The sequence below is a fragment of the Salvia splendens genome, chromosome 3, assembly GCF_004379255.2.
Source record: "Salvia splendens isolate huo1 chromosome 3, SspV2, whole genome shotgun sequence".
NCBI classification, from domain to species: Eukaryota; Viridiplantae; Streptophyta; class Magnoliopsida; order Lamiales; family Lamiaceae; genus Salvia; species Salvia splendens.
This window is the reverse complement of record NC_056034.1, coordinates 40,510,857-40,654,582: the sequence shown is the minus strand read 5'-3', so window position 1 is coordinate 40,654,582 and position 143,726 is coordinate 40,510,857. Positions and strand designations below refer to the sequence as shown.

Here is a 143,726-nt window from a genome sequence, read left to right as displayed (position 1 = left end):
GACGCCGCGTACGGCGTCCTGGCCGCGACGGCGCGGGGGCGGACCCGGTGGAGCCGCGCGATCCTGACGAGCCGGCTGAAGCTCAAGTTCATGAAGAAGATCAACATCGCGAAGCGCCAGCGCAAGGTGATGACGGTGGTCGCCGCCGCCGGGTATCAGCCGCGGAGGAAGTCGAAGGTCGGCGTCTTCAGGCTTAAATCTAAGTGTTTTCCGGCGTTTCAGCGGAAGGCGCGGGTGCTGAGCCGGTTGATTCCCGGCTGCCGGAAACAACCGTTGCCGGTGGTTTTGGAGGAGACGACGGATTATATTGCCGCTCTCCAAATGCAGGTATACATGCATCTATGTATATATTCAAATATAGTGTACAAATTAAAAAAAATACTGGTATAATTTGTGTATTTAGAGGTAATTAATAATTATCCTAGCAACTAAACAAAATTTTATACTTGCTATATTTTGATGCGTGATCAAAGTAAACAATGAAATGTGATGTTATTTGTTAATTTATGGCGCTATACTATTGCAAAATTTAGCGAATAAATTGTGATTCGTAAGGAAAGAGAAGCTTTATTTTTTTAAGACGTCAATTTGTGAAATTAATTAATTAATTAATATATTGTGGCTCTGGTATTTTTGTAGGTGAGAGCCATGAGTGCATTAGCCGAGCTCCTAACCGGTTCAGGCTCATCTTCAAGCAGCTCAGCGCAGCTCAGCTAAAATGTTTTTTTTACTTTTTAATTTTTTAATTTTTATTTTCAGATTTTCTGACTAGTCGGATATTCTTCCATCTTATAAATATCCTGAATTCCTAATGTGAATTATATTTCTCTGAATTTTGTTTTGGTTTGGATAAACATTGGAATACGTGGATGAGCATTGTGTCTATAATAATACAGTAAGATAATGATAATGTTAATAATAATATTATTTTAAATGAGGATAAGTAGGATGGATTAGGTGAAAGGAATCAAGTTAATCTTCTTTATTCACGTGGTCTCTACTTTTATGTTTCGAGTCTTTACCACTTTATTTGTGTCGAAAACTATTTAACATGACGTCTAATAAATATGAATAATAGTAGTAATTAAAAGGAAAATTTCTCAATTATCAAATTCTTCTATATTTTGGCAAATTATGTATATACTAATATGGTAGCTAATTTAAAGTATATGGACAAAATATTAGTTCGAACTCATTACATATTAGTATCATTTTTGCCCAACATAGTTTTGTCCACGTGTTTTAACTGTCATATCAACGTTTAATTTGCCAGAAAATGGAAGGATGTGGTCATTAAAAAATTTCAATATTTCGTAATTTGTTTTCCAGATTTTGAAAAGTGTGAGATGATTCCAAATTTGACATCTTTTATAATAATTTGTTTAATAATTTACCCTTTTTTATAATATTACACTGCTTTTATATAATCTTCCAAATTTATTTTATTTCAGCTTTCTCCTTCTAATATCCAATTACTTTATGTTATTTCAGATTCCTCCCTCTAATATCCAATACTTTAAAAATCTAATAAACTCTCTAAAATTGAATTTAATTAGTCACACACACTCTTAATCCCAAGTTAAAATGAATCATATGAACCCAAAAAAACACAAAATTAAAATTCAAAATTTACATGGATAATATTATTGTATAATGATGGAAACGGGGCACAAAAATGTGGGTGTGCATGTGTATTTGAGATAGTGTAATAATGGGTAGGGGCCTTTTGGTAATGAAGAGGGGTAGAGTCAGTTAAGAAATCTGTTTTGTGCCATGCCCTTATTATTGACATATGAAGTTCTGAAAATGACGCATGAATTTTCCTTTGCAATTATTTTTGTGATAGCTTTCATAAAACAAGGTGTTTGACAATGGTGGTTTAATTTAAACCTAGTGATTTTCATTGACATTTACATGTTTCTCATTAATTTGTGAAAGGCATATTTATGTTGTATGACATGATGAATCGTTGTGGGTAATGTATACGTCTTTGTACGAAAAAGACTTCAAAGGAGATTCATTTAATGTGGATTTCATCGATCACTAGATTAGATTTAGGTATTTGTACACTTTATTTTTTGTTACTTTGGAAAGTGATGATTGATAAGAGGACCATAAAATGGAAATATATTTGATATTGTGACAAATGAGCGGTGGAGAGAGAGAAAGGGATTCAAAAGCACATGTTGCCTCCATCCACCCATGTGCAACACTAAATCTTCTACCTTTTCATTTTTGTTTTTTTATATATGAAAAAGAGAAATTGTAATATAAAATGCCCAAAAGGAAGAGAGTAATTATAAGTTCATAAAATCTTATTACAATGACAAAATAATGTGACAAAGAGAAAAGAATAGAAAAACTAAAATAATATTAAACCCAAATCCGATAAGAGTCTTGATCTCAGTACAGATATTTTGTCTCACTTTTGGTGTTCTCCAATTAATTTTTTTTATATTATTTGGGTTGTAAACCACATCCAATATCAAAGAATAAGTAAAAAGTTACAAGTAGTAGTAGTAATATACTCCTATAAAGGTTACTCTAACTCTACTAATATGAGGCATTTTGGAAGATATTTCAAGAATAAAACCGTGAAAATTTAGTTAAAGCGTGCAAATATCAAGTCCGGATGTGCATCGACGAACCATCATAATGGTATCAGAGCTCGGAACGAGCATGTATGGCTTGAGCTTCGGTCGATTGTTTTGCGCGTTCTTCAGTGTTCCTGTGTGACATGATCAAGGAATGTGATAACTTGTGATCAATGTGCTCTGGGTTTGATGGAATGTTTGTTGAAGGTATAAATAAAAAGTTGATGACAGTATATAAGGGTTACCCCAACTCTATTAATATAAAATCTTTTGGGGAAGCGTTCCAAAAAATAAAACTATGTATATCTAGGTCAAAACCAACAATATTATATTTCATCTGTCCCATTAAAAATAAAACGCGTCATCTCTACTTTTTTATCTCTCTTATTTTATTATCTCATTATTAACTCACAAAATATACTATATAAAATTATGTGTCGAAAAGTAAAATGAAGTACTAATTTGAATTAAGACTTGCATCAACAAATCCTCACACATATTTTAATTTACTTTAACTTGGAGTTCATTCTACTTGATGAGTCGATGGGGACAATTGGGTGTTGTTTTTACAGTTGAAGTTGTATTTAAAAATTCATTATGAGGGAATTTATTTCAAAATTATTTAAATTTCAATTGTTGATTAATTATTATTTAAAGTATTTTACGTTATAATTATTTTTTGAATAACACTATTAGTAATATAAGTTCTTGATCTATAGTAGCTCGCGAATAGGTAGTAGGGTAAGAGATAAGAGAGTCGTTAATCATATTAAAAATAATTTTAATAACAATATTATTTGTTGTAGTTAGCAATAATATTGTTTATTTGTGCTCAATGGAAGTGGTTAGGGCTTTACTGTGACACATGTTGCACCTGTCTAAACCTCTAATTGCTTGCACATGCTGCAATAAAAAAATTGTTGTAAGAGTTGAAAATAAAGCCATCTCAGATTTATAATTAGGTGCATAAAAATACATGTATCACGAGAATCATAAGATATATTTTCATATAATTCCTTGTTTTATGCATAATTAACTCACATCATCTTCAACAAAAAAAATCACATTATTTTTCCTCCCAAAAAGTTCGGAAATTTTCCATAAAACATGACAGGACATAATAGTGAAATATCCTCAAAATAATGTGTTCACATATCCATAAATATATCTGCACTAAAAATAGAATTTGTTGTCTTTACATAACTATTTAGCTAGAGATGCATAATCATAGTATAACAGAATGATTATTCAATATTCATATGCAACTAAATCTGAATATTAAAATAATCCTTCATTATTATATAGTCATATCATATTAAATGCAGCATGCCCTATAGCTTGACAATAGAACAAATAAAACTTCTTAATCACAAAAGTTAAGATAGACATAATCACTAACCCTGTCCTTACCCCCCACTTGACATGATGTTAGCTGCATAATTATGACTTAGAGCATCCACAGCGGAGAGCACACCGCTGTCTGTCCGTCCGTGCCAGCGGCACGGCACCGCTGTCCACCGCTGTGCTCTTGCCGCTGGCACGGCGCTGCTCTTAGCTAAGAGCACGGTTGTGCCAGCGAGCAGAGCGACATGGCGCGTTTCTATTGGTCGTTGGTAATTTTTTTTCTTTTTTTAAAAAAATAAAAAATAATACCAAAAATTTAAAAATATATATTTTTGGATTCCCAAAAATATACAGATTTTATTACCATTTTTTTGAATTTTTTTTTAAAGAATTAATCTCAAAATCATCTATAAATACACACATTCATCATCCATTTGGGCGAAATTCGGCTACGAATAGTGGGTTTTTTTAATGTTATGAATTTAATTATGTAATTTTTAATTTTTAGGATTTAAATTATGTAATTTTTAATTTTTTTGTAATTGGTAATATTATTCCGGCTATTTTTAATGCATTTTAATATTGTGGAAATGTTTTTATTTAAATTGAATAATAGAATAGTGGTACACTTGAGCATGTCCTTGCGGAAGAGCACGAATGTGGGTGTTGTGCTCTTGTCTAAGAGCATAGAGTAAAAATGGGTTCGGACCCACATCTATACCCATTAACAAGAGCACGGATGTGGATGCTCTTATGAATCAAATTACATATAATAGTGTCTAAATGGAAACCCTAAATAGAGGTTTTAGATCGACCAAAGGTACCAAGGCACATGGGTCAGCCCAAAATTGGGTCCCAAAATCAATAAAAAATTGGAGGAAATATTAAGTTTGACAGTTTCAACTTTCAAGAAAGTGATTAAAATCCAGTGAGAAGAAACTATAAAAATAGAAAAAATTAATCATAAAGGCAGGACTATGGGCTCCACTCACTATCAAGATTTAGTGGCAACCATGTGTTTAAATGTTACAAAAGCATAAAAAATCCACAATAATCAATTGCATTTCCATTTAAAAACTGAATGTGATGCAATTATATATATCTACATTAACATAACACAACTATCTAATACAGTAGTACACTCGATGCTATTGAAATATAGTACTTATAATTTTGTGATGCAATAATACATACATATCCATATTTCATAAGCTATATATTCTAATGACGTGATTATATTGTTATATCATATTTGATTTTGGTATATTAATTTTAATTTTGACCATTATAAAATGGTTAAAAAAATACTACTGCAAAATTATAATTTTATAATTATGTTCTTGTTAATCAAAGTTTATGGTTTAAATGACAATTACTATAAAATTGAGAATGACTTTCTAACTTCATGGACATGATAATATTTAGAACTAATAAATACTTACTACAATTTTAAGATAGTTTCATATATGATTATGGTAATGATAAAAGTGGTACTTAATTTGTTTTCGTGCAAAGCATGATTTTATTGTGCTTTATTTAATTATTAACTACATGAGACTTTGATGTAGCACCAAATTGCATCTGATAACTTACACAGTGAGCAAAAGTATCCTACATTTATCATATTGTCCCAAATAAATGCAAACATGGGTTAGCTTTTCATCATTGTCATTCCTCAACCCCCAAATATATATTTCAAAATTTATTGGAAATTTTGAATCGCCTTGCTAGTTGCTACACAATTATACCATGCTATAAAATTTAGACAAGCTAAGAAACATATGTCCATGACATTACTTAACATTTAAACTATATAATAATAAATCCTGAATTTTATTAAGGACCTTAGACAGCCGTCCCATGACAAATCCATCCCTGAGGTAGTGTTTTTTTAAGAAATCTTGTCTGAAATTAATGAATGTTTTGGATGAAGAAGTAAGAACATAAGTAACACAAAATAATACTTATCTCTCTAAGTTCACCTAATTGAATCATAATTAATACTTCGATTTCACTCGACGAATATAGATATATTCATATGCGAATATTGCGTGGCATGTGCAATTTCTCTCATTCGGAGAGCTCCAATTTTATAATTACACCATAACTAATTAATATCAAATCTAAAGGATGTCAAAAAAAAAAAAATGGGTCGATCCGAAAAACACAAGAAAAAATGTGGATTAGGGCCAAAAGTTTCAAGCACAAAATAAATAAGCTCGATTGGTTCAAGCCAAAAGTAGCCTGAAATCGAGTGGCTTGGCTCGTTTAAGAGATTTTTTTACTCCCTTCGTCTCACTCTGAGTAACACATTTTCTGTTTTAAGATGACACATTCTAAATGACACATTTCTTAAAATCAAAACATCACTCTCTCTACTTTTTAAATTTCTCTCTATCACTTTGATCTTTCTTCACTTAACTCACAAAAGAACACTACATTAAACTTTGTGACGAATAAGAAATATTCTACTTAGAGCGGGACGGAGGGAGTATTTGAGAATAAGATTTTCATACTTGAAAATTAAGTTATAATTTTCTCGGTAGCCTGAAGAAAGATTATTATTTATGTTGAATGACACCAACGAAATACTTCATATTACTTAATTTATTAATTATTTGGAATATTAATGTTGAAATCATATTTATTTTTATCTAATAAAAATTAAATGTTTGAATTTGAGAAACAATATCTAACCTTGTTACAAAAAAAATTATGAAAAAAGTATGTACCTTTAATTTGTTTTCGTAAACATTATCGTTCAACGGGCTAGCTCGAATTGAGTGAGTTAGGATTAAGGCCAAACTCAAACAACTTGAACATAAAATAGCCGGAAACCAAATGAACTGACCAACCAAAATGAATGGGTTAGTCTGATTGACATGCCGCCTGCTTTTATTTTGATACAGTCTTTTTTATAGTAACGATGAGAACTTTGTAGTTAACTTGTAAGTATGTAATATATTGAACCTCAATTTTTCTGACTCGTTTCTATATATGCCAAATCGTATCGCATTAGCATGTTCAAAGATCATTAATAATTTGATACTCCTATATAGATCCCTTTTTCCATGTCTCTCTTTAATTTATCGCCTAGTGAATTGGGTCAAAAATATGTTTGAATGTGTTAGCATAACTATCTAATCGAAATGGTCGCCATTATAATTTGGAAGTGATTTATAGCCTAGACTTAATCATTTTGGCTTGTTTTTATGTAGACGAATTGAAAGTTACTCTTAACGTAGTCTTAGCACCATCCTAACTAACAAACTATATCATTCATTCAAATTTTTGGACTATGTGAACAAGTAAGAAAAATATATGCATAACTCAAAACGATAACTATACATACATCATGAAGTAGGTATTCTTGAAATCAAATACTCCATCTGTTCTATTAAAAATGAAACGTTTTCCTTTTTTGATTGTCCCATTAAAAATAAAAAAATTCCTAAAATGGAAATATCTATATCTCTACTTTTTCATCTCTCTTATTTTACTCTATCTTTATTAACTCACAAAACAACACTACATGAAAACCCGTGCCGATTCCCAAATGTTGCATATTTAATGGGACGGAGGGAGAATATCGAATTTAAGTTTGACCAACGAGTCTTAGGTCGAATCACTGAGCGGCTCGGGTAATAGCTTCTCTATTTTTTTGAATTTATTTTAAACAGAATTTATTGGCTTGAACTCCAAACTAATTGGTCCGATTACCATCCTTATCTTAATAAACATAAAAGTAATTTATATTCCTGCCCAAAGCTACATGACAGCCCAGTATTGTTTCTGTAAAGCCTTTTTTATTTTTTATAGGTAAAGTTCATGATTACTATTAGAAGCCCAACAGAAAGCCCAAATTAGCATTTTCTTCTTCTTCTTCTTGGGCCTTTAAATCAATGGGTTGGTTGAATTTTCTTTAAAACGCATTTATAAATTTATAGTACTCCTATCTAATTTGTTTGGACATTCTTATTTGTAAATAAATCCTCTAGAAGTTAAATTTATATAAGTATCTTATTTGTGAACTTTATATTTTGGCCATTGATTATTTTATGGTAGATGGAATAAAACTAATTGGCATATTTATGCTAAAGATGTACTTTCAAGATTATAAGTTTTAATTCGCACGGTCAAGGAAGTCAAATTTAGAATATTAATCAGATTATATGCAATCATCTAACCACAAATTTGGTGAATTTTAAATCGCCTGCAAATAAGAAGGGAAAATCATCTTTTAAATTGGTGCTAAGAAAGTGAAGGGAAAATCATTTTTTAGTTTTTACACAAAGAATAAGCATATATAAGTGAGAAGCACACAAAACAAGGCTGATTTTGTCTGGACTTCATTTGTCGTCAATTGTCTTTGACGTGTAAACCCTTACAAGATCAAATATTTTTTAATTATATATTAGTATTATTATTATTTTGAATTATGTTGTTATATTTAATTAGGACAGAAACAGCTGCTGACTTTGACCTTTGTATCATGTTCTGACAGATTTAATAATTTTCTTTTCTTAACCTGTAAAATAGAAAAAAAGTTTTAAATATTTTGAGGGATAATATATGGCCGCAATCATCGGTGAGTGTTCAAACTTCTAGACGAGTAAATGTCAACCTCTTTGATATTTTTTTAATATATTTTTAGTTTATAGTATTATTCTCTTGAATTGATCCCTGATATTCTTTAATTATATTCGGACGACAACTTTTTGTTTAAATAGATTCACTGATTCACTCTGCATATATAAAGTGGAAATGAAGTCTTTTTTATCAGACACTCCCCCCATTTTAAAAATTATGTATATGATTTTTTTGCAATGTCTTACAATAATATTACATTTAATATCAAGAAAACATATAAAATTCTTGATATTTCTTTTTGGTGATGAGAACACGGGTTATCTCAAGTCACTGATAGTGTTAGAAGTTATTGTCATCATCTAATCATACGAAGTGAAAATTAGAGATAAGAATATATAAATCTAGATTCATAATTGATTTTGACCTAAATACATATTTATTGCTCTTAGTGTATTGATCGAATTGTGCTAATGAATTCGCTACTATTGTGTATTGATATTCACGTATACGACAATCCGATGTAGGAATAATTTGCAATACAACTATTTAATTAGAGAAAACTAAGAATATTAACTGAAGTGTGCATATTTTGTTTGACAAAAAATTTAGTCAATTGAATTTTCCAATGGGTTTTATCCATAAATTCTTTTTTCAATTTGCATGATATAGTAGTATTTGACAAAATTTTAGTCAGTTGAATTATATATTGATTTGTATCCATGAATTCTTGTTTCAATTTGCATAATATAATACAAAATCATATAAATATAGACCAAGTTAGATTATAACAATAGATCATTAGCGCCGTTCTATTATCTGAAAATTTAAAACACGACCTTGTCAAGTAGGATTTAAAAATTAAAATAATGACCTGCAAAATGTTTAGAAATTGATGCTGTATAGATTTATGAAAACAAATTGTATGGTGCACCAAAAGTCAAATAAATTGTGTCAGGCTCAGCGTATATAATGTAAATTCGAGAAAAAATATTTATACCCCTGCAATATTCTTTACCAGACAGGAAATTTTAATTTTTTCCAGCAAAAAGAATTGAGATTTTGTAATACTCCATTTTTAGTAACAATTTATACCTACAGCCGTAATTGTTGACTTTGTCTATCACTCATTCCTTAATCTCCGTGCCCAAAAGGAAAGGTGCGAGTAGTGCGGGACGGAGGGAGTATATTATTACAGAATTCCGAGTCATGAGAGTTAGTCATGTTTTAGAGTAGTCAAAATACTTTCTTGGCTATTATTGTTGCGTGACTTTGTGTATTGAATTAAATGATATACACATTATTAGTAAGCGTGATCACGATTTATTTTTAATCAAATTTATTTACTAGATTAAAATTAATATTATTATCATCGCAATAATTTTATCAGGTGAAATTTTAGAAGCTAATAAAAACATGATAAATTTTATTCAACATAAATGGTTGGCTATGACGTTTGTGACAGAAATGTTATTTCGTTAGCATGCAAACGAAATAACGTAATTAATCTTGAGAGTAATCAAAATCATATAAGTAATGGACGAAAATAAATTAGGGATATTTCCCCAATTTGGGATGAAAATTAAAAATAAAAGTTTGTAGATGGAGATGATTTGACCCATGTGAGAGTTATTAATTAACACCATGTGTGTGGTCTTTTTTTTTACACAAATATTAGCCATACAAAGAAGATCAAATGGACCACTCTACTCATTGCTTTAAACCTAAATATCCTTCCTATACATTAATTTAATCATCAGTATTATTTATTGTGTATATATGAATATATAAATTTGTACCATTCATTTCTAATAGGAGAGAGTACGGTTAGAAAATACAAACACCATTCCAACATAAAATAATGGAAAATTGCAATTTCCAAAAATAATGATCTCAAATGGTAATATCCTAGTTATCTAAAACAACATATGAGTACAATCTTAACTAAGTGGAAACAAATTCACATAATTTCATCAAATCTACTTAAGGAGTTTAGTAAGTACGTAATTACGCTTTTAAAAATAAGTTTTGGGTGTGTTCGGTTAATCGTGGTCTTTTGTAATCAAAACCCTTAACCAAACCAATAACCTTGCTTTTCTGTAATCTGCGAGAAAAATATAATCGACAGGTTCCGTTAAATACCACGAGTAAGAGCATCCACACCCGTGCTCTTAAGAGCACGGATGTTATGAATAAAGTTCCGGAACGATATGAAATCGCGTCGAACGTCGCGGGAGCTTTGCCCGTCGATCAATCCGGCGTCGAATTCGAGGGGTCGTGCTTTGTGCACGAGGAGAATAACGATAAATTGCGTAAAAAAGGTATTTTATTTCTTGAAGAAAAGAATGAAATAGACGCCCTATTTATAACTAATTCCCTAAGCTAATTACGGTAATTAAAAGATTCTAACTAATCCGAAAAAGATTCTAACTAATCAAAAAAAATTCTAACTAATTTAAGGATCCTAACTAATGAAGGACTCCTACTTAACGAGGGACAAATTCGCCATACCGCGCGGGTCTCCTCGTTATCCTCCGTTCCGATCGGTCTCGACGCGGCGGTGCCGCTTGGCGATGCTCCGTCCCCACGTTTGTGTCGACGTCAAGTTCTGCCTCGTGTGACGCCTCGCGCTCCTTTAGTCTCGCCGATGGGGGACCCGTAACAACGGATGTGGCCCGGATCCACTTTTATTAATTTTTTACTCCCTGCTCTTCCCCAAGAGCACAACACCCACGTTCATGTTCTTCCGCAAGGACATGCTCAATGGTCTCAACATTCTGTTATTCAATTTAAATAAAAACATTTTCACAATATTAAAATTCATTAAAAATATCATATACCATTGCAAATTACTAAAAAATTAAAAATTACATAATTAAAATCATAAAAATAAAAAATTACATAATTAAAATTCTAAAATTAAAAATTACATAATTAAAATCATAAAATAAAAAAACCCACTACTCGTGGCCGAATTTCGCCCAAATGTGTTTGATTAGAGAGGGTTCATATGCAGCACGATATTGTTCATAGTATTCTTGTTCTTCGCGCTCCGCTACAGCCATGATATCGGTGAAATCCATTTTTAGAGAGGTTTGAGTGAGAGAGGAAGATGTAGATGAGTTGTATGAAAAAAGGATGAATGAGAGATAATTTGATGTGAAAAATGGATGATGAATGTGTGTATTTATAGATGATTTTGGGGTTTTAAAAAATTATAAAAAATCAAAAAAAAATCCAAAAAAAACGGCTATATTTTTGTGAATATAATTTTTTTTTTGGTATTATTTTTGATTTTTTTTTTAAAAAAAATCCAACGGATAATCCGTTGGCGAATAGAAACGCGCCACGTGTCTGCTCAGCGGCACGGACGCCGTCCGTCCCAGCGAGCACCGCTGCGGATGCTCTGACATTTAAAAATTCTTATGGCTGATGTATGTTTAGTTAAATGCAAAAATAATTGTGTGTACACTTACACAACAAGAAGATTGGAATTTGCTCATTCTATTAAACTATTTAATATATTTCGACGTCGGTGCATATGGAATTTCACATGCCTAAGCATAGAGGCCAAATCTGGAGTAGATAAAATGAGAATTCAAAAATAAAAAAATAAAAGTTACCCACAATTTTATTTCAATAAAATATATTTTCCAATCCAAAAAATAGACTAATTTTGTAGATGACGTGAATTTTAATAAGCAATTGATAATTAGTTGAGAGGGTAAAAAACGGATAAAATAAGAGAAAAGGAAAAAATAGTAAAAAGATTCATTAATAGATATATAAGACATATTTTAGTGGATGGAGCGGAATTAAAAAATAAGACTATTTTTCATAAATAATTAAACTGTTGCTCTTTTTATATGATGGCTTCCCAATAAACTGTTTTGCACGTTATTTGATAGTTAGATAATGAATGTATCGTGGTTACGTTGCGAATGCTTTTAAATACTTAATAAAAACTGAATGTATTAAATAAATAGTAATCTTAATTATAGTTCAAAATATAGACAATAATAGTAGATGAATACTGCCCCCTATGTTACTGTATGTTTATTACTCTCTCCGTCCCACTTTAGGAGTCCCAGTTGAGTACGATATGTTTTAAGAAATGTAAATTAAAGTTGGTGAAAAAAGATAGTGGAACATGAGTCATATTTTTTTTATACTAATAAAATGTGAGTAGAAAAAAGTTAGTGGAATGTGGAGCCTAATGCTATTTATGGAATATTCCAACCGGGACTCCTACCAAAAATGGTAAATCGGGACTTCTAAAGTGAGACGGAGGGAGTACTAGCTATGGGAATAGGGAAATTTTTTAAATAAAATTGTTTAACTACCGTCTTAAAACAAGAGGATTTTAATTAATTTAAATGCATTTAATATGTACTATATGTTTGTACGTACAATATGACCATGCATAATTAGTCAAAGTGACTGACATTGAGAATTGAGATTATCTGAATTAAGTTGTTTGAATTTATAAAGTTCAATTTAATTAATCCAAAATGCCTTAAAATATCATAAAAGTGGGTTTGGTCAGCTCAAACTTGAGTTGGTTAGGTAGATAAATAAGTTTCAACGACAACGATTCAATTTCTTATTTATGTAGTAGTATTAATTATGCTACCTTGATATTTGTAAAAGTTAATAATAAGACCTATGAAAAACCGATATATAACGGCGTAGAATAGTATGATCATATCTAAATCGAATAGACTCAATATATGAAATAATCCATTTCATATTTTAAAGATGAAAATAGTCACAAAATATGATAAAATATAGTACTCCGTACTACTTAATTAAAGGAAAATTATCACACATATTTACATAACTTAAATCCACTATATATTCATCGAAAATAAAGATTTGATTAGTTCAGTTGTGTTTATCATCCAATTGCCAGTGCCACAATCCTTGTTATTGCTATCAAATTTTATTTATGTCGCAATCCTTAATTTTACATATATTATTATTATTATTATTATTATTATTATTATTATTATTATTATTATTATTATTATTATTATTATTATTATTTTATTTGTGGATATTTCCTGAAACTTCCAACACCGTCAATCGACAATCGTCATCTGGATTCCAGACAAAGACCTGTGTCTAAAATCTACGTCTATAATTGAAAATAGAAAATTAAATACCAAATAAAAGAGTATACTATATATATATATATATAGTATATATATATATGGATGTATTCATATCTTTTTTCCAATTATGGTTCAACTTTCTCCTTAAATCTTAGCCCCACGATTTTGAGATCTGATGGCCGAGATACATACTCCTTTTATTCATAAAATTATTATTTTAATTAAAAAATGGCAGATTTGGTATGAGAAATTAAGTCAAGTTTCCTTTCATGATTTAAGTTATATATTGTTCCTAAATTCAAGGCTCCCATGATTTGATTTCCCTAATTAATTATCTTAATTTAAACTACATCTTTCTACAATTAAATTTTTATAGCATATTATAATTAAATAGCACGTAAATCGTTGAAATTGAAAGAGTAACAAATATTAATTTTTGAGATATACTACATACTTTCTTTTATTTAGCAATCCATCATCAAAATTCGTTTAGATATCATCTCAGCTAGGGAGTAGTTTTAATTGATAAACATAATGTACATATATTACTCTGTAATGGTTTTTTTTGACTCAGTAATGGACGATTTATGATCTGTAATGTATATGTTTGTTGAGCCGTTTTTTTTGAGATTGGCCGTGTTTGATTGTTCGGAGCACGTTTCATGTATTCCCCAAGGGTTTAGCAATCCTTGGAGCTTGGGTGTATTATGTAGTAAGTAACAAAACCGTCGTCAATGTGCACGAGTTTCAGTCATTCATCTAGGGTTTAGATATCATCTCTGCTAGGGAGTAGTTTTAATTGATAAACATAATGTACATATATTGCTCTGTAATGATTTTTTTTACTCAGTAATGGACGATTTATGATTTGTAATGCATATGTTTGATGAGCCATTTTTTGTGTGTTTGGCCGTGTTTGATTGTTCGGCGCACGTTTCATGTATTTCCCAAGAGTTTAGCAATCCTTGGGGCTAGGGTGTAGTATGTAGTAAGTAACAAAACCGTCGCCAATGTCCACGAGTTTCAGTCATTCATCTAGGGTTTAGATATCATCTCGGCCAGGGAGTAGTCTTAATTGATAAACATAATGTACATATATCACTCTGTAATGGTTTTTTGACTCAGTAATAGACGATTTATGATATATAATGTATATGTTTGCTGAGCCGTTTTTTTTTGTGTTTGGCCGTGTTTGATTGTTCGGTGCACGTTTCATGTATTTCCCAAGGGTTTAGCAATCATTGGGGCTAGGGTGTAGTATGTAGTAAGTAACAAAACCGTCGCCAATGTCCACGAGTTTCAGTCATTCATCTAGGGTTTAGATATCATCTCGGCTAGGGAGTAGTTTTAATTGATAAACATAATGTACATATATTACTCTGTAATGGTTTTTTGACTCAGTAATGGACGATGTATGATATGTAAGGTATATGTTTGCTGAGCCATTTTTTTGTGTTTGGCCGTGTTTGATTGTTCGGTGCACGTTTCATGTATTTCCCAAGGGTTTAGCAATCCTTGGGGCTAGGGTGTAGTATGTAGTAAGTAACAAAACCGTCGCCAATATCCACTAGTTTCAGTCATTCATCTAGGGTTTAGATATCATCTCGGCTAGGGAGTAGTTTTAATTGATAAACATAATGTACATATATTACTCTGTAATGATTTTTTTAACTCGGTAATGGACGATTTAATTATTATTCACAAGCACTTAACTTACTGTACATTATTATTCCAGTTCCATTCATTAATCAGCACATTCTGTACATTATTCGGTTAATTACATCCATTATGTTTTTTAGAGTCTATGATCGCATAACTCCATATACAATATCTATTCAGTTTGTTGTACATTATTATTAAAATCCAGTTATCTTGTTCTACATTATTTTCTACCTATTTTACATTATTAAGTAGTGACGTGTCATTATTCAGTAATTTACATCAATTATAGGTTTTGCGTTGATGAAATCATACACTAATACAAAAATATGATTTTGTTTGCAAGAAGCACACTACATATTGTTCAAAATATAACAAGCCACAAGTCTACTAGATTAAATGTGTTTAGAACCCAGTAGGCTAGGTATCCCGAAATTTCCTTTATATTGAAATGCAAGATAGCTCCGAAACCCAGCTCTCGAACGGCTTCCTTCTGCCGTGGAGTTAGGCTTTTTCAACAATTAAGGAACTCAGATGGGGTCCGTCGAGAATAGAGATGGTCGACTTTCTTCCCCCTCGGTTTCCTTTGCTCTGCCCCTTCATGAGAGGTACTCGTCTCGGCCCTTTGCTCAACCAATCTCTCCTGGAATTTGTGCGCAATCACAACTGGAATAACATCATCGACCGCTTCGTCAATGTCCAATCTAGGCTGCTTCGCTGCTGTCCAACATACGACATCAGAACATGATTACAATCGAAGGTATCAATATTGCATCGCATTTATATTAGATAATGCATAATACTTGATAAATAATGTACACAAGCAATCAAATAATGCACAACGGAATATTACATTCACCCATTTACAACCTCTCTATTAAACCAATAAGCCACTGCTTACAATAATTCAAAAATGCACGTCACTACTCCAGGAATTCTAAATGCAAATGCAATAGATTGCTCACCTGCAGCCTGGGTTGGTTGGCTTTTTAAAGGTCGGCCTCTCTTCGTCATACTGGATTTGTGAGACTAACCAAAAATCAAAACCCGATAACATTTCCTCTACATAATCGCCCAATACACAATTGTAAACTGGAAGAGTGAAAAATTCGCAGATCAAGTTATATGGAAAAATAACCGACCTGATGGATAAGTTTGCAAATGTCGTTGAGACTTGATCAAGACGCTTCTCTCTCACACAAAAATATTTATAACTCCCTAACATGCAACCTACTTTTAACGGTAAAGCAGCAAGTACGGGGTCGATCCCACAGATAAACTGGTGAGTTGAGTGTGTGTTTAGTGAACAGGGTTTGGCTGCGGCCACGCTTTAAGTTGGGAGTTTTAAACTACTGGATTAAACTAGGCAGAATGTAACTATCTACTTGATCAAGGAACATATCATGCCGAAAACCGTAAACTGATCAGGTAAGCGACAGACTGAAAATAAATGACTTAGCTACTTTAACATGCTACGAATCTACAAAACATTTTTCCATTCAACATTATGCAAGCTCAAACTTTGGATCTGGGTATTTAAGACTAAATTAAGCTCAAACAGTCAACAAGATTTCCGAAAACAAACAACTTTGATTTAAAATAGAACTCAGAACAGATCTTGGAAAATGCGGAATACAAAAACAAGAACGATTATTTTCAACTACTTAACAAACACGAAATTTAACTACGTAACTATAACTGAAATGAAAGAAAGTGATAGATCCGAGAGATCCTCGGTCGGAAACTGAAACGACGGCGAACAGATCTGGATTTCTCTGTCGCGCTCCTTCTCACTCTCTAGTTAACCATTCTAACTCTCTAATGGAAACGGAACTAAAACTACTTATCAAGAAAGGAAAAAGATCGATAAAAAAAAGATCCTCCAGCTATGGCGATGCGTCGTCTATTTATAGGCTCTTCATGACAACCTCCAGCTGTGATAACAACTTTGGCAGCGAATCTTCGTCCTTGCATAGATCAAAATCATATATATATAGGTGCATTATTGATAACCCCAATTTCCGTAATAACCCTATAACTAAATCTGGACCACACATTTTTAAAATCACGTGGTCTAGATTCAAATTTAGATTTACTTCATAAAAAAAACGTGGGGGTAAATATGTCATTTCGCTCATGATAAAATTTACGTATCCAAATTTCGCTCATTTAATTTCTGAATTTCGTTCATTTTATCATTTTATCAGTCAGTCAAAAGTATCATTTTATCAACTCAGAGTATCATTCCATCCGGCAAAACTATCATTCTATGCAATAAACCTAACATATATCATTTTATCAGTCAGTCAAAAGTATCATTTTATCAACTCAGAGTATCATTCTATCCGGCAAAACTATCATTCTATGCAATAAACCTATAATTTTATCATTTTATCATTTTATCATTTTATCAGTCAGTCAAAAGTATCATTTTATCAACTCAGAGTATCATTCTATCCGGCAAAACTATCATTCTATGCAATAAACCTATCATTTTATCATTTTATCGGTCAGTCGAAAGTATCATTTTATCAACTCAGAGTATCATTCTATCCGGCAAAACTATCATTCTATGCAATAAACCTATCATTTTATCAGTCAGTCAAAAGTATCATTTTATCAACTTAGAGTATAATTCTATCCGGCAAAACTATCATTCTATGCAATAAACCTATCATTTTATCATTTTATCATTTTACGTGATATTTGGCGAAATTCAGAAATTAAATGAGGGAAATGACAGTTTTACTCCCGCACTTTTTTTTATGAAGTAAATCTAAGTTTGAATCTCAAAACTATCATTCTATGCAATAAACCTATCATTTTATCATTTTACGTGATATTTGGCGAAATTCAGAAATTAAATGAGGGAAATGACAGTTTTACCCCCGCGTTTTTTTTATGAAGTAAATCTAAGTTTGAATCTCAACCGCATGATTAGAAATATGTGTGGTCCAGATTTGGTTATAGGGTTATTACGATATTTAGGGGTTATCATATGATCACGACTCTCTATATATATATATATATATATATATATATATATATATATATATATATATATAATCAATACCAAACCACTCCTAAACCTTAAACGCCGAACAACATCATTATATGATAACATGGAGTTCATTATAATGAACTAATAACAAACTTATAATGAACTTCAGATTTCTAAACTATGCATGATGATGTCATTGTTTTTAAATCTCAGAATTCCCTATAATGAACTACAAATAAAGTTGTAATGAACTACGCGTTATTATATAATGATGTGTTTGGCGTTTAGTGTTTTAAAGTAGTTTGGTATATAATACGACCCTATATATATATAGGGTTGTGATCAATTGAGATTTTTTAGCCTAATTGAGAATTGAGATCCATTATTAGCCACTCATTTTTATTAAATGAGTGGTCCAGAATTTACCACATGGAAAATATTTTTACATTAATTAATTGTGAAAGGGCAGAATGGTAATTTCATCATACATTTGATTTAATAAATATTTTTTATTTTTTAAAAAAAATTAATTTTTTTTTCGATTTTTTTTATTTTTTTTTATTTTTTTTGTCAACTACATATACAATTCATGTCAACTACACACATATAATGTCAACTACATATACAATTCATGTCAACTGCACATATATAATGTCAACTACATATACGATTCATATCACCTATACACATATAATGTCAACTATAAGCTGTTGACATTTGATGTGCAGGCTATTGACATTTGATGTGCAAGGCTATTGACATTTGATGTGCAGGCTACACATCGTAGTTGACATCACGTGAAAATTAAAAAAATTAAAAAAAAATTAAAAAAATTTTTAAAAAAATTTTAAAAAAAATAAAAAAATAAAAAAATAATTTTTTTTTAGTTGTTGACATTTTAATACGAGTTGTTGACATTTGATATTCTGGCTATTGAAATGAAATGACGATAATACCCTTAGTTGATATAATCTACTTGTAGTTGACATTTCAAAATGAGTGGCTGAAAATGCATCTCAATTCTCAATTAAGCTAAAAAATCTCAACCTAACAAGACCCTATATATATATATATCTTTATTTGTAGTTCATTATAGGGAATTCTGAGATTTAAAAACAATGACATCATCACGCATAGTTTAGAAATCTGAAGTTCATTATAAGTTTGTTATTAGTTCATTATAATGAACTCCAGGTTATCATATAATGATGTTGTTCGGCGTTTAAGGTTTAGGAGTGGTTTGGTATTGATCTCAGTCATATATATATATATATATATATATATATATATATATATATAGGGAAATATTCATTTCCTTTTTGCATATTTTCTCCTTTTTCCTTCTTGATCTTAGCCCCACGATTTTGTCATCCGACGGTTAGATTAGTGTCATGTGTCATTTAATAATGCAGATTTTCTGTTGAATAATGCACACCGACTAATAATGCACCATTATTGTGTAATAATGCAGATTTTCAGTTAAATAATGCACACCGACAAATAATGCACCATTATAGTGTAATATTGCAAATCATCTGGACCGTTGATAAATGAGATCTAACGGCCCATATTAAGAAGAATAAAGGATCTAAGGGATGAATATGAGAATAACGCTCATATATATATATGTATGAGAGATACCTTTGGTAAAAGATTAATTATGATAATGAATTACGACTACTACTTTTCATGTTGACATTCTAGATGGAATTGATGTGTGTGAACCCCATAAACAATGAAACTATTTATGTGACACGTTACTAACCAAGCCTTTTTCCACATCATTATGCTCTCATATTTATCACTTTAATTTTTCGAAAATTGAATAATTATTCAATGAAATAATTGAATAATATATTCATACGATTTTTATGAGTATGAATATGAAGAAGTTATTTAAAAAACGATACCAACATGAATAATAAACTCATTCTGAATTATAGATCTAAAACTCAAACTTTACATATTAATTAATTTTAGCTTTAGATCTATAATTTTCCGAAATTATAAAATTCCTTAAATTGCAAATATAAGAAATGACACTAGTGTGAAGTCATCTCAATAAATATTGGGCGTGGGGCTATGTTTCAAAGTCATCGCATTATTTATTTCATGTAGGTAAAAAAATGAGGTAAAAAACACTATTCCAATAAAGCAAAAACACCGATACAATAAAACATTAATAAAATATAAAATAAAACAAAAGCGTGTAACCAAAGGAAGCGGAAAAATTTATGATTATTAAAACTGAAAACGCGTTGAAATCGCATGTGACCGTGTCGCCCAAATTTTGCCAATAAAAATATAAAATTGAAAATCATTTATAAATCCCACGATCTGACATACGCAGCATGCATTGAAGGGTTGTACACTGGTGCTTGCACTGCTGTACCTTCCCCCGACATATATTGCAGGTGGTGGCCCGTGCATCGCGGCTTTATATAAGCTTATTTCATTTTTTTTAATAATAAAATTGATGCTTTATTCATTTTTAACTATTTTAAAAAATTAATAGCATGCATAAATCATGGCATTATTTATGTATAACGAATCGATGATTTTAAATGTATTTTTGGAACAATAGTATGATTGGAAATCGAGGAAATTGCCCCATGTGAAATATTAAGTGATGGAATTAAAGACAAAAAGGAAAATATGAATGGAGAAAGTATTTACATGTGTTACCACATCATATCAATCGTGTCACCTAGTTTTTTCGATGCCTAATTTTGGAATTCGTGGCGATTGGAAAAAATGTTGTATATATGCAAAAATTAAGAAATGTGATGTTACAAAAAATGTCGACAATTATTTTGTGTTGCGCAATGATTTCAAAATCTTTTTGAGCTCAGGAAATATCAACTGTTCAATAATTTTATCTTGGATGTATATGTTTCTTTTATGTGTTGTAGGTCCATCATTATAAGTAGGGCACGCACGAATTAACATAGTACCAATAAAAAAGAAAAAAAAATACTTGAATGGGGCTTAGCCCCTTGTTTGGCGTGTGTCCGACCATGCTCACAATATGCTATCTCAACGATGGATCCAGGAAACGGAATTCGTATGATCACCTTTTTACATCCAGAAATGGTGCCAAATATATGCGTGTATAGTTTGTGCTTCTTAAACTTTTAGTATCATAGGGCTAGTAAATTCGTTGTATATCACGGAAAAACGTGCTACTTATATTTTGTGAGCATGACGTTGCTCACAAAAAGTTTTAAACGGAAAAATTAGCTAAACTTATTGGGAGGGGAAACGGAGCACCAATTAATTTGTGCTCGCGAAATTTTCAATTCGCAAATTTAATCATCCATCATCAAATCTCAATCGTCCAATCCATATCTCATCTTCAAGTCAAAATGGCACGCAATATTCTTTCGTCTATACCCTATCAAAATGGCACCAAAGGTGGAGAAAAAAGGGATAAATCCTAATTGTATATTTTTACATAAAATCGTTTCGAAAAATGAAATATATACATGTGTTAGTGTAACTAGAGTTATGCTAAAGTAAATTAAATGGTATAATGAAGTCAATTTATGCTGAATGTATTTTGTCGAATATTTTGATTGCTACCTTTACTTATCATCATGAGGTTAAGATTATATTGTGTCGAAGTAAATTTAGTGCATGCTTTTTAGTTTTTACATTCAATATTATACTGAAGTAATTAAAATCAATCTTATTTAATGTATAATTTCAAATTTTTTGGTAAACCTATCCTTAAAATTGATAGTTCATATTAATTTACACAGGTTCTGGCATATGCTTTCCATTAATTTATTAATCAAAATGTACATAATTTTTATAAAAAAATGTGTTTTATAATAATGTCATCAAAGATGTGGTCTCATGAGTTATCAAGACAGTAACCCCTCGAAAGTTAATTCATGTATTGGGAACAAGGGCCCCTACCCATTTGTTTGTGAGACTATAAATTAGATTTGTACTTTTTATTATGTAAAAATAATTACATATATATTGGTACATAAATAATGAATTAAAATCGGTGAGCCCGGCTTATATAAATTAAATCATCATATATTAAACATGTTCAGCTTTGGCTTGTATTTAAATAATATGTAGATGCACATAAAATCGGTCAAGCGTATGAAATCCAATTCTTGATTCTAATCTCTTTAGGCTTCTCCTAATACTGACGTTTTATTGATTTATGAGATTGTACATTACACCAACTAGCAAGAATAAATACGAAAAATCGAATATGAATACTGCCTCTTTTAACTTCGAAGGTCACAAAGTTAGAATTTTGATATTGGAAGGGTCGAGATGAATTTAAAAATAAAACTAAATGTAAATGTTATTATATAAATAAAATCATTATATAAATACAATACTGTATTTCTCTTCTACTTTCATCCTTTAAATTCGATGTATAATAGTTTTATTTTTAATACTCCATTAACAAATACATCTTCTTAATATGAGGATTTAAGCGATCATTTAGTAATTAGCCTCGCATACAATTGCGTAGAAAATTCTTTATGAACTGTCATTGTTGACAAAAAACCCATTTCTACTGAGGCAACGACTGGTAAGTGATAAAATTAGTAACAACTTAACTAACTAATAAATAATGGAAAATTTTCATGATTTCTTGTACAAACCAATTTCCAACTTCCAATATGATATACTTTGTAAAAACATTTCACCTCCAAGTACATAAAAATAAAATATTTTGGTTGAATTTCAAGCTCATAAGAAGCAACTTCAGAAACATGTGATAGATATAACACATGGAGAGGTGAAGCAGCTTCTCCGAATCAAGTGCATAAAATGAGTTAATTTAGATTTATTTTAAACAAAGATGTATTATCTTAACTCAAACTCTCGAGTTACCCTCATTTAATACTTTAATCTTTAGAGCATTCACAACGGCGGTGGCCCAACCCGCGTCCGTCCGCGCCGCTGGCACGGACGTGTCTCGCCGCCGCTGCGCTCGCGCCGCAGGCACGGCGTTGCTCGATGCATCAAGCAGCACCGTGCCAGCGAGCAGGACACGTGGCGCGCGGCGATTGGGCAACGGCTATGAATTTTATTTTGTTTTATTAAAAATCGGTTTTTAATTAAAAAACCCGATTACAAATAAAAAAAATTCCACTTCCCAAAAAAAATATATCCGTTTATTACCGTTTTTTACCACTTTTTAAATTTTTTTTCCCCCAAAAATACACACTTTCATCTATAAATACCCCACTTTCACACACAAAAATTCACATCAAACTACACAATTCTCATCTTCATTCTCCCATATCCATTCTCATCTTCATTCTCTCATATCCATTTTCATCTTCATTCTCTCATACCCTACAACATAACAATGTCCGGCCAAGGCGATGACCACCCGCCCTCTTACGGTAGGAACCCCGAATGGTTCGGTTCACAACCGTTTCCTAGTCCGGAAACAGAATATTCGGCCCCTCCTCAATCCCAAGATTCAGGCGTTCCGGGTGGCTACCGGCCATACCCAATCGACGACCAAGGTGCCTCCGAAGGGCGATACGGGTGGACACAGCTGTGGGTGTTGTGTAATTTTTAGTTTTTAGGAATTTAATTATGTAATTTTTAATTTTTAGTATTTTAATTATATAATTTTTAATTTTTAGGATTTTAATTATGTCTTTTTTATTTTATTTGTAATTTGTAATATTTATTGTGGTTTTTTAATGAATTTTAATATTATGGAAATGTTTTTGTTTAATTGAATTTTAAATTGAATTGTGCTCGTTCTTGCGGAAGAGCACAACTGTGGGTGTTGTGCTCTTGCCAGAGAGCAGGCATGAATAGTGGCGCCAGGCCCACAACCGTGATCGCTGGCAAGAGCACGATTGTGGATGCTCTTATAACGAATAATCAAGATGAAATCATTTGACGCTTGCAACAACCACATTTTGGAACCCTAATTTATAGTTTTCTAGAATCTAACCTACATCAAAAATAGCTTAATTGTGCATAATTTTGTCACAGTTATTTATCTTAATTAATTTATGTTGTAGACCATGCAACTAATTACTTAAAACACACACACAAATCTTTAAAAGGTAGTGAGGGGCCAATATCCTGTGCTCAAGTATTTAGCCATGTCGAGAAAAAGTTCCTATACCTTTTTAGAAACATAATGACAAAGATAAGAATATTGACAAATATGTATAATTGTAATTTCTACCTTTTAATAATATATCTAAATGATTAAATAGCTAATAAATAACTCTTACTCCATTTACCAAGTGTTTATAATTAGTTCTTGAATCACAATCTCGATTAACTTCTTGCTAAAAAAAAGAAGAACAAATGAGTTACATCAACTCTATTAATGAAGTATCATTTATAAGCATTAAATGAGTGTTCCACCTAATTGAATACAAATTAAAAATGAAAAAGTCGACGTAGTCTTCGAAAGGATTGGAAAAACCATATAAAAATAGGAATAATCTTGTTACCGAAAAAGGTCAAATGAAATCAAACTTTCATACTTTGATATTTAAGGAAAAGCTTGAGATATATGCAAAACACAAGTGTACGTGTTACATTTTTCGCCAAATTTTTCATTATCATAAGTTTATAATAACTAACAAATACCATTTCAAATACTTCTATGTTTTAACAATTATTGCCTAGTTATTAAGAGCATCCGCAGCGGTGAGTGGGCACCCATCCGTCCGTGCCAGCGGCGCGGCACCGCCTGCTTGCCGCTGCGCTCTTGCCTCTGACGCGGCGCTGCTCGATGCATCGAGTACGTCCGTGCCAGCGACCAGCTGACGTGGCGCGTTCTAATTGGCCAACGGCATTTCCGTTGGATTTTTTAAAATCGAAATTAATACCAAAAATTAAAAAATATATATTTTCAGATTCCCAAAATATGGCCGTTTTTTACCGTTTTTATGGATTTTTTTATTTTTTATTTTTTATTCCCAAAATCATCTATAAATACACACATTTATCATCCAATTTTCACATCAAATCATCTCTCATTCATCTCTCATTCATATTTTTTCATACAACTTATCTACATCTTCCTCTCTCACTCAAACCCTCTCGAATGGATTTCACAAATCTCATTGCAGAAGCGGAGCTCAAAGAACAAGAATACTATGAACAATATTGTGTCGCCTATGTCACCGCGAATACCCCCACCCCTCCTCCTCGACCAACTAGATCAACTCACCGCTACATCCATCGTGACCGGGAGGGAGCCAACGAAAGGCTCGTTGCCGACTATTTTTTCGACCAGCCGCGGTTTCCGGAAGATTACTTTCGGCGTCGTTTTCGCATGTCAAAACGCTTGTTTATGCGTATTGTCAACACATTATCCGCACGTGTTGAATACTTTCAAACAAGTACAGACGCAACTGGTCGGCAAAGTCTCGGCGTTGCAGAAGTGTACGTGTGCCATCCGACAACTTGCTACTGGGCAAACGGCTGACCTCTTTTAAAACAAGTATTTGCATGTCGGTGAGTCAACTGGAATCATTTGCCTTAAAAGCTTTTGTGGCGGTGTTCGTTCAGCTTTCGGTTAGGAATTCCTTCGGGCACCCACCACCGATGGTTGCCAATGGTTGCTTCGTCTTCACGAAACAGTCCATGATTTTCCTGGTATGCTTGGCAGCATTGACTGCATGCATTGGAGGTGGAAGAATTGCCCGACTGCTTGGAGGGGGCAACACTTAAGCGGCCACAAAGGCGGCGACCCAACACTTACCCTTGGATTTGGCATGCATATTTTGGTATTGCCGAATCCAACAACGACTTGAACGTGCTATATTCTTCACCACTCTTCAATGATGTTTTGAATGGTGTAGCACCGGCGATCAACTTCACCGTCAACGGAAATGCATACCACATGGGTTACTATCTCGCCGATGGTATCTACCCAAGGTGGTCGACTTTCGTGAAGACGCTCAGCAACCCGCAAGACCCGAGACGGGTTCTTTTTGCGCAGCATCAATAGTCCGCTCGGAAAGACGTCGAAAGAGCTTTTGGGGTCCTTCAAGCCCCGATTCAACATTGTGAAGGCCCCGTCTAGGCTATGGTACGTGAAAAATATCACCGACATCATGTACACGTGTATTATCTTGCACAACATGATTATAGCTGACGAATGACCGATTGCGACTAGCTTTTACGACGAGCATTGATAGGAGGGAAAAGATGAGACTATGACTCTGTGTGTGTGTGTCAGCTGGCCAGGAGGGTACCTAGATCTAGCTGTGTCGTTGGGTCTGTGTCTATCTTCCCTATCAACAAAAAATACCTCAACCCACTTCTACTGGCTAGTATAGTGGAGTAAGGGTCGAATCCCACAGAGATGGATGTAGGCGAGATACACTTGCGATGACATTCTGGGAGCGGTTGGTTAGCTACCACGCTTTTTGGGGTTGAGTTTTACCTAGTCGGAAAATGAAATGGAACCTATACCCCTCCTGACCAGTAGGTCAGGGTGGGCTCTAAATGTTGCGTGCTAAGAGAAATTAAAGTGCGTGTACGAGTGTGTATGTGAGAAGCTACTAGACAAAACTTACTAAAAATGACTAGACAAAAGGTAAACAGAATCAAAGGACATGCTGGCAGACTGCCTCCTGGGTGTGCAGAAAAGCTGAAAAAGTGCAAGTACAAAAGCAAAAAGCAACAAAAGCAACACAAGTGGTCCCACTCTTTGATTGTGACATTATCTTCTTCACCAAGCTAAACAACAAGATCTAAAAAACTCCATTGATGAATGATCAAGCTTGAAAATTCGAAAATGCAATATTTAACCTGAAATCGAGAACGAAAGCTAAGAAAACTGAGATCTACGCAAACTGGTCAGCGGGACAAGGTGACAGAAGCAAGCAGAAACGATTCTCATGCATTTTTAAGGACCTTAACCCGATTAAAACCTGTAAACACTCTAAGAAAACCTTGATCTAACTAAGCAAAGCAGATTCAAGCACTTAAACAACAAAAATCAACGTAAAACTACCAGATCTAGTTACTAGGCAGAAAGAAATAATAAGCAAGCTGAAACATAAAATAAAACCACAATAAACTTCATTGCATTCAAGATTATCACCCAAAAGATGTTTCAACTAAGTAGCTACTGGAATCCAAGTCAAAGGCAGGCAAAAACAAGTTCTTAAACTAAGAAATCTTAAAAACAAAGCAAGTAAAAGATTGTTTGGCTCATCGGAAACTGAAACTGGAGGAATTTCTGGAACTACGGCGGCTGGAATGAATCAGGCATGATGCTCCTCGCCGGCAGGTGGCCAGAATCTTCAAGTCAGGATGCTGGATTTAGATGGAACTAAGAGCTAGTGGAGCTATTCTCCTCAAAAGTGATGATAAGTCCTAAGTAAAGTGGTGTGTAGATTCCTTTTCTTTATGTTCAGCTCCTATTTATAGGGTGGCTTGCCCTAATTTCTAGGGCTTTCTCTTCATGTGGAATGACAATTTTGCCCTTCTTTAGATAGGTGATTATTCCAAGCAAGTCCTTCCTTCTCGTGTCCAGTTCTGTAGCATCCATCCTGACCAGTTTGCGTATTTTCTGCTCATACTGACCAGTTTGCACACTCTTCGCAGCTTTTTCACTCGAATTCCTTCTGAACCTTCCCTCCTGATTTAGTACTTCAACCTGCACACTTTAACAACTATTTTGCAGATATTATCCAATAAAGCACCTTATACTGACCAGTAACCAAGGCCTAGAATGCGACTTATCAAACTGCTCACACTTACCACATGCTTGTCCTCAAGCGTGAAGAACAAACATAAAGAAATAAGTCGAATTCTAGCCTGGTTACACCCCTGACCGACCTAAGACTCTAAAACTTGGACGCAAAGAAAAACACATAAACGACGGACAACACACATAAACAGACTCACAAGCACTTAAACACATTGAACGGGCTATATTTTCAACCATCCCTCCCCTTGGGATTAGGTGCAATCCGGCCTTAGACAGCCTTGAACTTCTGCCGCCCCCCTTTTCCTTCACAGTCAGTATATCTGCTCGTCAAGATCACCCAAACTCTCGGCCAAACACCAGATTCGCTCAGTCGCTCATTCCTCACTAGGGATATTAGGACTGTTTTCTCTCAAAATGCTGAACCACAGAAGCTTCGGACTCAGATCTCACGTGCGGCTCCTGAAGGGCTTTAAGGTTTGTAACGGGGCTATTGGTTTGTAGTGTATGGGGTAGATGTTCCTAAGGCTCTAAGGTTCAAAAACTACTACTTTATTTCGATGTGGGGGAACTGTGTGCATTTGAGCTCTTGGCTGTTGCTTCTCTTTGGCTGGACGTTTTCTGATATTGGACTCCAACTGGTCAGTAGCTTCTTTGTGGCTTCGCCACCCTTATTCCTTCTTCTTTCTTTTTGTGGTCAAGTGTTTTTGACCATTTTCTTCAACATTTCTTTATGTGGCTTCGCCACCCTTATTCCTTCTTATATTTTTTTGGACCTGGAATTTCTCCTGATCGATTTTCTCCTTCCTTCTCGATTTCTTTTTCTAGTTGTTTTTTTCTTGTATGTCCTCCTGGCCAGTCGCCTTCTTGCCTTATGCCTCGCACACACAGTCCCAGTGGCTTGTGGGTTATATATCTGGGTATAGATTTGGCTAGAAAGAGGGGTTCTAAAGGATGGTTTTTTTTTTTTTTAAGATGGGGGGTTTCCTACTGCCTTCAGGACTTGCTACACGCAGTCACCTTACCCTAGGCATCATGTGGCAGGCACTCTTTTCTTTTCTAAATTGGTGGAAAGTGGTTCCACTTAGGCTTATAACTCACAATTTAAGAGGGCTTTTGTATCTGGCTCTAAGGATGAGTTTTTCTCTCATACTTGCGTCATCTATACTGACTAGGAGATACTAAGGGGGGTGGTTTCCATTGTCCAGCATGCCTTATCTCCCTCAATTCCCCTCACCGTCAGTTTGAGGCAGTTGAGTTTTAAGCCCGTGTTTTAACACATGTCCTAAAAAACAAAACTTAACCTAAACTGACTTACTAGGGACTGACACAACACATGACAACACATATATACAATTATACTGGCCATTATCTTCTCCTCCCACTTCATCCTTGCTTGCCTTCACGCAAGTTTAGTGAAGTGGAAAACAGGATGACCAGTATCCAACACATAGAAACACAAAAGACCAGAAAGCACATAATACATGGAAAACATATTATATATGAAACTTCTCACACTTAGACTATGTAATAGGCTAAGTGGGAGAAGAATAACGAACATAGAGAACACATAGACAATGTGGAACAAGAACTAATATGCAAAACATACTATGTCAACAAAAACTTCTCACACTTAGACTATGCAATAGGCTAAGTGGGAGAAGGTATAGGACTCACATAAAAAAAAACACAAAACAAAGACAACTTCTAAACATCCTAAACACATATAAAGTTGTAAACCCTCTTCTTCTCACACTTAGACTATGGAATAGACTAAGTGTTATGAATGAGGGTATACGCATGCTAAAACATGTACCAAAAAAAATTAACACAACTAGAAAAAAAACTCAAGTTTACTGAAAATAAAAAGAAAGCTAACTGGTCAGTTGGTAGGGTCGGTCATCTTCTCCTTTGGATCCTCTCTGGTTAGGAGCCTTGTGCAGTTTCCTTCTCGGGTTCCTTTGTTGGTACACATCAGGGTGTCACTCTTTTTCTTATGATTCTTGAAAGTCCCCTTGATTTTCCTCTTTTCCATGGGCCGCAGATGATGGTTGCTGGGGACCTTGCTCCCGATCAGTTTGGGCACTTGTCCCAGCTTCTTGATCATAATGGCCGATAGGACCACCCTGGGCTTCTTGGTCTCCTTCTTTTGCTTTGCTGCCCCATTGTCTTTCCTCTTTCTTTCTTGGTTGCATTTTCCTTCTTTGTCTTGATTTTCCTGTAAGTCAGTTTCTGGTACTGGTGTCTCTTTCTGGGTAGCAGGGATGGCAAGTGGATTGTCGATGTTGGCCTCCTGTACTGGCTGGGCGAAAGTAGCAGTCGGGTTCTCCCCAGGTTTTGTAGGAGAACCCCCTTCCTGGATAGTAAGGGTCGATGACGGATGTCCAGCAACAGCAGGGGTCTCTGACTTGGTTGTATTATGTTTTGGATCATCCCCAGGTTTTGTAGGAGGTCCACTATCTTCCTGGTCAGTATCAGTGTCCTTTCTCTTCTTTTTGTTGCAAGGAGTCTTGTCCTTCTCACTTGAGATCTCTACAAGATCATGAACCTTGCTGGGCCCCTTCTTTTTCCCAATCCTACGCCCGATGATTCGCCTCGATGCGCGCTTCATCCCTTGTTTTCTCTCTGCATTCTTCTCGGCCAGTAGGTGAGCCCAAGTGGCTCTAGCGAATCTTGACTTCCGACAAATAGTCTCTTCAATATCCTCTTCATCAGGTTCTTTGGTGGCTTCCCTTGAACTCTCTTCCAGACCCTGGTTGATTTGAGGTTCAGCAACTGGTTCAGTTTTATCAGGACCACTCCTCTTGATCAGTATGTCCTCCATATCCTTCGTCTTGCTTGATTCCCCAAATGACTCATTCCCTTCAAGCTCCTTGTATGATGTTCTTGACCACAATGTCACCTTGCTAACATTAGGCTTGTCATGTATGTGCACCATAACTGGGAGCCTTTCCGTATTCCCACAAATCTCGTTCATCGAACTGGCCAGGTAGGACAATTGCTTATTCAACATGTCCATATTTTCTTTATGCTCTTTCTGGGCGTTTTGCATGCCTTGCACCACTTCATTATTTGACTGAAATTCACTCCTCATGGTTTGTTGGTAAGCAAGCATCTCTCCCATCATCTCTTCCATAGATCTTTCTGACTTGTTTTGGTGTGGGAAATGGTTAGGGTTTTGCTGATGGTGGGGATTATACTGGGTGTTAGGGTATGGGTGGTAGGAATAGTTTGGCTGATTTTGATGAGAGGGGTACTGGCCGAATTGGTTAGAGTTGTGGGATTGACTGTGATTGGGATTCAAGTGGTGTTGGTAGGGATATTGCTGGTGATGGGAGTTATACTGGCCGTTGGGATACGACTGGTAGTATGGATGGTTTTGGTTGTAGGGGTAGTTTGGCTGATTTCGGTATGAAGGGTACTGACTGAACTGGTTGGGGTAGTGATGCTGGTTAGGGTTAGAGTTTTGGTTTTGTGGGTTTTGGTTTTGGGGTTGTTGGTTCCTTCCTGACCAGTTAAACTGGTGGTCAGGGTTTGCTAGGCCACGGTTTGGGTTTTGGTTCGGATGGGAGTTATATTGGTTCTGACCTTGACCTTGGTTTTGATTCTGGTTCCCATCTCCCCAACGAAAGTTCGGGTGATCCCTCCATGGTGCATCCCGTTGCCTACCCTGGATCCAATTCCCACTTGAATTAAAGTAGCCGGCAGCATTGACCTGGTCCATACTGGCCAAGTCGTTTGGCTGATCATAGGTCAACCCTTGATTCCCTTGCTTTGCACCCTTGTAGCTCCCAGTTGAGGAAGGTGGTGGAGTGTTTTTCTCAATTGCACTCAGAAGTGTCTTCTTCAACTCCTCCATCTTCAAATCCATCTTCTGTTCAAGCTTCTGCTCCTGATCAGTAAACGAGGCACTTGCAACCCTTTCTCGGCTGTATCCATCCCTTGAATTGTCGTACTCCTTCTTTGCACTCAGTAGCTTCCCTAGGACCCTCTTCGCTTCGCTGACCCGTAGTTGCGTGAAGCTTCCTCCGGACGATGAGTTTACAAGATCCTTGGTTGCCTTGTTCATCCCCTCATAGAAGGTATGGTGTATCTCAATATCCGTCATGCGATGGTTCGGACATGCATCCAACAGACCCATGTATCTTGACCAGTACTGAGTAAGGGTCTCATCATAACTTTGTGTAACTCCTAGAATTTTTTCTCTTAGTGCGCTTGTCCTGGCCGCTGGGAAGAACTGATCCAAGAACATCATCTTGAAGTCAGACCAGGTTCTGATACAATTTGGTGGCAGCCTCTTGAACCAAGTATTCGCCTCCCCTTTAAGGGCAAGGGGAAGGGCCTTCAGTCTGTAATCATTTTCGCTCGACCCCGCTGGCCGCTTTTGAGCCTTGCAGATTTTGCAAAATTCATGCAAGAACTCGTATGGGTTGTCACAACTCCTCCCTAAGAACATAGGCAGGACGGCCATAATACGAGGCTTCACGTAGACTGCTTCTTGTCCTAGGGTCATGACGATTGCTTGCGGTGGTTCACCATCCAAGTGGGCGTACAATGAGCTTATCTCGGGATCATCTTCCTGGTCGTCAGCCATGTTGGCTTTCTCATCTTCAGCTGCGGATATTGATTCCGGTTCACTCTTGATGGCTGTGCCGCGATCCTCCTCATCGCTCGCATCCAAGTCAACAGGCAAGGCAGTGGTTAATTCTGAATGAGTGGTGACTGGATTCACCCCTTCTTTCTTTGGCCAGTTGGACTCAGTTTCATTTAACTGCGGAACACAAAAAATAAAGAAAAGTTTATCTACAATATTTACACCAAAATTCTTAACAAAACTCCTCATAAACTAATAAACAAAAGAAAAGAAAAAATAATTAACTATATGTACACCAAAGTGTCATGCAACAAATGTATGCAAAAACGCCATCCATCCCCGGCAACGGCGCCATTTGATAGGAGGGAAAAGATGAGACTATGACTCTGTGTGTGTGTGTCAGCTGGCCAGGAGGGTACCTAGATCTAGCTGTGTCGTTGGGTCTGTGTCTATCTTCCCTATCAACAAAAAATACCTCAACCCACTTCTACTGGCTAGTATAGTGGAGTAAGGGTCGAATCCCACAGAGATGGATGTAGGCGAGATACACTTGCGATGACATTCTGGGAGCGGTTGGTTAGCTACCACGCTTTTTGGGGTTGAGTTTTACCTAGTCGGAAAATGAAATGGAACCTATACCCCTCCTGACCAGTAGGTCAGGGTGGGCTCTAAATGTTGCGTGCTAAGAGAAATTAAAGTGCGTGTACGAGTGTGTATGTGAGAAGCTACTAGACAAAACTTACTAAAAATGACTAGACAAAAGGTAAACAGAATCAAAGGACATGCTGGCAGACTGCCTCCTGGGTGTGCAGAAAAGCTGAAAAAGTGCAAGTACAAAAGCAAAAAGCAACAAAAGCAACACAAGTGGTCCCACTCTTTGATTGTGACATTATCTTCTTCACCAAGCTAAACAACAAGATCTAAAAAACTCCATTGATGAATGATCAAGCTTGAAAATTCGAAAATGCAATATTTAACCTGAAATCGAGAACGAAAGCTAAGAAAACTGAGATCTACGCAAACTGGTCAGCGGGACAAGGTGACAGAAGCAAGCAGAAACGATTCTCATGCATTTTTAAGGACCTTAACCCGATTAAAACCTGTAAACACTCTAAGAAAACCTTGATCTAACTAAGCAAAGCAGATTCAAGCACTTAAACAACAAAAATCAACGTAAAACTACCAGATCTAGTTACTAGGCAGAAAGAAATAATAAGCAAGCTGAAACATAAAATAAAACCACAATAAACTTCATTGCATTCAAGATTATCACCCAAAAGATGTTTCAACTAAGTAGCTACTGGAATCCAAGTCAAAGGCAGGCAAAAACAAGTTCTTAAACTAAGAAATCTTAAAAACAAAGCAAGTAAAAGATTGTTTGGCTCATCGGAAACTTAAACTGGAGGAATTTCTGGAACTACGGCGGCTGGAATGAATCAGGCATGATGCTCCTCGCCGGCAGGTGGCCAGAATCTTCAAGTCAGGATGCTGGATTTAGATGGAACTAAGAGCTAGTGGAGCTATTCTCCTCAAAAGTGATGATAAGTCCTAAGTAAAGTGGTGTGTAGATTCCTTTTCTTTATGTTCAGCTCCTATTTATAGGGTGGCTTGCCCTAATTTCTAGGGCTTTCTCTTCATGTGGAATGACAATTTTGCCCTTCTTTAGATAGGTGATTATTCCAAGCAAGTCCTTCCTTCTCGTGTCCAGTTCTGTAGCATCCATCCTGACCAGTTTGCGTATTTTCTGCTCATACTGACCAGTTTGCACACTCTTCGCAGCTTTTTCACTCGAATTCCTTCTGAACCTTCCCTCCTGATTTAGTACTTCAACCTGCACACTTTAACAACTATTTTGCAGATATTATCCAATAAAGCACCTTATACTGACCAGTAACCAAGGCCTAGAATGCGACTTATCAAGCATGAAGCCGGAAGCTCAACCGCGAGGTCTCCCCCACGCCGAGGTGTGCATACGACGGTGGGCGAGAGGATCGAAACAAGGAACACAATGCGCGATACCCGAGCCCACATTGATCTATGAGAAGACCTAATCAAACACATTTGGACGAAATTCGGCCACGAGTAGTGGGTTTTTTTAATTTTATGAATTTAATTATGTAATTTTTAATTTTTAGGATTTTAATTATGTACTTTTTAATTTTTAGGATTTTAATTATGTAATTTTTATTTTTTTGTAATTTTTAATAGTATTCCGAATATTCTTAATGCATTTTAATTTTGTGAAAATGTTTTTATTTAAATTGAATAATAGAATGGTGGGACCCTTGAGCTTGTCCTTGCGAAAGAGCACGGATGTGAGTGTTGTGCTCTTACCTAAGAGCTGGGAGTAAAAGTGGGTCCGGGCCCACATCCGTGCTCATTGGCAAGAGCACGAATGGAGATGCTCTAACTCGGAGCTTTAAAGCTGAAAATTATATATTAAAAGCTTGAATGATTGAAACAATTAATTACTATTCTAACACTACTAAATACACCACATATAGTACATCATTATTCTTTTTCATCATTTAATTAGCTTTGATATTAATCTAAGATATAACATATAGGTGGTGTTCAATTATTGGGGATCAAAATAGTTCGATAATATTTGAAATCAATATTAATTTTGTGACACATATATACCAAGATTCATGAGACAAAACTAATCCTACGTGCCAATGTCCCTAAACTAAGGTGTCATTCGTTTGCCATGGGCGGACCCATGTAGAAATAGGGTAGGACTAAAGCCCTTAATAAAAATATTTTTTAAACTATTTTCTTTTATAAATTTTTAAAATTTATTCAAATTTAATGTAAATTATTATATAAAAGCCCTTATAAATGATCTAAAACACCAAAAATATAACTTTAGAACAAAATTTAGAAATCACAGCCCCCAAACATATTTTTTTTCTGCGCCCGCCCCTGTCGGTTGCAATGACTCATTGTTATATGATTATCTATCTAGACATGATTAAGATGCGAATTATTATAGTTGGAGAGATGGTTATTATTAATTTTCACATGATTAATTATCTAGGGTTAAATAGTGAGATTCAATTTCATGAATTCAACATAGTACTTAATACATATTTAATCATAAAATATATTTAGTGTTGCAAACCGAACCACCTCTAAACCTAAACTACTCAATCCATCAATATATCGAAAGATTATACCATTTCGAATCTATTAATATGAAATGGGCACCTTCTTACCGGACTATTTCCCACCTTACCGGACTATTTCTCAGCTAAACTAAACGAGTTGCCGGTCAATCATGGTGATATGGAAAGGTCGACAAATAGTTTGAAGTTTGGGCCTATTGCATTTATTGCAACCCCCATCTATTGCTTTCCGTACCAACTGTCTACCGGCAATTACCGGTCAACTTTACCTCCTCGCTTCATTTTATTGACTTCGTTTTTCTACAAATTATAGATCACAAATTAAACAAGTGCAATATTAGAATTAATCATGTCCAATTTTCTCGTTCTATATATACTTTTTTACTTTTGGATTAATGATTCTTTTGATCTCATGTTGTTTAGCGTGTATTGGGAAATTGAAACATAAAATTATTAGTCAAAGTGTAATCGGCTTTCATTTCTTTGCTACTGTTCATGACTTCAAATCACAAACAATTAAATAAGTAAAATTTGCCAATCCCCTTTTTTCACCGACGGTGCGTGTTTATCCCACTATAAAAACACTACCTTTATATGTATACTTCCTTTGTTTTTATATAAGTATCATATTTAGTTTCTTTTTTATTAAATATTACTATATTTCAAATCAAAGAATATGATTATGACATTCTTTCTAATCTTATCTTCAATTAATACTTTTCAAATCTCTTAATTAATTGTCATCCAGCATTTATTACGGTACATATCTAGCTTTCAATATATAAAAGTAAACCTTTTAATTTGTTTTCATTTTAGTTCAATATTGTCATCAATTTGGAAATTAAACCAAATACATATTGACATGTAATAATGTGGAAGTTACAAATGAAGAAATGTTTTTTATGTTGTTAATTGAAAAAATGGGATAAGATAAAAAAAACAATAAAAAGAAATTTAGAAAAGCTGTAATCCAAAAACCGTATCCCTACAAAAAGAGAGATTGTGAAAAAGAAAAGCAACTTCTCAAACTCTCTCTTCTTTCACACTTCATATCTCTCTCTCTCTCTCTCTCTCTATGATGCTCTTGAAGAAGACATATGGAGGAGGGAAAGAGCAAAGAGCCGACACCAAGAGAGAATTCAAAACCATCAATATCCAATTACAATAATCATAATCAAACCATGATGATGATTAATCAACAAATCTGCAACACCAACACCTTATTCGATGATCATCTTAGCTTCATGGACGGTCACGATTTCACCTGCCCTTCTTCTGCATTCGACGATTTTTTTCTGCAGCCGCTGCAACCGCCTCCGCCGGAGAGCTCCGAGCTGGCCGCCTCCTCCATCTCCTCCTCCTCCGCCGAGGCCGCCGCCAACGATGACCGGAAAAAGATCAATCAGGTTGTTGATGAGGATGAATTAGAAGAAGAAGCAAATAATGAAGACAAGAGTAAGGAAGTGTAAGAACTAAAAACCCTTTTTTATATGTCTCTTGACTTGGAATTCACACATTCACACACACAAAAATTAATCGAGAAAATGTCTTACCAATTAAGTTGTGCTTCAGTGTCATCTTTATCACGATCATGGATTTATTTTTTGAATTAAAACCCACAATTTTCTAATATTCTGAACTGAACAACTCGAATTCTCGACCTAATGATTAGAAGAGAAGCATCTTACTAATTGAGTTGCGCTCATTAACGGGGTTTGTGTGGTGTGTGTGCGTGATCTGATTATTGGGGAAAAATCTCATGATTTAATGTGTGATGATGTTTTTATTTCTTGTCTTTGTTTTTTATGTTTTTATATTTATTTAATCAGATTGAAACCAAAAAAGAAAAATCAGAAAAGGCAAAGAGAACCAAGATTTGCTTTCATGACAAAGAGTGAGATCGATCAATTGGACGATGGGTATCGATGGAGAAAGTACGGCCAAAAAGCTGTGAAAAACAGCCCTTTTCCCAGGTATTTTTTCCACACACTAACACACTCTTCTTTGATCTTCCCCCTAATTATAGTATCATTAATTAATGACTAATCAATAAAGTCAATTTCCCTTGCTCGTGAATATAAAGGGATGGTGGTTAAGAAAAGTAGGTCGTCTTTACATTAACTAATTAAATCATTCCATAATCGGATCAAAATTTTTAAAAAAATAAAAAAAAATCACCTATTGTCTTAGTGTATGTTTATATATGTAGGAGCTACCATCGTTGCACTAGTCCGGCATGTGGTGTGAAGAAGAGAGTGGAGAGATCTTCGGAAGATCCATCAATTGTTGTCACAACCTACGAAGGCACGCACACTCACTCCTGTCCCATCACGCCACGTGGCGCTGTCGGCTTCGGCATTTCCCCGGTCGAAGCCCCCGCCCCCGCCCCCGCCTTCCACAGGGGTGGCGCTTCGTCGTCCCTTTTCGCCATGCCTCAAATTCATCACTATCCGCGCCAACAACAACAACAGCAGCAACCACGACGACCGTATTTTACAAACTTGACACAAGCATCACCTTTGAGTTTCGGGAATAGTACTAATTCTAGGGTTCCACCTCCATTTTTGCCATCATCAACAAGTAGTGGATCGAGAGATCATGGTCTTCTTCAAGACATGTTGCCATCTGAGATGTTGAAGGAGCCAAAAGGGGAGTAGAGAGTAAGTTTTTTTTTTTTTCTTTTAGTTGCTAGAATAATTCATATTTTCATTTTGTCATAGTATTTATTAGCTAACTAGATTTGGAATTTTGGGGGTTGCTTTATGTGTGAATCCCATTTTATAGACTAGCTCTATTGATCATGTAAAATTATTTCACTGGTTTTGTCTAGGAGGGATTAGTTCTTTTGTTTGTTGTATTTATACACTTTAATTTCATCTACATATGGATAGTTTTTTTTTAATTTAAGTTATCTGAAACACTTTGTGAATGGGGAATCTTGTCCTTTTGTATATGAATTACATTTACACATAAGAACTTAGGGTTTAGGATTTGTAAATTTATGGCATTAATTACTTGTGGAGATTTACTAATTTGCTAATGAGAATAAGCATGGGAGTTGGAATTGATAACATTCTTGGAAATGAAGACTCTCAAATAAATGATGTGGGAATTTTGGAATGTGAAAAATCGTGTGAATTCATTGCGTGTAGTTTAAATTTTAGTGCAGGTGCAAAAAATTGCAAGAAAAGATTCATTAACTGATGGAGTAGTACTATTTTATTGAAGTTCATTAATGTGGAAAATTGTTTTATCTTTTATTTGACTTGGCGACCATATATAGATTGATTTACTATATGGAGAGAGTGTTTTTTTTAGTATATTAAATATGATGGATTTTGTCTTAATGAATATGTTGATAAAAGTTTTATCAGTTAGCTAGTTGACCATAATCAGAGCGCACTAATTTAATTAGTAAATAGGAAAAAGATAATAATGATTTACTACTATTGCATATTATTAATATTGTGTCGGCACGTATTAGAATATGTAAATATATTTCTAAATTAATATTAGCGATATGTTGCTTTTCTTTTCTTTTTTTTCCTTTTCGTTATTTTTCATCTTTTCTAGCTCTTTATTTCTTGGAAGTTTTTCAGCTCTTAATTTACTACGTAGTACTATCAAATAAATAAACTAACTTGTCGATATCGAGCTACTCAAATAATAAAAGTGTACTATAAATAAGACCCCGCAACTTAGCAATTAGCTAAAAAAAAGTAATGATCCCCTCAAAAAAATTATGTGTAGCATGTGTTGAATATAGATGTGCCATTACCTAAATTTTTAATCGGGACCAAGCTAATTACGAATTAAATTTAGCTTCTATATATTTTACCTTATAATGTTGCCTTAGTCTACTCCACATGGTTAGCTGATTTTTCTATTTGCGCTTGTATTTAATTTTTTAAAAAAGATAGGTAATTGCCCTATATGAGTAATTTATAATTAAGTACTCCGTATGACTTAATAAAAAAATGTTACTAATATATACGGAGTATATACTTTTTTTAAAGTAAGGGTAGTATTTCGACAGTTCATTGAATTGAGTGTTATCAATCATATGGATAATCGAACTGGGATTCCATTTGGGGAATAATTTAATCCGAGTATTATATGTAAAATAAATATATTAATATCATTTAAAAAAATTATGTGTACAAATGCCATGAGCAATAAATATAGCATGAATTTAAATGGGTAAATTTATATACGTGGAAAGAGATATATATAATACTACTTAGGGACAATATATATAATACTACTACATAATCGTCATTGTGTCTCACGCAATATATAGGTAAATATGAGTAAATATCAGTTATTGTATTAACATTAGCCAATTGCCATCATATGTCACAACCTATAAGTATAGTGGCATAAAAGGTAATTAGTGCTTCTCAAAATTCACCTGTATCCCAAGAAAATATTTCAGAAAATTTATGTTGGAACACAAACGTTAATTTTCGCAAATATCTGGTATACTTTTTACAATTAATAAGTTTATGTTAATTTGTTGTCGAGAATGTGTGACTGTGAAACATGATATTTACCCTTTTCATTTTATAACCAATGATGTTCGGTATATATATTTTCTTAAATTTCTAATGAATCGAAAAAATTATTGATTGAAAAAAAATAAGCCTATGCTTTGTTTTAGTCAAAAGTAGAATCCCTTTAATGTGGTTTACAGAGATAACACACTACTTTAGTTTTAATTAATTGTAAATACCAATTTCCTCAGTTATTTATTTATTTTGTGCACTAATTAAATCATCCAATTATTACAGCACAGACATTGCAGATATGCATTTAGTTAGTGTAAAGTAAGCCTATTTGCGTCTACATAGTAGATACCTTAAATATGACTTTAAGTGCCTAAATAAACGCTATTTTTAATAAGTAATCTTCAATATTTTTTCTTCAACAATTTAACATAAACATCGAACCTTCGACGTCATAATTCAAGCAACAAATTGAAATTTCAAATCATTTTCTCACCTTTCGTGAATCATCATGACATTGTTTTGCGTTTTTCTAAGGTCAAACAAGTTTGCAACTTTTATGAAATATCAAAGCTTTTTACTATTACAGCTCTTAATTGTCGAACCATTTGTACAAATAGATCCAATTGTCAAGCCAAAAAAGTACAATTACCAACCTAATAATTCAAAACAAAACTTTCCTTGATTAGATGATGTACTTATTCATGAGATAAAGTGTCCACAAGCGTTTTGAGTTTGAGTGGATCATCATGATTTAGACCAAAATATACAATAGAGAACAAAGCCTAAATTTTTTTTGTATATGAGGCTGATAACTTAAAACTAGTTTTCCACACCAGCTAAGGCTGCAGATTGATTTATACACTACACTAGCAGGTTAATTGCTCTCTACCCATAATAACAACACTTCGACAATCGAGCCCAAGCCTGAGCCCGAGCTCGGCATAGAAATCTGTTACAGCGAAGCAGAAATACATTATTGCAACATCATCGAATTCATGATATAACAGTTGGGTTACTTTAGACAGCGATACGAGAGGGATGAGTTTGTGACTAGTAAGAGTGCTGCTGCAGCTCCTCCACGAGGATATTGGTAATGTCGCTCGCTCAACTCTCTTATAGTTAGGAACTCGGTTCCCCTCATATTTCGCTTGAACGGGTAGCCATCATTTTTGTTCATACAGATCACATTCCTGCAAAAACACACATTAAAACTTTCGATAATTATTATTAAAAAAAGATTTATTAAAAGGCTCAAAATATGAACATTGTAGAAGAGTAGAAACCTGAATACTTATTCTTCCACATCCACTCCTGAGACGCGGACGCCTGGACAAGAAGCAAAATATTTAAATCCTCAACTTTTTTTTAAAAAAAAGGGTGTCTGTATTGTCGAATCTAACCTGTTGATAGCGTGCAGGATCGTTGGCTGGAGCTTGTGCATACCCAATTTCCTAAAATAGTGAAGATAGTGGTTTCAGGAAAGTGGATTAGGTTTTTCAAATAGCCAAAAGAAAAGAACTCCACTTATCTGATCCTTCATTCCTTACCTTAGTGCCTTGTTTGGCAGAAAATCCAGGGACATGGTACTGAATATTGAATGAAAGAAAGAAAAAAGAGTAAGAATTTAAATTGTGAAATCCATGCGTCGTATATTTATATATACATGTAAACTGACCGATGATTGAGCAGCCTGCTGGAACGGCTTGGCTTGGTTGTGAATCTGAGCTTGCATTTGAGGAGCTTGTTGCAATGATGGTCCAGATGGGTGAGAATGCAGCTGAGGGTGCGGGTTGGACGGCTTCTGTTGCTGGGGCTCATTCAGCGCAAGCTCCGCAGGTTTCTCCCACTACAGAAGTATATTCGATATGAGAAATGTTTATATGAACACGGCATAAACATATAATACACGATGAGACATTCCACCTTGCTTTCACCAGTCAAGCTGTTGTAGTAGTACTTGTATCCATCAGGCGACGTGTGCTCGGACCAATTGCTTGTAGCAGCAGCAGGAGTACCACCAGTAATGGCAGGTGAGGGGGTAGTTGCAGCCGTAGCTGAATCTCGGGCTGGTTGCGTATTAGCGGTGTTTGCAACGGGCTGAACTACTGCTCCAGGCCAAGGAGACTGGAAGGAAGAAAAAAGATTCTTTACAATATGTTTACTGAGTAGATTTGTGAAGGTAACAAAATGATTTAGAGATGTATATAAGCAATACCTGCTGTTTAGCAGCTACTTGACCCTGATGAGTTGCTAGGTTTTGAATCGCCGGTTGTCTCTGTTGCAGCTGCTGTTGCAGCTGATTTAGGGCTTGTTGAGAAGACTGGAAAGTAGCCTGTAGAGTTTGTTTCTGTTGTGACAGCATTTGAGCCAGCTCTGAAGGCGGCTGATTAAAAGGTTGAAGTTGCCCAGGGTACTGTGGCTGATTCCCAACTCCAGGAGCTTGTCTGTGAGCAGACGATGCGCTATGCTGCACTTGTATCTGGGGGGGAATAGATGGTTGACTGTTCTCTACTGGCAGAGATTGTGATGGTGGGGCCTGACTATATGGGGTCTGTATCAGACCTGGTTGCATCTGTGATCCCGGCAAACTATGATTGGAGAATGATGTCGTGTTTGATGGAGGTAACTGCACAGGCTGTGGTGACTGAAGAGGTCGCTGCCAGGGCGATAACTTTGAGCCATTAGAAGGAATTTGTGGTACGGACTGGTTATTATTCTGAAAAGAATAAATAACAGATGTTAGCCCCTCAAAAAGAAGATGCTTTCGACAATAGAGCTTAATTTTCCCACTTACAAACTGAGATATATGCGCAGACGAGGCAGGAGGTGCAGGAAATGAACTGTCCATACTGCCAGGAATAGCTCCAACAGGATACTGGATTGGCCATAGAAAACATAAGTAATATTACAGGCGAAGAAGAATAGAATGAAAGCCAGTGACCACTCCTAAAATAATACTAGTCAATAAATAGGAAAAAACATTGTGAGCTCTTACTGGAGTAGAAGAAGCGGCCATATTCCCAGGCCTAGGCTGATACTGATTAGTATAACCTTGGTTACCAGCATGAGAAGGTGGTCCTAGATTCTGCGTGCTTGGCCATGAATTAGGATTGGGGCCACCTAATGGCTCGTGATGATCTGACGGAGTTCTACAGATGATCACATGGAGTTCCATTAATTCACAAAAAATTAGAAGCCTTGAAATTTAGAAGTTTTATATTAGCAGTAAGTCACAAGAAAGAACCTGATCCCAGGGGTAGAAAATCGATGGCCGGGTTCACCAAAAGAAGGAACACCTCTACAGAAGGACAAACAAATGTGCGATGAGTTTAGGTGCATTTATATGACTCCCTACACAAGGAGATGAAAATGAGCAGTGCGTAAAGCTACCTCGAATCTCCAGGTCTAGGTCTTTTAGGATCAGCAAATCTGACAGTTAATGGTTGTTCACAGCCCTGTGATCCATAAACCGAACAGTACGTTTATCACTGACCACAAGTACCAATGTGGATATCCGGAATTAAACAACCATTGAGGAAAATTTGAAGGGAACATACTCTCATAATATATATTCCATTTAGAGCATCAATGGCCGCTTGTGCCATCTCTCTCTGAGAGTATTTGACAAATCCACAACCTGCACAATATCAGAGACGAGAAAATATCAAATCAAAGAAACGTAATTGCCTCTAACTCCTGTAGCCTGTCCAATATCCATACAACAACACCTTTAAGTGACGTAAAAGGCAAAAGAAATATTCTTTAGCTTATGTATAATAAATTGAAGTCCCAGCCATAAATTAGAAGAATTTTCAAGGATATTCACATCACATATTTAACAAAAGATGAAAAGGAAGCCTTGGCCTCATGAAAGGGAACAACATACCACGGCTCTGCTTCATCTCATCACGCATAAGATAGACATCCTCGACTCTACCATAAGGTAAAAAGATCTGAAAAGTAATGCCAGTCACTATGATAATTCAAACAAGTAACAATGACAGTAACAAACAAATGGTATTACGATAAATTATGTGATCTAACAAGCCACAAAAGGTGCAAAAATATCAAGAATAATTTATGCAATGAAATGCAACAATCAATGCAGAAAAAAGCTAGCTTTGAGCAGAAAAGCATACCTCTTCAACTTCCTTCTCAACAGCCTGTTTGTTCAATGACCCAACAAATAGCTTGTATTCGGTTGCACCTGAGATCAAATTTACAGACCAACATTTCACCAAGTAACTAAAGTATTAAATCACCCATGAAGATCAATAAAAGAGTCGAAGGCAATAAATATATTCACAAACAGACTATTTTGAGCATTAAATGTTGCAGAGAGACAAGATAATCAAAACACACCAATACGTTCTCGCTCTCCATCAGCATATCTAACTTGGATAGGACTCATTCCCTGTGTAACCCAGGAATAAATATACATATGTGCACAAGTGTAAGCTATAGGCAACTGAGGAACTGACAGAAAGATATACCCCAGGTAACGTGTACTGGTTATGCAATGCAGCAATTGCCCTGTCAGCCTCGTCAGGAGAAGCATATTTAATGAAACAGCACCCTGCACAAGCCAAAGGTTGGCACCAACATTTTACAATGATATTCATCCTTTATCCGAGAAAAAAACAGGGCACAGTAATTTTAAAGCTTAAATTAAATTATTCTAGGTAAATACTGAAGATAAAAAAAAATTTAAGATATTTATATCCAATTAAGAAGCATTAAATAGATCTGGATGCAAACCCATAACTCATAGACAACACCAAACAAGGTACAATAACAGCTATTCTTTCATAACTAAAGAAAAAAGGTAAGGTAAAAAGAGCTTAAATAAAAAGCAAGGTAAAAAGGGCCAAAATGGATAACATAAGTTATACTACATCACAACTTAATCAGATAATTACCAAAACCATCGACAAAATCAAATTATACATCATCAATTTGTTCAAGAGATGAAGACAAAGAATTTGTGACAACAAATTTAAATTAGTCACAATCAGATACAGAATTTGAAAATAAGCACTTTGCAAGGATAATTAATGCACAAACTTTGTACTAAAATAAGATGGCATCACCCAACTGTGATAACTGTAACAAACACAGATTATCTTTATTAAGTAATCAGATAAACTACCAATTACAATCTAAATTAAGTTAGCAGAGGTGCTAGACATAGACAGAACAAATAGTGTTCCAACAAAATAAAATAAAGATTTAAATGATTGTGATAACACAACCACAACTAACACAATAATCGTAGGCAAAACTAAGGAACTACAAGAAATTGCTATTGGAAATAGTTAATACACACTATCAGAAAACCAACTGAATCGTGACAGGTCGTAAGGTAACACTCCTAAATGAATCATTCCCCACCAGACTGAAAAAGAACTACTAAGGGGGTAAAAAGAACCAAATAACAAATCGTTAATGGATGAAGAAGAATGAATCAGTGTTCAGGGAAAGTGAGCTCCAAATAAAAGGGACCTTGGAAAAATTGTCCTGCCACTAGAACAACTGTCTGCATCAACATATAACAATAGAAATAGCTATGGTTCATCACATTCATGTGAAATTCTACAACAGCTGCAACATAAACTAATGGGCACACAATGGGATCAGTAACATAAATAGTGTATCTCATTCATATTCTGCTATGAATATCTATACTAATGAAAATTGAAATAAGCTATACCCATCAACAAATATGCACCTACAGAACAAGCCATGGGATCTTCATTCAACAAAGTGCATCAACGGAACTAACCATAGTGAACCCAGCAAGGTCCACTATTCCACTCACATTGGAATGTTAGAGACACAAAACAGATACACTCTTGCAAAATCCTATACCACAATACTATTTATCTAATACGCTGAAATAAAATGTAAATCAACACAACACATCCACCATATTACTGATAAGAAGCGTTACTATCAAGGGGATAAAACAGTGTTGTCGGTCTAAAATATCCTGTACGCGGTACTACTTCAGTTGATCTCGGATCCTACGATGAAAAGATTCACAACCGAATATCATGGTCAACAAAAATTAAATGAGACTGTCCGGATCCAATCATTAATACAAATATGATATAGTGGAGTAGAAAATAAAACCAAGCTGCTTAAGGAGCTCACTTTCCCGTAATTTGTTATGGCATGAAACCAAATTGGCCATACTTGCATACACATACATATATACCTTTCGCATCACAATGAGAGGAGAATTCTGAAGATAGTAGATGACAGGATATTTACATATAAAGTGCCCATTCATACAATCATCATCGTTATGGCTAAAACCACATCCAATCAAGAAATGTATAAAGTTAAAAAAGCCAACATGTTTAGTTGAGCGAATGGATTTGGCCATACACGCAGTTCAAATAAGTAAATTTCTAAACACAACATAAATGGTTGGTTTGCTGGAAGTTTTACTGATTATCAAAGTCAAAACTAATAGCATGAATCCCCATCAGCTAAATAATACATCACGCACAAAATCCAGGAGATACCTATGTGGCACCATATGAACATGAAGCTAATCAATCTCACAAACAAAACACAGCCGCAACAAAAATATTATACTGAAGATAACAGGATAATCATATGGTCTCAACAATGAAACAGCTACAACTTAATCAAATCCATCAGCACGGAAGCAGTTATGTGTTCAGACCAGCGACCGTGAATAGTGAAATATTGACTACGGCCCCAATCTTAAGCATCAGCAGACATAAATATCTTGATTTAACAGCACATGTAATTTGCAGTACTAGATAAATAAAATAAACGAGACAGACCGAGAGAGAGAGAGAGAGAGAGAGAGATTTCACCACAGCCACTGAATAGTAACTTGCATACACCAAACATCCATAAAACTGATTAATGCACAAGACTGGAGAGAATATGTAAAGAGCTGTGATTACAGAATAAACCTCATCACTTCCAATTCATCTCAATCTTTCCGAATTCGACATACACCAAACATGTAATTTTGCAGAACTAAACGAATAAAAATAAAAGAGACAGGAAGAGAGAGTGGGAGAGAGAAATTTCACCACAGCCACTGAATAATAAGCATACACCAAACATCCATAAAATGATTAATGCACATTACTGGAGAGGGAAAATGTAAAGAGCTGTGACTACAGAATAAATCTCATCACGTCCATAATTCCATTTCATCTCAATCTATCCATTCACCATACACTAAGCAAAATGAGAACTAACTTAAACCATGCACAGAATCTTATAAAGTGAAACCATTTAACAGCATTCTAGCAAAATAAAACTACCACGATATGTAAAAAAAATAATTTTAACCCATTCATGAGATAAACAACAGATTATTGTCTCCCACGTTACAACATAATTTTTGTCAGATAATTAGTGTAAAGCAAAGTTAACATGTTCTAGACTGTGCCACATCTAAAGAGGTCTACAAAGGCCAAAATGGTTCACCCTCATTAGTATACAATGGTTAACTTATGTAATAATTAGTCTAGTCTTCTTCTTGGATGATGGAGCATGTACATAAAAGAAGAAGGCGAAATGAACAACTGAAGAGAAACATAAGGCTACAATGGCCTCCTTCAGCCCTCCAAAGGACCTGAAAAGACACTTGCAAATAATTTTAATGTAGTAAAACACAGCATAAAAACATACCTTGCGGCTGGCCAGTCCTCTTATCCTTGATCATAGCAACTTCCATCACACGCCCATGATTTTCAAATAGAGGTCGGATCTAGAAGAACATAACAAATAATAAATATGCCTCACTAACAACAATAGAATTCGTTTACAATTGAAATTGCTCAAGAGAGAAGTTCAAGAGTATGTCCTTAAATGATCATCAACAATGCATATATTCAAGAATTGAAATCATCGATACAAATAACTTACATCATCTTCTGTGGCTGTCCTCGGAACAGACCCAACAAATAGTTTGGCGAATTTTACTCCTTCTCTGCCTAAAAAAACAAAAGAAATTTTATTAATTCAACTAGCACTATATGTGGCAGTGGACCAAGACGAACAACATAAAAAAAGAATTTTTATCCACAGTTCACAGCATCATCTCATATTCAAAGTATGAGCATTAAGGTAGTAAACAACAACCATCATAAGGAAATCACATATTGAAAAGGAAACTTGAAAACTATGATATAGTAGAATAATTAAAATTCCAGCTATCATTATCTCCAAGCACCAATCTAGTACAGAAATTCTATTCAAGAAACTGAGCAAGAATAATTAAAAATTATGACTAGCATCCGTTCAATATTTACCACTCTTTAGACTCTCATTAACAAATATTTTCACATATTCCGTATTGACCTTTGTCCATTCTTTCATCTAAACAGGGCCACACAACAAGTGCAAACATCACAATGCAATCTAAATTTTGACCAACAGTCCAATAAAGTAACACCACTCGAACTCACAAAATACCTGGAGATCTTTCTCTACCAGAGTAACCACGTTTTTGGCCCGAGAGAGCTGTAGGAGGCCCCCCATAGTTATCAAACCCAAAGCCTGCACCATCACCACCACCTCCATCCATTGGTCGAAATCCTCCAGCTTCACCATCACTGCCAACTGACCTTCTAAAGCCTCCACCATCACCACCACCTCTACTCATCGGTGGAAACCCTCCACCATCTCCACCGCCACCACCCATCTGCGGAAACCTCCCACCATCACCTCCAAATCCACCGCCCATTGGTCGAAATTTAGCAGCATCAACCCCACCTATCGGTCGAAACCCTCTTCCCCCAATTCCACCCATCGGCCCAAACCCATCTCCGCTGCCAATCGGAGGTCGAAACCCCCCAATTCCATTCCCAATTGGTCTCATTCCCCCAATTCCATCCCCAATTGGTCTCAATCCCCCTCCTCCAACGCCTCCCACGCCGCTGCCGCTGCCACCGCAAGGCGGAGACCGGTAGGGCGGCGGGCTGTCAAACGCCCTAATATTCTCCCTCCCGCCGCTCGAGAACCCGCCGGTATAACCATGTGTATTGTCGCGCCCCCCTCCTCCACCGCCGTCTCGATAATTATCCTGTTGACGGTGGTGTATCGGAGCTCCGCCGCCGCGGGAGTGCCTATCGCCTGAATTGTATTGGTGAGGTGGAGCGCTGCTATTGCTATACCTATCAGTACCTCTACTCCTATCGAATTTCTCCATCAAACTTGCAAAATTGGATAAAACCCTAACCCTCTATTTTCAAAGCTGAAGATTTGTGCAGAGAAATTGAGTGACTGAATGACCAATCATGAACTGAATAGCAAAACGACACCGTTTTTAAACCATTGTTTTCATAGGAGTACATAAATTCTTTTCATTGGGCTTTTTAAATTCAAATCAAGCTCCAAAGCCCAATTTCAGTTAATCTATTTCTAACTTTCTGAATAATCTGGTTTTACAAGATTATGGATTTTTTAACTGTAAAAACCTTTTGTCTTAGGTATTTTTATGACACTATTCTTTAGTGTAGGTGTGAGCATTCGGATTTCGGATCGAATTTTTGTCCAATTCGATCCGATCCAACTAAAAATCCAAAATTTTTAGAAAAATAAATCCAATTTTATCTAAATTGTCCAAATATCCGAATGTGTAAATTTGAAATCCGATGAAATCTGACCTGGTCCGATATATCCGAAATTGCATAAAAATATGTAAATCCAATACCAAAAATCCAAAAATTTAAAAATCTAATACTAACAAAATTTGAAAATGTATCGTACCAAAAATATAATTGGAATTGTTCAACACGGAGTTTTATATGTGTTATATATGTTATATATGTTTTGGATTACGTCAATTTTAAAATACCCGATCTGATTTGAAGATCCAAATATTTTAAAATATCCGAAGCGAACTGAACCAAAAATCTGAACTAAATTTTAAATTTCGTTTTTGTTCAAACTAGATTCTTGAATTTAGGATTTATCCCCTACTTCAGGGAATTAAATGCATATTCATGTGTTTGGCCAATGGAGCGACCGTGGATTCCATTTTTATTAATATCTCATGCCAGAAGAAAAATTATGCATTTCAACATTTTACAAAAATATATTGTTTTGATGTTTACACAAATATAAAGTTCTACTATTTCTTATACTGATGTTTATTTACATTCGATTAGTGTGTATATATGTATGCTCATTTTCAACCTGAAAGTGATCCGACCTCTTTTGGCTATTTGAGAATTTTAAAATATAAGTCTCGATTCGCTGATTTTTTAGAATTTAAGATTAAATACATTATGTTTTTTGTACTATATTCCACATCTATAGTATTGTTAGAAAATAAAATTTAATTCCCTGACGATACCTTTCTGAAAGAATATAGATATGCAATATAGTACAAAAGGTATTATCCCACGAGGGAGGATTACTAAAACTATGTGTATCTAACTAAAAAGCAAGTAAATTTGTTTATTTTGGAAATAAAGAAAGAAAACTACTCCTAGTTTGTTTTGAGCCACTTGTTCATCTAAATCATAATTTCTAATTACTTTTCATTATTTATCGGATCGTATTGATTTTACGTCCTCACGCATTGATAAGTGATCGTAGAATTTTACATCTCCAAATAATTTTAGATACATCCCCATCGAAACTGACATTGGATTATCATCCGAAAAAACTGTCGATATATGACTAGGGTTGGAACGGTACGGTATACCCGCCGAAATGGCCATACCGCATACCGTATCGTACTGTGTGGTATGACAAAAACCATACATTTACCGTACCGCTTTTGTCGGTATACCGCAATTGCGGTATACCGAAAAGTCGCTATACCAAAATTTAGATATCGTTACCGTACCGCTTTTGTCGATATACCGTACCGTGATTTCGGTATACCGTGATTTCCGGTATATACCGCAATTACCGTATATGCGGTATACCGTGTTATTTGCGGTATATACCGCAATTGCGGTATGATGCGGTATAATGCAGTATATACAAAATGCATACATTTACCGTACCTAAAGCTATCGGTACGATATGATACCGTACCGAAAATTCGGTATTTTCGATATTTTTCGGTATGGTAAGTGCGGTATTTCGATATTTCGGTATATTTTCCCAACCCTATATATGACACTTTAAAAAAATAAAATAAAATCCCTTAATCTAGTAGTAGTAGTAGTGGTGGTGGTGGTGGTGGTGGTGGTGGTGGTGGTAGTAGTAGGTAGTAGTAGTAGTAGTAGATAAATACTCCATCAAACATCCTGCTTGGCTACTCATAACATACACACACTCCGTCCCAAAGTAAGCGAGTCATATTCTTTTTTTAGATATCCCACTATAAGTGAGTCATTTTTCAATTTTTAGCAAAAAATATTCTCTTTTACTTTATTCTCTTTTACTTTATTCTCTTTTACTTCACTACTTTTCTCTTTCTCATATTTTATTTTCTCTACTTTAACTATTTAAATATCAATTCCTTAAATTTCGTGCTCAAAAGAAGTGTTTCGTTTATCTTGGGATGGAGGGAGTACGGTGTTACCCAAATGTCACAAAAACTAAAATTAAAATAACGTGCTACACATATTTCACAAACCAGATGTGTACATGGACAATACTAAAAAAATGGGTAATACTAAGAATGATGAGATTCAGACCGCCAAGATTAGTGGACTTTGCTAATAACAATGTGTCGGTGCCAAATCACGTCGTTTCGTTTCTAAAAAACTGAATTTCTAACGAAAGACACGATGTCGCTTTCAGACCATTATGAATCATTCGTGTATATATTTGTTTATCATTTTTTTATGTATACACACAATGTGCTCTCAACTCATCTGAACACTCACCAACAACAATTATTCATGCTTGTTTTTGCGAGTGAGTGTTAAAATCTAGCTTTAGCCGTCTTGAATTTTCTACTTTTGCGGTCAAAGTCGCTGGGAAATTCAAGCAGCTCAAAAGGGGTGAGAAACTGAGAGAGACGAGGCGAAAAATCGAGTCTTGAAATATTTGCTGGCATTTCCAGAGAAAGGGAGTGAGAAAATTTGGATCTTGAAAGCCCCCAAGATTTGAGATTTCAATTATTTAGAGTTACATGTGACAATCTTGTATATTATTTGGATCAGGGACTTCTTGAATTTGCTTTATGCAAAAAGGTACTCTTTGTTCTTGAAAGCTCAAGTGGTCTCTCTCTCTCTCTCTTAGTGATCTTCTTGTGTTGCTGTAATTTACCTGCATTTCGAATCTTGATTACTGAATCCAATTTCTTTCCATCTTTGTTTAATTCAAATGTTGTGTTTTTTCTTGATTCTTGAATCTGATTGTCTTAATAGTTAATCCCATTTCGATTAGTTCGATGAATTTGCCGATTAATGGACATGGTTGACTGCTAATTTTTCTCTTCTTCACATCAATAATTAAAAATCTAGTTCCATTTTGTTCTTTTCTGAGCAATTATTTGTGGAATTTTTATGAAATGTCGTATTCTTTGCCCTTAATACATTGTTGTAATCTACTGTTTATTTCATCGTAGAAATAATAATGCTTTTGTCTCATTAATCATTTTTGTTCCCTTTTATTTTGCTTAGTTTTTGTGGCTGTCTCTAGCTAGAATTTGTTTCTGGCTTTATAAAAGTAGACTGCATTGCTTAGTTAGTTCAAAATCTTGATGAATTTCTACCTAATTTCACAGTTCATGGAAGCCTAACTTCGGAGAAAGGGAAAAAGAAGTAAATATGGATTTTATCTCAGCAAAAGAGAGAGAAATTGTGATTGATATAGATCGATTCATCGATACACGTAGAGAAGGAGATGAGAATCTAGGGAATGTGGTTTCGATTTCTGTGAGTGTGGACGAGAATCCGAAAGCGGTTGATGAGATTTCACCGCAGACAGGGAATAATAGTAAAACGGAGAAGGGCAGGGCACCGGGCAAGAAGAAGTCCTCAAAGCCTCCGCGCCCTCCAAGAGGGCTGTCGTTGGATGCAGCCGACCAGAAGCTCATCAGAGAGTTATCCGAGCTAGCCATGATTAAACGTGCCAAGATCGAGAGGACGAAGGTCTTGAAGAAGATGAGAGCAGCAAAGGCGTCGTCGTCTTCATCAGCATCTTCCAGTGGAAACTTGATGGCTCTGCTTTTCACCTTCATCTTTTTTGCTGTCGTCGTTCTTCAAGGTAGTTTGTCTCGTTTAAAAGAGCGTGATTGCTCGATATTTCTTAGGCCTTCGTCTATGCACTTGTTGTGAATGTTCTCAAATGCGAACCATGTTGTGTTTATTTATAGGTTGCCACTCTTCTGGTGTGGCTCATTCGAGTAATTCAGCCATTGCTACTCATGGCTCGTTGCAGTCAAGTGCAGGTGTAGGTGTACCTTTAACCAGCACTGGATCTCCCGAGTATGTCATTTTCCTCAATTTATCTAAGCATGACTCATTCTTTTCCATACTTTTGAGGTAACTAAGCATACCTACGCAATTTTCTTGCAGTGTTATTATGCAACCGGTTCTTGGTCCGGACATAGCAAGAGGTGAAGCGGAGAAATCTGTATGTTGAGGTCGAAACGAATGTGCATAGCTAAGTTCCTTAAACCGGCGTGTTTAGTATCTACGTACACGTGTTGAAGGCATTGCATTTGGTGCTTGGGAAGTGTAGAGTCCCTTTCGCCTTGAAGCGTGTTTTACGCTATTAGCTCTCTAATTGAGTGATGAGAAGCGCGTTTGTGTGAGTTTGTCGGGTGCCTTGGTTCCGTCTTGATCGTGTTGTGATCGTAGATATAGACGAGTTGCATCTCCGTTCGCGTCGTAGAGGAAGGCGAGTTGCCTCCCTTTTGATGTCGCCTTGATGATGCTAGAGTCGTCTTGTGTTCTAAAATCGTGTTCATCTTGTTTCACTGCAAGAGTATTTTTATGGACACGAATATTAAACAAAATATTAGTATAAAATAAAATATATTGGCTCACATGTGTTTTGTGAGAGACAAATAAAATTGATAGGCAATGACACACTAGTTACACAATTAAAAAACTTTATTATTTCCTAAAATTAAATAGGACATGCAAAATGAAACTAACTCATAAAAGAAGGTGACATATTTTGACATAGACGAAACAACATAAAAAAAATTATATTCTTATATTTTTCGATCTACCATTTTAAAATTCATGTGCAGCAATTTACTCCTACAAGTTTATTGGTATGGAAATAGTATTATTTCTCTACTCATCTCAATGAAGCCAACTATATAGTAGTATAATAACAAAGTAATTTTGTGATTAAGAATAGTTCATAGTCTAAATCTTCGAGTCATTGGTAAAAATAGCATGAACTTAAAAATATATAACAAAATTGGCATGCATTTTAATAAAAGATAAATGGCTCTAACTTTAGAAAATAAAAAAATGGCATGAACTTTAAAGTTGTAGTAAAACTGGCCAGAACTTCACAAAATACAATTCATTTCCGAAAATCATCACATCTTCCAAACATGTCTAATACTATGTGAGAAGAAAATGTATGTATTGTACTAGTAAAAAATATTGTATCATAATTTATTTTTTTATTAAAAAGTTGAAATTATTGTCGATTCCCTATACTAAACATAAAATAAAGTTATAAACAAACCCTTGACTTGATGAGTATATGCCAAAAGAGCTAAGGAAAAAGGTAGATTCTTGATGCATAATATAATAGGACACGAATCAGAATATAATACTACTATAATAAATTAATCTCTAATGGGCTTTATAAATTAATACTACCATTGCAACAACAATAAACAACACCCAAACAAAGATCTAACAAATTAAAACCTAACAAAAAAAGAGGAAAAAGTCAAGCCAACAAGCTCTAGAATGAAAGAACTCAGCCAAGCATCCCTTTTCACTGATTCATCAAAACAAATTATAGAAAAATTATTCTTTCAACATTTCAAACACAAAATATAGACTATATCACTGATTCACCAAAACCCTTATCATCAAAACAAATTATAGAAACTTTATTCTTTCGCATTTCAAACATGAAATAGTCTCACCGGAAATAAATTTTGCTCACCCAATCTTTCTGTTTGAGCTTTTTTGTTGGAAAATTAAATTAAAGTATATACCGAAAATATAAAGCCACAATTATTTTGCATATAGAAAATAAATTCTTAAAGTATTTATAAAGTACAACCACAAAATAAGAAGAAATAACAAAGCATAGTAGCCAAACCTAACGACTCAAACACATAAACCACAGCCCATAAAACGTCGTCGACCGACACATCAAGCCACCGGGAGCTTGCAACTGCGTTGAAGAAGTCGAGCTCCGGCCACTGAAAAACCCACCCGCGTAATCCTACGCACATCACCACCAGACTTAAGAGAGATTTTTCTAAAAAGAAGTTTTTTAAATAAAAATTTGTTGTAGTGATTGCTTTGTGTTCAAACTTTCTTGAGACAATTTGGCTTGGTTGTTGTAATAGTAATATTCCAAGAATGGTATAGATTGGATATTTGGGGTGTTGTAGTGATGACAGTGATGTATTGAAATCGAAATATTTATTGTGATAAGGCTTGGATTACATTTTCTATCAATTTATGATAAATATCGTTTTTCATCTTTTATTTATTTTTATGGTTCATTTCTAAAGAAAATTATTTTAATATTTTTTAGAGCTAATATTAATCCTTATGCTTGACTGCTTGTTGTGGACTTGTGGCATATCCTAATATAGGGAGTACTAGAAATAATAAATTACAGAATATCTCCATTTTTGAAGTAGGGTGATTTATATGTGACTATTATAGTAGAGATTATTAATATAAATATCAGAAATTCACGATTTTTCAAATAAAATTGAAATTATTGTGCGATTTTATAGCTACTTGATAGCAGAGCTAGTATAATTATATACTCCATCCGTTCCAAAAAAATATGTGCATTTGTAATGACACAGGAATTAAGAAAACAATGATAAAGTAAGAGAGATGAGGAGAACAGTAATTAAAGTAGTGTTAGTGGATAGTGGAACCTACATTATTAAATTGATTGTCACGACCGCATTAATAGAGAAAGCGGGTAAACCGCGACTAATAAGAAGGATTTGAAGAAGCGGGGAAAGAAAATGGTAGAACTTGAGAAATTTCACAAAGACCAAGTCGATTGATATTATAAAATAGAAGCCAAGTATTCAATTACATGGTCTTGGAAATATGATAAACATCTCCTCAATAAATCAGAGTTTGATGGTGAGATTCTACAATTCTCCCTTCACAAAAACACAACGGAATAAGTCCTTACTAAACGACTTCGTGTATGAAGACACGAATCGTTGGAAGATCAACTTGATTATTTAATAACATCGACTCCGATCATCACTCCATCCTCTTGACGTTCAACCTGCACATTTATAAATACATGCAGGGCTGAGTACAGGAGTACTCAATGGACACGTGCCGAAAAGCAAAACATACATTATATAGTTGTCAAGTCATCGCAGTAACACACATGGTTTTTCTTAAAAGGTCCGAGCTTACTAAATTCTTTTGTGAGCTAAAAGTTTGACCGCAGACTAAGTTCTTTTATCATTCCTAATTCATCATTTCATCATCCATCATTCATCATTCCATATCTAAACATTCAAGTGTCGGGGGAGGTGGTCATCTCCCACGGTCACCCATCATTTCATTCCATTCCATTCCATTCATCAAAACAAACATTTATGGCATGACAACAACTTGTAAAGAATCATAGTTTCGTTTTGAGAAAAGATGATTTTTCATAATTTCGCAAGTATTTGATTTATATCCACACTAATGTAATGGATATTAAAAGAAAGTCCATCTGATACACTTATTCCTCAATTTCACTCCTTCTAGTTCTGATCTTTCGTCTCTTTTTCTTTGTGCAGTTTGCAGATGATGTTGGAAGAGAATTGTACTTATTCTGTATTGATATATGCAATGCATTTGTAATAGATAGAGTCCTAAATAAATACCGTAATAAAAAGAATCAATAAATCAATAAACTAAATAACAATATAAATGAAGCAATGTATAACTGAAATATAGAAAAAATGTACAGAATATATAGAAACACCTGCTTTACTTTCTTTTATTCACTTAACCTGTAATAACTGCAAAATGTAAAGATGTGGTACGAATATATATAGTGAAAATAAATGCAGTAAGATCAAAGAGAAACAATTACCTCTTTTTGTTTTGACTCTCCTTTTAATATGCAATTTCTGTATAATATGAAGAAATGCTATAAGAAAATAGAGAGGAAAATCAAATCCAGTGAGATTGTAGAGAGAGAACACTATTGATGATGAAGAAGATTATGTTTTTTGGACAGCTATTTATAGAATAATTTTTTGTTAAGTTCATTTATTTTCCTTTCCATCCTTTGTGATCCCGATTTTGCATTTTACCCCTTAAAAGATTTGGCTCCTAAGGGCATCCACAATGGCTTTCGCTCAGTCATAGCACAGCCACAAACTCCTTCTGCCACATCATCAGTACTAAAAATCATCATGCCACATCATCAGGACAAGCAAATAGCCCAGTAATAGCCTAGCCACATCACTCCTAATTATATAAAATAAATAATAATTGACAATCACACAAAATACGGAATTAAATTTACGACAAAGATACGGAAAAACTCAATAATAATATTAAAATTTTAAAAAGTATATTAATTAAAAAAACACAACTAAAAATGAGTTTGTCCCACATCGAAAGTGGAACATAAAACATTCAAGGATGTCTCTATAAAAGAGAAACAATCAAGAATGAGTTTGTCCCACATTGAAAGTGGAACATAAAACATTCAACGATGTCTCTATAAAAGAGAAACAACCAAGAATGAGTTTGTCCCACATCAAAAGTGGAACATAAAACATTCAAGGATGTCTCTTTTATAGAGAAACAATCAAGAATGAGTTTGTCCCATATCGAAAGTGGAACATAAAACCTTCTAAGATGTCTCTATAAAAGAGAAACAACCAAGAATGAGTTTGTCCCACATCGAAAGTGGAACTTAAAACCTTCAAGGATGTCTCTATAAAAGAGAAACAACCAAGAATGAGTTTGTCCCACATCGAAAGTGGAACTTAAAACCTTCAACAATGATGTCTCTATAAAAGAGAAACAACCAAGAATGAGTTTGTCCCACATCGAAAGTGGAACTTAAAACCTTCAACAAGGATGTCTCTATAAAAGTGAAACAACCAAGAATGAGTTTGTCTCACATCGAAAGTGGAACTTAAAACCTTCATGGATGTCTCTATAAAAGAGAAACAACCAAGAATGAGTTTGTCCCACATCGAAAGTGGAACATAAAACCTTCAAGGATGTCTCTATAAAAGAGAAACAACCAAGAATGAGTTTGTCCCACAAAAAAAATATTAAATAAAAAAAAATTTAAAATCGGTTGGCCGATTGCTCGCCGATCGGGAGCCTACAATGGCGGCCAGCCGATCGGCGAGAGCATCGGCCAGCGCCCGAGAATCGGCGAGGGCACGCCGATTGTTTCGACGATTTAGCGCTCGCCGCTTGCGCGATGGTTCGGCGAGCAGACCGGCGAGCGCCGGAAATCGGCTAACCGGCCCGCTCGTCGCCATTGGAGATGCTCTAAAAAATCCTTGTTTTGGCTCTCAAAGAACCTTTCATCAGGTTCTCAATCTGAGAATGCTTTCCAAATCTCAATTTTAGAGATCATCTTTGTGTAAGATGATCTGATTGATTGTTAGTATTTGGTCTAATCAACATTGCTTTTAAGAGTTAGATTCTAAAATTTGTTGGATTTAGTATGAAAAAAACATTCATTGTATTAACCTTTGGTGCATGTAGTTTTAACAACTGTAAAATATTTTTTTTAAATAAAAGCTCATTTTCAGACGTTTTGGCGGAAACTTGTTTTCCACCAAAGAAATCTGCTCAAAATCTTGTTACGTTGGTGGGACCCTAACCAAAAAATCATTTACAAACCTTGTTATGTTAGTGGAAACTTTTCCCTCCCAATATATATAATTTGAAAATGGGGGTAAGTCTTCTCAAAATTCCCCCCCAAAAAAACCTTGCTTTTAAAAAAATCTGCTCAAAACATTGTTATGTTGGTGTGACCCTATTTGTTTCCCACCCAAAAAATCATCTACAAACCTTGTTATGTTAGTGGAAACTTTTCCCTTCGAATATATAATTTGAAAATGGGGGAAGTCTCCTCAAAATTCCCCCAAAAAAGCCTTGTTTTTAAGGATGTATAGATATAGATTTACTCGTATATACCCCAACTCAAATTAATAACAAAAAACTACGATTGCATTCACAAAAAAAAGTAGACCAAAATGAATTATATGGAAAAAAATGAGGCAGGCGTATAAACTAGAAATCTTCATTGCAATGTACTGTATACTCTTTTTCTCTCTTGTTCATTTAAAATCTGTCTCCTCTCTATTTTTCCTTTATTTTTGTTCTTTTTCATTTATTTAATTTATCTCTCCTAAAGTTATTTATTATACTTTATAAATAATTAGCACTCCTTAAAACAATGAAGAAAAATAATAGGAGTATATTATAACTGATGAGAAATTAATTTAAATATTATATAATAATTTGGTTTAATTAAAATGATATTTTGATTAATTGATAATATTATACAATTGTTGTCAATTAAGTAAGTGAAATTGCATAATGTTATACATATCGTATTATATAAATATCATTAATAGTTAATTCTAAATATTTTTTTAATTATATTTGAAATCCCTTTTTCGGGTATTCAAATGTCGTGTTTCATGTTTTAATTAATAGTACTTCGGTTTTATTTTTGAAGTTGGTAAGAAATTAAGTTTGTATTCTGAAAAAAATATTTCTCGTTTCTTGCGACTGTAGTATTTAATATTCTCACTTGATGATAAAGAATGTCGGAAATATTAAACCACAACCAAATTAAGTTATACTATATCACAAACAAAAGTAATTTAATTTATTGATTGAATTTATATTTGAAATGAAAGACGAGTTACAATTAACTTAAGTGATCAACAATCAAATTCGTAGTAACATAAATTATGCGAAGCAATCCTATTGCAATAACCCTGAGTATTGGCTGAGCCATGTTCTATCTTGCACTTAGAGTCGTAGCAACTGTCACCGCAAATTCCTTCCTCACAACATATACATTCACCACATTAACTACCAATTCCAAGAGTGCATCTTTTTGTCATTCCAAATTCAACCGCTGCATAATTTTATTACAAATATAATTAATACATTTAAGTTTTAAGTTCATACAAAAATTGGAATTCAGTCCAAATTTTATGATATTAGTAACTAATTGCCCTAGACTAATGTAATATAATAGTAAAGCAGTTTACCTGAGGCTAAAACGAGCAAGAGGATAAGGCAAAATGATTTGTTGATCGTTGCCACTGCCTGTCCTATTTATACACTCATACATGTTGTGATTGTTGGAGATTACAGAATATCATGCAATCAATAAGGGAATCACACCAAATCAGGAGAAGATTGAACGAGATATTTAGACTACAAATTAGGGAGATTTGATTGTGGAAAATCTTACCATGTATAATAATCCCTAGGTCTATATATGATGTACTAATTCATTGTGAATAATATAACACAAATTACCCAATTCTACATGGCATCCGAGCAGGTTAGGCTCAGAAAATTATCATCATAGCCCAGGAACATACCTTTCTCGACCAAATTGGCGAGAACACCAAATCTGCCCAAACCTGAAACCTGGAAAATGGCAGAAGACAAGCCAGAAAAACCCCAAACCGAAATAGCCGAGAAGATTAGATCAAGCAAGAGTGTTACCATAGCCTTCAAGTTGAACGGCTCAAATTATTCACTATGGGCACGATTGATGAAGGTGTCCATTGGCGGCCGAGGAGTCTACCGCCATATTTCCGGAGTACCAGCCCCACCAAAACCAGGCGAAATCGGGTTCACCGATTGGGAGGAAATAGACTTAATAGTCTTTTCCTGGATTATCGATAACATGGAGACTAATCTCATAGCGGACTTCGCGCATCATCAGACAGCAAAATCGCTATGGGATACACTCGCGGTAACATTCGCGAGCTCATCGGATTCGTATCTGATATACGATCTGAGGGACAAAGCAAGCAGGATAGTGCAAGGGGACTCAACGCTGGAGGCATACTGGAGCCGACTACACGGCTTATGGATCGACATCGATCGATGCTCGCATAAAACAGTAAATTGTTGCGATAAGGGAGTAGAGCAATACAGAGAAATCAAATCAGAACTGAGGCTGTTTAAATTCCTCACCGGGCTCAATGAGAAATACGATTGGATCCGACGCGAAATCCTCAAGGAAGAACCCTACCCCTCAGCCGACGTCGCGTACGGATGGGTGAAACGGGAGGCAGCTCGACTTAAAGTCATGTCACCGGCGTCCGATTCAATCTCCGTCGCGGTCGGAAACGAGACATCATCGGGGGGAGTCGGATTCGGATTCGGAGCTCGAGAGTACCGCCCACCACAGCCACAGAATCGGGGTCAGCCACCTCCGTCGCGCTCCGCCGCCAACAGCCGCCGGGGAAACGGCAAACCGGACAAATCCAAGCTCTGGTGTTCGCACTGTGGAATGCATAAACACACAAAGGAGACGTGCTTCCAATTGGTGGGATACCCAGAGTGGTGGGAAGAGGAAAAATCCGGAAAAGCGAAAATCGCGATTGGAACTGAAGGCGGAGGGAGAAATCAGAACGAAGGAGGCCGAGAAACGACTGGGTTCCAGGAGAAAGGACCGGCTAATAGCGGTCTCCCAACCGACGGCGGCAGGCGCGGCGACGGTGTTGGTGGGGCGAAGACGGCAGAAGCCATGGTGGCTTCGCTCAGGTTGGACGGAGGCGGAGAAGCAGGTAAAGGGTTAGGGGTCGGCTGCCCTAACCCTAATAATCCTCATTTTTCAATTAAGCCCAAATATTTTGGATATTCAGAAAAAAGACCCCATTTCCATAAGTGTTATCAAACCAGCCCCCAAGTTACGAATAATTACAGATCCAGCCACCAAATTATTGATAAGTGCAGAACCGACCCTATTATTTGCAGAAATTCATTTGCACCCCTAGAAAATTTATCCTATGCTTTTGAGGCCCAGGATTGTGATACTATTAATGATACGGGGTGGATTTTCGACTGTGGGGCTACCGACACGATGTCATACGATAGAAATGATTTTTTAGAAATCCATAAAACCCCTAAGTCGCACATAAAAACAGCGAGTGGGGGAGTAACACCAGTAGAAGGGGCGGGAACCATAGAAATTTTTCCTAATGTTCTTATCCCTAACTGCCTCTATGTGCCTAAATTATCTCAGAAGTTGATGTCAATTAGTCATGTGACGAGGAATTTGAATTGCTCTCTGCTGATGCACCCAAACTTTTGTATGTTACAGGATATCCGGACGGGGAAGATTATTGGACGTGGCACTGAGCGTCGCGGACTATACTTTGTGGATGAGATTGCTCGACGAGATGGTGCGGCGATGCTTGCTCACGGATCCACTAATCAAGATACTTGGCTCTGGCACCGTCGGATGGGCCATACCTCTCCGGGTTATTTAAAATCCTTATTTCCTAAACTTTTTGTTCCCAAAGATTTTTCTTGTGAAGCATGTGTTTTGGCCAAGAGCCATCGAAACTCTTTTAAACCAAATGATACACGTGTTGACACTGTTTTTTCCCTGATTCACTCCGATGTGTGGGGCCCAGCGCCTATAGGAACGTTTTTTGGTTTTAAATACTTTGTGATATTTGTTGATGATTGCAGTAGAACTACTTGGGTGTATTTCATGAAACATAAATCCGAAGTATATGATAAATTCGTCCTATTTTATAAAATGATTCAAACCCAATTTCAGGCTTCTGTAAAAATCTTAAGATCCGATAATGGGGGGGAATTCCTAAACAGTTCTATGACAAATTTTTTCGCTGAAAATGGGTTAGTTCACCAAACTTCCTGTTCCCACACACCAGAACAAAATGGGGTAGCCGAACGGAAAAATAGGATAATTCTTGAAATGACCCGAGCCCTCCTATTCGACTCAAAAGTTCCTCCTTCTTTTTGGCCTGAGGCAGTTGCTACCTCCGTCTACCTTCTAAATCGACTACCCACTAAAACACTATATCGAAAAACACCCCTAGATCACCTTTCTACCTTAACAAAAATTCCCTCAGCCTTATCCTTACCACCTAAAACCTTTGGCTGTTCTGTCTATGTCCATGTTCCCAAACACGAACGCAACAAATTTTCCCCGTGTGCAATTAAGTGCGTTTTTTTGGGGTATGGGATCAACCAGAAGGGCTATAGATGTTATGACCCCAAAACCAAACGAGTGATTACCACCATGAATTGTAACTTTCTTGAAACCGAATTTTTTTACCACCTTGGGACTCAGGGGGAGAGTGAAAGACAGGGGGAGACCCACGAAAATGACTCCCTTCGGTGGTATGTGCCAAGTAACTTTGATTCGGACCCAACAGAACAAGCTGGCACTGTTCCTGAGCCGATCCCGTCTGCTGAGACCATAGTCCCGACGCTTCCGCCGCGATCCTCTGATCAAACCGTAACGGAATCCGAGGTAATATCTAGTCCGACTCATGAAAATTCAAATTCTATTCCGGACTCACCAAGTGCAGAAGTCGAAGAGGAAGAGGATACCTCTATTGACCAGGACACAGGACAATATATACTCCCTCCAAGAAGTACAAGAGGAATTCCACCCAAGAGATACTCCCCGGAACGAATAGGGACGAGAAGCAGATATTCGGTGGCCAACTTTGCTGAAGCCAACGTGTCCAAAATGGCAAGGGCGTTCCATACAGCACTATGCGAGGAAGAGATTCCAAGGACATTTGAAGAAGCCTTCAAAAGCAAGGAGTGGAGAGAGGCAATGCTCGTTGAGATGAAAGCACTAAAACGAAATGGAACTTGGGAAGTGAGCCCGTTGCCCGTTGGGAAACATACAGTGGGGTGCAGGTGGGTCTTTACAATTAAGCGGAGACCAGATGGGAGTATCGAGCGATACAAGGCTCGATTAGTGGCGAAGGGGTATACGCAGACTCAAGGAGTGGATTATTCAGAGACGTTCTCTCCAGTAGCCAAGATGAACACAGTAAGAGTTCTACTATCCATTGCAGCAAACAGAGACTGGCCACTTCATCAGTATGACGTCACCAATGCCTTCCTCCATGGTGAATTAAAGGATCCAATCTACATGGAGGCCCCGCCGGGCTTCGAAGAGGAATTCGGCCAGAACCAGGTGTGCAAGTTGAAGAAAACCTTGTACGGATTAAAGCAGTCCCCGAGAGCTTGGTTCGGAAGATTCACAGATGTGATGAAACGATACGGCTATCAACAGAGTAACTCAGATCATACATTGTTCATCAAGCGAAGAGGAGAAAAGATCACTTGTCTGATAATTTACGTGGACGACATGATTATTACAGGGGATGATTTAGAAGAGATAAACGACCTCAAGGGGCATCTAGCTACAGAATTCGAGATGAAGAATCTTGGAGATCTAAAATACTTTCTTGGGATCGAGGTACTGAGATCCAGAAAAGGCATCTTCATCAGTCAACGGAAGTACGTTCTCGATCTCTTGACAGAGATAGGAATGCTTGAGTGCAAGCCAGCAGATACTCCCATGGTGCAGAATCACGGCCTTCAGATAATCAAAGCAGCAGCGTCGACTGATCGGGGAAGATACCAGAGACTAGTGGGAAAACTCATCTACCTCTCTCACACTCGGCCTGACATTGCATATGCAGTAGGAGTGCTTAGTCAGTTTATGCATAATCCACAGGAGGAGCATTGGGAGGCAGCACTCCGAGTAGTGCGATATCTAAAGGGGACCACCGGACACGGAATACTGTTCCGAAAAAATGGACATCTCGACATCCATGGATACACTGATGCAGATTGGGCAGGGAATCCAATTGATAGGCGATCCACAGGAGGATACTTCACCTTTGTGGGAGGAAATTTGGTCACTTGGAGGAGTAAAAAGCAGAAGGTTGTGGCCCTGTCAAGCGCAGAAGCTGAATTCCGAGGTATTAAAAGTGGTCTTACTGAAATTCTTTGGCTTAGGAGGGTGATGAAGGAGTTAAATCTTGAATCACAAAAGACTTGTAAACTTCTATGTGATAACAAGGCGGCGATCAGTATTTCAGAGAACCCAGTACAGCACGACAGAACCAAACACGTCGAGATCGACCGACATTTCATAAAAGAAAATCTTGAGGAGAAGATTGTCGAGATTCCATATGTAAAGTCCGAAGATCAATTGGCAGACATCTTAACCAAGGCCGTATCTGCAAAGAACTTTCACGAAGTTCTGGGCAAGTTAAGTTTCGGAGATCCCGTAACTTAACTTGAGGGGGAGTGTTGGAGATTACAGAATATCATGCAATCAATAAGGGAATCACACCAAATCAGGAGAAGATTGAACGAGATATTTAGACTACAAATTAGGGAGATTTGATTGTGGAAAATCTTACCATGTATAATAATCCCTAAGTCTATATATGATGTACTAATTCATTGTGAATAATATAACACAAATTACCCAATTCTACAGTGATCTTGTTTCTTGATTCCCAAAATGAGTAATTATTCTATTAAATTGCTCTTAAGATACTACTTGTGATCTTTCTTTATTCCCAAATTTTTTAATTGCTCTTAGTAAACCCATAATTGTGATTGATCTTGATTCTTGATTCCCAGAATAGTTTTTCTTTTAAATTGCTCTTAAAATATTACTATATGACCATAAATGAATTGGAAATACACCCATAATTGTGATTGAATACATTGGAAAAAATACACTTATAGTTGTGATCTTTATTGATTCCCAAATTTTTTAAATTGCTCTTAATTAAGATATAGTAAACCCATAATTGGGATTTGTGATCTTATTTCTTGATTCCCGGAATAGTTATTCTTGTAATTGATTTAAAATATTACTCCACTATATGACCATAAATGAATTGGAAATACACCCATAATTGTGATCTTTTTCTTGATTCCCAAATTTTTTAAATTGCTCTTACGATATTACCATAAGACCATAGATGAATTGGAAATACACCCATAGTTGTGATCTTTTTCTTGATTTTCAAAATAGTTGCTCTTTTAAATTGCTCCGAAGATATTATTATATGACCACTAATAAATGGTAACTGATAAAATTAAACTTCTTGTGCGATTTCAAATAATTATTTGTTGTATTTGTTTACATTTTCTTTACTATTATATCACATGTTAAGTTGTACTAATAAACTTAAGTATTTGATACCTCATACTTACCACATTTGGACCAAAAATAATCCTTCCTCCCCCTATACAATATTCTTCTTTCGCCATTTTACTCCGTTAAAATTAGTCATGCTTTTATATTTGTCAAATTTTTTCTTTTGTGAGATATGTCATCTTCGATCGATAATACTTTGATCACTTTTTTTATAGTAAAACTTTTCTCCTATTTTATTAAGTTTGTATTAAACTTTATGAAATCTTTAGAGTTTTTATTTTTAGAGGACGTGAAATATACTGAACCTATAGTAATTCAATCGCCATTTTCATTTTTCTCGTGAAGTCACAGCTAATCCATTAATTAGCCGTCATGAACCTGCCTAAACACTCCATCCGTCCCCAATAAGAGCCACATTTTGCTATTTCGGTTCATCCCATAATAAGAGTTACATTTCACTTTTATCATAAATGGTAAGTTGGTTCCACATTCCACAACTCACTTCACTCACATTCTATCATAAAACTGATATAAAAAATGGATCTCATATTCCACTAACTTTTCCAATTCACTATTATTTGCATTTTTTAAAATCTATGCTCACACTAAATGTGACTCAAATTATGGAACCCATAAAATAGATTAGATAAACTTTAAACCATATAAATAATTAAAAAAATTTGCCACAAGAGGTGACCGACAAAAAACTGCGCACGTATGTCTTTTATAATATATATTTACTCGTACATACCCAAATTAATAACAAAAAACTACGATTGCGTACACAAAAAAAAAGAAAAGAAAAAAATGACCAAAAAGAATTATATGGAAGAAAAAAATGAGGAAGGTTCGTTGGAATCTACTACTACTAGACTCTAATTTCTCTCTTCTTGTTCATTTAATTTCTGCCTCCTCTCTATTTTCCTTTATTTTTTTCATTTATTAATTTATTTAATTATAGTACTTTATAAATAATTAAAACTCCTTAAAACAATGAATGAAAAATAATAGGATTACATACGGATGAGAAATTAATTTAAATATTACTCTCTCCGTCCCATTTTAGGAGTCCTATTTGAGTTCGAGGCGGGTTTCAAGAAATATAAAGGATAGTTAAGTGAAAAAAGATAATGAAATATGAGTCATACTTTTATACACGAGTATTAGTTTTATAGTAATAAAAATGTGAGTGGAAAAATGTTAGTGGAATGTGAGGCCTCATTTATGGAATATTCCAATTAAGACTCCGCAATAGCGGACCACTACAAAAAACTCGCCTATTAGTGACGGATATTTCCGTAACTAACCAGTGAAATTCCTTCACTTAACAAATTAGTGACAGATCAAATTTCGACAGATCCGTCATTAATAAACTTGTCAACAAAAAATTTTAGTGACGAATTTTCCGTCAATAATGTTATTGTGATGGAAACCATAGGCGACTACTTCGCATCAGTGATGGAAAAATCTGTCACTATTAGTGACTGACACTTTTCGGTCACTAATTCTGTCACTAGTTGTTGAGCTATTGGATGCTGTCACTATTTTTTATCACTATTTTCCGTTTTTTTGTAGTGGACTAAAGGTAGGACTAGCGGTTAGGGCGTGGGGATGTCCGTCCACAATAGCGGACTAAGGATAGGACTAACCGAAGTAGGACGAGCGCTCATCCACGCCCTAACCGTTAGTCCTACCTTTAGTTTGCTATTGCGTGGACTAAAGGGTAGGACTAAGCAATTTTTTTATTTTTTATTTTTATTTATACTCAATATTTACAATTCATTGCACTTTATTTTTTTAATATTTGATAAACATCAACAATTAAAATGAATTAATCGTATTTTTCAATTTGTTTTATTAGCTAGGGCGTCGGCTAGTCCTAGTGCTAGCCTATTATTGTGTTGTGGTTAGTCCTAGTGACACGTAGCAGGAGGTGTTTTTGGTTGTTCCTATTGCTAGGCTATTGGTTAGTCCGCCTTATTGTGGATGCTCTTAAGTGGGACATCTAAAAATGGTGAACCAAGCTTGGTAAAATGAGACGGATGGAGTATATTATAATTTAGTTTAATTAAAATGATAATTTGATTAAATAATGATATTATACAATTATTGTCAATAAGTAAAATGGAATTGCGTAATATTAAAAGTATAGTATTATATACACTAGTTTCAACCCACGTGCGATGCACGACGAAATATTTTTTTATCATACGATTTTAAATTGTTAATTGAATAACACAAGATCAAGTTTTGATTCCGAAAACAAATTGGTAGTATTGCAAGTTTTAAAATTGGACGATAGCTTTTCAAACCCCAAAACGGTTTTAAAATTGTATTTTGAAGTATAAATGCGCCGACGCAGAATAATTTTGTCACAAAATTGTGTGTAATCTTTTTTGTATTCTGTATCCATTTAAATTAGTATTATACTTTATCATAGTCGAGCTTCATTATATTTCAATATAGTGACCCTAATACGCTAAAAACTCAAACCTTAAAACTTAAATCCTAAACCCTTAACGTTAAAATATACTCATCATGACCAACAAATGAGCCAAATATAAATAAAATCCTCCCTCCGTCCCAGTTCAATTTTACTTTGTTAATCACTTTAAAACAAACTTTAATAATAGAAAAAAAATAAAAAGAATACCATAACTTCATGTTAAACAATATGAAGAGTAATGGAAAATATGGAGGGAGTGAAAAACGTGATGAAAAAAAATATGTAAGTGGATAAATTACCAAATGTCATATATTTATAGTCCAAAAAATAGAAGATAACTCCTCAAAACCTTTTTCACTTTCTTCACCAATTATTAAAAATTTTAAAACCTTTTAATTTCTCAAAAATTAAAAACTAACTAAACTATGTCTTCCCATATGATAATATCTATTTTTTCAAACCAACAGGTTGTGGATTTATATCTTGGTGCAGAATTGTTACTTTTGAAACTTTCTCAAGGCAAAAGTATACCTGCAAAAAACCCTAATTATTTGAAAGCGCCCAAAACTCGGCTTTTATATGTATTGAAACCTTTTATGTGCATTTAACTCATAATTAAGAATAACCAATTTGAAACTGATACACAATAACGAATTAGAAACTGATACATTTAATTTTGTGAAAATATGAATTAACCTTTTTGCATTTAAAATTGAAAAATGAATCATTTAGATTCTCTATATATATTACTCCATTTTTCAAGAAAAACTGTTGTTTTTAGTTTAAGTTTTAATATGACCCGCTTAGTAAAAACAAACGAAGGAAGTTAGGATTCAACTAAAATATAGATACGTGAAAAATAATACTGTACATTAATTTTGGAAAATGGAAAAATGACTCTGACCGTGAGACTAAAAAATAAAGGAAATTTACATCACACAACAAAAAAACCTAAAGAATGTATAATTATCACTTTTTTTTTTTTATTAAAAGGAGACGCATGAATCCCATAATTATCACTTCTCATAATGAGATTTAAGATATTGTTTATCAAAAGCTAACATAATTTAAGATTGCACTGTGAAACACTTCCTAGTCGAGCTTCATTTCATTGCAATATAGTGACCCTATACACTAAAAACCTAAATCTTGAAACTTAAATCTTAAACCCTTAACTTTAAAATATATTCATCACGACCAACAAATGAGCCAAACATCAATAAAATTCTCCCTCCGTCTCAGTTTAATTTTACTTTATTGATCACTTATTATATTTTGGGGGGTAAAAATAATTTAATAAATTTGTGAAGAAACTAAATACTATTAATGAATCAAATACATTAAGTTAATAAATCATTAAATGAGTTAACTATTGGATAAATCCAATAACTTTAAACAAATAAATAATTAAAATAATCAATTAAAATAATTAAAATAATCAATTAAAATAAAATAAACTAAACAATTGAAACTAATGTACGATGGCTTATTTATCATAGAAAAATTAGTTTAGTAAAAGAAAATGTACGATGACTTATTTATCTTCTTTCTCCCCTGCGCAAAGAGTTCTTCGCGTTTGTTCAAAGTTAAATATTTCTTATCTTTCCCTTTTCTCTAAAGCCGAAATTTGATAGCAATATGGCGACGAACGGACGGCTGGCCTAGTACTTCTCGAAAGCCATCTCGTGGATTTATCTCGTTGAAGCACATCAATTAGGAAGAGTCTTTGCGAACTGTCGGATGATTGGCCGTGCAAGTAAATGGATGACAAACTTTTTAGTTGAAACCTTATAAAAGTGGACAAAGATTTGTTTTGCAAATTCATTCAGACCAGCTTCACGAAAAGCTTCTGAACTTCAAGCAAGACTATTACTTGGTTCGGGTGTGCCTCCACTTGGATTATGGTATTGGTACTCATATGTCATATATTTATAGTTCAACCAAAATGTCATGACCATCATTAGAACCTCTTCATTTCCTCTGTTTTATAACCTTTTGACTTTCTCTAATAAATCATTCATTGCATTGCTTAACCGTAATTTAATGTGATGTAACGTGATTAATTGTAATAATTCACAGTTAATCTCTACTGTGAGTATCTTATTTAAAATGGCATTTCCATAAATACCCCCAAAACTATGCACAGACTAAGATATTTTCCAAAGATGAATCATCCACAATGAGCTATAATAGGGAAAATATTGTGCGTACACATAAATATAATAGTATACTCCACATATTGAATTTTAAAATAACACGATTGTAGCTACATTCCGTAATATAATAGTATACTCCATATATTGAATTTTAAAATAACACGATTGTAGCTAAATTCCGTAATATAATAGTATACTCCATACATTGAATTTTAAATTAACACGATTGTAGCTAATTCCGCATACATATGCACAAGCAACCCTTACAAGTATTACACATGCCGAGGCCTAGAATCTTAATAACGATATACATATACAGATACAAACTCGTCATCACCTGATCTTCCTTACATATTATTTCTACCTCATATTACTCTCACCTTGTTTCCAAGGGCTCTCTCCACCATCAACCAGTTACTAGTCCATCCATCGTCGGCGGCTCTCCCTCATCTCACTTTCTTCGCAGGCATGGCCACGCCCTGAACACATCTCACGGATCCCAATAATGTACCGCCACTGTTTTCTCCAAAAAAGAAGTTCTAACTTGTTAGAAGAAACACTATCTGAAAATAATGGAGGATAACATACCTCTAAAATAAATATATATAGGTGAATAGACTGATGAATGCATGAGCGAAACATTTGCCTTGTCTATGTATGTCGAAGCACATAAGCCAAAAACTTGAAAAAAAAAATCACTATTTTTGTGTAAAAGGGAATTTGTACATTATTTTCGATTTAGTGAGTGAGTGAGTGAGTGAGTGAGTGAGTGAGTTCACGTCAATTGCTATTTATAGAGTTTTGTTGAAATGAGTAATTAATTTGGCTTACAAAACCGTTTCATTTCCAAATCTTTTTCACTTCAATTTTTTAAGTTATCTTGAATTTTAAAAAAAAATATTTAGTTTTCACCTCATGAGTTTTCCATTGTGTAGAATTTTGAAATTCAAATAAAGTAATTTTGATATAGTTACGATCCACGATGCGAACGTGTATGAAAGGTTTTGTGAGATAATTAGATGCCATTAATAATCTTTTAAATAATTTAGTAGCCCAACGTTTTGAGTGCTTTTAGAATTCAAGAATTATACTCCTTGTGAGAGTAACGGCAGCATAGCCTTTAAAGTATGATGATGATAATCACTCACATATTGCATATATCAACCACATTTTTATTTAAATAGCTTTGCACGTCTACATTTATATTACATTAATAGTTATTACATTCATCACAAATATATAAAGATGTGTATTAGCAATTAGCTTTAGTTTTCTAAAACTTTTTCTCTTCCATACTCCCTTCAATTATCATAAAATCGATAAAAGAAACTGTTCAATTTATAATATTATTAAATTATTTATAATGACAGTTTTGTTAATATCTCCCTTAAATATCAATATTGCGTTTTTTTTAAACTGCCGGCTAATCTAATAGTAATGTCATTAAAGCTAAATAATAACAAATAAAACTTGCTTCCAAAAATTTAAATTCCCAAAATGCCCCCACAACTCAACTTTTATATATGTATAGATATCATTAATTGTTAATAAATCACTATTAATTAAATATTTTTATAATTATATTTGAAATACCTTTTTTCGGGTATTCAAATATCGTGTTTCATGGTAATACTTCGGTTTTATTTTCAAAGTCTGATTGCCTAAGAAATTAAGTTTGTAGTTGTGATCAATGTCGAACCCTTTTTAAAGACCGAATTAGAGACCAAATTAGGGCCCTCCATTTTCTTAATCTTGTGGTTAGGATTAATTTACAATGAATTTAATATTTTATTCAATAAAAACTTTTTTATTTTTTTATTATTTATATTTTTTTATTCAATAAAAACTTGATGGAGTAAATAATGAATTATATTCACTAAATAATGAATTAAATGAACGTATGCTATGAAGTAATTTTGACATGTTATTGAAATACATTAATGATACAACAAATTTTAGTGTTAAACGTTAAGCGGTAGTAATGAACTATATTCAATAAATAATGAACCAAATGAACGCTAGTAATGAAGTAAGTAAATATGACATTTTATTGAAATACAATATTACTTCATTCAGTCATGCTATTACTTCATTCCATTAGTTTATTACTTCATTTCATTAGTTTATTACTTCATGATGTGTTATGCCATAATTATCTTTCAGTTGAAGTAAATTCGGTATATAATGAATGCGAAAAATAACACAACATCAGCCCATCTAATCCATCAAAAACAAGATCTAATGGTCCTAATTTGGTCTCTAGTTCGGTTTTAAAGACTGAATTTGTGAATAATGGGACTCTTGAAAATAATTCTCTTTTCTTACGAATATTTACTATTCTCACTTAATAATAAAGAATTTCAGAAATATTAAACCGCGGCCATTCAGTTATATACTTATATTACTCCATATCACAAACAAAAGTAATTTATTTCATCTATTGAATTTTATATTTGAAACGAAAGATGAGTAACAATAACCTGATTAACAATCAAATTCGCAGAAACATAAATTTTGTGAAGCAATCCTATTGCAATAACCCTGAGAATTGCCTAAGACATATTTCGTCTTGCATTTAGCATCACAACAACTGTCACCGCAAATTCCTCCTTCACAACATATTCGTTCACCACATTCACCATTTCCAAGAGTGCATCTTTTTGTTGCCATTCCAAATTCAGCCACTGCATCATTTTATACAAATATAATTAATAGTACCATGTAAAATTGTAAATTAGTGTAAACTTAAGGACAATTGGTCGCTAATATAACAAACTGGTTGAATTTCAAAATTTTCAATGATCTTTAAACTTGGTCTTAAAAATAATGAACGTCGTTTTGGGCCACCTGTGTTATCGAGCGAGCCAAATAGGCATCAATTTAGCCGGAATCATCGAGCGTTGCAAATATCAAACCATAATAGGGTTCATGATTTTTAATCAAGTTTTAAGTTCATACGAAAATTGGAATTCGTCCAAATTTTGAGATATTAGTGGCCAATTGCCCTACTAAACTGATGTAATTTATAGTACTAGCAAAGTAGTTTACCAGAGGCTAAAACGAGCAAGAGGATGAGGCCAAATGATTTGTTGAACGTTGCCATTTTTCTTCTTCTTTTGATTGTGTGTAGTGTGTTTTGAGTATCCTCTTTCCCATTGCATGTCCTATTTATACACTCATAATTGTGATCTTATTTCTTGATTCCCAAAATGAGTAATTATACTTTTGAATTGCTCTTTAAGATATTGTTGTGATCTTTATGATTCCCAAAATTTAAATTGCTCTTAGTAAACCCATAATTGTGATTGATCTTGATTCTTGATTCCCAGAATAGTTATTCTTTTAAATTGCTCTTAAAATATTACTATATGACCATAAATGAATTGGAAATACACCCATAATTGTGATCTTGAATGCATTGGAAAGACACTTATAATTGTGATCTCTGTCTTTCTTTATTCCCAAAATATTTAAATTGCTCTTAATTAAGATATAGTAAACCCATAATTGTGATTTGTGATCTTATTTCTTGATTCCCAGAATAGTTATTCTTTTCAAATTGCTCTTAATTAAGATATAGTAAACCCATAATTGTGATAAAAATGTGATATATATAATCAATCATTTTTATCTCTCTTACTTTATCATTTCTCCACTTTAACTATTTATTATCATTTTTATAAAACAAGTATAAAAAAGTAAACGAGACTCCTATTCGTGGACGGAGGGAGTATTAGTTTTAAAATTATAAATGTTGGCTAAAATTTGGGAATTTTCATAAACTTTAAAGTTAGTCGCAAAACTCATGAATTTAATATTTGTAGTGAATATCCCCCGAAATCTATTTTTTTTAATTAATGAGAAATTCACTATAAGAAATAGGGTTATGATTTTCGATCAAATTTTATTTCATGCAAAATATCAAATTAGGCCATGTCTGTGATTTTGGGACCAATACCTTATTTAGAATTAATCATTTATTATTTCTCACACACAAAAATTCTTATTTGAAACGGTATTCATTTCATTTTTAATTTTCATGTTAAGTCAAACGTAATCAAATATTTTATACTCCATATTTTATTTTACTATAAGATTTCAGATCCAAGTTCTCATATTAATTCATTTAATTTAATTACTTGCCAAGGAGTAATGTTTAGTGTCATATCAAATATTGTGAAAATGAAATTTAGTGGAGTTAATATAGGTAGGTAAAATCACAAATTTTGACCTAATTTGATATTCCCTACATCCCAACTAAGTTAGTTGTATTCGTTTTTGGATTGTTCCAATTAAGTTGAGTCATTTTCTTTTTTGATAAAAAACAATACATCTTATCTTTCTTAATTATTTTATTCCATCACCTGTTTTACACTCTCTTTATCTTTTGTAATTTACTTTCATCTCTCCTACTTTTCAACATAACTTCTTAGTCTTCATATCCAAAAGTTTTGACTCAACTTAGTTGGAACGAGTGGAGTATTTCTTATGACTTCAAATTTGGTTGAAAAAAATCATGAACTCATTCATTCTAGTGAATTTCCAATTAGCAGGGGAACAAAAAGTTTTCATGGGAAATTAACTACAAGCCCAAGATCATTATTTTCGTGACCAACTTTAAAGTTCATGAAAAATACAAAATTTTGGTAAAACTTTGTGAGTTTTAGAGCATCCACAATGGTTGTGGGATCGTCCGCCCAATCGACCAAATTTTGGCTCGTTCGCGATCGTCCACCCATTGCAGGCGGAAGACCGATCGGATGGACGAGTGGGACGACTGAAAGTTCGGTCGTCTCAGTCGGACGCCCAACCCGTCGCCCGATCCCTCGTCCGCCCATTGCAGGGGCAAGGACGATTAGGACGAGGACGAGCGACGCGTTTTTCATTTTTTTATTTTTTTTTTCTCTCTATAAATACACCTAAAATTCCACTCATTTCACACAACTCTCACACAACATCTTTCAATCAAACATCTCTCTTTCACTCACTTTTCCAAAATGTTTCTCGGAGAAGATCTAAATCGGGCTATGGAACGCGAAATGTTTGCTTTAGGGGACCAGATTCTCGGAGGTATTCGTGCAATACAGGAGCAAGAGCAAGCCGAAGAGCAGGTCCCGAGGCCCATCCGCTACCGGACATCTGTCCATCAAGAGCATGGCCTAGCTCATCACGTCTGTTCAAAGACTACTTCGCCGATGAACCACGGTGGGGACCGACGGTTTTTCGCTGATGGTTTAGGATGTTGCGACAACTGTTTCTCAACATTGTTCAAACGATGGATGCGCGCTACGAGTACTTCTTGCAGCGGCAAGATGCGGCCCACATAATCAGTCTATCCCCGCTTACGAAGTGCACGGTTGCGCTTCGTCAGTTGGCCAAATAGAGCCTTTTTTGCACAGCGGCAAGAGTCTGCACGGGAGGCCGTGGAGCGAGGATTCGGTGTGCTTCAAGTGCGTTAGGGCAATAGTGAAAGGCCAGGCTCGTTCCTGGTACATGCATCATATCGCCAATGTCATGTGCGTTGAGCGCAGGTCATGCAACCCCGCCGGTCATTTGAGGTTTACCCTTTGGAGTCAGTGAACGATTACAAGAAGAGGAGAACATGCGCAACCGAAAAGCCCATCTTCAACTAATGAACGACATGGTTGAAGAAGTTTGGGCACGTAGGGGTCGCTGAAATTGTACCTCTTTTAAGTAATTTTGTTGTAATTTTTTTTTGAATTAAGTAATGTATGTTTTGCTAGTTCTTTAATTTAATATCTAATTTTGCTATTTATATTGTGTAGACATAAAAAAATAAAATATTAAAATTGAAATGAAAAATGGAAATTGATAGGATGGACACTAGGGCAAAACCATTGCAGAAAGAAGGGTCGGACTAAGAAATGCTAATGTGGCAACCACTAAGGCGCCCACTAAGACATCCATTATGGATGCTCTCAAGGACCAATACACCTTTTGGAATTGGCCAATTTTTTTTTTGCTTAAAAAAGCATTCTTAAGTTGTGAACACATTTGTCAAATTTGGAGTACATCTTTCCTTTTGTGGAATACTTCCATTTCAGTTCCTTAATTTTAGTCGGAACACTAGGATCTAAGATATATATTTTGAAGCATAGGTAATGCATTTAGAAACACAAATTAGTATATTTAATTAAATAAAAAATACCTATACATGTTCTTTATTTAGTGAATATTTTTTTTGATAAAAAATAAAGTAGAAATGACTTGATAGTAATGACAAGGAAAAAAAAAACATATGGCCTAACGCTAATGGGACGAAGGGAATATACATAACATTTAGCCATGCTTTTTAAGCCCATTAAATGGGAGAATAGCAAAAAGCCCAAATAAGAATGTTCGATTCATGCTAGATTTATAGGGCCCAATAATAGAAGCGGGTCAATCCAATTTATAAGTATATTTAACAATTTACGAATTTTTTACCAAGCATTGATCGATCTCAGTCTCCACATAAATTTCGAGGTAATTTCGCACTCGCTGCTAATAATTTTACTAAATGTTGCTGTTCAATCTCAGATCTCTTAAAATTCATCTGTTTCTTTTGTAAATTACTTGCTTTAATTGGTTTCTACTTCGAATTAGGGTGATTTTGATTCTAGGTTCGTTGCGAATTGGTGTGATTTTGATTCTAAATCTTAAATCTTAGGGTTTTCAGCTTTGTATATCGTATAATGAGCTTCTCGTTTTCGTTGAATTTATCGTGAGCTGTGATAGTAACTCTAACAAATCTACTCCAATCCCCAAACCTCACGCCAAAATAGAGAGTGGATTATGTGCTAAGATTGATTTAAAAATGAAATATCTTCGTCTCAGTTTACTGTGAGCTGTTGTATTTACATTGGTTGCTCAATTTTTTGTTGAATTTATTGTGAGTTGTGATTAGTAGTCTCGGAAGGGTTTGAGGAATGATTGTTGATATCATTGGGATTTCTATTTTTTTTTTTTGTTAAATTTTTTGTGAGCTGTTTTTGTTGCATTGGTTGCTCAAAGTTGATATGATTTGTTAATTTTAGAAAGGCTTTGAGAATTTGGAAGGAGGGAAGAGAGAGCAATGGCAGTCCATGATGATTCGAATGGGCAGAAGAAGAAATCAAGTGATGCATTGGATGAGATACCAACTTTTAATGTCGAAAATATGCAAAACAACACAAGAATTATCAATTATAGGTTTGCTCATTATACTTATTTGTGTTGCCATCCTGCAATTCTGTGTTTTGTGTAAAAGAATACTACGTTCTAAACCTTTCTTCTTTGCCTTTGCTGCAGCCGCACATTTATGTCTATCATAGGTGGCGTGATTGCTGGAATTTTGGGGTACACGGCCTTGACGGGATTTATTTTCTATTTTGTCATCATGGCTATTACTACTGTAGGGCTGGCTGCAAAGACTGGCTTTGCTGTTCATTCTTTTTTCGATAGCTGGAACAAGATTGTCTTCGATGGCATTCTAGGCGGACTTTTGGTAACTCTTTAACATCATCTTTGTCTCATTTATGTAGTTCTTGAGGTGAATGTGTTGCTCATTTAAGCATAAACATGTGGTGTTCTTGTGAATGTTCTTTTATGAGTATAGTAGTTTTGTGCCGGTTTAGACTTTCTCTAGTTGATCTAGAGATAACGATAAATTCATTCACATAATATTGAGGATCACTAATTTGTTGTTTATAAGCAAACCGTGGTCTATGATATTATAGGTCACAAAAGAATACACCTTGCATCTTGTGAATTGAATTGTTGATTCTTGACTGTATGCATCAATTGCTTTACATATTTTCATGATAATATGTTTAACCATGCCGTTTCTTCACTTCTTGCAGTCTTTCGTGCTATTCTGGACGTATCCTTACTCTTTTTCCTTTTATAACATTTCAGTCTTGGAAAAAAATCTTATTCTTGCTTCATCTCATCATATATTATATCTAGCATCAATTGCTAAACTAGTTTTGATCACTTGGCATTTGGGTGAGACACGCGCACACACAATGCTATCTCGTGCACACCGACACATAGTATAAATCAGAGTGTCTTCTATTCCAATCATTGCCTGTGTTCCTTGACATTGAGAAAGATTTGCCTACGATATGGTTCATATATTCTGAGGACTCTGCTATGGGGCGGTTTCATGGCGGCAACCTTGCATTGTATAACCATTTGTGACACTTGATTTAATCTGCAATAGGATAAATGTATGAGAACGTTAACTTATTTTTGTTTGTATTTTACTATTTGGATAACAAGTGCAAGATTTTGGTTTATAGAACTCAGTTATTGACTTCTTTTTTCCCAATTATGCGTGGTTTGGACAAGACAACGATTTACAACCATGAATTTATTAGATTTGCCAATTGCCATACACCAACTCTCTCTACGCAATTGCTGCTCTCTTCAGCCCATAAAAAATAGACAATTCTTTTTTTAGGTAGCTTTTTTTCTATCTAATAAGGTGGATTTTATTCTCCATTTGCGTTACTCCAATCTAGTGGAGATTGCCTACTACTCCCTTTGTTCTATAGTAGTGGAGTCATTTTGCCATTGTGGTCTGTTCCATAGTAGTGAAATCATTTTTATTTTTTTAGTAAAAAAGTTAATACATTTCTTCTCACTTTATTTAGTTTCTCTATCTTTTTCATTTTCTACTTTATTTTTCCTTAACTTATTTAAAATATTTTTTCTTAAATCGCGTGTCGAAAAGAAACGCATCTACTACTATAGAATGAAGGGAGTACATTTGATGCTACACACTATAAAATGACTAGTGGATCTCACTATAAGTTAGTACTCCCTCTGTCACATTGACAGTGACTCACATATTTTTTGGTTTGTCCCAATCAAGATGATTCATTATTATAAATCAAAACACTTTATCTCTACTTTATTCTTTCTCTCTTACTTTACTCTTTCCAATTAACAAATAAAATAAATCTGCATAAAATCCCGTACCGCCCAAGGAAGGAGTCATCTTCCTTGGAACAGGGGAGTATTGTTTTGTAGTGTATAGTAAACCTTTTTTCTTTCAATTTTCACTATTTTACCAATTCTCAAAATGTGTTAGTTTTATGGTACGGAGAGGGAGTATTAGGTAAGGAACAATTCAAAAAGACTAGTAAGTAGTAACCCTTTACCAAATGAATTCTTTAAAAATGGGATTTCATGGTAGATAAAATGACATCAAATACAGTAGCAGAGTGGAAATCACGAACATGATTCACAACAATGGTCAAGTCTGTAGTAGATTTTCATAGCTAAAGAGCCCTGCCCTTTCTATACACAATTTTACCAGACCTCTCCCATATACCATACACTAAAATTGTATATTGAGCAATTACTCAATTTGATGTTCGATCCCAGCACATCAATAATCTGCTTTTTCTCGTTTGCTGTAATCCCTAATTTCACACCTGCAATTTTTGAATAGGAAACAACACATTAACAATAATCAAGATTTTCAAGTATTCCAGATTGTGATTGAATATGTTATGTTCTTGACTTGGGAAGATTTTATACAAATAACTGTGAACCATTAGGTGCTTAATGCAGGAACAATGTAAGACAACAAACTTACTAGCATTTGAGGAACTTTTGTTAATACAAAAGCCAAGATGTAAAGGATGCCTCCAATCACTAAAGCTGCAGCCAAGTTGTGTCCAAGGCGCTTGTCGTCCTTGGATGGAATGAATGTTGTTTTCAGAGTATTTGTAAGCTCAAACAGCCGGTATGATACCTGCAAGTTTTGGGATTTTGAGATAATAAGGTAAATCGGGATTGTGTCTATTTGATTGGGTGAAATAAGAAAATAAAACAAGGGAGACGAAAGGACTTTACTGCTACATAAATTGCAGTGGTGAGCATGAAGTTTAACATCGGATAATCTGGAATCAATGAAAGTAGCAGCTTCGGCTGACCATCTGGCACACTGGACCTATATTGAGTTGGATGAAGTTCAGATTCATCTTCCCGAGACTATGTACGGCTAAATGTCATTCAATCAGAGAGAACATTTACTTTGTTCAGAACCCCATCCCCATTTTTGTATATACAGATTTTCTTGTCTTGAATTTCCAAGAACAATAGTCACATGGGGTTACATAGGCATGCGCATCACAGGATAAAGATGATACCAAGAGTGAATGAGTGATGATTTTAGAAACTAAATTGCTTACCTCAGCCATATGTGAAACTGCGAGATGTAAGTCTCCAAAGTGATCTTGCCGAGCCATCTGTTCATCAAGGCAAATACAATATCTGTTTGAATCATCTCAATGAACAAAAAATGATAAAAATATTAATGTCCTTTACTCAAACAAAGATGTGGATTCTTACGCAAAAAGTGTCAATGAGTAGGAGCGGAAACTCTGAGTAACATTCCGCAAGCATATGTAAACACTGGGAGCAGACAATATGCAGATAAATCCAGATTAATAATAGGCTTCCATAGTATTTGCGACATATTTAGTCTAGACAAGGAAGAGACTGAAAATGCACATACGTGATAGGAATCCATGACGTATAAGGATGGTACTTGTTGTATGTAATCTTTGGAAGCTTGTATACGAACTCAAACCAAATATATCCAATCTGTAAATAGAAAAACAATTATTTGAGATGTGAACTTCACAAGTTTTAAGAACGAGCTGAGAGATTGAGGGATACCGTCAAGGATATTGTCACGATAATTGACTTGATAAATATCCTGCGCTTTGTTTCAGCTTCCTCCAATTTTTCCAACCATCTCTCGACCTGCAAATCCATCCAGAAGGTTTACAGTTTGAAGTAGAGGAGATCAACATGTATGCAGTTTCAGAGAGATGGAAAAAACAAGCAAAATTATCTGAAATGCAGATGAAGATAAACAAGCACAGAGCTTACTGTTGGGTGGTAATATGCATATATCATTCCAATTATCCAAATGTAGCGATCAAGGCCTGAACGGAAATGCCATTCGTGCAAAGCCGGATGTTCGACTTTCGAGGCTGGGTCTCTGTATCCTGAAAGAGGACACATTCTTGTATTGAGATTGAGATACACATTCATAAACTTGAGACAGAGAGTGAGAGGCAAGAATTTTACCTAGCAGAAAAGTGAAGGGACTCCAGAACAGATCGAATACCCCAGGTACTTCCCATATAAAGATGACTACTAAAAAGCAAGCTAATATTTTTAGAGCCATGACAGTTCCACGTTCATTATACTTGTTGTATATTCCAAGTGCTCCATACACCATCAATGTGAAAAGAGTGTGCATGGGGCATATGTAGTATAAGACATAGCTGTTATTAAGCGCAATGCAGCAAAAAAATACCAAAAAATTTAGCCGCCACATCATCTGCATATCGAAATTAATCCTTTAGAAATGGGATTAGAATGACGCCATGGGATATTACGCATCAGAAAAGAATCCAACCTGAGCAAACCTCGCAAGGCTAAAATCCTTGCGGATGTAATAATATGAGAAATTCCCAAATCCAGTCATCCATACATATGCAGCTATGAAGATTCTTATGGCATTGTAGATTTCTGTGGCAGCGAAGTAGTGATACATAAGAAATAAAACCTGTAAGCAGAGGGAAAGATAGCTAAGACAATTCATTCCAGCTCAGGTATATTTCAAAGCATAGGTAAGTGCAGAATGTCATAAAAGAAACCAAAAATTAAAGGTGACGAAAAAGACTAAAATGTTATTTTATTTATTGAAACATAAATAATTTCTTTAAACAGTTACCTGCATCCAACCTTTCCACTCCTCAGTTTGATGTCTATTCAGATACATCATTGACTTTCCAGAGAATGCTGACTTGTCATTATGTATCTTGAATGAAGTAACTGCCGAGACAATGATGAGAAGGAAATACAGGAACAAGAAAAGATCCCGGTTATAACTCTGCCATCAGAAATGAAATTTAGTGAGATAAGCTTACAGCAAAGCCATTGATCAACCATTCTCAATGAGTTAGTGTACTGCAGAATATAAATTAAAACATATGCGGTAGTAGCACAGATTTGATTGGAATCGCTTAACACCACTGAAGAAGAAAGTTAAGCCCTCTCTTATTATGTTGAATTGCTATATTTGTGATTAATCTAGCAGTGCCCTGTGAAATGGAAGAATGGCAAAAAGAAGAGGATTATTACTTCCCTGCATCAGCAAGATGTCATATTTGTCACATTTGTGATTCTCGTGAGGAGTATTTTGAATATGATTACATGTCCTTTGTAAGACCTAAACTAGTTTGGCTCAGTAATCCATTACATACAAATTTATTAATCCTATGCAGAACTACCAGAAAAACACATAGATGTTGGGTTTTTGGCTATATATCAATGATAGAGAAGGCAGTAGGTGCTAGAAAAAGGAACAGAAAATAATCGAAACAGAAAAAAATGGACAGAAAATAAATTGAATATAAACTGAATAAAAAGAGCAGAGAAATTCTCAATTTAGGCCTATGGTAAAACTGTCCCTAAACCAATATCCAAGACATGTTACTCTTCCACTGAAGAGCTACATATAATAACTAATGGCCACTGACTCCTATACAGAAGACTCCTAATCCAACTCTAACTCTAATAGATAAAAGCTGTTTCTAACAAATAAAACAACTAGACTCCTTACAATAATTAATGCTAATAAAGAACAATACAATAATTGATAATATTCTGCACCCAGCCACTTTAGATCTCTTATCTCTATCGTTCAAGCCCACTCTTTTTTACTTCAAGTTCCCATTTTGCTTTGTTAATCCTCTTCGTGGAGCAAAGGTGGAAAAAGAAGTTTTGATGGCTAGAGTACTACTAACAAACCGATTAAATCTCACTTCTCACACTAAAATTGTATAAGAAATGCATACACCAATTGCGCAGTAAGGAGAAATCCAATCACACCTTTTTTGATTCTCCAAGGAGATCTGTTCGGTCACATATGTAATAGTAGATTAAAAGGGCACCAAACTCTGACCTGCATAAGATAATCCCAAAGCATAGGAATAAACAAAAGAAACTAAATCCAACTCATTCCAAATCTAGATTTATAAAGCTAAGAACTTAAAACTATACGCATACATGGCTCTTAAAGTCAACCGATTCTCCAGCAAGAATGACTCATCCAACGTAAGAAACCTGAAATATAATGAAGTCAATTGCATAAGGTGGCATACCATGGCATACCATCAGAGTAAGTTCAGATCATATCTCACAAACCTTATGAATTGAGATGTTACAGATGAATTCCGCACTCCATGAGGGACCGACTGAAGGCCTCCTCCTTCCAGAAGAACAGCTCTATCATCGTCTTTAACTGCCCCAGCCAACTCAACCAAACTGACATCAGAATCTCTTCCACTGGAATTTAGAGGGCATTTCAGTATCAGAGACAACATATAGGGGAGTTGCATAACATTTTAAATCATCATTATAAAGAAAGGCACAGTGATTTTGAATTCCCCTATGCTTTGAGATCATGCAGTAATCAGTCACAGCATTTTCCTTCTGTATTCACACAGTATTTCATTGCTGAACCATAATTCAGTAACGTAACTACCAAAATTCTTAGAAACATCCATAATACTATTTTCACATAATGTTCCAGTACTCCATTCCATCGAAAACTTTAAACACCACAAAAAAGATGAACAACTCGACAAAGTCCTTAAACTTACAGCTTCGCAGATGCAGACAATGAGTTCTTTCTGTAATCCAAATATTCCGAGTACAACCAAGCAGCAAATATTGGTACAATTCCAAGGAAAAACGATACCTGCATATTCACAATGTCATCAAGCTCACATCACATCCAAACACTGAACTAACTCATCCAATCACCGAAGATCGAGCTACATAAATAACTAAAACACAACACATAAATCAAACAAAAAAAAGTTCGCATTCGCACACAATTTTCCAGCTAGCCTCACATCTTCATCAAAAAATGAGCAAAAACACATCAATCACTCCTAAAATGCTACTCAAACACTACTACTCTACTCCAAAACTAACTTCAAACAACAATCGCTAACTCATCCAATCATCGAAGATCGAGCTACAAAACACCAAAAACAAAACACACAAATCAAACAAAAAACAAGTTCACAATCGCACACAATTTTCCAGCTCGCCACACATCTTCATCAAAAAATGAGCAAAACACACATCAGTTACTCCTAAAATGCTACTCAAACACTACTAATCTACTCCAGCAACTAACTTCAAACAACAATCGCATCTAAATTAAGCTGCAATCTGCTTAGATCCATCGCATTCGCTTACTTAAAAACACAATCAACCGATCAACTCACCTGACCAGGCGCCAGTGGTCCGTACATCACCATTTTTTCAGTTGGAATCCACCAGCATTACAAAAACCTCAACGCGGTGAAGAATTGGTGTATGTATAGACGCGGGAAATCAGAACCGACAGAAATTGCAGGTGAAAAAGATTAGATCTGATTTTAGAGTGAAAAATGGGTTACTATGGTAAAACTAAAGAAAAATAAAAAGCACAATAATTTATTCAAAAGTAGTTATAATATGCCTTTTTAAGTGTTTGGATTTATAGTACTACTCAAAAAATAGCTTATTTAATTCGGTGGAGGAGAAGAATCATTGTTTCGGCGGTTATGGTCGGTCAACCCGAGTTGATTTTGGGCCGGGTCAAACTGATCCGAATATTTTATTGGGTTAGAGGACTTGATTTGGGCCGAGAACGATTTCTTTGAAATAAAGATCACCCATTTTATTATAATCAGATTTTATCGTAATTTTTATTTGGAACATCCACTAGTCCCATTTTTCTATTTTGATTCATCCCATTAAAAATCTCAATTCATTTTTATAATAAATGATAAACCCCACATTATTAATAATTTATTTCCTTCACATTTTATTCTAAAATAAAATTATATAAAAATAGCATTACTTTTTTTAACCTATTTTGTTTTTGTTGAATTGAATGAAATTTTTGCCTCACCTTGTCCACATGTGGAAGAGTGGTGAACTTTATTTCCATGGGTTCATAAGTAAGAAAAGCTAAAATCGGTTCAATTTCACCATCAATAAATACATAATTCTACTTGCTTTCTTGCTCGTGATTTTAAACCTAACTACTCAACAAATGCTCAAACCCTTGACCTCTTATGGAAAAGATAATGATACACAATTGTAAGGCTCATTTACCTTCTCCCCCACCAAAACTTGTAAATCCTCATTCCGTTAAAAAGAGTATCGAAATCTCAAAACTCAAAGAGTTATTTATGTGAATATGAAGCACAAAAATATATAGGAACTCGTCCATGCTTCTACCACAAGCCGATGGCCTTCCACCATATCCCTCCAACTCCGAGCCAAATCACAAGATTGACGATCGAGATGAAGAAGCCGTAGCCCCACCATTTGGCGAGTGGGACGTAACCAGCACCATAAAACACAGGTGCTGATCCTATCCCATAGTGAGTAATGCCTCCCATAAGATTGGAAAGAAAGGAGAGCACGACAGCACCGAGATAGGGTGGAGTACCCAGAGCGCTCGCTACTGACAAGAATGCTGTAAACATGGCACCAATATGAGCAGCCCCGCTCGCAAAGAAATAATGGGAATAGAAGTATAGTAGGACAAGAATGCCAAAAGATAGCTGCCACGAAAGACCCAATCCACCAACAAACTGCATAGACAAGAAAACAGAATTATTCCGTGATTCGATGCTATTTAAGTAAGCAATGGAAATGAAGAGGAACAAAAGACCAAATACACACACAAATAGAGTTGAGATTTTGAATTATAATAAGCAGAAACAGATGTGATTACCATTGTATTCATGTTCTTAGGCGTTAAAGCTTCTGAAGTATTGAACAATGAATAGACCAAAATCCTTGTTTGGACAACGTTGTAGGGCTTATGTTATATCAATGCCATTCCATTAGAGAGATGAAGTACCCATATTATTGTCATAAAGGAGACATCTCAAATGGATAAGAGAAGAAAATGTTGGTAAAGTACGAATCAAGAAAACTCTTTTCTTCCCTAACTATTTTACTGTTAACCAACAATAACTGTGATTGATGAACAAAATAAGTTGCATCTATACTACCAAATTGAGAGCATACTACCAGATGAGAATAAGTCTGCCATATTGATGGCCAAAAATATGAACATAGATTGTACATGACCAAATCAAACAAATTTTATATGTACTCATTTCCTGTCAGTAGGCTTGGAATATAGAGGTAAACGAACCTTGACAACAGTTTGGCTGAACCAGGAAATAAGACCGTATTTGTTTAGGTACCCAGCCATTGCAATAAGCGCAGCAAACCATGTCAGTGTATCCCACGCAACTGATTCAGCTAGGCATTCCTTCCATGTGACGACCCCAGTTATCAGGAGGACAGATAACCCAAGAATTGCAGCAGTGACTGCATCCACATTCAGGACACTACCAAAAATCCAGAGCCCCACCTGATATTTAAAACTTTCAACTATCAGCACAAATTACTTTGCATAGGAACAATGAATAAGCAACAAATTTTTTAAATTTATAATTAGAATGAGACCTATAGCAACAATGCAGGGCGTCATTAATCCAAACAAATTGGTTAATAGATCAGCTAAACAATGGTTTACCCAAAAAAATCCCTCCTTAACCAAATATAAGTTGTACAAGTGTTTGACCCTGAGTGTTTTTCACCCAAGTTGCAAAGAATAACTAGCATCAAAATATTGTCTGAACATCTAACGCATAGTGAAAGATCAACAGTGCAAATGAATACCAACTGAAAATCTCTCGATGTGGAAGCAATTAAAACACATACTCGACAAGTCATCCAATAATCCCAATCATTACTCTATGAGGGGCTGTTTAACTCTGAGGATCAACCTAGACAGATAAAAACAATGTAGGCTAATTTCTTGTTTACTAAAATGGATGCAAACTTTGGGATATCCTAAGACCCAAGATAATTTACATCACTTGATCTAATTTTGCTCGATTCATATCCCACTAAAAGGGTAGGATCGTAGAAATCCTAGTATTGATTATAAAATCACATCTGAAAATAGAAGCATTTTGAACAATCACGGTGATCTGCAGAGCTAAATGAAGTAAAAAAAACTCAAATTTTGTAAGTCTATACCGTGAGAAGCAGAGTTCCAGCCATGATGATCTCGTTCTTGGACATCGGCCCCATCTTCGCCAAATTCTCCCTTGCAAGTTTAGGAGCATCGGGGCTGCTCTTCACCGTGGGCGGATAGATTAAATACAGCAGAAACGGAACAACGATCAACGACACCAACCCCGGCACTATTGCAGCCTTGGCCCAATCCATCCATCCAATCTGCATATTTATCGTGGTTGCAGTAAGGTTAGCAGCCAACGGATTCGCAGCCATTGCTGTCAGAAACATAGACGACGAAATCACAGATGTCTGAAAGCATGTGAGCATCAACCAAGACCCCAATTTCCTCTCCGTCCCATCGCCTACATTGCTACCACACGCGACACAGAGCGATTTCACCAACGGCAAGAAAATGCCGCCGGCTCTGGCGGAGACGGATGGAATTGCCGGCGCCAAAAGCGCCTCACTGAATACCAAGCTATACCCTAACCCTAGCGACGAGCTTCCAAATAGGGAAACAAATTGGTACGCAATTCTGTTCCCCAATCCAGTTTTGATAAACCCTCGCGCGAAGAAGAATGCGAGCGCGATAAGCCACGGGATCGGATCGCCGAAAGCCGAGAACGCGGCGGCGAAGGTCAGCGTTTTAGTGAGAACACACGCGCCGAGTCCCATGAGCGCGACGGCGCCCAGCGGCAGGGGCTGGGTGATGATTCCGACGATTGTGGCGAGGAAAATGGAGAGCAGCTGCCACGCGATGCGGGAGACGCCGTTGGGGGCCGGGAGGAACCATAGAATCACGCCTGTCGCGATGGAGGCGACGAGCGGCTTGATGGAAGCCCCCTGCCATGGCTGAGGCGCGGGAGGGGCGGCGGAAGCAGATGCGGCTGCTAGAAGCAGGCGTTTTGGGGAGGGGAGAGAGAGTGATAGGGGAGATTTATGGTGGACTGACTGGATTCGATTATGACGTAGACAATTGGGGGAAATGTGGGATTTGATGGAAGATCGAATTGTTGGATAGAGGCGGAGGGATTTGGAAGAGGGGGTGGAGAGGGGGCGGGGACGGAGGTTGAAAGAGGAGGAGAGGGGTAGAGACGCCATTGTTGATGGAGGTGAGTGGGTGAGTAAGTGTGTGTGTCCCTCCAACTACAAGTGAGAAAGAGGGAGAGAGAGGATGGGGGATTTCTGGTTTTAGAAGCCTAGGAATCTCCGTCAACTACATTTTGCCAACTCCGCCCTTATTTCCAGCACTTAACTTTTAAACGCATTTAAAAACATGTTAGATACCTATTTAACAAATTTTTATTTACTAAAATGACTTTTTATTATTCAAACAGTCAAAACTCAAGACAATCCAAGGTCTTCCCTTCCCCCTTCTTTTCTCACATTCAGATTCCTTGTATAAAATTACCATCACTCTTCTAAGTTCTAAGTTCTAATCACATGGAGTATATAGAAAGAGAGAAGGGGAGTTGAACATCATCATCTTAATTCATAATGGCCAGTTGTCCTCCCCAAAAAACTTTCCTCTTCTCTGTCTTCCTCTTCATTTTGGCCGCTGCATCCAACGCTCTCATAACTGCTCCACATTCGCATTCTCCAACAGCAGACGCTACAGAAACTGCAACAGTCTTCCCGGGTCTCCGGCAACGCGCCTCACCAGCATATTTCCCCTCAGCGGAGACAACGTTAGGTCCGGTCCGTAGGGAACATTGATTTCGCCACCACAGCCTCGGGCGGTGGAGGATCCGTACACACACACGCATTTGGTAGGAAGAATGACTATGTGTTTTGCAGGTTCATGGGGGCGTTGAATGTTGTGAGTTGCGGTGTTTTGATGCCAATGGGAGCAATGGCTGCTTAATATTTAAAGGTGCTGAGATCAGCCAATACGCTGTGGTTCTACATCCACTTCAGCTGCCAGATGTCAGCATACATAGTCGGCGTGGCCGGGTGGGCCACCGGAATCAAACTCGGAAGTGACTCCCCCGGAGTCGAGAGAAGACTGTTTGTCCTTTTTGTCCTTGGAACACTTCAGGTATGGAGTATAAAATAGAGAAGAGTAAATTTAGTCATTTTCTTACTAGATACTTGCAAGTTACAATATTTTGTGTAGGTTTTGGTGTTTCTTGTGAAGCCAAAGCCCGACCACAAATACCGATTTTACTGGAATGTATACCACCAAAGCGTGGGATACGCGGTGATCATCCTTAGCATCATTAATGTTTTCGAAGGATTTGACATTCTCGAGCCTGCGAAAAAATGGAAAAATGCATATATTGGGGTGTTGGTATTCTTGGGTGCTTGTGCTGTTGTATTGGAATCAATTACATTGTATGTTGTGATCAAGAGGAGATGGTTGTTAAACTACCTCACCACGTAATGGTCAGAGCTACATGAGCTCCACAAGGAGCAAATGCCCCGTCTCAAAAAAATCATTTATTCTATTTTGATTATTATTTTATGAACTTTTTTTAGAACACCTTTATGTATGCCCTCTTCAAATTCTTAAAATATTTTTTTACTCCATATATTTTTGCGCCACTTATATTGAATTCCTGGCCCGGACTTTATTGCCAAGCATATTAGGATTTCATTTTTGAAAAGATTACTAGGATATTTCGTCATGCGACGTTACATCGAGGACACTTTGCACGTACTTTTGATATTGTTATTTGTACATCGCAAATGACATACTCTCTATTCTAGGATATTTAGTCACTCACATCACACCTACCCTTATTTTTTCAATTTGACCCATTTATTGTTTATTTAAGTGCAAGCTTTTCTTAATCAACAAGCAAACTCCGCGTTATTTGTCAAATTTTTAATACATGTTGTACGGTATCACATCATGTATTCAAGAGAATACGATATGACATCATTGTAAATATATGAGAAAAGAGGTGATAAATTAGATGTTGCTAAAAAAGAAGGTACTCATAATTGAATAGGTGGTTTGTCTTTTTAATTTGTAGATTCATATACATAGCTAAGAGCATCATTAACGCAAGGGGCCGGGCCGCAAATCGCGAGTCCCGGCCCGAGACGCACGTTGGAGGGGGAGGATTTGCGGCCTGGGCCGGTCCCGAGGTCCGGCCCGGGCTCGCGTTGGATGGTTTGGGGCCGTGACGGAGCTGCAAATTTTGCCAAAAATTGGAAGAGGAAGAAGAGGGAGGAAGAGGAAGAAGAGGGAGGGGGAGAGGAAGAAGAGGGAGGAAGATGAAGAAGAGGGGCGGCAGATCCAATTTTCTAATTTTTGCATTTTTTGCATTTTTTGCATTTTTTTTATGTTATAATTTTTAGTTTTCTTGCATTTTTTATGTTATAATTTTTAGTTTTTTTGCATTTTTTGCATTTTTTTGTTATAATTTTTAGTTTTTTTGCATTTGTATTTTTTTTCTAGGATTTGTAATTTCTTTTTTCGAATGAACAATTTATTTTCCCGGTTTGAATTGTTCAACGTAATGCATTTACGAGTAAAATAGGTTGAATTTGTGAATAGTGTCAATTATTAGTTGCGGCCCAGGTTGTGGCCTGAAGGGTTAGAGCAGTTGAGGCCTGAGACTCAAATTTAGGGGAATGATGACGTGAAGAGGACTTGGGGACGGAAATCGGGCCGGGGTTAATGATGCCCTAAGTTCAATGTTATTGTTTGAATTGATTACATGTATTCACTTCTAAAACTAGATATACTATGTTGGTTTTCGATTTGTTAGATAAAATAATCATAAAATATAGTCTATAATTGAGCTGTGAAGTTATTTTAGTTGGATAGATGTGACTATTACTAATTATCACATGATTATCCAACAAAGATTGAGTTGTGAGATTCAATCTCATAAATCAAACACAATACTTATTTAATCGTGAGATATAATCTTGCAAACCGAGCATGTATAAAAGAACTCACGCTGCACATAAGCATGAAACAGATTAACCACGCGAACTAGTTCGATAGACATAAACAGATGGGCAAGAATGAAGAAATAAAAATGTATACTCCAACTGTTAAGAAATGTTAACAATATTTAATAATCAATGTGCGAGGAGATTAATAATATACATGATCTCTCATCGCTCCATTACATACTAATAATGTAATGTAATGAATTCATTACAAACACATTATTGTGAAAATTGAAACGTAGCTAGATAAAAATATCGACATAAACAAATTAAATAGGGGAAAATGCAAAATGTACATGGGTAGAGGTTTAGGGGGCTGGTCTTGGCACAGAGAGGTGGATTCTGTTTGCCGATTGCAATAACTGACGTTTAGGGGAAAATTTTGTTTTACTCCATTCCTTTTTTTTTTGTTTACAAAATTTGGACTTTGAATAACGAAGCACTATATAGTAGTACTAGTATTTATAAAGAAGTAAACTTTTCCCCTCAAAATGTGATCTCATCAAGTTAAGTCTTCAAAGCCAATAATTCTCTTGAGATCTAATATGGAATTTAAACATACCGACATGGGTACGTATAGAATAATAAAATTATCAATCATTGGCAATAGTACTATAGTAGTCTTTATATGAGCATTAAAGAAATATCAAGCTTGCATGTCAAGCAATATTGGAATTATACATTAAATTCTAGAGTGAACTACGCAAATGGTCCCTGAATTATGTTTTTTTGCACGTCAATGGTCCCTGAACTTTAAAAATATTGTAGATAGTCCCTGAACTAAGGGATAATCACATTTTTTATATTTTTTCACTTTTCTTCTAATTTTATATCAAAATACCCCAAAAGTTTGGAGGGTATTTTTATCCATAAATCATGATTATCAAATTTTTGAATGATTTTCTTGTGGAATAAAAATTAAATATTAATAAAATTTTAAATTTAAATTTATTTAAATATTAATAAAATTTTATATTTTTAATGTGGAAGAATTCCTTGCTTGGATTGAGAATAACAATAATGAATTAATACCTCCGTCTAGAATTCCTTGCTTGCTTAAAAAATTCTAGAAGGCATATACAACGCTTTAAATTAGATGACTGCTTAAGAATTTGTTTATGGCTGGTAATTATCGAGCATTCAGCTCGGAGTTATCTAAAACAATTATTAGTACGTAACTTAATTCGCTAACTATTAGTATAACTTTTTTATAATAATTCAATAATTATAAGAAACACGATATAATATTTCTAAAACGACGAAAATTTCATGCATATTTTTGGTGTAAAAAAATTCTGAATAGCTATACATTGACATATAAATATATTTAATATTTGTTGAATATATAAAAGTATTTGTGATACCTATAGAATTCATTATTTTGCATCAAATACATATAAAGAGAGAAAGAGTTTCATGCAAAATTAAATCAAATTATAAAAACGTAGAATAAAATCATATGGTTATCATGGGAGGTGGTAAGTCCGTAGAATATATTTCATAAAGGCGGTGTATTTTATACTAGTACCAAATAAAGTAGTATTGAATAAGTAAATTACACAATATAATCAATTACTTAACAAAGCTAGAGCATTCTTGGCTTGAACAGATAAAATTAGCCTAAGCAAAAAAGCATTCCTGGCATTCAAATCGAGAATTTGAGTCATTAGAGGATAAACAAATTTTTTATGATTATCTTAATTTAAAAGCAAAAATACCCTCCAAGCTTTGATATTCATGATTTATGGATAAAAATACCCTCCAAGCTTTTGGGGGTATTTTTGGTATAAAATTAGAAGAAAAGTGAAAAAATATTGAAAATGTGATTATCTCTTAGTTCATGGACTATCTACGATATTTTTAAAGTTCAGAGACCATTGGCGTGCAAAACGCATAGTTCAGGAACCATTTGCGTAGTTCACTCTAACTTCTATAATCACCCATTTTAATTCATCGTTCAATGATTTTTTAAGATCATAAGGCAAAGATTGTGGTACTAGATAAAGAACATATATCTATAATCTATTATTACTTGATATAGGAAATGACACCTCAAAATCCAAAATAATCAAATCGAAAAAGAAATTATAAAACAAATTTCTCTACAAAACCTAATCAGGTTTCGTATTTTGGCTGGTTTTAGTTTGTCATTTAATTGTCAAATTAGGTCACCCGCAACGCGTCCCGCGGGTGGCTCGTATCTCGTCCCGCCGAGACGAGACGGTTGCGAGAAGTGTTGCAGCGCCCCGTCTCGTCCCGGTCTCGCCGAGACGTCTCGCGGGTTGTCTCGCCACGCGCTTGCGCCACGTGCCGCGAGCTGGCGCCACGCGTGACGCCCACTCGCCGGCCCGCGAGTGGGCTTCGTCACGCTAACGCAATAAATCATTTTTTTAAAAAAATTTGAATTTAATAATACAAAAAATTTAAAAAAATGAAAACGGTAATATTACCGTTTTTTCGACCGTTTTTTCTTTTTTTTTACTATATAAATACTCTTATTTCATCCTCATTACACACACAAACACACATCTATTCTTTCCAAATCATCTGCATTTCCTCTTCAATTTTCATCTAACCTCTCCAATTTTCATCACAAAATGTCCAGCGACGGAAATGAGGGCGGCTCCGGCGGGTTTGACATCAACGCGTTTGGCGACTGGGAGGGCATGTACAATGTCTTGGGTGGTTCCGGTTCCGGTTCGTCGATGCCGGCAGGGTACCAACCACCCCATTTTGATGTTGATGCATACGCTCGTCCCTCCGCCCCGAGGTATTCGCAAGGATTATCCTAAATTCGAGAGGATTATCCGGATGAACCCACTCCGGAAGGAGGACGAGGCGGTGGAAGCTCCAGGGCATTCGACGTTGAGGATGAAGAGGCGGAGGCGACCGAGGATGAGGAGGATGTAAGCCGGCATCCGTACAGCCTCAAGGACACGATGACTGTGTACAACGCCTGGATCAGCGTCTCGTACGATCCCTTCGTCGGGAATCAACAAACCCGGAAGTGCTTCTAGGAAAAGGTCACCGAGGCCTACAACGAGATTAAGCCGAAGGGGTCCCGCCGCCGCACATTGAAGATGCTACGCGCTCACTTTGACCGAGTCGACAGAGAGGTCAAAAAATTCTGCGGCATCTACAAGAACGAAGCGGCTCATTACCAAAGCGGAGCCACGGGAGCCGACATTCTGAGATCGGCTTTGCGAGTCTATTTCAACGACACCGGCAAAGAATTCAGACATGTCGATGTTTGGGAGGCCGTCAAAGACGAGGAAAGGTGGGCCACCGGTGTCCGGTCCAGCTCGGGCTCGACCTTGAAGCGCACGAAGCACACGGCGGGCGGCCAATACTCGTCTAGTGGGGGCGGTTCGGGCAGCGCCGCACAAGAGGTTGCCTCGCAGGAGGTTGAGGGCACGACGTACGATGTAGGGGGTCCTCCCGTGGGGACCGTCAGTCGCAAGGGACCAAGGCGGCGAAGGCGGCTAGAGGGAGGAGGGGCCGAGGCGAATCAAGCCAGGCGGGCTCCCAAGGGCTGCCCTCCTCCTTAATGTCCATGTACTTCACCACCACGATGGCAGACACATCCCGCATGACGTCTGCCCAATTTCAAGCCCATCATGCCGGCATTGTGTATCTGGCGGGACAACTTGGTATTCCGCCTCCACCGTCTCCCTCGGGAAATGATTCACCGGCGGAGTAGTTTTTATAATTTCTATAAAATTGTATTTTAAATTATGTTTTTTATTTATTTTGCCACGAATTTAATTATGTATTTTTTTAGGATTTTAAGTTGTAATTTTATTTTATTTAATGAAGTGTGTTTTTATTAATTGAATTTGTTGAAAATAAAAATAAAAAATGAATTGAATGAATAGTAAGGGATGAGATGATTAAGAGTCGGATAAGAGATGAAGGGTTGCAGGTTCTGTCTCTTAGTTAAGAGATGGAGTGAAAAGTACAGTGGGCCCATGAATGGTTAAGAGATGAGACGGTTAAGAGCATCCACAATGGCGCGCGAGCGGACCGGCTTACCGATCTCCGGCGCTCGCCGGTTCGCTCGCCGAACCATTGTAACCGGCGAGCGTCATTTTGGCAAAAAAATCGGCGAGTGCACGCCGATTCGCGAGCGCTGGGCGATGCGCTCGGCGGTCCGCTCGCCGCCATTGCAGGTTTCGGACCGGAGAGCGAAATTTTTTTTTTTTTATTTATTTTTTAAACACTATATATACGCACTATATATGAGACTTTCTCCTTAGAGGAGTTGGGGTTTGATCTTTTCGGTGTTCTCGTAAACTCCCGTTCTCGGAGTAAGCCTTCCCCCAGCCCGGGTTGTATAAGGAGTTCACCTACTGGAACTGCTATGAGGTGCTGAATGACTCCGAGAAGTTCCGGGCAGGTGTCGGCGCTGGCTGGCCGAAGAAGCAACGACTGAACTATACCAGTGATTACAGCGGCAGCAGCGGTGGTTCCCACGACCTCCCCGAGGGTGCTCAGGAGCTCCCGTCCCCTCCATCGTTCGCTCGCCGAACTCGCCCGGTTGGTCAAAGGCGGGCGCAACGGGAGGCGAGGGGTGCCGGGGGGGTCCCAGGAGGTCTAGTCGGCATCCCCCTTGGCCAGTCGACAGAGGATCTCAAATTCTTCGCGCATCAACAAACGCGTGCTCAGATGGTCAAGATCTTAGTCGATTGGAAGGCGGCAGAGGACCCCGAGGAGAAGAGCTTTCTTCACGCATTGCTCGTGAGCATGCGTGACGATTTGAAGACCGAGAGGCACGGGGGGTACCGGCGGCGACGGTGGCGACGGGGGCGACGGAGACGAGGAGTGAGGCAGAGGTCGTTTTTTTTTTAATAATGTAATTTTTTAAAATTAATGTATTTTTTCAATGTATTTTTTTAAAATTAATGTATTTTTTAATATATTTTTTTAATTTAAATAATATTATTGAATTTTCGCGTATCTATGTCGTAAATTTATTTCCGTATTTTGTGTGATTGTCAATTATTTGTTTTATATAATTAGGAGTGATGTGGCTAGGCTATTGCTGAGCTATTTGCTTGTCCTGATGATGTGGCAGGAGGATATTTAGTGCTGATGATGTTGCAGGAGGAGTTTGTCGTTGGGCTATTGCTGGGCGAAAGCCATTATTGTGGATGCTCTAAAAGACCGATAAGAGACAGCGTTGCAGATGACTTTAATAGCATCATCGTCCCAACCTTTATTTATCGAAAAACCAAAATTGCAGATTTGAAACTTGAAGTGCAAGCCTAGAAAGGTCTTTTTCCTCCCGCCATTGCCATTTCCAACCAATCAGTCATCAACCTTCTCTCTCTAGGTCTCCATCTCTCTCACATGCACTATGCAGCACCCACCTCCTAAAAAACCCTCGCAATTCGTCGTCAAAGGTAACAGAATCGAAGTCCGGCGCGATAACGACGCCGTCACATGGCATCCCGCCACCTTCATCCGCTTCAGCGGCGACAGAGCCTACGTCAAGTTCGAGACGAGCACGGACAGCGACGATCCGACGTCGCCGCTGCGGCGCGAATACGTCGCCGCCGCCGAGATCAGGCCGGCGCAGCCAGTGGAGATCCACAGGTACTTTAAGGTTGGGGAAAGTGTGGAGGCGTTTTGCGGAGAGAGAAAGGGGTGGAGGAGAGGGGAAATCGCGGAGATTTTGGAAAATTCGCGCTACTCGGTGGTGTTTGAGGGCGCGGATCGAGGGGGTTCCGCTTCTGCGGTGGAGCAGTGGGAGGTGAGAACGGTTAGGGACTGGAGTGATGGCTTGTGGAATCCGCCATTGCTGCTTCAGCAAGTTATGCAAGTGAAGGTATTGTGTGTCTTTTTTGTTTTATTTATTTATTTATTTATTTGAACTTCGTAATTTTTATAGTCTGTGTGTTTATTGGATATAACTGGCTGATTATTGCTTGATTTTGCATAGCACATGTTAGCAATTCGCTTGTTCCTTTTCAATTTTAATTTTTCATATTGTTTGAATTTAAGCAAAAAGAGGAATTTGTGGTTGCTAGGGATTGATGTAAGCTTTAATAAAGGTTAGCATTAGATGTTAAACTATCGCGTGAATTCTTGAGTCAGGTTTCCCCATTTTCGTGTTCCTTTGCTGCATTATTTCGTTTTTATTAAGTAGATGCAGAAGTAATCTGTAAGACTGTAAGCATTAGTTGTGATTAGGTTAATCATTCATAGCTGGTGGAGATTTATTCATCATCTAAAAATTGGGTTTCATCAAAGGTTCACAATCACAGCTGCTGCTGATGTTTAACAGGAAAATGTACTTTTCTTGTGATGCTGATTGCTATCTGTTAGTGCTTATTTTTATAAGTTGTATGTATGCAGAGCAAGTCGTCATCTGAATCACAGGCAAAATCAAATGGTTTGAAGCTCAAGATTAAGTGCAAGAAGAAACCACAGCAAATGAGATTCAGTGAGGGGATGCTAGTGGAGGTCAAGAGGTATGAGAAAGGCTTCGAAGGTTCTTGGTTCATTGCTGTTATTGTTAAACCATTGGAAGATGAGAAGTACTTGGTGGAGTATAGAACGTTAAGAACTGGTGACCAAACTGAATATTTGAGAGAAGAAGTGCATGCTTCTTGCATCAGGTGCACCCCACCTGTTATCAGGCGTGTTAAGCCTTTTGAGTCTCTGGAACGTGTTGATGCTTGGTCTAAGAGTGGCTGGTGGGAGGGTTACATTGTTGAAGTCCTGAATGGCGGTTCGTACATGGTTCACTTGTGCACAAATGAAGATCTGATATTGGAGCATCGTAAACTGAGGCCTCATCAAGAATGGATTGATGGTAAATTGTTTTCAGATCTTAAGGTGAGTACATCTTGCTCTCTTGCAGTCTGGTGATGATAATGTTTTGTTTTTCTTCTTCATCATCATTAGTGTTGCAGGTAGAGAAGACTGAATTGATCGTTAAGCCCAACAACAAGAAGTTGAAGATAAAAAATAAGCGAACTGCAGAGCCAATCTTCAGGGAGGGGATGATGGTGGAGGTGAGAAGTGATGAAGAAGGCTATCACGGCTCTTGGTTCACTGCTGAGATAGTTTGCTCGTTAACCTCCGGTGAATTTTTGGTTGAGTACCAGACATTGAAAACAGACGATGAATCTGCACTGCTACGAGAAGAGGCGCTTGCTTCATATATCAGGCCTTGCGCCCCTGAAATCATGAGGATTGACTGTTACATGTTGCTGGAAGAAGTTGACGCGTGGTATAATGATGGGTGGTGGGTTGGCCTCGTCTCTAAAGTTCTTGATGATCGAAGATATGGTGTGTATTTCTGGACAACGAACGAGGAAATCTTTTTTAATCACTCTGATTTAAGGGCTCATCAAGATTGGATTGGTGGCAAATGGACTGCTGCAATGATGGTATGATTTTGAAGTACTTTTTCTGTATTTCCATTTCCATATTCTTATGTACGATCCTTTGAATGCAGAAAAAAACGGAGTTGCGAGTCAACAACAGACAAGTTATAAATTTTGGAGAGCACAACAGAATGGGAGTAGAACCATTCATTGTGAATGGGATGAAGGTAGAGATAAAAGGTGATGATGGCGACAAAAACGAGGGCATTTGGTACCCTGCTATTATTCTGAAATCACTAGGCATAAGAAACTATCTAGTTCAATACCAAACCTTAATTAACGAATACGGAACACAACTGCACCAAGAAGCTTTCGGCCCGTGCATAAGGCCTTCCCCTTCGGTCATCCAAAGAAGAGACTCCTATAAGCCATTTGACAGAGTTGATGCTTGGCATAACAATGGGTGGCGTGTTGGTCGAGTCCAGAAAGCCTCTCTGAGCAGAAACTACTCAGTCTATTTCAATGCAACAAATGAGATGATGGAGTTTCAGCATTTTGAGTTGAGACCTCATCAAGATTGGATACAAGGGCAGTGGGTTTTGGCTATAAGGGTATGTATGCTTTTCCACTACATTTTTTATCACACGATTTTCAATCTAATATTTCCAAACTTGATCACCTAAACACTCATTTTTCCCCATCCCAGGGCTCTTAGTCGCACTCAAGGTGAAGATAACTGACTTGTCCCATGGTGAATCTAACAACTTGACTCGTGGTGCATTTGAAACTAATCGAAGCTGACTAATTCGTCTCAGGTGACATTGCCTCGTGTTAATGTGGTCCTAGCTACGAGATTAACTTATTCAGTTATTTGCATTCAATGAAAAATGTGTCACAAATTGAAATACTAAGGAGTAAGGCTTTAACTAATTTGCATTCTCATTTCTGAGCTATAATTCTATGTCGTAAATTTGTGTTGATTAATCATTTGCATGAAATCATCACTGCTATAAGTGGCGTTTGAATATAGTAGTAGTACATTATATTCTCTAGGTATATAAGCTTGATTAGGTCGTGTAGTTTGCTTGAACGAAGTCAAGAATATAACATCAGAGATGAGCAGTGAGTGTTGAGCTTATTTGGGAAGATGACATTTACTTAGTAAAGCTGGAATTCAACCCGGGAGTTTTTGTGTATTTTTATTTTTGTTTGATCATTAAAATTATATGCTAGACCTTTAAGGGCATTCACAATGCAGCCCAATTCACGGCTGTCGCTAGACGGGGCTGCATTATCCTCCCAAATTCCCACGGCCACCTGGCTGTCCGCCCCTTGTGCGGATGAATCACCGACTGTTGGACGATTCTCGTGGCAGCCGCACGATTTAATCTTTTTTATATTTTTAATTAATTTCATTTCTCTATAAATACCCACATTTTCAATTCATTTTTCACACCCCCACTCTCAGTTTTCCTACTTCCCAATCTAAATAATTGTCGAAAAATGGAGCCGAGTTCTCAAGTAACGTTCTTGGCCTATGCATACGCAATAGGTCCGAACCCAAATGAAGTGAATACTTGGAATAGAGATTTTCTTCCACAAGTCACGTCGACGCAGGTTCTGCCGACACAAGTTCCAGTGACTCGGGAACCGTCGACGCAAATGACGATTCCCGGCGCTCGATACCCCGGGTACTCATGGATCTGGAATCAGTATAGATGACTATGAGATTTCGGATATGGGCCTATTGGATCGTTCGAGGCATCCCATGAAGAGATTGAGATTGCATCTGTTCCCAACTAAAGGGCAAAAATGCAAAGGCAAGGCAAAGAGTACTTTGGCGGGAGCGAAGAAATATTCCACCGAGGAGTTGAGGGTGGTTGCTACATCAAAGACCCGATTCCGCATGTGTTGGGTTCGTGCGGGCTTAAACCAAAGCGGATAATATCAAACTAATGTTGCAGTCGACGATCCTAATATGTTATGGGAGAGAGTTGTTGAGGTGTGCAACAGGACGGGGACGAATCCCACCTGAGCATGGGAGCAAGATTGAGACAATTTTCGGATGCATTGGGGCGTATGTTAGTTGAGGCATTTTTTCAGCATTGAGATTAAGAATAATGTGTTGTGGATGATAAATAAAGTAAGAAAGATGAAGAGAAAATAAAGAGACAAGATAAATTTTTTTGCTAAAAATAAAAATGACTCAATTTTGTTGGAACTTTCTAAAATAGAAAAAATTGACTTTATTAATATGAAACATAGTGAAATAATATTTTTCATAAATTTTCACTTTTGAGTTTCTAGGCATGCTTTTTTTTACGTAGTTAATGTTTCTTTCTTGATTTCTAGGCACAAATATATGTTGTGTTTTGGTTCGTGATTTTGTATTCATCTCGTCGATTTGTATTTTATCTCTTATTTTATTCCATGATAAAATCAAACTTATTCAAATTTAACAAATTTTACTAAAGATATATGTACAGCAAAAAAATTCATCAAAGAATTCGACATAAAAACACACATTTTCATTTTATAAATCACACAAATTTAATTCCTAAACGGAATTAAATACACATGTCTAGTATTATATTCAATTTATTATTTCATTTAAATATTTTATGTATGCTTTAACAAAATAAGACGCCAAAAAAAAACAATCAATTTAAAAACAACTTGCAAGTAATCAAACAAAAACAAAAAGAGGAGAAATCAAGAAAAAGAAATTGGAAATAACCTGGTTCAAGTAAAGAACAAGAGCATATTTTTGTTGCCCTCTTGCCTCTCGAATTGAGTTTCTCCTTTTCCCTCTCTTCCTCTGCCGCTCAAACACACACGCATAGCTCGCGGCCTCGTTTTTCTACCAGCTGCGGCAATCGAATTCGATACTCGATTTTCCTATTTTCTTCAAAGGTGAATTTTTTAGTTCGTTATTGTCACTATGAATTTGTTGCTGTTTCTGATCTGATTAGGGATTGCTTATTTACGTTTTTCATTATATGGGTTATCTTTTTCTTCACGAAATTGAAAAGGGAAAATTTTAATTTGGTTTTCTTGACTTTTGCCCTTATATAATTAATGTTCTAGCATGTACAAATGCATTCTTTATGGTAAATGAAGGAGATGTTTTATGTTGCAGGAGTTCGTAGTGTATTGGAAGATAGAGTGAAGAAGTGTGGTTTAAACGCCCTAATTTCTGATGTCGTTGAGGATAAAAACAGTTGTAGACAAGTTTGTGCAAGAGTTGAAGGAGGCTCTAGATGCAGATATACAAGATAGAATCATGAAGGAGAGGGAGATGCAGAGTTACATCGAGGAACGTGAGCGTGAGGTTGCCGAGCGAGAAGCTGCTTGGAAGGCGGAACTCTCACGCCGTGAGGTACCTGATTCACCGTCTTGTTTGTGAAATGGGGATGGCTAGTTGCTGGTTTTCTTGAAATGGCATTGTTGGCTATTTGTTGTTTTTCTTGAAATGGCAATGAATCAGTTAAATTTTGATGTTCCCTAGCTACTATGTAGCAGTTCTTGAATGTGTAGGAGATATGCTTATCCTAGAGTTAGAGTTTAGGTAGGGGTTTTATGGTTGTATATTGATTCATTCGTGTGCTGTGTAGAGAATATGAGGAATTAGTCCTAATTGGTGACATCTTGCAGCTTTAGATCAAATATGTAAATGTGTTTCCTTTGTGAATAGAGAACTTGAGTTGTGATTTAGATGGGAGTTTCTTTCCGTGCCTCGTTAGGCTTATGATATACTAGTTGGCGATGTAGAAAAGCACAAGAGATAATTTTTAATGGAAATGGCTGATTTGATAGTGGCCTTTTTGGATGTTAATCTAATAATCTGCCTCTCTTGCATAGCACTCGAGCAGCTTAGTAATCCAATAGGCGGCTGTAGAAAGTGAAAGTGATGCTTCTCCCGTGGATGTCGTATCTTCTAATAGATCTTTGTGTACACATGGCTAGTTTTCGATTCTCTCTTTTCTATCAAAGTTCCACTGGGTGATTAAAGCCTATTGTTGTAGACTGTAGTGTTTTATGTCTTTTGAAATCTGTAACCATGCCTTTTATTCATCTAAAACATGATTACCTGAATATACAATCTCCTGAACATAGATAAACTTTCACATGTTTTCAAAGGACGATGTATGAACTTGGTTGAAACAACACACACAGATATCAGCATCTTTTGTCTTATTTCTGTTGGACTGTGGAGCCTGAAGATACTGAATACCATATCCCGACTTTTATGGCCCACATTTCTGGCGTAGATGGAATCCTAATGGGTTTGGGTTATGGCCGTGGTTGTAATATTTATAGACGTTTTCCCTCTGTATTTGGACTGCATTCGCACAGTTGCATATTGTAAGGAACTGCCTTCGCATCGCCCACGAACCTAGTTACATTTTGCTAGAAGCTGACTAAACAATTCTTGTGTTTTTTTTTTATTAATTTTCCTGATTTTTTTGTGGTGTTATTTCTTAACTACTCTCCCTTACACACTCGTATTTTGACATTTGCTCGTATTCAGGCAGAGATTGCTAGGCAAGAAGCCCGGTTAAAGATGGAGAGGGAAAACCTCGAGAAAGAGAAGAGTGTGCTGATGGGGACCGCATCAAATCAGGATAACCAAGACGGGGCTCTTGAAATAACCGTCAGTGGTGAGAAATATCGCTGCCTCAGGTTTGCAAAGGCGAAGAAGTGAGCCTCTCCTTCCGCATGGTGCAAGCATATTTTCTTTGACTGTTTTCCCCGCTCCTTGTTTGTGCATCTTGGACGATGCGCGTTCATTTAACCATCCCAACGGCGAGCAGTATCGAATTTCTCTTGGCAATGAAGGGAACAGAAATGGGGACTTGGGCTCTTAGACTTTCTAGTTTAGATTACGATTCATTGCTTTGTGAAAATTCTCATATTAAATTCTGTGTAAATATCAGTTGCTCAATCTTGGACTCTTTCTTTCCTGTTTGTTAAAGAAATCAAAATTTGGTATCATCTCATCAAGAATCTCAAAGATTGTATCCTTTTTTTTCAAGAGTGAATGATGAAATAATTCTAAAAGATCATATGAAGATAAATTCGAATACGAGACTTTTGGCTTCGGGTATTAACTACTCCTATGACACCACGTACATCTCGATAGTATCGAGCTTTGGAAATGTGCCACCCTAAATCCAGGTTCATTAAAAGTATGGATGCACTATTAGTAGGTGGTAAATGCTACACTTTCTTGATTTTTTTCAAATTTTTACATGATCTATAACTTTAGGCGACTATAGTTTCTAGGATTTATCTTTCGATTAGTACTAATTTGAGTCCCTACACTAAGTTTTTCTTGCGAACGGTCCTTAAATAAAACTTAAAGTTCCCTAAACATTATTAAAAAAAATAACTAGTGATGAAACAAACTTGAAAATAGGGGTGACAAAATGGGTAGCGGGTAATGGGTAATTCCCATCTCGACCCGCTACCCGTCGGATATCGGGAAACGGGGCGGGATCGGGTAGTGTGTTTTAGAGTTTTGCGGGTAGCGGGTATACCCATTACCCGCGCGGGTATACCGTTAATCCCGATATTACCCGTTATTATTAGTATTAGTCATATACCATATTTTAATACTCCCTCCATTCTATATTAATAAAGGTGTTTCAAAAGTTAAAGTGGAGAAAAAAGTAAATAGTTAAATAAGGCCACCCGCAACGCGTTACGCGGGTGGCTCGAAGCCCGTTCCTCCGTGACGAGACGCGCGCGGGACGCGTTGCAGCGTCCCGTCGCGTCCCCATCCCGCCGAGACACCTGTCTCTCCGAGACGGTCCGCAAGACGTCTAGCCACGCGCACGCGCCGTGGCGCGCTCCGGCGCCATGCGTGACGCCCACTCCCTGCCCCGCGAGTGGGTTTCGTCACGCTGACGCAAATTTTTTTTTTTAAATCGAATTTAATAAAAAAATTAAAATTCGAAAAACGATAATATTACCGTTTTTCGACCGTTTTCCTATTTTTTTATTTTTTATTTTTTTACTCTATAAATACTCATATTTCATCCTTATTTCTCACACAAACACATCTATTCTTCTCAAATCATCTCTCTTTCAACTCCAATTTTCATCTCAAATCAACTCTTTTATTCTTCCCCCATAGTTAATCGATCTAATGGATCCATATGAGCAAATGCGTCGAATAATGGAAGAATCACTTGAAGAAGATTGATGCCGGGAGGCGGAGGAAGCTGCGCCATCCCAAAGACGCTCTCGGACTTACATCCATCGTAACCGGGAGAAAGCCGCCGCAAGGTTAGTCCGCAACTACTTCAGCGATAACCCGGTTTGGGGAGATACCTACTTCCGTCGACGTTTCCGCATGCGGAAACCGCTATTTCTCCACATCGCAAATACATTGGCAGCCCGGGAAGAGTTCTTCCAAGAAAGGTCCGACGCCGTCGGCCGTCCCAGCCACACGACGTCGCAGAAATGTAGTGCAGCAATTCGTCAACTTGCGACTGGACAAATGGAGGATGTGTTCAACGAATACCTCCACATTGGAGAAAGCACTGGGAGAATGTGCTTGATCCAATTCTGCAAAGGCGTCCGGGCAGCCTTCACCGACGAATTTCTCCGGTGGCCAAGCACGACAGATTGTCAGTTTCTGCTCCACCTTCACGAAGAAGTGCACGGATTCCCCGGGATGCTTGGCAGCGTCGATTGCATGCACTGACAATGGAAGAATTGCCCTGTGGCGTGGAGGGGGTCGTACACTAGCGGCCATAAAGGCACCCACCCCACCGTTATACTCGAGGCCGTTGCCGACTACCGGCTATGGATCTGGCATGCGTACTTCTGGTTCCCCGGATCGAACAACGACATAAACATCCTCCACTAATCCGACTTCTTCGCCGAAGTTTTGGATGGTAAAGCGCCGGCCATCAACTTCATCGCTAACAACCAGCGGTATAAAATGGGGTACTATCTTGCCTACGGCATCTGCCCGAAGTGGCCAACCTTCATGAAGACGTGCAACAGGCCTGTGAAGGCAAAACAGTCTCTTTTTGCGCAGAAGCAGGAGGCTGCTCGCAAGGATGTGGAGAGGGCATTCGGGGTTCTCCAAGCGCGCTTCAACATAATCAAAGCCCCAGCTCGTACGTGGTTCATGGAGAGTATGGTCGACATCATGTATACGTGCATAATCTTGCACAACATGATTGTCCAAGACGAAGGACCTGAGGCGGGAAATTGGTTCGACCCTGAAGCCACCGGAAGCTCTACCGCAAGTAGTCCGCCTCGCAGTGGAGTGCATCCGTCTATACGAGAACGGTTGTCTATTCGGGCAAGGACTCCAAGATGATCTAATGAAGCACATTTGGGCAAAATTTGGCTGAGGCGATTATTTAATTATGTATTTTTAATTTTTTTAGGATTTTACGAATTTTATGTTGTAATTTTATTTTATTTAATGAAGTGTGTTTTTATTAATTGAATTTGTTGGAAATAAAAATAAAAAAATGAAAGAATGAATAGTAATTTAAGAGACGGTTAATGGACAGATAAGAGATGAAGGGTTGTAGGTTCTGTCCTTTAGTTAAGAGATGAAGTAAAAAAGTACAGTGGGGCCCATGAATAGTAATTTAAAAGACGGTTAAGGGACGGATAAGAGACAGCGTTGCAGATGGCCTAATAATAGCCATATACGCAATCATTTTGAAAAATAAAAAATAAATAGTTAGAATGGAGAAAAAGTAAAGTAGCAAAGATAATAATCTAGAGAAGAGTATATATATTATTATTTTTCTAAAATGAGTGAAGAAAATGAAACGTCACTATTAAGGCGGAATAGTGGGAGTACTTTGTATAATCTAAGAGTTATTTTGAAACATTTTTATATTCCAACGATATACAATTGAAAACTCACCGGAACTAGCTATAGAGTGTCCCCTCACTTTTATTTTCAATCCATTCAAAGCTTACCATTGATATTAATAAAGTAAATTAGGGAACATTGACTGCTATTATGGTTTGACTAAAGGCTCATTTTGGTCCTTAACATATTGAGATTTTTTTATTTTGATCCAAAATATTATCTTTTGAATTATTCGGTCCCTCACAAATTAAAACGGTCCACATTTGGTCCATTTTGGACGGTTCCGTAAAAAGTATGATGGAAATTCCAAATTTGGACGGAAATTCAAAACTTGACAGAAACATGCCGGCTTCCGACTCCCGGTGTTCTGCCACTGCTGCTCACCGTCAAGTCGTCGTCTCGCCTCCTCTCCCTCGACCCCTCCATCGACCACTTCCCCCTCGCCCTCGCCGTCGTCCAGGCACCCTCTGCTACGGCTGCCTCCCCCCGCCGCAGTTCCACCTCCTCCTCTCAAATCGTGGCTGCGGAAACACCGGAAGGCGTCGTCGTCGCTAATTTTGCCGGAGATGAAATCGATCGGATGCACTCCCGATTGCGGCACCTGCAATTACCTATTTCTGACTCTTTCTAAAATCGGTCAATTCGTCGTGTCGCCTCCTCTCCCTCTCCTTCGACCCCTCCATCGACCACCTCGCCCTCTCCCTCGTCATCGTCCAGGCACCCTCCGCTACGGCTGCCTCCCCCCGCCGCAGTTCCACCTCCTCCTCTCGAATCGTGGCTGCAGCAACACCGGAAGGCGTCTACGGTGGATTGATTGATGAGTTGAGCGAGGCAAGGAAGGTGGACGCCGTGGCGGAGGTGGTGAGGGAGATAATGTAAGGAGGGGGTGAGGCTGAGGGATGAGACGGTGACGACGGTGGGGGAGGCTGGGGGATGATGGAAGGTGGACGACGTGGCGGAGGTGGTGACGGAAGTTTGGGTTCAGGGTTTCCGTCATATTTTTGACGGAACCGTCCAAAATGGACCAAATATGACCCGTTTTTATTTGTGAGAGACCGAATATTTCAAAAGATAATGTTTTGGACAAAAATTAAAAAATCGCAATATGTTAAGGACTAAAATGAGCCTTTAGTCTTATGGTTTTCAAATTTTTTATTAGGATTTTGGGTCGGGTACGGGTACCTGCAATGTCGGGTACGGGATACCCGACACGGATATCGGGTAATCCCAGTATATAGCAGAGCGGGTATTGGGACAATAAATTTGGCTAAAATCTGGTACGGGTACCCGCGGGTAACCGATTTCGCCACCCCTACTTGAAACAAACTTAAGGAGGAAACATTAAAACAATATAAAGGTTAAAGAATCACCACGCGACAAAATATTAGACATCCCAAATTATGTTCTTATCAAAAGGAAGATCTTTTAATTGAAATGTTTTACCGGAATTGCTTTTTAATGAAACCAAAAGTTTATCTACCCTCCGTTAATATTCACTACACATAATTAAATTTACCATAGGAGACTCAAAATCTCATGCTAAAGAGCTAGAGGGTCGAGTCCCACTGACTTAAACTCTGCGTCTCTCATCCAATCCAAGCTAGGTCCAATTCAACTTTAACATTTTTTTCTTTTATAGTTTTTTTTGTAATAATTTTTCTTTAATTTACTAGTACATAGAGTATAGTATTTTTTTTATCAAGAATAATTATTACTTTTAATCACAAGAAGTGCCACTTTTATATTCAAATCATATAACTAGTTACTTTTATTCATATAATGATAAAGAATTGTATGAGTTACTTATACAAGAATTACTTTTATTCATCACAAAATTTTATAAAATAAAAAGGTCAATTTGTAATTTTGGAATGTGGCTAGATCGTAGTTAGAGGAAGTTGAGTGGGGCAAAACATAAATAAAGACAATAAAGAAATGTACAGTGGGTTTGGTTTCAGTACTTCGAAACAAACTGAGTTTGGCTGTTTGATTTGCTGACTGCTCTTGTTTTCTCTGGGCTCCACCTAGAGCGAGAAGAAGAGAATCACAGAGAGAGAGAGAGAGAGAGGAGATAGATATAGACACTGCGTCGCGCCTGTTCATTTCTCTCGCCGCGTTTTTGTTTCGTTTTCCAATTGGCCTTTCCCCTCTTGTTTTGCTGTTTGTGTTTTCGGAACCTCTCTTCTGCTGGTAAGTTTCTGTTGATTTTTATATTTCTGTTGGTTTTAACCTTTTCAATTTTGGTATTTAGGCGTTATTCAATTGTAATTTTGACAATTTAGGATTGGGGGTTTCGGGGGTGGGGAATATGAATATAGGGTTAGGGAAAATTCCAGAAATGAAATTGGGGCTTTTCAGATGTGTGAATTTGATAAAGGTTTCATTTGTTTGTGAAATTTACTGTATGTGATTTTTTGAGCATTATTGACACATTGGTTTTCTGAAATTACTGGGGATATATTTTCAGTTAAAGATGGTTAATGTATGGCTGTGATTCATTTTCCGGATATCTCACATTAGCTATTATTGTTATGTTTTTTAAGTCTATCACTTGCAGTTTTAAGTAACTAGAACCTTGTTCTTGATGTTAGTTTAGATAATTAGGCGACAATTGATTCCGCATTTAGGACAGTGTGAATCCATTGATAGCACTTTTTCGTGTCAATTGAGATGTGAGGCTTCATCAAAAGAATCAGGTGTTGTTGTTGTTGTAATTCCGGCCTCAACCTTTTTTCGAAAGAATCCGGTTGTGCACTTTTGGTTGACCATTTATGACCCCATGCTCTTGTGGACAATTAATATTTCCTTAAATTAACAGTTTATCTACCTTTCCAGGTTCTATTGTTTTCATTATATTTACCTATCAATGCTAGTACTGCCACTTGTATAATTTAATTTGCCATATTTATCTTGTCACAGATTTTCATCCGAATTCCATTTGGCAATGAGCTTAATTTGACTCGAGTGTCGTATCGCACAAAAGCTATAGCCTATAACCATTACATTGGTGATGGCTAGAAAGGAAAAACAACAAAAGAATGGTTTGGATCAGCGCCCAAGAAACCGTAAAGCTGAAGTTTTGGATCCTTCCACTTCACCTTTAGCCACTAAGGATGGAGGAAACACAAACAATGAAGAGATGAAGTTGGGCAAGGAACTTCCTAATGGTACCCATTCCGAGCATTTCACAAAGAGCACTAATGATGTGGACCGTGCTCAGGATGGGAAGAATTCTAAGAAAAAATCTAGGAAGTCTCAATGTAAAGATAGAAAAAGTGCAGATGAGACTGTTACCGGACCTGCAGTATCATCTAATGTTAATATTGAAGTGGAAAAGAATGGTATGTCTACAGCTGAAGCTTCAAATGTTGGAGATGGAAGTGACATGTCCCATAATGATTTCAATAATGTTAATGGTTTTGATGATTCGGTGAGTGGCCTCAGTAGAGAAGAAGGGCTGGGAAATGTGGAGTACCCTGAAACGGCAGTTTTTAAATTCATAAGGACTGCAGCACTTTCAGTGGCACGGTCATCTGCCGATTGGGTAGAGAGGTACAAGCCTACCTTTGCCGCTCTAAAGTCCGACATATTAAATGGCCGTGATCACGTCAGGACAAAGATTCAGCATGCAAAACCAATTGTATTCAGATGGATTAGGCATATAGGGAATATAATGCTTCTTCTCTTTATGGTTTGGTTGGACTGCACTGTGAGGGGCATGGATTCTTTTCTGCGCATGGGAACAACGTCGTTTTTCTTGATACTATGGTGTAGTGTTCTTTCAGTGATTGCCATGGCTGGCATTGGCAAGTTTCTACTTACTATGGTATGTCATTTACATCTTCGGTAAAGGGTTTCGTTCATATCATAATACCTTGTGATGTTATCGATGTCATGTGTTCCATCTTCACTCGGTGTTTGTGAGATCCTTTCTATGTAGCTTCGTTTCATTTTATAAAAAAGTTAAGCACATTCACTACTCACCATTAGCAGGACAATTTGGTGTCAAGAGTATAATATCCAAGCTGTATTTTTGTGTGATTGTGTTATGCTTTATTTATATATTTTTTTCTCTGTACATCCCGGGTAATGTAGGTAGTGGCTGCTGCAGTCGGACTATTTCTTGGCTTCACACTTGCAACAGTAATGTCTGGCCTCGTTGGAATAATCTTTCTATGGTTTTACGGCAGCTTTTGGACTACAGGGCTCATTATATTTCTTGGAGGTGAGTCTCTTCTGAAATGCACAATAAATTAAGAGCGTTGCTATCTTTGTGTCGAATTTTGAGTAAAACTAATACTGAAACTTGTCGAAATTTCAGGACTGGCATTCATGACAGCTCATGATCGTCTTGCTTTGTTCATCACTAGTGTGTATTCGATGTATTGTGCCTGGAATTACGTTGGATGGTTAGGTTTAGTTTTGGGGTTGAACTTAGCATTTATATCAAGTGACGCTCTGCTGTTTTTCCTGAGGAATATCATTAATGAGCAAGGATCGCCACATAGCAATCCAGAACAAACAACTGGATTTCAAGGCCAAACACCTTTTCATCCTAATGAATCTGTACCAACTGACAACGGTTCTGGTGGTCACCGGGCTGATCGTACCCCGGGAATGCCTTCAACTAGTGGGTCTGATTCTGAAATGACATCCGAAGATGAAGTTGTCCGGTTGTTGAATTGTGCAGATCATTATGCTGCCTTGGGGTTGTCTCGATTTGAAAATATTGATGCATCAGTTATTAAGAGGGAGTACCGGAAGAAGGTTAATGTCTTCATAACTTTATATTGGTGGTTAAAAGAGCGCTTATCCAGTCGATAACTGTTGTTCTTTGTCAGGCAATGCTTGTCCACCCTGATAAAAATATGGGCGACGAGAAAGCTGGGGAAGCTTTCAAGAAACTTCAGAATGCTTACGAGGTCCCTCCACCCCTCCCTCTCTCTCTCTCATTTAAACTTTATACATGTTTGAAAGTTTAAATCGCAATTGATGGAACTTGAGACGGGATCCACAGGTTTTACTAGATTCTTTCAAGAGAAAAGAATATGATGATGAGTTGAGAAGGGAAGAGCTATTGAATTATTTCCGTAAATTCCAGAATACGTCTCCTCAGGTTCAAACCTATGTCTCTTTTTTTCCTACTACATTTTCAAAGTTAGAATATTCCGCCTCTGCTTAGTTTAAGGCCTACCCTGCTTTACTTTATGATAAGCTGAGCTCTGTTTCTGTGCTGGATGCATTTGCCATTTTCATTTTCACAAACCGGGACACTTCATTTGATCCCTGGCTTAATCTTGATTTATCCTTTTCTCAGAACCAAGGTCATGGCTCGTTTAAGTCCAGGTTTGGTCGCCCAGAAAATGGAGATGATCCACTCAGAGAGTCTCGACAAATCGCTTGCAGAAAGTGTGGCCATTTCCATCATTGGGTTTTTACCAACAAACCTAAAGTTAAAGCCAGATGGTGCCAGGTACTCTCCTCCCCTCCACCCAACCCTAATGGATTCCGCTTTTAGCTAAATAAGTCTAATTATTTGAATTCACCAAAAAAATTGAGCTCATATTGAGTTGGATGCTATTTCTGATGTATTGAAGGAATGCAAAGATTTTCATCCGGCAAAAGATGGGGATGGGTGGGTCGAGCAATCCTCACAACCCTTCTTCTTTGGCATGCTGCAGCAGGTGAGTGCACTAAAAACCTTTGGAAGATAACGAGCTACCGTGGCCTTGTTCAAATACTGGTACTGATGACCTTTCTGAATAATTTGTTCAGGTCGAAACCCCGTCTGCGTATGTTTGTGCTGGTGGCAAGGTATATGATGCAACAGAATGGTACATTTGTCAGGTAGAGCCTCGGTTTTCCCTTGCTAAAATGGTGATCCGTTTGAAGCCTCTGAGATTTACACACCTCTTTCTATCAATTTTGGCAGGGAATGAGGTGCCCTGTTAACACCCACAAACCGAGCTTCCATGTGAACACCAGCGTGGTCTCCAAGAACGCCCAAGCAGCAAAAGGGACTGCCCCCGGGCAACGGGGCGGGATGCCAGCGCCCAACATGGAAGAGACGATGTCAGAGGAGGAATTCTTCGAGTGGTTGCAGAACGCGATGCAGAGTGGGATGTTTGAGAATTTCGGCGGCACCACAGCTGAGAGCCCTTCCGGGTCAAATCCCAAGAGTGGCAGCGGCGGCAGCAATAGCAGCAGCAAGAGAAAGAAAAAGGGGAAGAAGGCATGGTGAACAAACAATGGGTATTTTATCTTATCTTTTTCTTGTTTTTTTTCCCTTGTGTTAAGTAGTGTTAATTATATATACTGGAGAGAGATGAGTGTATACGGTGCAATCGATTGTACAGCATATTTCTCCATGAATGCCCATCAAAATTTCTTGAAAAAAGAAATGGGCATTGAAATGAACTTTCATAGCCATAGGCATTGGCTTAAAATTTTGCTTGTGCCTTGAGAATTTTTCTAAAAAAAATTGTAGTTTTATGTTAAGAAAATTTTGCTATACTTCATTATGAAACGGTTGATCTGCATTTACTTCTAGAGTCCAATATCTTTGGATGAAAATTCATTTTAAAAAAGAAATTTGGCTTTATTTTTTAGTTTAATGAAAAATTTGTTACATACTAGTAGTTGAGTAATTTGATAAAAAAATCTTGATAAAAATGATTTACATGATGTTAATCTTATTTTTTCCCCCATATTACCTAACTTCAGATTTAGTGTCATTTATGTAACGTGATCTGAAATATTTAGCAAAATTCCAATTCATGACTTATATTTCGAACCAACTATATGCCTCCCAAGGAGTAAATAAGGTCATGATTGTGATGATAAAATCTTCATAAAACTATTCTATAATTTGTTTAACTAAAAATAGAAGAATATGGAGGTTGAATTGTAATTTTTTAATCAAGTATACACGATAGAAAATATTATTTTCTTGTGCCTGGACTATCTCCTAAGCAATTAATGAATAATTTCTCTAGCCAAAATTATAATTTACTATGAAATACTATAATTTAATTTCGTAGGCTAAGATATCCTCAGAAAAGGATTACGAAACCCGTTTTTTAAATTTTCAAGTAATTTTTTTATTTTTGACTAAATATCTCATAGTATTAAAATTAGCTCTGATGATAAATTATAAACATTCACAAAATCAGTAGAATAATTCAAGTACTAATTACTTAACTGTATATAAACTATATTTTCACAGTCAAAGATTTACATGAATGCTACAATATGACTAGAGTTGTGTTCATCAATCATATTTCAATAACTTGAGCTCCATAAAAGCTTCCATTGATCTCCATTGCCAAGCAAGGAGATAATCTTTAATCATGAGATCGACCATCTGCTGGGCTATGCCTCTACGGTGAGTGGCTCGACAACCAAATCATCGAGCTCTGCACGACGTCTTGCTTTCTTCACAAGGGAAAAAGGCCGAAGCATGTAGCGTGAGAAACGGCTTAGAGGATCCTGTAAGCCTTCAACCTCATAGTGCCCGAACCGCCAGTCCCTTTTGATGAACGGCCGGAAGATTGGTTTGTCAAGACCTCCTACATAGAGGAGAACTGTAAGCAGTCGAGATTATAGAAAGTAACGATGAAAGACAACTTAGTTGGTAAGATAATTCTCCTCCAACCAATAGGTCTGGGGTTTGAGCCACCTAGAGAGAGGTATAGTATTACCAGCATACATGAGGCCATGTTTGTTGACCGCCCGGTAGAATGGCCTCGTTTTCCCCTCTCTCACAGCCGTTTGAAGTTCGTTCCACGCTCGTGCTCTATCCAGTCGTGTTACCACGCCCGACTTCACAACCTGGAAACGGAGAAATGAAGCAAAGTCTCGACTCCTTTCCTAACACTTACAAGCGAACGAATAATGCTTCCTACCTTTGAAAACAGATGATAAGACGGGCGTGGAATCCGCGCAAGATTGTTCATCCGGTCGACAGCTACCAATCCGAACTTGGGGCCATACCCGTCAGCCCATTCCCAGTTGTCGGATATGGTCCAGAACAAGTAGCCAAGAACCGGCACACCCTAAACGAATGTCACACGTTAACCACATGTTGAGCTTTTCACCCTACGAATCAAGAATTTGCGGAACGAACCATTAGCATTGCGGCATAAGTTGCCAAGAGATGCTCGAGCATGTACGGGCGCCTGATCAGATCAGTGCCATCGGAAACACCGTTTTCTGATATGATGAACGGTAAGCCTAGATGTTTGTATCTCTCGTGGAAATGCAGTAGCACGCGAAATAGCCCATCGGGGTACACACCGCGTCCTGATTCACTATATTCGTCCGTTTCCACCAGTTTTAGTCCAGCACTGGCAACAACTTCCTGCTCAAACCAAAGATCAAGCCATAAACTATAATTAACCCTATTTATCAAAAGAACTAGGATTATAACAGCATTATTAAACCGTATTTAGATCATAACTACCTGCCCGTAGTAGTTTATCCCAATGTAATCCATTTTGTCGGATATGCTATCCATAAACGGAAACATGGTTAATGAATTAGCAACCGAAACAGCAGCAATGTCAAATAACCCATAAGGCCGCATAAACGAGACATGGTGCGCAACTCCAACGATAGCAGTCGAGCTAACACTGATGCAGAGAACAAATATAATCAATAACCAATCCACGAATAGAGTCACGAAGATCATTGAGATCTAAACCTTTTCTCGTGGATATAATCATAGGCCTTCGAGTGTGATACTGCAATCCAATTCATGGCTACGTTGAAAACGCCAGTAGGCAGCGCAGAAGTGGCAGCCTCTAGCATGTCGGGATTACCACCGGGCCAAGAGCCAGCACAGTATGTAAGCATACAAAAAATGTGTGGCTCGTTAAATGTCACCCAGTAGTCAACCAGATCCGACACAGAATCAACAACAATCCTGTGAAATAGAAGAGACACGGATGAGTTCTTAACACGAGATGTAAATGCACGATTCTGAACTCTATCGAGCAAATAAACTCATCAAAATACAAGATCTCAATCAAGAACGAAGATTTATGCAATAGAAGCCTAAAATATTACGCTTAAACTAAGGTTCTGACAGGCAACGTCAATATTTGTTTGCTTAGGTTTAAAGATGTGTTGAAGAATTAAACAAAAAGGACGAAAATGCAACCAGAAGCACCTTGTAAATTCTAAAAAATAATCCACAGTTTTCTCGAGCTTCCACCCTCCGTACTCCGCAGCCCACGGAGGCAAGGAATGATGGAACAATGTCAACATGACTTTCATCCCATATGAATGAACTCTGTTGATGATCCATTTATATCGCTCTAATGCTGCAAAGTTGGTCTAACAAAAAATTGATGGATCAATCAATTTGATATGTACCACAATGTAATTTACAAAGTGACTATATTTACACAAATTTCGTAATATGTATGAAAGTATCACACATCCATTTTATCGCCTTAAGCTATCCTAAATGTTACTTTCCAAATAAAAGGCCATTTGTAATCCACTAATTCAAGAAAGCACACTTACAGTCGATGTAGAGCCATTCACTGGCTCCTCAGGCATGATCCTCGTCCAATCTATTCCCATTCGGAAAACTTGAACTCCTGTATCTTTAGCCAGTTTTAGCTCCGTATCAGGATCGGACCAAAATCTCAACCTCTCCTCCCTGAAATGTTGTTAAGATTATACATTAATTTACATAATCTCAATCATTATAAAATGTAGAAGATTCTCATCCATATGAAACATCATTGGAGAAAGATTGAACTCTTATAATACACCTAAACGTTGGGTGGAAATGTATATCGCTCTTACGGGTGTGGAACGTTATGCCAGGCTGCAACAGTATGATGACATTCTTCACTCGAGGCAGGTTCTTGAATTTCTTCTTCTTCGTACTTCTCAAATCCTCGGATTTTTGCTTCCATTGCTATCCTGAGTTGCTTTTTTCGCTTCATGCTCTTACTTGCCTCTCTGGAAAGGGTTGCCTGCTGAGCACCACCGTCTCCCGCAGATGATCCCATGATCGCATCAGCTGGATCACTGCTCTTTTTCGACTCTGGTTGATCACACGGAGTTTCTTCTGCAAACTGAAGCCAAGCATCGTTGAGCCTATCCTCAACATGTGCAGGTGCCGTAGCTAATCCGAAAAAGAACCCCTTTTCCCCTTCTGCAGAATGAAATGAATGCTGATCAATTCCCACTACAAGAATGATCAATTGCATTTCCCTCTCTAATTAGTACCAACACAAACACCTTTTTACATAAACTCTGGCCCCTTTTCATGATTTTACACAAGTTATACACATGATTTTCTTGCCAAACCTTCGATTGCAGCCCTCCTATATAACCCGTACAAAGACAAGTTGAAGAAATCCAACATCCTCAACACTACGCATACCACATAAACTCTCTCTCTCTCTCTCCCTCTCACACACACATACACACACATCAAATACATGAATTTCAAAACTCCAATTCCTACAAATTCCAAATACTATAGTATTACAAACAAGCTCAATCAACCAAGTTTAAAATGAACTAATTTTATTTTTTACTATGTTAACAAAACCCTCAAGAAATCACCAATTCACCTAATAAAACCAATTAAGCTTAACTCAAGTGATCAAAGCACCATTTATCCTTGCATTATCTCGGTGTCCCTATAATATAGGTTACAATTACTCATTTTTTACTAAAGCATAAACGAACTTATTTATTTTTAAAGGGAAAAAAACGAAAACGTAGATATGAAGACAAGCATATACATACCTGAAGTAGGATTTATGTTAAATTCAGCAAGAATATCGGCAGACTCATCGATTGGCGACTTGAATGGCGTTAAATTCTTCCTTTTAAAGCGCGAGAAGGAGAGTGAGTTGGCGGCGACGGTGACGGAGACCAAAACTCCGGCGAGTTTCGTCGCCGTGAAGAAGAGTGTCGTCAGCGTCATTTCATCGAATGGTTGTCGTGCGTGGTCGGATAAGCTAGGCAACTTTTTGAGGTGCCTAGGGTGGCCACGTGGCACGCAGATGATGTGGAACTCTAGAATATGACAACGGTACAAGACACAAAGCTTCTGGTATAACTCGTGATTTAAACAACATTTTTTAAGTTTATAAATTCAAATTAGATGTCTTCCTTCAAAAACAAGGAAATAATGGCAAAAGAAAAGGAAAAACTTACGCTTTTTTATAAGCGTTTAAGCATAAAAATAGATTTTGTTTAACTTTTATTATTGATTTCAGTTCACTGAAATTTTGTGTTTTTAGAATCTATCTTGATTTCATTGTAATATACTACTAACAAAAATTAAATTTACCAACTTAAATGAGAAATAATATTGAAATTGAATAAACATTTAACATTATTGTTCCTGCCAAATTTGAACAAACCATAATTAAAAATTTTAAGACTAAAAAATAGTACTAGTATAATTTGGAAATGAGATTACAAGAGCATCCACAATGGATATCCGTGGTTGCCACATCAACATGCCCTTTCTTTCTGCAATGGTTTGGCCCTAGTGGATGCCCTATCAATTAAACTCAATTTGTATTTAATTTTTAATATAAATATATTTTATTTTTTTAATTACTAAAATATCAAATATTATTATACTTAAACACCACAAATTTTAAAAAACAACTACATTACTTAATTAAAAAAAAACTACATCGTACTTAGCTAAAAAAACTACACTACTAAATTACTAAAGTGTGTGAAAAGTGAATTAGGGTTTATAGGGTATTTATATTGGTTTAATAAAGAATAAAAAATAAAAAAATTGCAAAATGCCCGAGATCGGGCTCGGGCACGTCCCTGCAATGGATGCCCGAGGACGCCCGAGCCCGATCTCGGGCGATCGGGCGCAAGATCGGGCATCCATCGTGGATGCTCTAAACTTAAAAATATTGAGAATTGAGGTTTTAAGATTATGTTTAACATAGACCAAGTAAAATATAGTAGCATATTTGGTCACTATTTAAAAAAGAATATTTGTATTTACATTCTTTATAAATTACTCACTCCGTCCATGAATAGGAGTCTCGTTTTCTTATTTTAGTCTGTCCACAAATAAGAGTCCTTGTTCATGATTATCATAAATAGTAAAGAGACCACACATTCCACTAACTCATTCCACTCACATATCATTTAAAACTAATATATACAAGTGAGACTCATATTCGACTAACTTTCTTCCACCCATTTTTCTTAACATTTCTTAAAACCCGTACCGAATAAAAATTAGACTTCTACTCGTGGACGGAGGGAGTATTTCTTGACATGATCAATAATTAGGCTATTGATGATATTGTTAGGTCCAACTGTTGTACTTCTACATAGGCTAATGATTGAAATATTGGCCGAATTAAAGCCCAACTAGGTAATGGGTCAATTTGGGCAGGCTAAATATTCTAATTTAAAATGAGGCCATCGATTATTTTTAAAGACTATGCATAGCCCAAGTCAATTTTCTTTTTTCGTCTTCATCTTTAATATTTAATTATTTCATTTCAAAAAAACTGAGTTACACAGTCATTCTACTGTTGTGATGCTTCTTTTTTTTGTCAACAAACCATTACTCACAATTCCCCAAAATATTAAATGTAAGATCAAAGCATTTGAAGACCACATTCTCTGCTATATGCCTATATTTCATACTCCATATTTCAATATTAATAAAGTGTATAACCAAGTAAAAGCTAGTGGAGATGTATCATTTGGAGTGAAAATAGGGAGTGATTGTCGACATATAGACAAGAACAAGGAGTGACTCCTACTTCTAAAGGCTAAAGCGGAAGGATATATAAATAAATCGAAACATATCAGAAAGAAAAGGATTTCAACAAGATATATAAATGAATCGAAATATATCATAAAGGAAAGGATTCCAACTTAATATCAGAAAGGAAAAATACTTAATTATAAAACTCAATTAAACAATAGAGTCGAGATACGTTCCAATAGGGCTCTCGGTTTAGACGAGTCGACTAAAAAGTAATAAGGTTTTGTCTCGTATATATATAGCAATATCGCACATAGTACGAGTCCCGACGAAATAGAAGATGCAATGACAGATCTTCGACAACAATGTGGATGCAGAGCTCTTTTAGATGCAAAAGATGTGGTAACGCAAAGACTAATGCTCCACATATATAGGTGAAGCCCCCTGCAAGAGAAGCCTGTTAAAATTAATATTGAATATTATTTCAGATTTAAATATTGCAGGAGTTACTAGTTTAAAAAATCAGCTCATTCATGTCGCTTCATCAGGATTGGTGTAACTACGCGGGATTACTAACAGTATCGACTAACGTTTGAAATCAAGACGCATTTGGACATGTGTTCAAGTCAATGGCAACTCGAGAAATGTACCTAGATGACCGTGTATGCATGTATTGAGCCATGTATAATTGAGAGCTCAAAGATAAATTATCAAGATCTAAGTCTAGGCCCAAGACGCACGACACTAACTCACAGATACGACCTCAGCCTAGGCGACACAACGAGCATGTATGAGCGTTTTTTGCTATACAACTCATCCCCTTATGCATATAAGTACTACATTTAACAGTAAAGCCTCTCATATACTCACTTGATTATGAAGACTCATTAATCAATAAGATAATTAATTAATCAGTTATCATTTAATTTCATAATTTAAACATTATACTATCACTCTGTACTATAAAATCAAAACTGGACATGGATTGGAACATTACTTTCCTTAGTAGTATGACATTTTCATCAAAGTAATGCATAAAATATTTAAAATAGTAGTATGACTCTGTGCTTTTTTTAAAGACATGGAAATATATTCCAAAGGCTGCCAAAACGTGTGTTACTACTGAGAAATTTGTACAAAGTTAAGCAATAGTGATCTAATTTCTTAGATTTTGCAGCAAAAAATTGTCACACCCTTAATTTTCCGGCAACTGAAAAAAATACCATGAGAAGATTTTTACCAGTCTCACTAGAAATCTCAAAGAAACAAACAAACTGTAGAATCATATAGCAAAATTGAACATACATCTACTTTGCTATGCAAATAGAGTAATAAATAATCTTGACTGCACATAAAACTTGACTGAATTTAAAACTGAACCAATCTTGGTAAGAATTTGAACAATTAGCCCAAAAATTGATAGTCAAACCAAAAACCTAGTAAAATGTGTAAGCAAGAATTAATTAATTTTATATAGGAGAGTGGTCCTGTGAATGGAAGAAGAGAGTTATAAGTTATAATGATTACTTGGGCTCAGAAAATTCTGTGGTTGAAAGATACTGTTCATCCAATAAGTGTCAACTGCACTGATCCATCATTTTCAGAATAAATTCTTTTCATCCAAAATTCCATCAATTGGCCATTTATTATTTTTTCTGACTCATCTGTCCCTCTCTTCTCCTTTCAAAATTTCATGTTTTAAATTCTCTCATCAATATATCTCAATCACCATTTTTGGAACCATTCATTTTTTCGCAAATTTCATGTCAGCCCCCCTTCCCAACTTTTTTGACACTTCAGGATAATCCAACCTTCACTTTTCTTTTGCATTTACTATTACAGAATATTTCTTTTTTTTTGGGCAACTAATTTATTGGGTTTTCGTGTTGTTTTTGCTTCAAGCATTAATACTACTAGCTAGTACATTTTAAATGCATATGCTTTTTGTACACAAAATTATTGTAAGTTGTTTTAGGGGGCCAGCGACACTTGCGGATCAATAGCTAATAATTGGAGACGATGTGAGATTCTCTAACGTATATATATTTATAATAAATAAACACGAATAAAAGCAAGCCCGTCATGTACCAAATGCTTCTTTATTTATCCCAGTTAAGATTATACATTTTTTGAATGATGCTAGATATTAAGTAGAATGTTGATGATGTAAAAGTATATTGAAAAACTTAGTTAAGTTTTTTAATAAGGAGAAAGAAATGTGAATATCTTGAAATACGGTGAAGGGAGTGAAAATTGTTTTTATTCTAAATATGAAAAGAAATTTAAAAAGAAATTAAAATAGGACGAAGAGAGTAAAACATTTCATATATCATGTTATAATGTATATATACAGTTATTTGTATACGAAATGATCGATTAGTAGAATATTGTCAAAATGTGCCAATAGCCAAATCATAAACAATATTATTATTATAAATATAAATGTTGAGGGGTTAGGGGTGTCACAATAATTGATATGGTTGGGTTCACTTATGCGCAAACAAAAATGATAATTTAGTTACATAAATGTTGAAATTCGAATTTGAGCTAATTTTAACTTTGAATAATCAAAACTTATTCTTATATAGTAAACCTTGTGGTATAATATGGAACCATGGTGATGTATTGATAATTTTGTCGACACAAACATTGTGTTGATACTTTTATTGGGGGAATAATCTCTCTCAAATAAAGTTATGAGAACGTTCTAAGAATAGCAATTTGTAAATAGATAAGGCTTAGTTTGAATTTGTAATTTGCTTCAAATGCTACAATTATGGTACAACCTTTCAATTTGTTTAATTTTAACACTCAAATTTTCATTTTTATGACAAACACAAAACCACAAGAGTAGTATTATGATGTAATGCAAGCAATATGTTCACATATATATAAATATCACTTGTTATTGATTTTTTTTTTTAATTTCAACGAGCCACTAGTTGCCATTATTTAGTGAACTACATAAGTGAACCGTATTTTATATACAATAATTATATATCCACTAAAAAATAGAGAGGACCACACATACACCATTAATAGGCTAATTCAAAGCTTGGGAAGATGTTTGTTGAAATTACCAATTGAGTTCATTACTTAGTCACAAGAAATTATGGAGTACTTATTTGGGGCAAAGTTTTGTCTTGAAATGAAATTTCTATCATCATGTTGAAACCTAACAAAAAGAACAAAAAGCCAAGTCATGATACACACAATCTTGTTTGTTATGATCAATTGTCCTTATAGCATAGACATTGAAATAAAAAATTTGATGCTCTTGCCCTCTCAATATGCATAAATGAGTAAAATGTCACAATCCATGCCAAAAAAATGAATTGATCATTGAGAGGGTGAAGCATGATAGGAAAATGTTATGCTTTCACAATTACTAAATTGAGGTCTCACACTCATGAAATATACTTGCTTTTAGGTTTTTGATGTTGCTTGGTCATTGGATTGAAAGTCACACTTTCCTACTAGATAAATATTTCAAGGTGGAGGTATTGCTCACTTGTCTCTCTCTATCTCCCTCACTCATGAGCATTGTTAAATTTGGTTGTGTACTTGAAATTTTAAATTTTAAATTTCCTATAATTATCTTATTCATGAATGTTGAGAGAGTCTCAAAATGAGATTATATAAAACTCTTATTATATATGGAGAACATTGGAGCTTGATATTTTGAGGTTAGGTCTTCTGTCCCACAAGGTTTATACTACTCCACATACTACTATTTTTTTTACTAGTCAGTAAAAAGATTAATTTTAACATTTGCTAATTACTATACAAAATTAAGGTTTTAAAAGATTAAATTTCTGAATAATCAATTATTAATTAAAAATAACAAATTGAATTCAAAAAATGGATATAAGCCCTGATGAAATTAATGAACCTCATATTAATAATTATATAAATTAACAAAAAGCGGAGATTGGATAAATAAAAAACAAAAAAAAATGTGAAAATGAGCGTGGAACACCAAAAATGGGATAACGATGAGGTCCATTTGATTTTTTTTAATATATATAAAATCAAACTAATAGTACATGTTATTTAATTAACAACCCAACAATAGGTATAAGAAATCTTTTACTTGTCTATAAACAACTATTGTATCATTCCTCATGGAAAAAATATTTGATCTCAGATAAATTAGTGTACTTTTTTAAAACTTAATATCTAAAAAAGGGGGCTAGTTAGAACTCTATCAAGTCAACAATGAGATGTCGCAATGTAATGATTGAATCTAATTATATTAATTTTCTTGAAGGCTAGCATGGGTGGTACGTTTTGACATATAAAAAATTACTACAAACAATGGTGCAAATTTTGGTCTTGCCGAATCCTAAGTATCGAAATTTAAATTATATGTGTGGAACAAATATTTCTTGACTAATTTGATCATATATTATAAATAATAGACATGTGTTGGGGACAAAAAATCCTTATGAAAGGTTGCTTTCGCATTAAAAGCAAGAAGGTTCGTGACAAATTATCATTAGCATTCACATTCCATTTGTAGCCTTCATGCTCCTACCTAATTTGGATAGCAATTGTAGCATTAATATGATAAAATAAATTCAATAAAAAAATGAGATGAAATAAATGAGTGGAGGGTGGAGACGGCAAGAATTTAATTCGTTATAAATACGACAACTACACGCATATATATATATATGGGAAAGAAGAAGAATCTAGAAAAAAATGATAAGTTAACATGATGAAAAATGACACAAATAAATAACGAATGCATGAGCACATCAAGTTTAATATGGCATAAATAATTCGTGAATTTGTGAAGTATGACATCTACCGCGTGTATTCATTTGTAAATGGATAAATTGCTTCAAACAACATCAAATTTAGTCAAAGATCAATTTTGTAACTTTAAAAAATAGTAAAAAATAAAATTATATATTAGATGTAATAGTCAATTAAATTATAAAATTTGGCCAAATAACGGTAGTTTTTTCTTTAATTTTATTGAAAAAGGATAATATTGGCAAAATATTAGCATCTTTAATTTTTACACCCGAAAAATAATACCAATATTATTCAGTGCAGTTGAGCATATCAGCTTACAACACAAAACATCGGGTCTCTTTAACATCAATACCGATTAATTGACATTTAAGGTTTTGTTGTAGTTTTATACTAACAACATAATTGGACACAAGCGGGAAGGGCCCTACGCCTCTCTCAAAGTTAATTTTATTCATACTTACTCCGTTCCATAAAAATATGCATGTGCACTTTCCATTTTCGCTCGTCCCATAAAAATATGTGAATTCCTTTTTTGGGAAAGTTATCCCAATTTATTACCCCTATACATCAACTTATTTACAACTTATACCACCATCAAACATTATTAATAATGTAGGTCCCACTATCCACTAACACTACTTTAACTATCATTTTGTTCATTTTTCTTACTTTACCAATTTTGTCTTAATTTATGTTCCATATCAATTGTACATATTTTTATGGAATTAAATGAGTATCATACTGTCAGATTTTCAATATTTTATGAGAATCATTGTTCAAATGCCCCTATTATCATAAAAAAGAATTAAAATTATTATTTCAAAATTGATAACTCGAGGTTTTGAATATATAGCCCTTGCCAAAATAATGTCCTACTCCCACCCTTAACTAGGCATATCAGTTTACAACGCAACGCAAAACAAATCAGTTATCTTTAAAATAAATATTAATTAAAATTTAACATGTTTATAAACAATTTTATTGTATTTATACACTACCAATATAATTTGATATATTAAGTTATGATGCAAAACATATTCGTGCACAGTGTAAAATATTATCATCAATGTCAGTTAAAAAAATACTAGTACTAATAAGCTACTTTACAAAAATATATAAACATGATAGTACAATATTTTCAAATTTCTTAATATAATTAATATATGATTAGGATCTCATTACATTAATTATAAAATTAATTCTAACTTGATATATTTTTTTGTTGAAAATAATTTAAATAGAAAGTTATGTGAAATTTACAATTTTAAAATATTTTTTTAGAGAGGAAGTGGTTATTAATTTCAAGTTGTATTTTGTGTATTTTCCAATTTTACTCTCAAATTGATAATATTTTTATAACTTAGATATCCAGAAAAATGATCTACTATATCTATTTTTTAATCTAATGATCTAGAATAACTATAGTTCTTTTTTTTTTTTTGAAAAAAATCAATAATATATGATATCTCATCTATCTCTATGGTAACTCGAACCCCGATTAAAAATGGATCATGACGTATAATTATATAGGGAATGATGACTAGGAAATTCAACCACCAAACTTTATACTGTATTAAAGAAAAAAAGGTAACATTTGATTTTTCAATGTGCTGGTAAATCAAGGCAATGTGTTTGGAAGAATTTATAATTTCTTTAATTTGAGGTATTTGAAATGACCGAATTCTCTGCATACTCTTGCAATCTTGTTCATTAGTTTTCTAAAAAAAGTTGTTTGCAACATTTCATTTTAAACCATACTGTACTATATAGAAAAAACTCTCATTTCATTGTTTAGATTTAGATTTAGATTTAGATTTAGATATAGATATTACACTGGTCCACTATAATAGCACAATTGTTATATACCAACATGTTATAAACTTCATAATTTCAAATTTTATTCTAACACTGCAGTAACGTACTCAAAGATCTCCACCCTAGTTGACATTAATTTAATGTTATGACAACATATACTTTAATGAGAGAGAGAGAGGGAGAGGGGACACACATATAAAATTGGGTCAGACAAGGCAGAATGGAATGGCAACCAAACACAAATTCACATGCATCTTTCATAACTGCATTTTGACTCAATAATATTATGAATTAGATTGTAATAACTTAAGATCTAAGATACCTAACAACCATTACATTAATGTATGTCTATTTCTCATATAGTTTAGATTTTTTTGAAATCTTTTAATACTCACTTTTATTTGGAATTTGAACTCAATTTTTTTGCAATGGAAATATATTACCCCCTCCGTCACATAAGAATATACACTTTTTCCTCTTTAGTCAGTCCCACAAAAATATGCAATTTCTAAATTTAGAAACTATTTTCTCTTTAATAAGGTGTGATCTATTATTCACTGACAATACTTTAAATACTTTTTCTTTCTACTTTCTCCTACTTTACCAATTATGCATTAAAAACACACACCATCAAATACATGAAACTTATCCCATAAAATGATGTATGTTATGCTAACAACATTATTTTACAATTGAAATTATCGAATCCATATTCATATTTGTAAAGTTTGACTGTCTTAGGAAAGTGTGATATTAAAAAATGGTTGGCCATGGCTTGCCATTTCCCAAACCCTTAATTCCCTCACAAACCCTGAATTTTATAAACACTAGAAACAAGTGAATCATTAATTAACTCCAACATTGTCCACAATTAGGCCATTTTACTCTTACCTAGACCTTGAAGTTATAGTCTCTTTATATTCTTGTTTTTGTTTCTTTTCCCCAAATTAAATAATCCAAGCTGCGAAATATCCCAATCCAACAAGACATTGAATTTAATCTCATCCCCTATCGAAAAATCAAAAAGAAATAGTGTATAACACCGAGTTTCAGAACTTGTCGTGTTATCGGTTACAGATCGATATAAGTAACTCGTATATGTAATATACATCGAGTTTCAAAATTTACCACGCGTCAAATTTATATGACTTCTATATACATCGTGTAACACTTCTAAAACTAACTTAAATTTTAGGGCAAACTGCAAACAAACGAAATGCATGGTTTGTCCCACAGCTTTAAGAACTAATTAGAAAAATCACAATGATTCGATTTATTTGCAATTATCACACAGACAAAAAAAATCTAATCATCTAAGTATATTGTTGATGTTTTCAACCAATCGATGTTGTTTTCTTTATAAATAGACTAATCATTTAACTCATGGGTGGAAACGTCGGTATATGATTTTTCGACTGTGATATTAGATATAATCTAACACAAAATTTTTCACCGTAAACTAATTGCGAATAAATATGAACTTCATAATTTTTCTGCTAGATTTTAAATTTGATTCAACTCCCTCATCAATTCTCCTAAATTACCCTTGATTTTTGAATACAGTACTCCCTCCGTCCCAAAAAAAATAGCCTTGTTTATGAACGACACTGGTTTTGTGGACTATTTTCGGAGGGAGTAACTAGTAGCAGTAAAAACTGCAAATATACTCACTTTCTTAGTTGACCATTTTTTACGACAGTAGGCAGTTTACCGCGACCGAGGCAGTAGTAAAACTCTCGAATTATTTCCAAAGAATTTGGGAGCATTTCTTTTCTTCTCTTCTCCTCTCTTTTTCTTACTAAATCAGTTGGACCTTTAGAAGTAAACAAGCTCACAGAATTATGAGTTTTACTAGGAAGTCATTTTGGACGAGGTTTCCAACTCTTCTCTTTTTTCACTGCGGTCGGGCGGGCAGCACACGCATCCGCCACGTGTCCATCTCATCCCTTTCCCCCTTCTTTCTGGGTCACCGGTCAGCCCACTGGCTGCCCATAAAAAGCCCCTCTCTCCCCCTCCACCTTTTCATTCACATTCCTCCCATCATTGCCTCTCTCTCTCTCTCTTCCCTCACTTCACTTTTTTTTTCCATGGGAGAGAGGGAAAAGACTGCAGAGCAGAAAGCAAGCCTGGAGCTTCCTCAACTACCAGGTAATGCAATAACACTCACACACACACGCACAAAATGTCACTAAATTTCATTCATTTTTGTTTTTTTGCATGTACTAAAATTCATATCTACCCAACCCATTTTCTTGATTTCACTATCATCACTTATTTATATTATACTTATTAATTCAATTCACACTATCTGTGTAGGCTTTGATCAAGATCAAGAAGATGAAAGTCCGCGGCCACGCCTCGCGAAATTGTCCTGATTAGGCGCTATCCTACCTGAGCTTTTTTTTTATTTGTCAATTTTTTTTTGACTTGTTGCCTTTTATTTTTCTTTCTTCCTGTGTCTTCTTGACCTTGTAAGACCTTTTCTTGACCTTGTAAGACCCCGCCCGTTGCCGGGTCTTACTAATCCCCGTTTCTTTTCGGATGCCATGTCAGACTCGTCTGATGACGGACGTATCCGCCTTCTCCCCCCTTCCCGGCCCGACTCATCTTCTCCTTCCTTGTCTATCCCTCCTGAGCTGTCCACACATTACTAGAGTAATAAATTTAGAATAAAATTAACTCGATTTTGCTTGTAATTAATGTAATTCGATACATATATATGTGTGTTTATCGAATAAAAAATATTGATTGAACAGTGTATATTCTCGTGGTAGGACCATGAAATTGAATTATGTTACGAAGGGGCAGAATATCCAAATATAGACATGCTGTGGAATTAAGGCCCTCAAAATTTGGTTGTTTTATATGTATATGTTGTTGGTCACAAAAAGTAGTATGGAAAGAATAATTATTCTCTCACTAAGAAATCTGTTTCAATTAATTTGTCTCTCGTGACTGTTTTCATGTAAAGTCACTAATTAAATGATTATGATTGGATTCTCGCTAAGAAATCTTTTTCAGTTTAATTTTTTGCATGCATTATTTACTTAATATTTGCTACGGAAATTATATTCGAATTACTGTTACATTCTATCTCTGTATATGGTGTACAAATTAAGTAATCAAGAATTGAAAAAAGTGAGCTGCACATGCACTTGTTTTTTTTCCTTACTATAAAAAATATAAATTCTAAAACTGCAAGTATAATACTTCTGGAATTAATAAAAAAGTGCAAAAGACAAAGCTTTTTGGAGACGAATTCCAGAAAAACAGGGTCAAAAAAATTGCAGTAGTGTTATTATTGTTATTGTTTCTTTATGTAATAATAAAATTTTGAGTTTTTTTCTTCATATTTTTTCTGAAGACTGAAAAGAAAGTCTGAAAATAGGGCCCCTTTTTCTTATATCAGTTTCAACATTTTCTGAGCATATTCTGCAAATACAGCTTAGCTTTGATATTTGGATCTTCTTGTGATGATGGCTTTTGTATTTATTGAGATTAGCCCAATACTATTTCTAATACTTTAGTTGGGGAAGTTACAATTTCAACCTTGAATCTACCAATAATTTGCAATTTCGGATTTAGCGACATTAATTATGTAAAAAAGATTTTGTCAAGAAATTCCAACTACAAAATTATGGTGTTTCCAAGTTGGGCTATGAGAGTAGACAACTTTTTTCCATGTTCAACCACCTTAATTCATATCCCTAAATCTATGGCTATGTGGGAGTATCGTGGAACAAGATTTTCTCCATAAATTACTCTGAGAAAATTTGGACAAATTAGTCAAAGTAATAATGGGCAACACTAGAACTAGATTTTGAGCTAGCAATCTTCTACAATGTCCATTAATCCATATACAAATCTATTTTTATTTGATAATTTAAAGTTCTTCCTATTTGAAAAATCATGTTGCATTAATTTACTAGTCAACTTTGTATCTAACGTAATACAAGATAGTTAGATTAGTAATTATAATTAGATATCGAGAAACAATGTGAAGTCAAACCTTAATAGTATCGTTTAGCTTTACAATGTCTATCGATATAATAGTAAGTGGAGAATATTAGTTGTTCATTCTCAGACTGCACATTAAAAATCAAAGATTATGCATTCTACTTTGGTATTCAATTAATATATCTGAGGTGAATATTTACCAATTTAATACGTTTCTCAATCTAACATCAAGTTAGTTAATTGACCAAATTGCCCTTATTATAAGTTTGGTGAGTGGGTGTTTTTGAATCGAGTAATGCTATGTTGCCATATTATGGTCAGCCATAAATTGATTAAATAGCAAAAAAAAATCGATTTTTTTTTCAAATTTCCAGTTTAATATTACTTGATTTTACTTTTATATCATTTTCATTATTTGTTGCTCAACATGTTACTGCTGCTCTTTCGTAGTTTTTGCTCAACTTATTACTACTGTCATTTCTTGATTGTTGCTCAACGTATACAGTAATTCGTGATATTAATGTGTTTTACATAATGGAATTCAAAGATAAGTACCAACTGACAAGTTTATTCACACGCATATAAGGTTATATCGATAATTCTAATTTTTTTATATATGTAAATGGACTAAATTAACTCTTTATGGTCGGCTATAATATGACCATTTAGCATCACTCTTTTGAATAAGTGCTAAATAACAGAATAAAGTGTTTATTTGCAATGATTTAGAGTGATGAGGGTTACAATATTGTAAGTGAATGGGCCCATTTGTGGCAGGCTATTATTCCACCTTTTAGTAACATAGTAACATGGACTTTTCACACCAAATCATTCCTTACAAGACTCTTTTCCAAAAAAGCTACATAATTTTGTCAAGGACACTCTCAATAATGCCTTGCTACATAACAAAAATAAATAAATAAATCACCATGCCTATGTTTTTACATCATATAGGGATGTAACCAAAACATATACCTATATTGTTCTATATAATCGAGTCAAGCATCGATCTTTTTTACTGTAGATCTCTAGTCTCTCAACAAACTTTCTAAATTTATATTGATCTTTATATTTTTAAATAAATATATTTTATTCCTAATAACATTCGCCTAAAGAGCTTTATTAAGCGAGTTCGAACAAGCTTTTATCAAGCTAATATCCGAAAAACTCACTAGTGCCTCAATATTTGTGGCCCAAATATATCATAATACATAAGATGAGACATGGCAATGCACAAGAATATACGACTCAGCAAAAAAAATCTATAATTAAGGTTGAAAAAAATTCTTGTAATTTATAGTATCTTCTAAAAATATTCTTGAAAAATAACAACTATGAAATGGGGTATTAAAATTAGTGGGCCTATATAGTTAGGTTCATTCTTGTTTAACTGGACCTTTTTTTTGTGCAAATCATCACTCTTAAGCCCACAAGTTCGATTTCAGCCCGATATAAATGGGCTTGCTATCTGATTTTTTGTGTCCATCCATCTTCAAACGCTTTTGTTTTGTTTTGTTTCCAAAGTATTGGTATTATTACTAGTATAAATTTGAGCATGTAATGTGTCTTACTAAGATTACTATAGAAATACAAAATCAATAATAATAAAAAAGTTATTCACCCAAAACATTGATATTATAATAAACATATACTCCATATTATCATATCCACAGCTTTACAGTCAAAGTAATTCGCCATATTTTCCTTCAATGCAGTTAAATTTGTGTTAGCTAATTATTCGCCCAAATCCTGATGTTGTTAAAATTCTTAATCATATGTTCACACGAGAAAAGGAGCATCAACCTTTCATCAAAATTTCGAGACACCAAAAAAGTTACTTCTTATTGAACTCTCAATTGGATAGAATATCTTATTACAAATGTCTTGTTGTTGAACTGAGAAGATAAAAAGATTAGCAGACATAATACAACCCAAAAGAAAAGAAAAAGAAAAAGAAAAGAAAATTACAAAGTAAATAAACTGAACCATAATATCACGTAGAACATAGAGGTCTAAATTTGCTTGTTAAGATCTTTGAAGGGGGCATCGAGCCAAAAGAGAAGACATGTCTTTGGTTGACAGAAAAAGACACATGGAGATATTCCATTATGCACAACAAAAGTACTGGCATGACTTCAAACGTTCAATGCACTAGCTCAGATCGTTATTTTTACGAAAAAAAAAAGATTTCTTTTACTATAATTCAACTCTCGCACACTTTATATACACATGTGAATATAAACTATAGTATCAATATATATAGGTAAATATTAGTAAAATAATAAAAAAGGAACAACTACTTATAATTTTTCAACTTTTGTTCTGTGTTTTTATTGATGAGTTCTGGTTATAATATCCAACTCTTGATGAAATTGGCTCGATCGAAACTTATGTTTAATTTAATTTTTGAATCTTGTTATGATAAGGTCAAAATAAAAGTATATATAAGGGCACCCGCAATGGGGCGCCCGATGGCGTCCATCGTCCTCGGGCGCGGACGATGCCCACATTGTAGGTGCCCGCCATCGTCCGCGCCCTACGTCGCGGACGATGGCCAATCGTCCGAGCCATTGTGGGCTCGGCGGACGATGGCGCGGACGATAGGCCATCGTCCGTGACGTAGGGCGCCCCATTGCGGGATCGGCGGACGATGGTCGCGGACGATGGCACGTGTTTTTTATGGCTATTTAAACCTCGTTTCTCATTCACTTGTTCGTACGAACATCTCACCTCTCTCATTTCGCTCATCTCTCACATTTCTACCTCTCTCAAATACCAAAATGAACCACGACGATGACGCCACTAGTTCTAGCTCCTCGGAGTCGGGTAGTTCGACCTCGGCCACCTCGGAAGCCTTAGATGCAGCCGTTGAAGAGGCCATGGCGGAATGCTTAGCCCAAATGCAGCGCGAGGAGGCTGCGGCGGCGGCGGAGAAGCAGATCCACAGGCCTATTCGACGTCGGAGGTCTGTCCGACGCGACCATGCGGCAGCTCACGAACGTTTAGTTGCAGACTATTTTGATGATCAACCACGGTGGGGACAAACTGTTTTCCGCCGTCGGTTTAGAATGTCGCGTTACCTTTTTCTCAGTATTGTCCGGACGTTGTCATCACGTGATGAATACTTCACGTATCGGGAAGACGGCATCGGCAGACCCGGCATTACACCGTTGCAAAAGCGCAAGGCTGCACTCCGTCAGTTGGCCTACGGCACCACGGCGGACATTTTCGACGAGTACCTCCACGTAGGGGAGACAACAGGCCGGGAGTGCTTGAAGAGATTTTATAGGGGAGTTGTGGAGGCTTACGGCGACACATATTTGCGCAAGCCGACTGCCGCTGATTGCCAGGGCCTGATGAAGATGCACGAGACGGCGCACGGCTTTCCTGGGATGCTAGGGAGCATCGACTGTATGCACTAGCAGTGGAAGAATTGTCCGACGGCGTGGAGAGGCCAATTCACTAGTGGATACAAGGGCAGCCACCCGACGATGATCCTCGAAGCCGTCGCTGACCATCGGCTCTGAATCTGGCATGCTTACTTCGGCGTAGCCGGGTCGAACAACGACATTAACGTCCTCAACTCATCCACCCTCTTCACCGAGCAATGCAATGGCAACGGCCCGGCCATCGAGTTCACTGCCAACATGCACCAATACCACATGGGGTACTACTTGGCCGATGGCATATACCCACGGTGGCCTGTTTTTGTGAAGACGATCAGCTGCCCAATTGGTGAGAAGAGGGCTTTATTTGTGCAAAAGCAGGAGTCGGCGCGGAAGGATGTCGAGCGGGCATTTGGTGTGCTCCAAGCATGGTGGGCAATTGTGAAAGGGCCGGTCGTCTCTGGTTCAAGGAAGTCATCGTCGATGTCATGTATGCGTGCATAATCATGCACAACATGATAGTCGAGCATGAGGGTGGGAGCATCACTGACTGGAACGATGATGACGGTGCATCTAGCTCGTCCAGCACGGTGACCGAGCCCCCCGCTAGAGGATTACCGCCAGGCTTCAATGGGGTTTTAGCTAGACATGCCTCAATGCGCAACCAACATGACCATGTTCAGCTCATGAACGACATGATTGAAGAAGTGTGGGCCCGTAACCGCCGTCGCTGAGTTTGCGTATTTTTTAAAATTCGTATTGTAATGTATTAATTTCTATAAATGAAATGAAGTTTTTTCCAGTTTTTGTATTTATTTAAATATTCAAATAAAATGAAAATGCATAGGGCGAGCCATAGGGCGCGCCTTAGGGCGTCACATTGCAGGTCGGGGTAGGAGGATAAAACTGATGACGTGCTAATGGCCTAAATAGGTAGTTGATGAAACTTATATAACTACGTACTTAATTAGCACCAAGTTCAGAGAAGAGCCCATTACATAAATGAAAACTTGAAGGCCAAGTTAAAATTCGTTACGTATATAGACTAGAACTAACAAAATAAAATATACTATATCAATTGTTTGTCGAAAAATCATTGTACACGTCATTGTCGTCTTTTATGATCATATATATTCTTTTCTATTTGCCTGGATTTGAAGTAATAATTTTTGGTCCAATGAAAATGAAATCTCTAAAATGAAAGGGAATCCTTGACAATTAGTTTTTTGCTTATATAATATGTAGATTAATTTTCTCAAATATGTAACTATGACTTTATTGCTCTATACTGTGGTTATACATATACACATCATAAGAGACCAAGCTATAACTTCGAAGAAGAAAGGTGAAATTTAAAAAAAAAACTCTATATTTCATGAAGCAATTTTCAATAATAATGAAAGTTGGGGGAGTTACTTTTATTAACAAGATATATGATAGGTTTGTTTTTTAAAAGAATTACTACTGAAGTTATAATCTGACTACGTGTATAGACTTTAAGAAGCCTTAATAAATTTATAATCATATAATTCGCTCCAATTATGTTTAAATTTTGGCAAAATAAAAACAATGAAAAATGAGTGGTGCTCAATGCCCTATTGGTTCACGAGAGAAAAATAATCAAAGGATGTGAAATTAAAGAACAAAAAATTGCTATAATTGAGTGTCATTTTCTAAATTAAAAAAGATAGATATAATCATATAATCCTTTTCCGTCACATCCTCGCGTCCACAACAATATTCTACATTTATATAGCTAGCTATCATAATATCTATATCTAGATATATGTATATAGCTTTCTTTAATAACTATATCTATATATATAAATATGTATGTATGTGTGTGTGTGATGTTGAGAGAGAGTAGCTCCTTTTCTAGCAATGTCTTTTTCTAGAAGGCCATAACCACATTCTTATATATATATATATATATATATATATATATATATATATATATATAGAGCATAACTATACATTTTATCAATTAGGAGTATAATTTAGTGTCCTACCATCTATGTTTGACAACTCGGAGTCCAAATATCACAATAAAACTTGCATGAAATAGCGACATTTAGTTAATTAAAGGAATATAATTTATAAATAAAATTTTGTGGTGGTGAAAATTGTATCATTATAATGGTGGAGGGTGGGAATAGAGAGATATTGACAGTTGAAAGAATTAGGTCAAACATAGAAAAATAAAATAATTAATGGATTATGATTTATGAATATTCATATGATGACAGCGCAGTGGTCTACGTTTATTACGCCATTTGCGCATTTGCCTTTGGGCCCTTCTTCTCTCTCTCTCTGGCCTTTGTGTTTCCACCATATATATGTTGTACTATGAAATGTTTGGATGTGACTAATTATCAGAATCGATTTTGACCACTTTTTCTAAATTAATTTGATCAAATAGTCTATATGTTTTGGTTGTTAGACCATCCATAACCCCGCTCTTTTCGCACCTGGCCGGAAACCATCCCCATCCGGCGCCACAATAGAAAACGACGGCAACTGCATCCCGATTTATTTTTTTCCGATTAAATGACTTTTTCATTACATTTATTTGCGAAGGGTATTGAAGATTTTTATTTATATTTTTAGTACTCCGTATTAAATTTTAATTACATATTCATATTTATTGTGACTGAAACGAGGTTGAAATATTATGGCCACATTGGAATGTTGTTATAGAAATAAGGTTTGCTTACATAAGGCTGTGACTGAAATAATACAGTTATGATTTTCAAGACATTTTCGAGGATGTGTACATATATACTAGTAGACTAATTTCATATTATTCTAAAAAATATAGGACTTTCACTTATCATTTGTTATTACCTATACAAATTTTGATATTTCGACAAGGATATATTATTCTAGTCTGTGTACCTTTGGTCATCAATAAGTTAAATAAAAAAAAATTAAGTTTTCGCCATTTATTATCATTAATACCTAGCTATTTCACTTTTAATAATCAAGTGTATATGCAAAAATGAAGACCAATTTACTTCATATACTTTTATAATATATTCAGAGATCCTAGCTAGTGATAATATTATAAGAAAGAAGTACTATATAGTATATGTTTTTCTGTTATTTAATAGTTTCAGTGACAAAACATGAATCACACAAAATGGATGTGTGATTTTTCAGTAAAAATAAAATATGGGAACATGCATATTCAAGTTTTCAACCACGCCAATTATGACAGCTTACTCAAATAGTAGTAAAAACGAATATTTAGAGAATTTAAATAAATTGAATGATGTGAACACGAACTACAAAACATTCAATTATTGATTAGAAAATTGCCTCGCGTGAGTAAAATTATAGAAGGAATCGTGTAAATAATGCAACAAGGATAAGTAATATTGGAAAAAAAAGCTAGGCTACTAGTATGCACATTTAAATAATTAAAATGAGTCAATTAACCGTCACATTCTAGCTAGTTTCTGATCTCTTAAAGTTAAAAGTTTTTTTGTTTGGAATTTAAGAATGTATAGCAAATTTGCCACCCAGGTTTCTCGCAGTCAGTGGGCCTCACCGATCGAAGGATGCAACTCGCGATGTGGTGGGTGCGCGACTTGGTGCAGACACCGTGAGCGGATGCAGTGAAAGCACCCACTACATGGATCGATGACGCCGGTTACGCACAACGTTGAATTATTTAATTTGATTTTCCATTTTGCTTTCATATTTAATTTCTTGATTTTCCTATTTTTGTTTTCATTTTCATTTTATTCTATTTCAGTAGTTTTTTCACACTTCCTTGTTTTTTGTTTTATTTTTCTTTATTTTAATTTATTTCTTCGTTTCTTATATTAAAATAATACTATTACGTGTTGTAGTAATTTTAATTTTATACTATCAATCATTTAATTGTAGTATTTTTTAAGATAATTAAATTAATTTTTAATTATATACTACTTCCACCCTTTATAACTAATAGCCTTTTCAGTCCATTCACATATATGGGTCTGTTTCAATTTTTGGTAATGTAATGTACTACTAGTAATTTTTTTTTCTATTTATCCTATTTATTTGCTTTCAGTCAATAATAGTTTCATCATTTTTCTCTATCATTCTTTACCAAAGTTACGTTAAAACTCATTTTATTGGTAGTGGGCAAATAAAGTACTCCGCCAAATAAGCATTCATTTTGATAAAAATTAATTTTATTAAAGTGAAATAATTTTATTTAAATGAAATTGTTGACATAAAAAATAAGATAAATAAGTATATATGTGTATGTGTATACATATTGAAAGAGAAGAGTTATGACAAGATAAAGTTTGGAGATTTTTCTATGGTAGAAAAAATATTGGAGAATTTTCAAAATTAAAGTAGTTGCTACTTGCTTAAATGGAACGCAAGTGCAAGATTTTTTAATTTTTCTACATTAAATGCCCTAATGGATATTCTAGACTGAAGTGTCATTTATATATTTGTGCAAGGCGATATTTTGCCGGTTCAAAATTTCCATTTAATTATGTAAATGATGATCTTAAGCTATGTAAATATAATTGGCGATATCGAAGTGTAGAAGTCTAGAAAACTAGGTCTGAATATTCAAAGTAAATGACTCTTTCGTGCCCATATTCACACATTGAATAGGAAAGATAACTTCATAACATTAATTGCTAGTGGTTTACAAGATCTAATTCAAGATTTATAAAGTGTGACATGCATAAATGTCTATATATTATTGGAGTCCATTGTTTTCGACCTCTCTCTAAGAGAATGTAGTTTGCTCCCCTTTTACTATAGATAGAATATGTTTTTTTCGTACTTTTTGACTAAATTTTATGACGATAACGTGAGGTAATTTTCATGCTCTTTGTTAGGAGTATTTTATAAAACAAAAAATTAATTCATTTAAAAAGTCATTCGCATTTCATTTATTTAGTTTGTAGTACATCCTTTCAATTTTATAGAGACTCATCTATTTTACGTATATATTCGATTTTCCACTATATAATTTTACACTACAAAAAAACGTATATTTTAGGGACACAAAAATTAAGACGCAATTACTAGTGTTTGGAAATTTATAAAATAACCATAATTTAGGACGTAAAAGAAAACGCCTTTAAGTTGAGAGCAATTATCTTAATCTTTTACTATTTTTAGGACGTTTCTAATTGTGTCTCCTAATTTTAGTTGGGATACTAACAATAAGGACACTTTATGGAGCATTTGTGGTATAATTAGACCAACAAATTAGCGTCTATAATAGGATTAATTAAAAAGTGTCCTTAACCAATTTTTTTTTTATTGCAGTGTTATAAAATTAAGATGGAACAAATACAATACTCCTAGAAAAGGCAAGAACGTGTGAAAAGTTGTCAAATCCATATTTTGAACTTAAAATGCACCAAATGTCAAATTATTAGTATTATTTTGAAAAATATTTATCCATATTTAATGTTTTTTTTTCTCTTTCCCTTCTATTAAAGAAAATGACATTAAATGTTATATACCCTCTAATAAAAAGCACTTAGCCAAAAAAGTCAACTTTCTTCATGGCATAAATTTTTTGTAGCTCCCTTTTAATCCAAAAGCGTCACACACGCCACCCCCAACCCCCACCCACACCACCTAACCTATTTTATGTACATTAAAACACCATTTACAAATTTCAAATACATTTTATATCACCCAAATATGTCATATCTTCATCGTCACATATTCTATAAACTAGTAGTATATGATATATTACATACATCTATTTAATGATAACAACCTCCAAATAAAAAAAAAAACTAATATACTATAAATGCAAGATCTCCTTTAGTCCTTTGACATTTATACCTCACTCTCTCACCTCTATTTATTGTAGAGAAATTCCCAACTCTCTTCATTCACCACTCTCATTCATATTTCCTCAAACAAAACACACACACACACATGGTTGTAATATCTCAAAATCCAACCATGAAAATCGAAAAAATAAGAGACGACATTGATCTCCCAATCATAAACCTCTTAAACAAATCCGAAGCCATGAAAGAGATGGTGAGAGCTTGTGAGGAATATGGTTTCTTCAAAGTGATCAACCATGGCGTGCCGCAGGAGATAATTTCCCAAGTGGAGGAAGAAGCCGCGGGCTTCTTCGCGATGCCCGGCCCGGAAAAGATGCGGGCCGGGCCAACCTATGGATGCAAGAACATAGGGTTGAAGGGCGATGTGGGAGAAGTCGAATATCTCATTCTTCAACCCAACTCCTCCCCCTTCTTGATTCAAAGCGATGAATCCAATAAATTTAGGTACTTTTCTAATCTCGCCTTTCGATTTTATTTTATTTGTTTGTATGTTTGTTATTGACACAACGTGCTTGATTAGAAAATTTATGCCAAGTCATGTTAGCTAGACTTATGGCGATAGAATGAAATTCATAAACTAAAATACTAATTTAAGGATCCAACATTTGTAGAGAATTATCTATGAATTATGATAAATACTTAGTAGATTAGTTTAGCAATACTTAGTAGTGTTTTTAGTATATATCAAATGATTTTAGTTAGAATGATCGTGATAAATTTGATGAAATAAAATACGAGACAATCGGAAAAATTTGGGGACGAAGATATGGAACCATGCATGTTTCTAGGGTTAAGATTGATCGTGAAAAGTGAATCCTTTTGTTTCTATCACTTATTAACTGCTGATTTATCATAGTCTAGTATTTCTACGTTTGAGTATTAAGTATTAGCAAAATTTCCCAATTTTGTGCACTAATAATATTGTTTTAATAATTGGAAATAATTCAAGAATCTAGTACTATCATTCAATCCTGATTTTTGGAAGAAAACTGTACGATCAGCCATCGTCAGACCTTTTTATGTAGACAACCTTATCCAGTTGCTGTCTAAAAAAGGTTAACTACTATTTATATTTTATCATAATACATGCATGTTACATGTATTTCAATTTTATGATATTATTACACTACTATAGATTATGAGTTTATATTATATTATGGCTAGAATGATGTTTAAAAAAATTTAAAATTATGAGTAACTACATTTTTTTGACTTGTATGATTTAATATATTTTAGAATTAAAAGAATTTGTGAAAGTACACATTATTTTTGGTTTGTTTAAGGAAGAGGGTTAATCATAGGAAGAATTCTTTTCAACGAGGGCCCTTTTCACGTGGATTTAGATATCAGAACCAGTAATATTGATTTCTTTTGAATTATGCTTGTCATTATGACAATTAATTGATTATCTAACAAAATTGGAAAGTTGGCATTATTTAAATACTAATTGCTATTAGTGGCATATGCTGATTTGCATTTAGTGGTCACGCTAAATCTCCCGTATCAATTAAAAATGATATAATTGTCTTAAAGTGGAAATTCTGATTAATTTAAATATATCGGTTGTTTGTTGATATGATTATAGAATATTAGAATAGCACCTGACATCTCACATCCAAATAATTCAATATAATTAAGATCACATTTAACCTTTCTATATCTTTGACCAAATAACAAAGATTTCAAGCATGATATATATACGAAAAAAAATACTATTGCATTAGCAAATTATAGCCATGAGTATAAAAAAATGAAAAATGAGTAAGGATCAATAAATGGATTGATATGATGATACAGTGTTAATAGCTACAGTTATAACACGAGCAAAGTAGAGTAAGATTGACAAAACACAAGGTCTAGTCAAATCAAAAAGATTTTTTATATTAATTAGAGAAACTTCCCATATGTCGGGAAATGCATATCATATTTTTATTATATTTGTATTCTACAAATCTGACCGTTTTTACCATAACAAGTAACCTCACTTTTAAATGCTTATATATCAATCTTCACGAATCTACTTCACATTCCCAAAGTCAGCAGAGAGACAACTCTATTAGAAAAAAAAATATTAATTTAACGTACGAATTTAAGAATTTTCTTAATATATGTGAAAAAAAGTCAAAGTGGCACTATATATATGTACTGATGTACAAGTACATATGGTTTCTAGGCCAACCCTAATTAATGGCACATGATCATATATGTCATAAATTTTTATCTACGACTATATATGCTTTAATTGAATGATAATTTTTTTCCTAGTCATCACTAATTTTAAACCACAAAATTTTGGTCATTGACCGTCAGCTCAGCAATAAATGCCTACGTGGAAGCAGTGAGGAAGCTGGCATGTGAACTATTGGATCTGTTGATGGAAGGGTTGCTCGGTTCCACCCCGAACCCTACCACGTCATCAATGCTGAGTAGGCTAATCAAGGATAGTGAGAGTGACTCGATACTCAGGGTCAATCATTACCCGCCCGTTGATGTTAGCACCGACTCGCCAAAGATCGGATTTGGGGAGCATACCGATCCTCAAATCATCACCCTTCTCCGATCCAACGGAGTCAAGGGCCTCCAAATATCAATTGAGGATGGGGTGTGGATCCCAGTCAACCCCCGCCCCGAGTCATCCTTCTGCGTCAATGTGGGTGACCTGTTGCAGGTGACTCATCTCGTGCACACTTTCATTTTATATTTTCAATTAATTATTACTATTTGCTATCACTAGTTATTAAACATCTTTCCTTTGATAAAAATTATGTACTTCATGAAAAATAGTCATATTTTCAATTTTGAACTGTCCATTACAATTAGTACTATATATCTATTTATGGTACTATTTTTTCAGTTTATATCTTCTATTTCAAATGTCTTTCTATAAAAAAATTGCAAATGTCTAATAATTTTAAACGGGATTATAACGCATTTAATGCCCGGGTGGAGAATCGGCTAAATAAAAAAATATAAGTTACAAAAATAAATGAACTCTGAAAGGAATAAAATAGTGAATTTTGAGTTTGTTAATTTATGTTATTTTGGTAGGTCTATAAAAAAACTGGGGTGTTTCCATTTATGAATACTGTGACAGCACATATTAGGTGACCTACAAAATTGTGTATGATAGATTACACTGTTGGAATATATCAATGAATAGTAAGTTGCAAATTGCAACAGATGAAGTGAATGTTGAGCACCGTACATGTGATTCATCAGTGGGGTTGCTGTAGTAGGGTTTACAGTTAGGGTTGAGTCACTTACTAGTTTTCAACTTTACTACTCCTATATTCAAATTAATCTTCTGTTTTGAACTAGGTAATGACGAATGGGAGATTTGTGAGTGTGAAGCACAGAGTGGCGGTGCAGCCGTACGAATCGAGAATGTCAATAGCATACTTCGCCGCTCCGCCGCTGCATGCCACCGTGAGCTGCCTGCCGGGGGTGGCGGCGACGGCGCCGATATATAGAAGCTTCAGCTGGGGGGAATACAAGCAAGCTGCTTATATGCGGAGGCTAGGCGACACTCGCCTCAATCTCTTCGAGTTGCTTCATTAGGGTTTTTATCTCTGTGTTTTCAATGGCTTTGGTGGATGGGCTTTTTGGTACTTTTATGTTCTTGCTGCCATGAATTTAAATCTGTTTTTGGTTCTTATAAAATTAGAGAGGATAAATAGCATGTCTAATTTATATTCTATAACTGAAAAATAAATAGGGCTAAAGAGTGGACTAAAGAAGCACTCTTTAGCCCATTGTTGAATAAAGTCCAAGAATCAATTAGGGCCCAACAAAGATATTGGGCTGATACGCTTATCTAAGCCCACGTCTATAAATGAGCCCACAATATCTCATCGTTGTTGGAAATCATTGAGGAAAAGGTACTGGGCTTCTGTAATCATGTGCGTTTATACCTACC

At 35.8% G+C, this 143,726-nt stretch overlaps 12 protein-coding genes, 1 long non-coding RNA gene and 1 pseudogene across 16 annotated transcripts in view; 10 read left to right on the top strand and 4 right to left on the bottom strand.

The window, feature by feature from the left end:
• LOC121793568 (transcription factor bHLH147-like) overlaps window positions 1-833 on the top strand; it is a 1,877-nt gene extending 1,044 nt beyond the window's left edge. The window contains exons 2-3 of the mRNA XM_042191599.1: window positions 1-327; window positions 640-833. The exon at window positions 1-327 is cut by the window's left edge and continues 285 nt beyond it. Coding sequence (XP_042047533.1) covers window positions 1-327; window positions 640-717 — 405 coding nt within the window. The 3' untranslated portion in view covers window positions 718-833. The remainder of the gene's footprint in view (window positions 328-639) is intronic.
• Window positions 834-36,718: 35,885 nt separating this feature from the next.
• LOC121793543 (probable WRKY transcription factor 48) lies at window positions 36,719-38,636 on the top strand. Its single transcript, XM_042191567.1, has 3 exons — window positions 36,719-37,171; window positions 37,536-37,679; window positions 37,916-38,636. Exons 1-3 carry the CDS (start codon window positions 36,804-36,806, stop codon window positions 38,361-38,363), a joined length of 960 nt encoding a protein of 319 aa, XP_042047501.1. The 5' UTR covers window positions 36,719-36,803; the 3' UTR covers window positions 38,364-38,636.
• Window positions 38,637-40,871: 2,235 nt separating this feature from the next.
• On the bottom strand, window positions 40,872-49,521 carry LOC121796055 (flowering time control protein FCA-like). Its single transcript, XM_042194769.1, has 19 exons — window positions 48,684-49,521; window positions 48,135-48,202; window positions 47,898-47,976; window positions 44,708-44,790; window positions 44,577-44,628; window positions 44,354-44,421; window positions 44,101-44,167; window positions 43,772-43,851; window positions 43,605-43,669; window positions 43,459-43,512; window positions 43,210-43,363; window positions 43,009-43,089; window positions 42,430-42,930; window positions 42,138-42,338; window positions 41,890-42,060; window positions 41,762-41,800; window positions 41,615-41,665; window positions 41,498-41,540; window positions 40,872-41,404 (listed from the first exon to the last, which is right to left on the bottom strand). The coding sequence occupies exons 1-19, from the start codon at window positions 49,417-49,419 to the stop codon at window positions 41,397-41,399; spliced, it is 2,601 nt and encodes an 866-aa protein (XP_042050703.1). The 5' UTR covers window positions 49,420-49,521; the 3' UTR covers window positions 40,872-41,396.
• Window positions 49,522-52,015: 2,494 nt separating this feature from the next.
• LOC121793420 lies at window positions 52,016-54,171 on the top strand. The gene is made up of 4 exons (XM_042191426.1): window positions 52,016-52,369; window positions 52,906-53,387; window positions 53,497-53,608; window positions 53,699-54,171. The coding sequence occupies exons 2-4, from the start codon at window positions 52,949-52,951 to the stop codon at window positions 53,763-53,765; spliced, it is 618 nt and encodes a 205-aa protein (XP_042047360.1). The 5' UTR covers window positions 52,016-52,369; window positions 52,906-52,948; the 3' UTR covers window positions 53,766-54,171.
• Window positions 54,172-77,511: 23,340 nt separating this feature from the next.
• Window positions 77,512-79,422, top strand: LOC121793444 (ER membrane protein complex subunit 6-like). 3 transcript variants are annotated; one of them, XM_042191448.1, is made up of 5 exons: window positions 77,512-77,597; window positions 78,149-78,302; window positions 78,402-78,597; window positions 78,953-78,972; window positions 79,204-79,422. In XM_042191448.1, exons 2-5 carry the CDS (start codon window positions 78,187-78,189, stop codon window positions 79,232-79,234), a joined length of 363 nt encoding a protein of 120 aa, XP_042047382.1. In that variant the 5' UTR covers window positions 77,512-77,597; window positions 78,149-78,186; the 3' UTR covers window positions 79,235-79,422. The 3 variants fall into 3 exon arrangements, with proteins under 3 accessions (XP_042047382.1, XP_042047383.1, XP_042047380.1); XM_042191449.1 differs by having other exon boundaries at window positions 77,540-77,597; window positions 78,153-78,302; XM_042191446.1 differs by lacking the exon at window positions 77,512-77,597 and adding an exon at window positions 77,634-77,734.
• Window positions 79,423-80,252: 830 nt separating this feature from the next.
• On the bottom strand, window positions 80,253-85,646 carry LOC121796054 (protein REDUCED WALL ACETYLATION 2-like). The gene is made up of 16 exons (XM_042194768.1): window positions 85,424-85,646; window positions 84,788-84,885; window positions 84,330-84,470; window positions 84,192-84,248; window positions 84,015-84,087; window positions 82,855-83,013; window positions 82,537-82,686; window positions 82,203-82,458; window positions 82,002-82,120; window positions 81,786-81,872; window positions 81,622-81,710; window positions 81,456-81,518; window positions 81,296-81,352; window positions 80,958-81,054; window positions 80,698-80,856; window positions 80,253-80,533 (listed from the first exon to the last, which is right to left on the bottom strand). The coding sequence occupies exons 1-16, from the start codon at window positions 85,454-85,456 to the stop codon at window positions 80,528-80,530; spliced, it is 1,644 nt and encodes a 547-aa protein (XP_042050702.1). The 5' UTR covers window positions 85,457-85,646; the 3' UTR covers window positions 80,253-80,527.
• A 458-nt stretch (window positions 85,647-86,104) lies between these two features.
• LOC121797462 (dicarboxylate transporter 1, chloroplastic-like) lies at window positions 86,105-89,474 on the bottom strand. Its single transcript, XM_042196225.1, has 3 exons — window positions 88,254-89,474; window positions 87,358-87,579; window positions 86,105-86,785 (listed from the first exon to the last, which is right to left on the bottom strand). Exons 1-3 carry the CDS (start codon window positions 89,334-89,336, stop codon window positions 86,423-86,425), a joined length of 1,668 nt encoding a protein of 555 aa, XP_042052159.1. The 5' UTR covers window positions 89,337-89,474; the 3' UTR covers window positions 86,105-86,422.
• A 258-nt stretch (window positions 89,475-89,732) lies between these two features.
• LOC121797023 lies at window positions 89,733-90,618 on the top strand (annotated as a pseudogene).
• Window positions 90,619-97,414: 6,796 nt separating this feature from the next.
• On the top strand, window positions 97,415-100,448 carry LOC121793497 (protein AGENET DOMAIN (AGD)-CONTAINING P1-like). Of its 2 annotated transcripts, none has more exons than XM_042191509.1 (5): window positions 97,415-97,971; window positions 98,502-98,961; window positions 99,054-99,541; window positions 99,610-100,089; window positions 100,185-100,448. In XM_042191509.1, exons 1-5 carry the CDS (start codon window positions 97,501-97,503, stop codon window positions 100,191-100,193), a joined length of 1,908 nt encoding a protein of 635 aa, XP_042047443.1. In that variant the 5' UTR covers window positions 97,415-97,500; the 3' UTR covers window positions 100,194-100,448. The 2 variants fall into 2 exon arrangements, with proteins under 2 accessions (XP_042047443.1, XP_042047442.1); XM_042191508.1 differs by having other exon boundaries at window positions 98,502-98,984; window positions 99,062-99,541.
• A 1,698-nt stretch (window positions 100,449-102,146) lies between these two features.
• On the top strand, window positions 102,147-104,478 carry LOC121793659. The gene is made up of 3 exons (XM_042191699.1): window positions 102,147-102,391; window positions 102,618-102,857; window positions 104,010-104,478. Exons 2-3 carry the CDS (start codon window positions 102,678-102,680, stop codon window positions 104,181-104,183), a joined length of 354 nt encoding a protein of 117 aa, XP_042047633.1. The 5' UTR covers window positions 102,147-102,391; window positions 102,618-102,677; the 3' UTR covers window positions 104,184-104,478.
• A 4,818-nt stretch (window positions 104,479-109,296) lies between these two features.
• On the top strand, window positions 109,297-113,833 carry LOC121796053. Its single transcript, XM_042194767.1, has 10 exons — window positions 109,297-109,520; window positions 110,250-111,156; window positions 111,426-111,555; window positions 111,652-112,097; window positions 112,172-112,252; window positions 112,348-112,446; window positions 112,648-112,803; window positions 112,928-113,014; window positions 113,106-113,177; window positions 113,263-113,833. Exons 2-10 carry the CDS (start codon window positions 110,341-110,343, stop codon window positions 113,569-113,571), a joined length of 2,196 nt encoding a protein of 731 aa, XP_042050701.1. The 5' UTR covers window positions 109,297-109,520; window positions 110,250-110,340; the 3' UTR covers window positions 113,572-113,833.
• A 656-nt stretch (window positions 113,834-114,489) lies between these two features.
• LOC121797461 (beta-glucosidase-like SFR2, chloroplastic) lies at window positions 114,490-118,398 on the bottom strand. Its single transcript, XM_042196224.1, has 10 exons — window positions 118,104-118,398; window positions 117,147-117,501; window positions 116,859-116,997; window positions 116,500-116,666; window positions 116,032-116,253; window positions 115,792-115,960; window positions 115,456-115,689; window positions 115,235-115,384; window positions 115,031-115,160; window positions 114,490-114,898 (listed from the first exon to the last, which is right to left on the bottom strand). Exons 1-10 carry the CDS (start codon window positions 118,282-118,284, stop codon window positions 114,702-114,704), a joined length of 1,944 nt encoding a protein of 647 aa, XP_042052158.1. The 5' UTR covers window positions 118,285-118,398; the 3' UTR covers window positions 114,490-114,701.
• A 10,061-nt stretch (window positions 118,399-128,459) lies between these two features.
• On the top strand, window positions 128,460-129,399 carry LOC121793697. The gene is made up of 2 exons (XR_006049145.1): window positions 128,460-128,787; window positions 128,956-129,399. It is a non-coding gene; the product is annotated as an uncharacterized LOC121793697 (long non-coding RNA).
• A 10,470-nt stretch (window positions 129,400-139,869) lies between these two features.
• Window positions 139,870-143,480, top strand: LOC121794078 (gibberellin 2-beta-dioxygenase 4-like). Its single transcript, XM_042192078.1, has 3 exons — window positions 139,870-140,254; window positions 142,121-142,478; window positions 143,129-143,480. Exons 1-3 carry the CDS (start codon window positions 139,896-139,898, stop codon window positions 143,366-143,368), a joined length of 957 nt encoding a protein of 318 aa, XP_042048012.1. The 5' UTR covers window positions 139,870-139,895; the 3' UTR covers window positions 143,369-143,480.
• Window positions 143,481-143,726: the final 246 nt, after the last annotated feature.

What these genes read in the sequence shown, in the direction of transcription:
- LOC121793543 (XM_042191567.1), top strand. Translation starts at nt 36,804, where the DNA reads ATGGAGGAGGGAAAGAGCAAAGAGCCGACACCAAGAGAGAATTCAAAA. An exon ending in GAAGACAAGAGTAAGGAAGT is followed by an intron (nt 37,172 to 37,535) that starts GTAAGAACTAAA and finishes TTATTTAATCAG; the next exon opens with ATTGAAACCAAAAAAGAAAA. An exon ending in AAAAACAGCCCTTTTCCCAG is followed by an intron (nt 37,680 to 37,915) that starts GTATTTTTTCCA and finishes TTATATATGTAG; the next exon opens with GAGCTACCATCGTTGCACTA.
- LOC121796055 (XM_042194769.1), bottom strand. Translation starts at nt 49,419, where the DNA reads ATGGAGAAATTCGATAGGAGTAGAGGTACTGATAGGTATAGCAATAGC. An exon ending in TTGAGAAGGAAGTTGAAGAG is followed by an intron (nt 44,168 to 44,353) that starts GTATGCTTTTCT and finishes ATTACTTTTCAG; the next exon opens with ATCTTTTTACCTTATGGTAG. An exon ending in AGCAGGCTGCTCAATCATCG is followed by an intron (nt 41,801 to 41,889) that starts GTCAGTTTACAT and finishes TTCAATATTCAG; the next exon opens with TACCATGTCCCTGGATTTTC.
- LOC121793420 (XM_042191426.1), top strand. Translation starts at nt 52,949, where the DNA reads ATGGATTTTATCTCAGCAAAAGAGAGAGAAATTGTGATTGATATAGAT. An exon ending in TGCTGTCGTCGTTCTTCAAG is followed by an intron (nt 53,388 to 53,496) that starts GTAGTTTGTCTC and finishes GTTTATTTATAG; the next exon opens with GTTGCCACTCTTCTGGTGTG. An exon ending in ACCAGCACTGGATCTCCCGA is followed by an intron (nt 53,609 to 53,698) that starts GTATGTCATTTT and finishes ATTTTCTTGCAG; the next exon opens with TGTTATTATGCAACCGGTTC.
- LOC121793444 (XM_042191448.1), top strand. Translation starts at nt 78,187, where the DNA reads ATGGCAGTCCATGATGATTCGAATGGGCAGAAGAAGAAATCAAGTGAT. An exon ending in ACAAGAATTATCAATTATAG is followed by an intron (nt 78,303 to 78,401) that starts GTTTGCTCATTA and finishes CCTTTGCTGCAG; the next exon opens with CCGCACATTTATGTCTATCA. An exon ending in TCTTTCGTGCTATTCTGGAC is followed by an intron (nt 78,973 to 79,203) that starts GTATCCTTACTC and finishes ACATTGAGAAAG; the next exon opens with ATTTGCCTACGATATGGTTC.
- LOC121796054 (XM_042194768.1), bottom strand. Translation starts at nt 85,456, where the DNA reads ATGGTGATGTACGGACCACTGGCGCCTGGTCAG. An exon ending in GTAACATCTCAATTCATAAG is followed by an intron (nt 84,249 to 84,329) that starts GTTTGTGAGATA and finishes ATTATATTTCAG; the next exon opens with GTTTCTTACGTTGGATGAGT. An exon ending in CAGTTTCACATATGGCTGAG is followed by an intron (nt 81,055 to 81,295) that starts GTAAGCAATTTA and finishes AACTCAATATAG; the next exon opens with GTCCAGTGTGCCAGATGGTC.
- LOC121797462 (XM_042196225.1), bottom strand. Translation starts at nt 89,336, where the DNA reads ATGGCGTCTCTACCCCTCTCCTCCTCTTTCAACCTCCGTCCCCGCCCC. An exon ending in CTGGAACTCTGCTTCTCACG is followed by an intron (nt 87,580 to 88,253) that starts GTATAGACTTAC and finishes TTTAAATATCAG; the next exon opens with GTGGGGCTCTGGATTTTTGG. An exon ending in TCAGCCAAACTGTTGTCAAG is followed by an intron (nt 86,786 to 87,357) that starts GTTCGTTTACCT and finishes TTGTCTATGCAG; the next exon opens with TTTGTTGGTGGATTGGGTCT.
- LOC121793497 (XM_042191508.1), top strand. Translation starts at nt 97,501, where the DNA reads ATGCAGCACCCACCTCCTAAAAAACCCTCGCAATTCGTCGTCAAAGGT. An exon ending in AGCAAGTTATGCAAGTGAAG is followed by an intron (nt 97,972 to 98,501) that starts GTATTGTGTGTC and finishes GTATGTATGCAG; the next exon opens with AGCAAGTCGTCATCTGAATC. An exon ending in AATGGACTGCTGCAATGATG is followed by an intron (nt 99,542 to 99,609) that starts GTATGATTTTGA and finishes CTTTGAATGCAG; the next exon opens with AAAAAAACGGAGTTGCGAGT.
- LOC121793659 (XM_042191699.1), top strand. Translation starts at nt 102,678, where the DNA reads ATGTCGTTGAGGATAAAAACAGTTGTAGACAAGTTTGTGCAAGAGTTG. An exon ending in CGGAACTCTCACGCCGTGAG is followed by an intron (nt 102,858 to 104,009) that starts GTACCTGATTCA and finishes GCTCGTATTCAG; the next exon opens with GCAGAGATTGCTAGGCAAGA.
- LOC121796053 (XM_042194767.1), top strand. Translation starts at nt 110,341, where the DNA reads ATGGCTAGAAAGGAAAAACAACAAAAGAATGGTTTGGATCAGCGCCCA. An exon ending in GCAAGTTTCTACTTACTATG is followed by an intron (nt 111,157 to 111,425) that starts GTATGTCATTTA and finishes CGGGTAATGTAG; the next exon opens with GTAGTGGCTGCTGCAGTCGG. An exon ending in CAGAATGGTACATTTGTCAG is followed by an intron (nt 113,178 to 113,262) that starts GTAGAGCCTCGG and finishes CAATTTTGGCAG; the next exon opens with GGAATGAGGTGCCCTGTTAA.
- LOC121797461 (XM_042196224.1), bottom strand. Translation starts at nt 118,284, where the DNA reads ATGACGCTGACGACACTCTTCTTCACGGCGACGAAACTCGCCGGAGTT. An exon ending in TGAATGGCTCTACATCGACT is followed by an intron (nt 116,667 to 116,858) that starts GTAAGTGTGCTT and finishes ATTTTTTGTTAG; the next exon opens with ACCAACTTTGCAGCATTAGA. An exon ending in CTTATGCCGCAATGCTAATG is followed by an intron (nt 115,385 to 115,455) that starts GTTCGTTCCGCA and finishes ACATTCGTTTAG; the next exon opens with GGTGTGCCGGTTCTTGGCTA.
- LOC121794078 (XM_042192078.1), top strand. Translation starts at nt 139,896, where the DNA reads ATGGTTGTAATATCTCAAAATCCAACCATGAAAATCGAAAAAATAAGA. An exon ending in GATGAATCCAATAAATTTAG is followed by an intron (nt 140,255 to 142,120) that starts GTACTTTTCTAA and finishes ATTGACCGTCAG; the next exon opens with CTCAGCAATAAATGCCTACG. An exon ending in ATGTGGGTGACCTGTTGCAG is followed by an intron (nt 142,479 to 143,128) that starts GTGACTCATCTC and finishes GTTTTGAACTAG; the next exon opens with GTAATGACGAATGGGAGATT.